Source organism: Erigeron canadensis, chromosome 5 (assembly GCF_010389155.1).
Source record: "Erigeron canadensis isolate Cc75 chromosome 5, C_canadensis_v1, whole genome shotgun sequence".
Taxonomy (NCBI): Eukaryota; Viridiplantae; Streptophyta; class Magnoliopsida; order Asterales; family Asteraceae; genus Erigeron; species Erigeron canadensis.
This window is the reverse complement of record NC_057765.1, coordinates 34603850-34748028: the sequence shown is the minus strand read 5'-3', so window position 1 is coordinate 34748028 and position 144179 is coordinate 34603850. Positions and strand designations below refer to the sequence as shown.

Here is a 144179-nt window from a genome sequence, read left to right as displayed (position 1 = left end):
ATGCTTAGGGCGTGTGTGATGGACTTTGGGGGAAGCTGGGATATTCACCTTCCTCTAGTTGAGTTCTCGTACAATAATAGTTATCATTCAAGTATTAAGTGTGCTCCATTTGAAGCTTTATATGGGCGGAAATGTCGCTCACCTGTTGTTTGGGCTGAGATTGGAGAAAGTCAGTTGATTGGCCCGGAGATTGTACAAGAGACAACAGATAGGATTTTTCAAATCAAAGAAAGACTGAAAGCAGCTAGAGACCGCCAAAAGAGCTACGCCGACAAACGGCGAAGGCCTTTAGAATTCTATGTTGGTGATAAAGTGTTACTTAAAGTGTCGCCTTGGAAGGGCATGGTTCGATTTGGAAAGAAAGGAAAGTTGGCACCAAGGTACGTTGGACCGTTTGAAATTGTTGAACGGATTGGTCCGGTAGCTTATCGTTTAAGACTACCTCAAGAACTAAGTAGGATACATGATACATTCCACGTGTCAAATCTCAAGAAGTGTCTCGCGGATACAAGTTTGCATGTACCGCTAGACGACATTAAGATTGATGACAAGTTACATTTTGTGGAAGAACCAGTTGAGATCATGGATCGAGAACTTAAGACATTAAAACGTAGTAAAATTCCAATTGTCAAGGTCCGGTGGAATTCAAAGCGAGGGCCAGAGTTTACTTGGGAGCGAGAGGATCAAATGAAAATCAAATATCCACATCTATTTGATGCTACGACTTCCAACCGTAACTCCAACAAAATTTCGAGACGAAATTTTCTCAAGTAGGGGAGACTGTGACATCCGTCAACAAAACTGGTAATTTATTATAGTCTCTAACTTACATTCCAAATTTCTTGACTAGTCAATATGCCTATATAGTATAACAAGCATAGAATTGTGGTGATCATTTCCAATATGGGATCTCTATTACTTGATATTCAATAGTTTAGGATTGAGATATTTGATCTTCCTAAACGTAGATGACTATAACTATCCCCGTAATTTCTAGACTTGTAGTTGTTAGTCATATTTATTTATAGACATTGATAAATTAGTATACGCTATTTAGTGGTGAACGAAATCAATAATTATAAAAGTAATATATAATTAGTATAAGTCGTAAGATGGTAATAGTAATAGTAAAATATCATATGTTTAGTAAAAAATTTTAGTCATATATATATTACCACAATTTAATGGTGAGCAAGGAATTTTAATTCCATTAAAATTCTTATGATGCATTAAGTCTAATCATAAACTAACTAAAACACTTATCTCCATAATAATAAATATAAACTAAATACCCTAAATAAATCTACAACTCTTGAAATTGAGCTTCTGCCGTCGAACAAAAAAAAAAAAAGAGACCAAGCATCATCAAAGCAATTCAAATCATTATTTTCAAAACAAACTTTGGTAAGTTTAATTATAATTCTATTGAATCTTGATTTAAATTACAATTAATAATAAAATTCTTAAAGATTATATTCTATTCTTCTTTTCAAGGTATCTAAGAAGAAGATCATCAATCTTGGGGTAAAATCACTTGTCTTCTCTTTTCATATATATTAGTCTTTTTAATATTAATATATATATATATATATGTATATAAGCATATCTTTTTTTTTATTAATTTTTATTTATAAGTAACCTATTTGATGAATATATATTATGGCAAATTTATAATAATGAATGAAAGGGTTTTTTTTTAGGGTTAAATCAAAAGCTTGAAGTATAAATCATATTAATGTTAAAAGTTTAAGTATTTAATGAAGCATAATAATTAATGTAATAAAAGAAATCCAATTATGAAGGCATGAAAATCATAATAACAGATTTAATTAGGTGTTGGAAAGATTTGAAAGTTTATATATAAATATTAGTTGTAGTAGTCTTTAAAACAGTAAGTTTGGGTTATTTCAGAATCTGGACAGATTCATTTTGTTAACTTTGAAAGGTCGTATCTTGGTCATGGGAGATGGTTAAGTCACGTTTTTGGTGTCTAAAATTAAGTTCAGGAAGTCTACTTTCTGGTGGAAGCGGTTTCGTGTCAAAATATGAAGTTTAAGGTTGTCAAACGAATTTTATAACAAAACTGCGCAAAGCTGAGTTTTCCGAACAGATTTTGGTCGACTTCAAATAGTCATATCTTGGTCGATTTTATGAACTGGACAATTATTTTTCTCCAGAAACTTTTTTGAGATGTTAAGATTGTACAGAGATTTTTTTGAATCTTCGAAGGCCCTTAACTTTTATAAAACTTTTCTGTGTGCGAACAGTGATTTTTCTGACTAGTCTGTAATCATTGAATTTTTAAAAATAGTTAACGTGCCAAATAAATTATGTAAAAATTCATGTAAGTATATAACACTCTAAGGTAACAGTAGTTAAGATTTGGAATCTTGAATCATTCGTTTCATCCTAATAAAAAAATAGATAAAGTTACAAAAAATTTCAGTTAATATGAACTTGTAGAATTTAATCTTAAATCAGTAAAACAAATATTATATATTAAGTTATGTGACTTGTAACTTAATAATATATGAAAAAAAAATCAGTTGTGAATATTTTGAATGTAGCCATATGTGTATTTCATCAAATACGGGTTACAATGGACGGTTCTTGACCATGTCCATAATTGTAACTTGTTCATATTTATATGTTGTGTAGATTCTAGCGACCTTGTTGGATTTGCATAACTACTTGCTTGTTGAGGTGAGTTTCGTGGCCCCTTTTTATATTATTTCTTTGGGGGAAAATGATGCTCAAAATATTTTTATTTCTTTACTAGCTGTGCCAAAACTAGTTTGTTTTATTGGACATATACGTGTACTTATGAAATGTGCATGTTAGCTTGCTTGTGTTGATTTCTATGATGCAATAGATGTCTGTTGATATCTATTGAAGACTATTGGATAACTATCGACCAACTTTATACTCCAGCTGGTAGTTGTTGGTATTTAAAGCATGATTGAGTTGTTAACAGGAGTGATGGGGATTGTGTTGTTGGATAACTATGATGGCATTGATCATTATTTAGTATGCTACTACATGTTTATATTTACGCTATTGTCCAAAACTTGATATATCATGCACAGCAAACTCATTTGTATTCCTTTAAACCTACGAACTCACCAACATTATGTTGACATTTTCGAGCATTCATTTTCAGGTAATAACAATGCTTAAGAAGATTGAGCTTATGGACTTTAGGAAGACCAATAAAGAGATCCTTCATGGACTCCTAGATTGCATGTGAAACGTTGAACGCTATTTGCAATTATTATTTCTTTGCTATTTGAGGCGTGCTGCCTAGACTTTCCGTTTATGGAATTTACATTTATTTGAATTTCATTTAGTATGACTCTATTATAAAGTCCATGTGCCATTGCTATATCTTTTAGTCATATCCTACGATTCCGCCTAAGGTGGGGTGTGACAAATTATTTTTGCATAGTAGCCGCATTTAAAAAGGATTATATTGATTGTTAGCATGTAACATGACAATGATGTATAACAGAAAGAAAGATGTTATGTTGTTTGTAAGATGAAGTTAAAGATCTGACTTTTTTATTTATACACAATGTTAAAGGAAGTAATGGAAGAGTTGGTAGAAACTGTTCATCGTATCAGAGACACTACAATTAAAATTAAAAAAAAAAAAATTTCAAAAAAATACCAAACATGAAAACTTTTTCATGAAAAAGACATAGTCAAAACTTTAATAAACTTACCGTTGTATATATATTTTTCAGATGACTACATTTAAAAATTAAACACAAATAAGATACAAAGTTCTGCATCTTGAAATGAGAACATCGGTTGACGGTAAATTGAAATACCAATGCCAAAAATAAATTAATTTTTTCAAAGTTAATCCTTCAACTACATATTTACATAAACAACCACTGGGTTAAACCCAGTGGCCAGAGGTGTTTCACTAAACCTGCTATGCGAGGCCCCGATGAGGGTTTACTCTAAGGTCTTGAGTTCGAGCTTTGATAGTTAGGTTCTCCTCGACGGTATTTTTCAATTAAGGAGGTGGTATAATAAGAAAGACTATTTATGATCCGCTTAGTGCGGGACCTTTTCATTGTACGATTAACACACATTATACGAGTCTGAAGTAAAATTCATTTGTAAAAAACATATTTACATAAACATTAAACTATTACCATAGCTTTAGTTTGATAATCGTTTACCGTATTCCACATTACTCCTTTTGTCCTTTTAAAACATTTCATACAAAAACAATATATTAGCAAACCTGGTAGGGTTTGATGACGAAAGAAATAGGACTATGTGTCTGCTGGATACACGTAGGATTTGGATAAGGTTGCCACCAATTGTTTGAGTGACTAAAGTCTAAAGTAATGAAGTTTATGTTTTTATGTTAGCCAATCTCCGATTTTTGTTAAATAATGTTTTAAAGTTGTTATCTTAGTTTCACACTGATTTTTGTACTTTTTGATAATCCGTAATATTGAATGTTCATTACGTGATCAATTGAAAAAAAGTGTCTAAAAACAGAACAGGGCATGTTGAAACCATTGGAATTCTAATCACTAATTTGGAGCCATATGTCAATCGATTTTCAAGGGTCATATCCATTGTTGGTCTACATTCACCAGTTGGCAGTTTGGCATCAGCCCATAATCTTTTAGGAAGGGTTACACTATGATCACTGGCCACAAATTTCTCATCTAATTTTGAAGTTCCTATCCAATATATATCCATTAATGCTCATATTATCACATATCACATAGATACATAAATTATAAAATTGTTCAATTCAACACTTTCGTACCATGTTGAAGCTGTTTTATAATCTTCGTATTTATCATCTACTTCCTAGTTAGTGTAAAAGAAAGGAACAATTAACCACCAATTTGTTTTAAGAGAAAAGCTTGTGTTAATATATACGGAGTATATTATAACTTAGTTTTATTTGTGTTTATTTACAATCTATGTATCAAATTTATTCATTTTTTTAACACCGATTTATTAATTAGTAGTTAGCATTCGAGATACCACAGGGATATCTAACTGACAGTATGAGAAGCTCAATCCACGCAAACATGAGGACCCAAGATTTTCAAAAACTTATCAAGAATCCACTCATACAAATGTATATTCTTTTCATCTTGTCATACTATTTAAATTTACAAGACAATATATGTTACGTCATAAAAAATTATGTCACATCATCAGTTTATAAAATCACATAAACAATAACAAATATTACAATATAAATATTTTTTCATGCATTTATCATTTGTTTTTAATAGTTATAAAAGGAGTGGAACCTCTTTGAACATTGTTGAATGTTTTGTTCTTTTATTTTAAAGTTGCCATTGTTTTCATCCAAGTTTTATGGAAGAGTCAAATGATAAGTAGATAAGATTATGACTTTTATTAGAGTTTGAGTTGGATAAAATCATTTGTGGATAGGATAAGATTAGGAAGAACAAATATAAAATTCTATTATTTAAGGAATAACTGGTATATTGTCATAGTATATAAGGGTTTCCTGAATTTTTTGGAGGAGACTGCCAAATGCATTCAAAAGCTTTAACTCACCATTGTTGATACTGCACATGCCAAATAGAAGGTCACTAATGTAATGTTGCAACATAGTACCGGTTAGCATACAACTCAAACTCTTTAAATATTTTGTTTATAAATTGATATTGACATTTAATTTTATGTAATTTAAGTTTTTAACTTCAGGTTTTGTAATTAATTAATTACTTAAAATATTCTCTATATGATTCTTTTGACGCAAATTTAAACTTAGCGACATTGGCTATTCATATACCAAACCTTAATTTTCAGTGTAAAACTCATTCTGGATATCCCTATCTTTAAAATTATTTTGCTCGTATCAGGATTTGTACCAATTGACCTCAAAATTAATCTCAAATCCCTTCATTTATTGATATTTTTGGTATGCATTTTAAATAAAATTAACAAGTTCCCTTAAATTAATCATAGACTTGATATATGCTTACATCAAATTCGATTCGGTTGGATTAGTATCGGGTATTGCAAATTAAAAACTGTAACCAAACCGTTATACACAGGTTTTACAATTTTCAAATTTTTTCGGATTTCATTTCTTCGAAATTGAATCAAGCAGTTGCAGTTCGGTCTTCTTTTACAACATTTTCTACAGCCCTTTTGTACTCAACAAAGTTGAATGTGACGCTTTATTTCTTATACATCGATCATTTGATAAATAACTTCATCATTTAGTAATGGATGAGAGAATCTGCAATTGCTTGTTTCCTTTACTCTTTTCTACCTTCCTGGAATATTAACCATTGAACTATTGCAAACAAAATGATTATAGTACAAGTTCAACTTTGTTACACGCTCAATGTTTTTGAAAATAGATACACCATTTTGTTTCTAACAAACGTCTATAGTGTTCAAGTACCCGAAAGAAGAACCATCTTGAAGTCATTTTAGAGAAGAACATATCAACTATCTCTTGACATGTGCCGAAATTAAAATGACCAAAAGAAGAATGAAAAATGTAATTATTATGAAGATGTAGTACATATAAGTACTTTAAGCACTTAAATCTTCCCCTTATGTGCTCAACTTTATCTATAAAAGATCTCCATCCTAACCGTTTACCTCTGTTTGTTGAGAATCATCTTGAACATGTAAAAACTTACTATGCCATAATCAAAAATCCTAAAATCTTATCCAAAACTTAGAATCTTTCTCCCACTTGTATCTGTCTTTGCAAAACACTATATAGTATTCTAATATCACACTGGCCCCAAATATTAGGCCAAGAGATCTTTTGAGTGTGATTTTTGACCCTTATGAGGAAACTAGCCTTGGTCCTTGTAAAGCATAATGTAATGTCCCTATCCACCATATGTAAAGCATTTGATAAAATATTTGGTCATTTATATGTCATTTTTCAAAGGCAACCATAGATATTACTCAAATATTGTAAATTGTAATTTTATATATTAATTAATGAAACAATAATTTGGTACAATGGCATCATGTGCTTTGCACATATTGTTACATCTCAATGAAAATTATAAACACAAAAAAACCCTCAAACTCCAAAATTTTGTACAAGGACTAAGGCAACAAAGAATGCCCTTTACAGAAGAGCTACCAAAACTAGCTCTTTCGGCATCCCATGTTTCTTTTACTTTACTACAGGAGTACTTAATAACAAGAATACTCTATCGATTGATATTATACATCCGAGCCCCTGTGCATTCTAAGCCGAGGCTTTTAGTGTCTGATCCATAACGAATTCTGCGTTCTTCATACTCCAAGCACTCATTTGTGTAACCTTGACGCTTTGAGTCCCGTTGTTGAAAATGAAAAGATGAGCATCGTCGTAGTTAACAAATTGTGGGTAAGTCCGACTTGTGATACATGTCTTTCCTTCCGCTCCAAAGCTCTCGATGATTGAGTGATCTATCTGTAGTATTCAACAAAAAAGGTGTCAAAATGTGAAAATGGAAAGTATTTAGTACAATTATGAACTATATATGTACTCTAGTTGTTTATGCCACAAGTTTAATATTTGGATAGAATTGACATACCAAGTTCCTGACGGAAATCTCATCGTATCGAGGATCAATATCAACAAAGGCACCATAACTTGTTTTGTCGATGCTGCTTCTAACAGAAGACCTTTAAAATGAAAAACCAAACTAGTTAGTTTACATCTATATATGGCGTTCTGGATGGTTCTGAACCATACTTGATACTCTTAGTAATTCTATCTATAAATAAGCAATAAGAAATCAGCACAAACCTGCTAAGATCGCTACACATGAGCACTGAGTATCGTCCGTTTTGGTTTTGGAACACCCTAAAAAATATAGCTGTTTGTTCTTCCAAGTCCTTAGAAGCCATGGCCAACACACCAAAAGGCCCAAATGCACCTTTGCTTGATGCGCCCCTTTCGGTACATAGAGCTTGTGGATCAGCTGAACTCGTATCCACTACCTCCGCCTCTTCCAAATTCTCCAACTTAAACGATATTGTAACATCCGCCTAATAACATATATATATATAAAATTAATTAATCTGTCTAGCAATGATACAATTTTGATAGAAAGGTACAGCTTTTAACGCATAAGGTATAAACCTGAGCAGCGGTAATCCCCTGAATTTCATGGACAGAGCCCGATTTTAGCTTCTTGTTTTGTAGCTTAACTTCATTTTCACGAAGTTTTTCAATCTCCTCTACTGGCCATTGAATTAGTTGTCTCCCATTCCTATCTATCCAAATCGCCCTAGGAAACGACTGCAAAAATAAAAATAAAAACCGTTAAAAAACAACTTCTTTTTATATAATAAAACACACAATGCGTCCCAAAAAAAGAATTATTTGTTTTTTTGGGACGCATAAATATTATTCATTTCCAATTACCCAAAAATATTACCTGAAGACCAGCCCATCCTTTTTCGATATCATCTTCTTCAGAATCAGACTCGGGGATCCAAGCCCATACCACTCTTCTATTTTTCGCATCATCATAAAACGATTTTGAAGCATAAAAGTTGCCATAATCATATCTCAAGTCCAAAGTACTACCCGATAATTTGAGCCCATTTTGCGGCAAAAAGTTCTCACGCTCGGGACTATAAGTCCCAATTGTATACCAATCATGTCCTTGAAACCCGGCTTTCATGACATGTACCATACTTACCCCATTTGCAGATGTATCCAGCCCGTTGGTACTATTCAACGGAACTGGAAAAAAATCGGGACATTCCCATGTCCCGGTCCCATCTGCAGCTGCAAGGGGTTGTGTGTATCTAGTCCATGTTACAAAATCTTTACTTTGGTACAAAAGCGCCATACCATTATTATCGCGATCACCCCCTACTACTATACGCCAAATGTTATCGGGTCCAAGCCATGCAGTGCTAGGGTCACGGAAACAGTCATCTTTGACACCTTCGGGTGGAGTGAGTATCGGGTTATTTGGGTACTTGACCCATTCTCGTAAAAATGGGTCAGATAGGTTTTTGGGCCAGGCTATGTCTTGGACTTGTCGCAATTTTGAGTCACTTCCCGTGTAGAGCATAGCGATATTTCCATCAGGCATAAAGGTAGCTGACCCGGACCAACAACTGTCGATATCGGCTTCTTGGGACGGGTATATTGCCGGGTCGAGATGGATCCAGTTTACTAAGTCGTATGAGACTGCGTGGCCCCATACTATGGTACCGAAAACAGCTGCATCTGGGTTGTATTGGTAGAAAAAATGATATACTCCTTTGTATAACATTGGTCCTGCATAAATAAAATGAAATATATTTAGAAAAATTAAAGATTTATAGCTGTTCTGTTTAACTTTTAAAGTTTCATACTACTTTGTTATTGACGAGATTAAGTATCATTGTTGTCTTTCTAATTCTTTTTTAATATTTTGAAACGAGCAGAGATAAAAACTTTTTTAATGAGATTTTGCTACATATTATTTGAAGCTTAATCATAAATATAAAGCTAAAAAAATAGTCATGTTATAAAACATTTATAAATATAGGACAATAGCACAAGTAGATATATGAAAATGTTTCTAATATATACTTCACTTATTTCTTGATGAAAAAGTGATTCAATAATTTAATAGTAATAAAGTAGTTTCATTCGGTTTTTCTTATTTTTGACCATTGAAATGTTCTTAATAAGAAAAAGTATTAATACAATTAAGGAATAAAGAAAAGGAAAAAAGGAAAAAGTAAACAAGCGGAATTTATTTTATTTTCTTTTTTGTAGAAAACTAGTTATTATTACTGTATTAGATAGTGTAAAAGGAAAAGTGGTTTGTTCGATTTTTTTGATTTTTGACCATTGATAATATTCTTATTTTAATTAATATATAAATTATTATCCAAAATAGAAATAGAAGGCTAGAAATAGAAAGAGTAAATAAGAGGAATTAGTGGGCGTGGGAGGTGGCCGGTGGGGATGGCGTTTTTCCACCTTCTTGCGTATTTAGTGGGGTTACTTTTCTTCCTACCCAACTCTATCCATTCAAATTTGAGATGAAAAACATGTTTTATATTTTTTTTAATAATTTCATTTAATATTTATATATCGTTTTTAGTGATAATGATATATTGGTGTCATTTATCTTGTATTTTACGTCGACGTTGTATCTAATGCCGAATTTAGTAATATTTGTTGACAAGAAAGTAACAATGTCGATGGCTTTAAAATTCATCTATCCAATCCGATATTATAAATGACAAATACAAAGATAAAAAACAAAGAAAACTACTTTTTTAAAAAAAAAACAAAGAAAACTCACCATTGGGATCTGCGGAATTCCAATTAAATGCCATCCGTATTCATATTTGTGTCCATGTCAACGGAACCAATAAAGAAAAAAATTAGCTACTATAATTACGTAAACAAGAGTAATACATAACAAAAAATTTCAACCACTTCTTTTTCATTAACTTTAAATATTAATAAGAACAGTATTGCATGATGAGTCATGATTGTCTCATCATCATGCAAACAAACCGTTTCACTTTTTATATTTGTGTAAAGAGTTTACGCGCATTATTTAGGAGAGTAAATTTAATATGACGAGCAAACATACCATTCATCCAATGGCTAGGAGGCTGAAAATGATAACCGGTACGATATGGTTGTTCGTATTTTTTTTGAGATGGAAGTGATATTCCATCTTTTAGATTCCGACCAGCGGCTTCACCGATTCTGGTCTCGTAAAGAAGAACAAGAAAACATAATGCAAGACATGAAGAAAGAAAGTTGTTCATGATTCAGAAATCAAGTGAATTTTTAAGGTTGTTTAGGAGAGTTGGGTTGGTTGTGGAGTGAATATTGAGAATGGTACAATTGGTAGCATTATATAGACTTTTGAGCTCAGCAGTAACTGCCGAATTATTTATGTTAATGCCCCCTAGACTTTCGTTGCTTTTTAATTACTGCCTAAGTCGGAACCTTCACTTTTGAATATTTAATGTGTCACCCTCAAATATGAATTTAATAATATTCGATTGTCTCACAGGACTCAAGTTTTATGACTTTGAAATAATACCGCCATGACCAAAGGTTAACAATTGAACTTTGTTTACCATTGCATACAATTAAAAATTCAAAGTATACGTTTTACTCGTACTATCCATATAACAACTATAATATGACATGTTTTTTTCTTAATTACAAGATATAAAATTCATTGAAATATAATGCGGAGCCAAAAGGGGGCTGCCTGTCCAGGATTTTCATTATGAAGTTCAAATATCTATTTTAGAGTCAATATAATGTAATCAAGCCTGTCCCAACAAACTTGTGTAAATGGATACATCACTGGTTGGTTCCTTTTTCTAATTAGTCTCATCGTTTTATTTGGTTTTAACTGGAAACGTTTTATTTTGGTTTTAACTGAAAATGTTTCTATTGTTGCTGATATGACGATTTGGTAAGTTTGAAGATACACTACAAGAAAAATTGGATTTAGCCACAAACTTTTTAGCCACGACTTTTTTTTCGTGGCCAAATGTCACAAAACGACAAAAAAGTTAATAACTTTGACTAGAAAGTCAAGAAAAAAAATCGGCCACGACTTTGTCGTGGCTAAAGTCGTCGCTAAATATTTTTCTAATTTATTTTTGAATTAAATAAATAAGCGAAATTGGAAAATATATAGCCACGACTTTGTCGTGGCCAAAGTCGTGGGCGAATAATTTTTTTCTTTTTTTTTTAATTTCATTTTCGCGCCAACGTAAAAAATATCCCGCCAACTTGTTGGTCACGACTTTAGCCACGACATTGTCGTGGCCAAATATTATTTTATTTTCTTTTATTTTTTTGGTCGAAAATAAAATGAAATTTGCCGATAAATTGTAAACTCTTTTTTCCGTCCACGTGAAAAATTCCCGCCAAATCTTTGGTCACGACTTTTGCCACGACAAAGTCGTGGCAAATTAATTTTTAATTTACCATTTTATTAATTCGTTCTCGCGCCCATATAAAAATTCCCCGCTATTTATTTGGCCACGAAATTAGCCACGACAATGTCGTGGCGAAATTTTTTCTGTTTCATTTTTCTTGCTTAATAGGCTCAGAAAAGCCAAAAAAAGGACTTAAACGACCCGTTTAGCCCATTTGAGCCCAATCAAATGCTACAGAAACACATTGGGCCTATGGGCTTGATAAGCCCAATGAAATGACAAATGACGTTTAAGGCCCAATAGACCCATTTTAGCGAATAACGAACTCCAACGACCCATGTAGCCCATGTATATAAGTGGTGATCATCGTTGGACGCAACATGCCCAATGATTAGACATACACACATTGGTATATAATATCTACATACATATATACATACATATATTCATACCGATCGCTAAATCATTTTAAACCCAATCGAATGCTGAAGAAACACATTGGGCCTATCAGACCCAATGAGATAACAAACGAGGTTTAAGCCCCGATAGGCCCATTCTAATGAATAACGAACTTAAACGACCCGCGTAGCCCATTTATACAAATGGTGATCATAGTTGGGCACAACATGGCCAATCGAATGCTAGAAAAAAGATAACAAACGAGATTTAAGGCCCAATAGGCCCATTCGAGTGAATAACGAACCCAAACGACCCATTTAGCTCATTTAGACAAATAATGATCATCGTTGGGCCCACCAGGCCGAATGATTAATCATTCATACATTTGTATATACATCAATAGCTAGGTACATATATACATACATTCATAGTGATCGATTAATCATGTTAAGCCTAATGGAATTTTAGAGAAACACATTGGGCCTGGTAGGCCCAATGAGATAACAAACGATGTTTAAGGACCGATAGGCCTATTCGAGTGAATAACCAACTCAAACGACCCATTTAGCACGTTTATACAAGTAGTGATCATCATTGGGCCCAACAGGCACAATAATTAGACATTCATACGTTTGTATATACCTTAATACCTGGATACATATATACATACATTCATTGTGATCGATTAGTCATGTTAAGCCCAATCAAATGCTAGAGAAACAAAGGATGTTTAAGGCCCGATAGGCCCAGTCAAGTGAATAACGAACTCAAACGACCCATTTAGCCAATTTATACAGGTGATGATCATCATTCGGCCCATCAGGCCCAATAATTAAGTATTCATACATTCGTATATACATTAATACCTACATACATATATAGTGATCAATTAATCATGTTAAGCCAATCGAATAATAGATTAACACATTGAGATAACAAACGAGGTTTAAGGTCTAATAAACCCATTCGAGATAATAACATACCTAAGTTAACAAATGAAGTTTATCGGTTATTTTGACAACTCAATAATAAATAAAATAAACAAAACATTATATTTATAATATATTTTTTTAATATAAACTATTGTTAAATATAAAATATAATAATTAATGTGAATAAAAATAATAATACATTAATAATAAATAAATATCTAATAATTATACTATTTTTCTAAAAAAGTATAACAATAATAAGTATAATTAATTTTTTTTATTAATATAGAATAATAAATTTAGAATTTATTAATATAAATTACTAGTATAATAACTTAATAAAAAAAAAATATATATAATAATTTAATGTTGATGCAAACAAAGTGGTAGGTTACCAGTATTGACCACGACAATGTCGCCCCTCATGTCGTGGCCAATTCCCGAAAATTTTCAATAACCCACCAATATCCAGATCTAATACAAAACACTTACCCCCAAAACCCAAAAACTCTATCCAGTCGACCACCACAGCGATTTATCACCTTCTTCTCCAAAAAATCGACCACCACAGCGATTTAATCCGGTAACCTCCACATCGACCACCACAGCTCCGGTACCTTTGTTCCCGGCAACCACCACAGTGACCACCGTCCCGCCGCCGCTGGTATTAATTTATTTTCGTTTTTTTCTTGTTTCTTCTTTATTCTACTAATAAATTTAGTTTATTTCTTGTTTCTTACTTGTTTTTTATGATAATCTGGTAAATAACTAGTTTCTTTTATGTTTCCGGCCAACCACCACAGTCGTCCTCTTCATGCCTCCGTCCTCCTACCCGCCGCCGCCGGTATTCATTTATTTTTGTTTTCTTTTACTTGTTTCTTCTTTGTTCTAGTAATAAATTTAGTTTAGTTCTTGTTTCTTACTTTTTTTTATAATAATCCGGTAAATAACTACTTTTTTTTTGTTTCCGGCCGACCACCACAGCTACCGCCGTCCTCCACCCTGCTGTCGCCGTCCTCCACCCTGCTGCTACCGTTCTCCTCTCTTCTGCCGCTGGTAATTATCTTAGTAATTTTGTATTTATATTATATAAATTATTATTTATATATAAATATAAATTTATTTTTCTTTATGCCTATAAGTTATACATGTACTCATTTAGTGTCAATGATTTTTCTTTATGTCTATAAAGAGGTCAAGTTAAAATGATTTTATCTTGCTAATCTCATGTGATATGCCTAATCAAATAAAAGAAGCTAGCAAAATGTTTTGTCATATTCATTATCTTGGAACAAGATTTGGTAACTTGGATTTTTTTTGACAACAGATTGTGCGTCACGCTCCATCTCCGGCACTTCTTGCATCTTTCTTTCTTTCTCAGCGTATAATTCTATCCATTGTATGCTTGTATATTTGTTTACAGATGTCAACAGGGGACGTATTACCTAGATCTCACGGGGGAGATTGTGGAGGAGATCCCCCCCGACGGTTGGTCCTAACAGCGAGCACTTCAATACGTTGGTCGGGACCATCATTTCCAAGATCCCCTACCATTACCACACTTGGAAGGAAGTCGAACCTGAGCACACTTGCACCATTTATGATGAGCTTCAGGTTAAGTTTTTCTAGTTCAATGTTGTATTTGTGGAAATATACAATAATCTCTAACTTTTGCTTATATTTTGCAGGCATTCTATGACGTGAAGGAGCAAACTGATGGGGATCAAAGTGATCTTATCAAGGCCGGGCTAGAGATGTACTTTGCTAGTATCTACAGAGGCCAGAAGTTCAAGTTTGGCCAGAAGTATTTTGTGAAACGAGGAGGGGTGAACAAAGAAGCCGAGCTTAGGGTCTCACCTCCTAATGATTATCCGGCTGATGAATGGAGTAAGTTTGTGGATTACAGGATGTCTGACAGGTTCTTGAGACGCTCTACCGCAAATAAGGAGAATAAGAAGAAACAGGTTATTAAGGTTCGCAATGGTAGAAGGAACCTTGCCCAGATTCGCTTTGATAATGTAAGTTGTTTTATATTTGAAGTATAGTTATAGTTGTGACATTGTAAATAAAACTAACTTTATGTTAATTGCATGTGTTTATAGCGTGATGTACCTGCCATTGATATGTGGAAGAATTTGAGGACTAAAGAAGGTCAGTTTACAGAAAAGGAGGCTGCCACACAACATGCAAGTATTTATTTTTACTATGTAATGATTTTAATTACTTAACATATCTAAGAACATATAACATCCCCTATATATCTCATCCCCTATATATATGACATAGATTATTATTTGTGTTTGTATGTGTTGTAACCATGCAGGCCCTAATGACCGGCAAGAAAACCGACCCCCGTAATACGTCAAGTGATGAAGACATTGTGCAGGATGTATTGGGGGAACGTCGTGGTTGGAATCGGGGGGTAGGGCAGAAGCTACCTAAGTCTGTCATTGCACATGCTTCATCTTCTTCTGTTAAGAAGTGAAAGTATACTGATGATGATGTGCGTCGGATGTTTCAAGAGTATACAGTCCCGATCTTTCGCAAGCTTAAAATGATCCCCCCGCCACTTCCTTTTCCTGATCAGGTTGACCCGCAAGAAGAAGAAGAAGAAGAGAATGATGATGACGATGAAAGTGATGACAATGAGGTGACCGATGAAGATGGTGATGAGTGATTGGTGGTGGTTAATAAGTTGGTATGAATCTTTTGGTGTTAACTTTAGCTTTTGGTGGTAAGTTTAGCTTGTAGCAAGTTATGGCATTTAAAGACTTAGTAGATTTGTGGTAACTTCAAACTTTAACTTTGGCGCAACTTTAAACTTTAACTTTGGTAAGGTATGTCAACGTTGATATCTTTAACTTGTGTTTTGTTTGATAACTTAGGTAAATTTAGGGTTTGTTGTTGTTGATGTCGTTTTCGTTATTGTAGTTGTTGTAGTTGATGTTGTTGTCGTTGTTGTAGTTGATGTTGTTGTTGTTGTAGTTGATGTTGTTGTTGCTAGAAAACAGGTTATAGAACAGGTTCTATAAATGAAAAATTGCCCAAAAAAAACTGGGTGGAAAGCTAGAAAAGCAGCAATAACCTGCTTGATTTTTCAGAATTGGCTACGACTTTTGTCACGACACAGTCGTGGCCAAATGTATTTTAATTTAAAGATTCAGAATATTTAGTCACGAAAATGTCGTGACAAAACGTCGTGACCAAATAATTCCCAAATTTTTCTTTTTCTTAATAAATAAAAAATATTTAGCCACGACAATGTTTGTGACAATAGTCGTGGCCAAATATTTTCGAATTTATAATTTTTGTATAAAAGGGAAAATATTTAGCAATGACATGGTCGCGACAAAAGTCGTGGCCAAATATTTTTCGATTTTCTTTTCCATTTATTTCTTACGGGCGTGGGGCCCATTTTTGTCGTGGCTAATTTCGTGGCCAAAAGAATAGGATTCGCTGATTTGGCGACAACTTTTTGTCGTGGCTATTTTCATGACCAAAACTTTTGGCTGCTACAAATGCGGTATTTGGCCACGACAATCGTCGTGGCTAAATCCAATTTTTCTTGTAGTGATAAGTTGATTATGTGGCATTACTTTAGCATTTATAGAGTTTAAATGTTTAATGAATTGTGGAAGTTTTGTATAACAAATTAAGGTGCTTATTCATGTGAGATATGTGACACAACTTGAGCATTAAAACTTAAAAGATGAATTGTATCGTCGATGCTCAAAGATATTATTCACCCAAAGATACTTTGATGATGTGGCATATATCTAAAATGGATCAGATAATCAGATATTATTTTGTTGTGTAGTGAATGCAACCATCATTCCAAAATATACGTACATGACTCACCTTCTAAGTAAATCATAATTAATTATCCACTTAAACTTGATTACAAAACTTATAGTATATATGTATTTATATACACTAAAAGTTTGTAGAACATACATTTTAATTAACTGGTATTTTAAGTTGCATTGGGTGGGTAACAAGCTTATTGAATAGTTTTAGATAAAGTTTATTTACTTGGTAATAAATATAAATATTACGTAAATTAATAAAATGATTATTATGGTCAAATGATAAAGTGTACAAGGTTCATCTTATTATATCTTGTTACCTCATCAACGTTTTACCAATAATTACATCATTAACCGTGAGTGATGAGAATTGTTACCTTAACGTTTTATTACCTAACCCTAAAAAAGAGTTTTAACTTTTTAGTAAATAATGTGAGTATGTAACCCTATAAAGGGAAGTAAAAACGATTTATTCAAAGTTCGTTGTCACAAATTGTCAAATTGACATATATAATTCAGGGACTTTGTTATGAGTATGATATATGTAATATGTATGATATAATGTGCATGCGACTCCTGATATTGAACTAATTTCTTCGTTACAATCGTTTTCTATCTATAATATATATCTCATATCTTCGAATCACTTGTGTTTCACTTTCCTTTAACCAATTTTTCTTTCTCGATAGTGAACCTTTCTTTGTCATTTTTATTTTTCTAACGACAACTAAATCTCTTTCAATACCTACATACAAGGTTGTAGAAGTTGTCAGGTGCTTCTAGATTGATCAACTAGAGAGTTAGGAGTACTCGAATGTATGCGGTGAATACTTGATTGATTCGGGGATTAAAGCGGCCAAGTGACCAATTCGGGGAGTACTCGGAGTAACCAGCCGACTAGGGTCAACTCGTCACTCTACCATGTAGCGTGTACTCGGCTCGACTCGATGAGTTTTACAACAGTGCCTACATATAAAATCTTAAATACATTAATATTGAAGGTTAATTCTTGAACTTACACTTCAAGAGACAAATGCCTCTACTAAACAGGCGAACCCCATCAAACCTTATTCCTCACTTGATGATGGGCTGATGAGCGATGACAACCTTGGAAGGAAAGTAAACAAGTAGTGACATTAAACATTTAATTTTGGCTTTTAAGAAAATAATTAATCATAAACTTGTAACATAAGTTCAAAATGACGTTTGCTTTTTAGTACTTAACTATTTCATACACATTATGGTCATTGTATTATTACTAAATTTTTCACACACAGGTTATTTAATATATATAGAAAAAGTTAATGAATAGAAAGTGGTGGGTTTAAAACCAAAACGTTAAAAAATATTGGTTATACATTTTCGTAATCTTCACTAAGGATGGGCACGGGTCGAAACCCGGACCGTTTCGACCCGAACCAGGATGACACGTGACCCGTGAGAGCATGAAAGATGGAACTGTGACTTGGCCCGTAAAAGTTTGGTTCGGGTGGGCCTTGGGTTTCCTCAATGTTTTAAATACATGTAAATACCGGCCAGTATTACCGGTATTACCAACACCGAAGGGTACCCCAATATTTTAAGTCTGATTATCGGTAATTTTTGGTATTACCATTTCGGTATTTCCAGTATTTTCAAAAAAAAATAAATTTGATTTTTCTTTAAAGAATTTCTTATGATAATTTGTTATTTGTGAATTTTAAAATTTATATTTTGTTATCAAATACTTATTTTGTATTATTTTGAGTATATTATAATTGTATTTTGGCTATTTTCGTTAAATTGCAAAAAGTTTTTGTAAAACTTTTATACACAAAATAAAATAAATTTAAAAAAATCGTATTGGCCGGATTTCCGGTAATAATGTTAATACCGAAAAAAATTTCCACACAAATATGATTAAAATACCGGTTTTTAAAACATTGGTTTCCTTAACAACTTTTTAGTTTTTTGCTTCACCCGACCAAGCCCGGCCCGACCAGCTTGTGACCCGCGAATGCACTAAAAACAAGACTCTTGACTCGGCATGTCAGAGCTTCGGACGGTCGGTTCGATCCTGTTTCGGATTGGGCTTGGGTTTCCAAGTCTTTTGCTCATCCTTAATCTTCACTATCAACATTATAACGAATATATATATACATATATATATATATATGGTAATACTCCAGTGAGAACAGTTTTAAAATAAGAACGATGAGAACACTTAAAAAACATCATTTTGATGCATTAAAAGTCCATATAACTAATATAGTGCATAACTTATTATCATTATTTAAGTGTTATGTTAGTTTTATGCACTTTTAATGCATCAAAATGATGTTTTTTAAGTGTTATCACCGTTCTTATTTTAAGACTGTTCTTATTTGATTGTCCCCTATATATATATATAGGGTAACACTCCGGTGAGAACACTTTTAAAATAAGAACAGTGAGAACACCTTAAAAACATCATTTTGCATGCATTAAAAGTCCATAAAACTAACATAGTGCATAACTAATTATCTTTATTTTAGTGTTTAACAACAAATTCATCCGTCAAAATCGAAATAATCATGTTTTTTGTTTTGTGCATCCATCTTGGATGCATATTCATCAAAATGATGTATCCAACAAAAAACGTGATTTTTTTTATGAATCAATGTGTTGTTAAACACTTAAATAATGATAATTAGTTATGCACTATGTCAGTTTTATAGACTTTTAATGCATCAAAATGATATTTTTAAGGTGTTCTCACCGTTCTTATTTTAAAACTGTTCTTATTTGATTGTCCCCCTATATAGGGTAACACTCCAGTGAGAACACTTTTAAAATAAGAATGGTGAGAACACTTAAAAACATCATTTTGATGCATTAAAAGTCCATAAAACTAACATAGTTCTTAATTAATTATCATTATTTAAGTGTTTAGCAACATATTGATTCGTCAAAATCAAAAAAATCACTTTTTTGTGTATCCATCTTGGATGCATATTCATCAAAATGATGCATCCAACAAAGAACGTGATTTTTTTGATTTTGACGGATCAATGTGTTGTTAAACACTTAAATAATGATAATTAGTTATGCACTATGTCAGTTTTATGGACTTTTAATGCATCAAAATGTAGTTTTTAAGTGTTCTCATTTTAATTCCATTCTCATTTGAAAGCCACCACACACACACACACACACACACACATATATATATATATATGGTAACAATCCGGTGAGAACACTTTTAAAATAAGAATGGTGAGAACACTTACAAACATCATTTTGATGCATTAAAAATCCATAAAACTAACATAGTCCAGAACTAATTAGCATTTTTTAAGTGTTTAACAACACATTGAGCTGTCAAAATCGAAAAAATCAAGTTTTTTGTTTTTTTTTTTGTAAAAGGCCGTCACTCCTGGTTCGAATATTATATAATCAATAAAGAACATGCAATCTAGAAAAATGCTAGATTGACTTACATCCCATGCACATAAAGCGCAAAAATCCATGGATGCATCATTTTGAAGAATATGCATCCAAGATGGATGCACAAAAAAAACATGATTTTCTTGATTCTGACATGCCAATGTGTTGTTATACATCATGTTAGTTTTATGGACTTTTAATGCATCAAAATATAGTTTTTAAGTGTTTTATTTGTTTTTATTTTTATTTAGTTCTCATTTGATGATCACCCTATATATATATGAGAAAAGTGAGTATGGGGCTGTTATGCACCCAACTTGGGTGAAAAACCCCTCACATACCAATATTTTAATATTTTTAATAAATGCTTGGCTCCCCAGGATTTTTATGGTTTAAAAAAAGGTATGTGAGGGGTTTTTCACCCAACATAAGTGTCTAACAACCTCATATTCCTTCCCTAAATAATATATATATATATATATATATATATGGGAAAAGTAAATATGGGGTTTTTCCCCATCTAACCCCTCACATTCAAATATTATATATATATTTTTTTGTATTTTAAATAAAACCATGGGTCTCCATGATTTTTATGATTGAAAAAACAAAATGTGAGGGCTCTCCATCTAAGCTTAGATGGAGGACAACCCCATACTCACTTCCTCCCCTCTTTATATATATATATATGTAGAGAGAGAAAAAAAAAGTGAATATGGGGTTGTTATGTACCCAACTTAGATGAAAAACTCCTCACATATCAATATTTTAATATTTTGAATAAATGTTTGGCTCCCCATGATTTTTATGGTTTAAAAAAAGATATGTAAGTGGTTTTTCACTCAACTTAGGTGTCCAACAGCCTCATATTCTCTTCCCCATATATATATATATATATATAAAAGAACAAAATTATATTAAATATCATGGAAGTTTGTATCTTTGTATACAAATATCGCAGGATATTTAAAAGTACTAAATCTACAATGACTCAATTGAAACTAAAATAAGATACATGATTAAAAACAAATAATTTAAATTTATGTTATACTTCCATGACTATAACTTTAATATATAAGAAAAAAAAAGTTAATTATATACTAAACGATAACCGATAAGAGTTGGAAAGAAAAGAAGTTAATTAGTTAACTTGGGGTCTTGGGGATCAATAAGTCAACGTCCGATGTCTCATTTTCAAATGGATTCGATAAAAACGTTTTAAAAGTACAGTTTTACAAGGAACAAACTACTTGTGAAATATTATCCGATCCATCCTTAAACGTTTCTATGTTATGTTGATCAAACTTAGACGCCTTATCCAACAAAAGCAGCCAGGTAAAGTTATAATCAGACCACTGCTAGCTGTTTGCGTGTCTTATTTGGGTCTTATCAAACATACGAAAATAATTATATATGTTTTTAATCCCATTTTCTTATAATAACTACAACACAACTAGACAAAACACAAACTACTTATTTACGCGTACACGATATATAGCTCACTTATCTACAAAATATAACCTAATTAAATATTAATATACTCAAAAGTTAATTATGTGTACCGGCATAAGAGATAAAACTAAAGAGAGCAAAAGAATAATGACTTGGGTACGTAAGAAGTTTATCCGGGTACTTAAGTACTTTATCGAATACGTGTTGAAACAAGTGGGTCTAAAAACATTTTATTTGAAGGTATGTTCGGTAAACGTTTATAAACAACTTAATTATTTTTAGTGACGGAGCCAGAATTTTCATTCTGAAATTGTCGAACAATTTTCATAAAACTAATATGTGTCAAATTAAGCTAAAAGAATTAAATTACATAAATATGAGTTGCCAATTAACTTTAAAATCAAATAAATACATAAAAACTATATATACTAAAAATATAAAATTTTATAGATATTATGTGGTTATCATGACCATGGTTACTCACCATAAAATCCCAAATCTACGTAACAAATAAGTGGATCATTTGCCAACTCATCGACCTTTAAACCTATTTCATTCCACTTAAAAGGATAATAAGACACTTTTTGTTTTATCACAATCTAAGAAAAAGGTTAAATATATATACTTCTACACATTTCTTAATAATAGAATTAGTATAACCATAGTTATTAAACTTTTACGAGTCTCAAGTCGCTTTATACCAAAAACGAGTCGACTCGTTAGGTGATTCGTTTTTGTCTAGACTTTTACAAGTCGTTATGCGAACTTAAACTGAGTTACTTTCAAAAATATGTCCAAAAATAAAATGATATTTTTTAATAATATAATATAGATAATATATTACAACTATATTGTTTCCTTTTTACTTAATGAACTTTTTTTTACCAGCAGTGGTGATAATTGGCCTCAGCGGCATGCCTTTTTATCGTCCGGTAGCGATCGACCACGTCACTAGGACAGTCAATCCGAGAGCATGACTGGCGGTGGAAGTCCCACTACCGTTCTGAAGTCAAATCTCATGTTTTTTTTACTAAATAAATAAAAATAACGTCAATTATCTTTATTTAACTTAATACATATATACAGACATTCTTTATACATTCAGTCATTTAATACACTCAACACTTAATGACTAAAAAAAGAACAGGCCTGGTATCACTAGATAACAGGAAAAATATATCCTGCTGCGTATTTTTGTGAAGGGTGGAAAGAAGGTTTCACTATTCCTTCTATCTTTTTTATCCCATCTTCATTAACCGATTTGTAAAGAATGTTTCAACACTTCACACCTTCTTTTAGTTTTTTCTTAATACTCGTAAAAAACTTCTAACTAAAAACTAACTTATTAATAAATTTAAAAATTTAATACAAAGTAATAAAACATACGACTAATTAGTATTAAAAACTAAATCAATTAAATAAAACATACAACTATCAGATATTTTTGAAAGTTATAAAGAAATCAGGTATAAACTTCACCTTTTGTCTCCCACCCAACTGACACCAAAGGTTGGTACTCAGTGATCGGTCTTCTCTCTAGACGCTCTGTCAATCCTAACAGAAAATGACTTAACGTCTCAACAATCTATGTGCAAAATAACTTTGATGTTTATAAGAGACGTATGCTGCTTTATCTATATACCCTTAATGAAATAATTTTACAACATTTATCCTTAAGGGGGTAAGGAGTGGTGGCCGGGTTGAGGATCTTATGGGACCATATCGGCGGTAACATTGCCGCCGGTATCAAATTTATGGTCTGACGGGTTGATGGTAAGGTTGGGAAGCCGCTAACCATATAATCAAGAAAGAGAAGGGAAATAAGAGAGAGTGGGTGCGTGAGGATAAGAGAGAGAATGTTTATAATTGGATAAAAATTGGGAGGGTTAAAAATTTATAGGGTGCCAATAGAAATGATTGGAAGAGTTAGTTGAAAGGGTTGAAAGATTGAAATAAGTTGGATAAATATTGTTAGAGGATTTTGGAAATGTTGATAAAATCAACCAAACCACCCATAGTCTTCTAACTTTTAAAATAATTATACTACTCCTTTGCATCAATAATCTACAGTACTCATCGTCCCGCCCCTATGAATCGCACCGCAACCGCCACCAGTGCGCCGCAACCACCCGTCACTGCCAACACCGCATGGCGCGGCATATGACTAGTATTATATTGAAGTATATATCTAAATTACAGTTTAAACAATGTTAAATTAAGAATCAAGAATGATTGATTAATCTAGAAAAACAAATTAGGTGGTTCCCTGAATTAGAAAAGTAGGCAAATTTGAAACTTCAAAAAGCTTGGAACCCGGGTACAGTAAAAGTAAAAGGTGGCCAAGAATTAACTTTTGAATTTTGGAGTGACGGTGTTTGTTCTAATTGTGGAAGCATTGGCAATTTGGCATCTAGAATTTTGATTTTATGTAAAAAAAAAAAAAGGTGTAAATTTGACTGTAGATATAATATTGCGGAAATGACGAGTGCTGCTTAACATATCGTTAGATTTGTGTACGTTTATACAATTTACGAAAGAGTATTTATAATTCTTTGGTGAGAATATAGTCGGCTCGAAGGTTCCCGTAACTATTTATCGGCCGTTGACTAATTTATACTCGTATATATGGTGGTCATTGTCGGTGACGAATTTTAATTCATTAATATATAAGTTTTTTTTTAAAGGCAGTAATGGATAAATGGCTAACACCCCCCATGCGGATGCGCCCACGCCTGACAATGCCTTAAAGGATTTACTTCTCATGTGTTAGATTATTATAGCATTGCTAAGGCCCCTCAATACATTTGCATGTGACAGGATTCGAACCTGAGACCCCCCAGGAGGAAACCACTTTGTGGAAAACCCCCTGACCACTGGGCTAACACCCCAATGACATTAATATATAAGTTTTAGTGGATACAACCTCGAGACATGATCGAGTCTACTTAAAAAACACCACGATGTTAAAATCAATAGCTCGACCCTCATTTAGTTGAGAGTTTTTTTCGTGTCGCCTTTGGATAATTAATAGTACGAGTTTTTCTCACAGTTAGTATCCTTTTGCTTTACTTAGCTAAACTTTAAATATTCATGTTAAAATATTTTGTAATAATAATATAGAATGTTTTATTTCTTTTAGCGAAGCAGCATGGTTGGATCAGTGGTAAACATCAAACAGAGGTCATGAGTTCGATTCTCATCCCATGCAAAGGTTGGAGGGCCTTTTCTATCATTTAGGTAGATACTGGAAGCAGCCTCTCTATTTAGGTAGAGGTAAGGTCTGCCTATATCTTAACCTCCCCCATACACCGTCGAGGTATTGGGACTCAAAACCCGCGGAAGGCGGCACTGAGCAGTTATTTTTTTTATTTCCTTTAGCGAAACCATCTCTTTTCGGATGATTTATGCCATGGTAATGTTTTATAGTAAGAAGTTAATTTTGGTTAGGTGTAATACACAAAGTTTAATGAGAGCGGAAAGACCACATCTAAAAGCCCATTTTCTTTGACTTATAATCTAAATATGTAGATGTGAAAATTACTTTAGAATTACAATGAAAACGTTTTTGGGAGGTTTATGAAAACAACATACCACCAAATTCAAGTGAAAACCGAATGGGAGTGAATTTGAGTTGAATTAAAATGACAGAAAATTAAGTAGTTACCAAGTAAAAGAAGAAGCAAGATGTGAATTGATACAATTTTAAGAGCATGAAATTGGCACAAATATGTAAAATTGCCAAGTTATGCTTTAAGTTAATTAGCATGTTAACTTCTTGTATTAATATTAAATGTATCTGTATGTTCAGGTGTATAAAAATTTGTTTTGTAGGTAAAACATATATGGTTTATTTCTAGCTATTATCGACTTTAAGGAATTACAGTACCAATTACTACGTTTCGTGCCTTGCGAAGTTGCAAGCATGTAACTGCAGGAAAAAAAAAAAAAGAGAGGGCAACACGTATTTGGTTTATCTTATCAAATAATACTTCTGATATGGCATCAAGTACAATGATATAAGTACAGAAATACCTATAACTTTTTAAGTTTCATAATGTGCACTCGGTATACAGATATTTCGATATATATGTCCATAGATACATAAATTTGTGTCGAGTCAAATAGCATTTTTTCTACTTTATGTAATCAGCAATATAACACTCTGCATAATGCAGAAGTTGTTTATCTACGTTTGTGACAAAAATATCTATATAATTATTACAGCCAATTATTAAAGACTAGTCGATAAACCAATGTATGCTGAAAACACAGAAAAGTTGTAAGACAAAGTTTTGCCAAATTTTGCAGAATTTATTTTTTGTAAGATTTACCATAAAGACAAATAATAGCTAAAAGGCATAGCTTTTAGTTATAGCCCTACACTTGCGCGGTGATTATTTTTAGCAGGAATTAATTAAAAAAAGATAAAAAGAGAAGCACTTTTGGTCGACGATATTTACTATTGAATGGTGATGATTAGATCGTGACAATGATGTAAATCACACCCAGCCAGCTTTAACATATATATATATATATATATATTTTCACCATTAGAATACTAGTAATTATTCAGAAGGAAGGAATTCTTGTAAGTTAATTACATTTTGGTTTTTATTATTGCTTGTTATTAGGCACCGACCGGCTGATTTCATGAGTAAATTTTTGAAGATAATGTTAATTTCAGCTGTAAGATACTGAACGGATTTTCTATCCTGAATTTTTTTGTTTCGAAACAATAAGTACCCACATCACCCCAATTTTCCGGCAATTAGGTAAAATTTAACCCCAATTATCAATAGTTACATTGCGAATTTTAGCTGCAGTTCAGGACTGTACAAAATTTTTGTAGTTTTTAAACGTCTTAGCTTTACTATACAAAAAGGGGTAGGGGCGCAACTTTTTGCCCATTTGCCTTCTTTTCTATGTTAATTACTATATCTTTTCACTGAATAATCAAACACTTATCTGAAAAAAAAAAAAAAAAAAAAAGAAAAAGAGAGAGGGTAGCATAACAACCATCAAGTGTTTATCTCGTACGTGTTCAGCCTCCTAGAAGTGGCAAAACGTACATGGTTTAGATCGCTATTATCGACTTTAAGTCTAAGAAATAACAGTACAAGTTTCTATGTTTTATGCCTTACAAACTTAGCAAGCATACCAATATAGGAAAAAGAGGGTAACCAGTGGCGGAACCAGAAACAAAAGTGATGGGTAGCACAAAATTTTTTCCACTAGTCTTGTATCGGTCTAAAGTAACGATAACAATGATAATGACTAAATTGTTACGATTTTTAGCCTTTTTTTAATGATTTTTCGCTATTTATAATAAATTTTAAGAATTTTTTTTGCACTTTTAGTAGTTTTTATTTATCATTTAGTTGTACAGACACGTTTTTATAAGTTTATTGATAGAAAAATGTTTCAAAAGTTTAAAGTTGGTCACATTGACCGGTATCCCATATTTATTTGACCCGTTGCACGAATAAAAAATACACTGTTTTTCAAAAAATTTGTACTACATGAATTTAGCGGACCCGTAGCCCCAGCTACCCCTAAGTTATATGTGGTTCCGCCCCGGGTATTTGATTTATCAAATATACTTTTGATCTTGCATTGTGTATAATGATATAAGTACGGAAAAACCTATAACTATCTAAGTTGTTTATCTACGTTTGTATTAATCTTATCTATCTAACAGCCAACTCTTACTAAACAAAAAACTCGTACTATAAACCAATGTTTTTTAAAAACAGAACATAGACGGAAATGCAAAGTCGTATGACAAACTATATACATTTTGGCAGGGCAGCCTACAAAGTTTTGCCAAATTTTAAGAAAACTTTTTGTAAAATTTACCAAAAAGACAAATAGCTAAACTACACACCTTTTATTTATTGCCATTCCTCTGTCTTGTAATTTTTTTACTAGGAAAAAAAGAGATAAAAACGAGGTACTTTCTGGCCCACAATTTTTTACTCCTAAGTCCTAACATTTATAACGTGAAATGTGGGGAGTAAACACGATGAAATTGGGTAATATTTAATGGTTATGGTTAGGTCGTGACAATGATGTACTACGTCTACATGCAAATCACACCCAGCTTTAATATTCAACATTATATTAGACTACTAGTAATTATTCAAATGAACTTTTGTAAGTTTACATCTTGGTTTTATTATTGCTTGTTGTTAGGTACTGAGTGGCTGATTTCATGACTCATGAGTAAATTTTTAAGATTAATGCGATTCAATTGTAGAATATTTGAATAACATAATATACGAACTGTTCTAAGAAATAAACTTTGATTTTCAAATAATGAACGGATTTTCTATCACCATTTTTTGTTTTTCAAAATAAGTATTGACACCAGTACCACACCAATTTTCCGGCAATTAGGAATATGTAACATCCTGGTTCCCTTTTATCTAATATACCCAGTATTAATGTAACATCGAGGAGTAAATGGATTATCAATAGATACTATGCAGAATTTTAGCTGCAGTTTCACGACTGTACAAATTTCTAAGGTGTGTTTCCGCAAACAGTAAGAAGAATTTCATGTAGAATGCTGATGAAAATCATATCCATTAGGAAATTCCTAAGAAAGTAAGGTTAAGGTATACCAACTTTACAAAAGCATCTACATCTGCTTCAGGGAATCCTTTGCTTGAAAGCATCTACATCTGCTTGAGGGAATTCTCGCTTGTACACCTTCATTTTCAACTTCAAGCCACTTACCTAAAATGTTATCAAGCAGAAGAAGGATCCTTGGACAGGGCATTTTGTTCAAGAGCCTCTTGAAGATTCAACACAATCTCCGCATATGCTACACCACCATCACCACAAAAAGAAGGGTTAGTCAAAGTCACAGCTCACGTCTAACTAAATTGCTTAAAAGAAGAAGAAATGGAAGTGCAGGCATTTTCGCTTCAAAAAGAAAGAGGGTAGCATAACAATTAACTATCAAGTGTTCAGCTCATACGTGTTCAGCTTTATCTAGAAGCAGGAAAATGGATATGTTGGTGACTTGGTAATGGGTCAAAATGGGCTTGGGTCCAAGGGAGTTACATAATCATTACAGCTAGTCATGCCGAGTTGGCTTGAACCCTCAAAACTTTTAGCCTAATTCTGTTAACTTTTTTTCGATATCTAAATTCTAAAAAACTGAATACAACACAAAAACTCTAGTGTTACTACAATAGCTACACACAATAATTGTACGTTTTGGGTGACTTTCGACCCATTTGCTTTTCAACTATTTAAAATTTACCCACTCATAAGTATGGAGCCTAACCCTAGATGACGGTTGGGACTTGTAACAGTCCCTTTCACATTTGTCACTTCAACAAGAAAGTAGCCTAACAAAGCACATAAAGAACTATACCTTATCCGTACCCTAGAGCTTCTGATATGGATATCTCAATCTAAATTCTAAATTTATACTGGAACATACCCTTTTCTAAACATGTCATCTTCTAAATGTTGCTAAACATTACTTTTATTGGATAGAATGCATGTTCCAAATAATTCACACAAACATTTAAAAAGTGTTCTTTTTGTGGGTGGTATGTAATACTCGTATGTAATATCATGTACCATGAATCCATTCATAAGCAGTATCCACGTGATAATGACACAGGATATTAGAGGTGAAATGCTTTTACTCATCATACAGGGGTCGATTTCAGTTCCATTCATCTGAAACGGGCTAGTGGAAAAACTATTTGCTGAAAGCGGAACAGATCAACCGAGTTGAAAGTTGCCAAGAGTCTATCTTTAATGCATACAACCTCTCAATTCGAATTATTTGTAGAGCTGTGTTAATATTGTATATTTATAATAATATTGTTCTTGAAATCATAATGAACACATTAATTAATGAAATAAAAAACTAATGAATGAGCAAAAAAGTGTTATGCGGGTCAATCCAACTAGCACTTTGACACACACCATCTATACCCGTTAACCAACCTTCCAATGTTGCCATCTATAGTGAATGCTTAGGTGACAAATGCATGCTTGATAAAATGAAGAGAGAAGATAACCTTCTGGTAAACTAAGGGTGCTCAAGGCAGCTTCTGCATATAGTAAACGCATGGGACTAGTAATGCTTGCCAAAGATACATTCCCCTTTTTGCTCCTAGTTGGGGACTTATTTGATCTGTTCAGGGGCCATGCCACAACACTGACACGAGTTGGAAGTATTGACAAGAGATCTGCATATCTAAGACTAACCGTCACTCTGCTGCAAGAAAGAACAAAAAGTCAACAGCAACCAAGAATTTTTATATTATTTTTGCAAGACAAATCATAGTTTTAGATTATCATCAAGTCCCTCATCTTGCAGATCAAAATATCACAATACGGTGTTTAAGTAGACGTCAGTTAAAATCTTCAATGGAATTCACGAAGATAAATCATAGTCATCAGCCACTAAGTACACAACAGTATGAAAAGAATATGTACTGACCAATTAAAATCATCTACCACAAATTCGATCATATGGTAGGGAAGACTGTGATAAAGTTCTCCAATTTGATTACCATACAAGTCCTTCACGAGATGAACCTACATTAAGAGCAGTAACAAATGCCATTATAGCCGTAAAAAATTCCTAAATGCTAAGCAAGTTAAAAGCTGATACCTGTTCCCGTCTATCGACATATGCTTGCAATAGGTCTCCAATGTGATCTATGAATTTCTGAAAAAGCATGGTGGAAATAAACATCAAGACAAAACATCGAACAGCAGGAATTAAAGAATGTTTAAGTGCTTACAAAATTACCATTGCATTTGATGATAAAAGTTCATTCTCTAATTCACGTATTGGGAAAAAGAAGGGAATAGTGTGTTCAAGGACAGTCATCTTCTCAAGAAATGACTTGCTTTCAAGAACACAATGATACAGTTCACGTGGCTCGCCTATAATAGATAAAAAGTAAACTAAAATGAGCTTCTCATGACATAGATAAAAGAGTTACCTTGTTGCTAAGCCATCTACTCAAACATATTCAATGTTATTAATGGAACTCCATTTAAGCTTCAAATTTAACAAGAGGATTAACTAATGAAAACATCGGTAAACCAATATAATATAGTAATGACGATTACCAAAAAAACTTGGTTAGCAATACAATCGGCAGGCATGAAAGTCATAAGTTTGCAACATAACTTTCCAACAGAAGAAATGAAATCTAGCAGCTTACCAGCAAAAGATGTTTCATACTGTATGCCAATGCGTGGCCCTTCTAAACAGCATATTGACTGTTATAAAAAGGCTGAATGTGTTATAGATGGAGACGCATTGTAATAAAAATAACCTTGAGATTAATCTGCATAAAACATAACCATTGCCCGCTTATTACATTTATGATACCTTGGTTCCAACTCTATATGTAATTTTCTCGTGAAAAACAGATATTGGCATCATGTTTGTATCAATCGGTAACTGCATCGCCTTTCTATCAGCCTCTATATGAACCTGATATAAGGATATTTCCAATATCAAACAGAGTTAACATCACAGACATGTGAAATAAGCTACCTCTAGAAACAGTAAATTATCATGCTTGATTTGCATCAGAAATTATTAGAAGTGATGTTTACACTTGACAAATCCAAAACCAATTTCGGATGTTTTCAGATAATATTGGCAACCATAGTATAGCACGGATATCATAAATAACTTATGAACAAAGGGAAGAAACCTTACTCGTTCCCTTATTGTTGCCAACAACCCATCATTCCATTGTTCACCGTCTAAACGAAGTTCTGTAAAAAGTAAATTAAACAAATAGTCTTAGCATAACTGAACTTGTGAAAATAAAATAAATACAAAGATTGTAACTAAACTGACCCTGAGTTTGGGATTTAAGTGCTGCTTCAAATTCCCTCTGTAGACGCTCGAATATCATTTTATCCGAGTCTCTAAAAAAATTTCAATAGACGGAAATATAAGATCAATAATTTCAATATACAGTGCATGAGACATTGAACAATATCAAAACATACGGACATAATAAAACATACCTCTTGCTTGAAGTACAAGTATAGACAAAAAAGTTTAACATGACAGAAACAAAGATTACCTAGAAAGACGCTCAGTAAGTTCTCCATGCCTTTTGAGGACGCTTGAAACTGCCAAACGAATCAACTGTAATTCTTGAAGTCATAACAATATAATAACTCAACCCAAACAAGAATTACAAAGTATAAGATGTACATCTAGCTCTTGTAGCATCCAAATGTATATCATCCTCGTGCATGAAGTTCTGCCATAAAGCCAAAAATGTAGCAAGAAGTTAGAATAACCAAATTATGTGTTCATCAAGTGAACAATTTGAATGCATAACGAGTAAAGTCATGATATGTATAAAAAAAAGAATTTAAAATCTCTTCAAAGTTTTTGTAGGTCAATGAACATTATGAAAGGAATAAAAACAATAAAATTATTCTACGGAAAATGAAAATCACTTAATAAATTATAAAACGGAGACGGTGCTAATAGAATACAAGTGATTACCGTTTCTACCATTTTTCTCGCCAGATTCTTGAATGGAACTTACTGCAAGCAAGAAAAATAAATCAAAAGAGCTACATGATCTATGTCAGGGTCCATTTAAAAAACAACTGAAAATAGAACAAACAACCTGACGCTACAACAATAGTAAAAAAAAAGAAGAAAAGAAATAGAGGATAGTATTTCAAAAAACATGCAAAAGTGAATCAAGGTGTTATTAAGTACCAAGTTAATTTTATTGTATATAAAGAAAAGTACCAAGCTCATTAGCTACTATACATTATAATGAAAGTTTATTTACTTTTGTTGCTCTTTTCCCCATCTGTTTTCAATAACCACACATTTTTTATACTGCTTTTCCATCCAAAATAATGTAACATGCTAGACACATTCCAATAACTGGGTCATTATTCAGATCAAGATGACACTAACTTTCATCAGTAACAAAATAAAAGGTAACTGATAATCATTGATTTAACAAATGACTAGATGGTGAATCTAACCCATGAGGCCATGATACTCCAATTTTGTAAGTTTTGCTTTCTTTGACAAAAGATATGGGGCACACAAATTCACTCACAAATAAATGTCTCAAACGAGACTTCAACGCACAAACCAAAAGTTCTTAATGATATATTAACACCAACACGCAACATAAAAGCGGAGGTCATGGTTCAAATCATTCCCACGTCTAACTATAGTGATTATGGGATTTCTCTTTTCCATCCTGGCCGTGGGACCGGTCAGTGGGAGCCATCAGAGGGTTGGTTACCCTATTAGTACCATTAAGAGAAAGGCTACTATGTTGCTTTAACCTATTATATATAGGTGTATATATATATATAAGTATATATATATACACATACATACATGTGTCCCCCCTACCATGTCCCAAACACACCCACCTACATCGCCCGTAGGAGGTCTTAACGTTGATGCATTTAACCTTGACGCGCCAAATTTTTAGACTTTGATGCAACTGCGGCACTTACTTCTGGCGCATCAACTGATCATAGAGTACATCGACTACATCAAAGTGCCAGGTGCATCGAAGAGTAAAAACACGCATCAACTGCTCAGTTCAAAAAAGTCCCCTTTTAAGCGGACGGTGGAGAGAGCACGAGAAAACACCAAAACGCTTCTCACACTTCCTACGTTAACGCCCATTCACAACTCAAACCAATATATACATATACAATTATACATATATATGTGATGACAACAAGAGCTCAATATATCCTGAAAAGAGGCTTACATTTTTTCAGCTAGTATATTAAATCTATAGATACAGATACATAGATATACAAGTTATACATACAGAAAATGTAGTTTGGTAAAAAAAAAAATTGTCAAATCAAAGCCTAACATATAACAAAGAGAAATCGAGCAACACATACACACACACAATCAAGAATATTTGACAAACCAATTTGTGTTAATAGTAAATGTGATAAATTGAATAAATTAGAGATTTAAAGTAGGTGTGACGGTGGCAATTTTGTGAATATATTATGTGTGTCGCCGGAAAAAAGAAAGGAAAAATGGTACCTGACGGTGGTTAGGATTCCGATGGAGATGGAATTGAGAAGCGATGGGTTCAAACACCGGTAAATTTAAGGGGTATATCGGTAAAATAATAGAAAAAAGTTAAAAAGCTAGCAATATATTTTTTTTCTTTCACTAAAAAAGTTATCATTTATCGTCTTAATTTATAAAAATTAGGAAACGATTAATTCTCCTATTAGAATAACTTAAAATCACTAAGACCATTCTAACTACGATATGAAGACATGTGACAAAATCAGGGGCTAGATTAGGAATGATAATTAATAGATACAACACATTACCTTCTTATGGTTTTAGGAAGATTTTTAGGCTAATTTTTAAAAAGATTTATTATTTTTTCCATAAAATTTTAAGAAAATGTTTTTTATAAGCTTTGAATCAGTTAAATTAGTATATGATCTTGGTATGAAACATTAGGAAAGAAAGTTAATTAATTAAAACAATAAATGATTCAAATTTTAACGATTAAAACATTATTATTTTATTACAAATGGCAGTGGTTAAGCATTCTATAGATTTTTTTTTAATCTGTATTCTCCAAACACATTTTAGTATGTACGAGCATAGTGCCCGCGCGTTGCAGCGGCGGAGGAGATGAAGGGTGGTGGAGAAGGAGGGCGACGACAGAGGATGATAAAAGGTGGATGAAAGTGTGTTATGATTAGAGAGAATGAATGAAAGAAGAGTATATTAAAGTTTTATGTTTAAATAAGGGTAAAGTGGATATAGATTATAGATAGTCAGGGGTAAAATGAAAATACTGAAAAAAATGCTTAAATTTCCTAAAATAGATGTCCAATATGTTTTATAAGGAAGTATAGATATAGATATAATGAACTCCATAATTTTTCAAAATATCGTGAAATGTATTTTAACTCAATATGAAAGTTTCATTTTGAACATGAATTACCAATACATATTTTATTATTTTTAGTTTGTTAGAAAGTTGTACTTAACTAAATCTTAATTTTGTTTTACATCTATAACCACTTATAAAACAATTTGACCTTTTCTATTTTAAAAAATACACTTTTTGATACCCAAAATACCCTTATTTCTTAATTTTAATTCCCCTATACACCTAATCTATACTTTTATACTATTTAATAAATAAAACAACCATCTATTTAAAAGTTATGGAGGATTTATCTAAAATACCAATAATGATTAAATTATAATATCAGTCATTTATTCAAAATATCTCCATTAACCTTTTACATCAATTACTTTTACATCAATTATCTACACCACTCGATTCCGTCTCCACTATCAACAGTCGCCCCCACCACCACATTGTTACCGCTACAACCACCGCCGAATCATGCGGGTACCATGCTAGTTTATGTAAAGTTTAATCATTAAGGAGAAGTAAATGCTCAATGAGTGATATATCCAACTAATGAATAAGATGTAATTTAATTTATTCAACTCTAATGAATAAGATGTATATGTTAACTGATCGGTATATCCAACCAACTTTGATTTATTGATTCATTCAAATCTGATTATTCAATCAACATCTTGATTTATTATTCATGTATGATTAGTAAGAAATAAATACAAACTCACTAGCATATCTAATCAACCTTAGGCTATGTAACAAAGTACACACATAACCGAGCATGCTAATCCAGTTTAAGGAACTAGACGTGAAAACCTTTTGGTCTTGGAGACTCTAAGTTAGAGCCAAATATTTATATGACCAAACAAGGGCCGATGATGAAATCAATCCGGTTGTAAGAGTTGCAACCCACGAAATAAGATTCACTGTAAGCCGACTCGGTAAAAGGCTTATTCGGTTTATAGATTTTGGTTCAGCCGGTGCATATATATAATTACCATAACAAAGTTTGTTGCAACAACTTTCTTATAATTACTTAAAATATCATGCCTGTATATGGATTATATTGGTAGTATGGTTTCATTTCAAAAATCATAGCTTTGGACTTTATACACAAAAACAAAAGTCGAGGAGTCAAAATGAGATGCAATACAAGTTGAGGTAATGAGGTTTGAACTTTGATGATAGGTAACAAAAAGGAGCCCTTACATAGTTAACATACACAAGTACTCTTGGCATAAACATACGCACAAAAAGGAGCCCTTACATAGAAAGCAAGTTCAAGGTAAGGTGTAGACATTGTTATATACTTGTATCTTGATTATCATTAAAATATCAACATTATAAAGTAGAAGGACAAACATATTAGAATGCCCTAACCACATAGGCTGAGCAAATCCCATTCTTAACCAGAAAATCACGGTATATAAACAGATGCCCTAACCTATGGAGCTTTTCAATGAATTAAGCAATACCGTGATAGGTGATAACATCTTTTAATAAATGATATTTGACACATGAAAATAAACCATATACAACAACAAAAGTTCATCACATTTCAAAGCTGGAATGTAGTATATGCATCTTGTGGCATAAGAAAAATGAGTAACTACATATACAAGGGTTCCCTCTTCTTGTTTTTCACTTTTAACTCTTTGTTTCAACTAGAAGCATTTATGCATAAATGCTTCACATTTACTACCCTTCAACATATGATTGTAACTAGCTTAATTAAACCTCTTGTTTTTGGAGCTATCGAGATGAAATTGCTATCAACTTACAAAGAAATAGATATAGGAAGACACATTTAGTTATCTTGGGATTGTCGTTCTTCGGATTTTCTCTTGATACTTAGCAAGCGAATACCACAAACCACCAAGAGTGTTGATCACCAATCCACTCACATTCAGAAAGTGTACCTTAACTCCTCCCAACAAGAAGAACCCAAGGGTCTGACAAACCAATCAAAACCAATTAATTGCCAATAGTGAATGATGTTATACATTTAACTAATTATAAAAAGGCATGGTGACTTACAGTGGATCCAACGCCCTTCAGGACCCCAACAATAGTTGTAGTAAGAGCAGAATTGACTATGGTACACAGAAACATGGTGTAGTTCAAGACTATGCCCATCACCAGTGAAAGAATAAACATCACAAAGAAGTACACTGAAGAACTCTGCTACAACATAAAAGGGAATCATTCAAATTAGCAGGCAGCATATGTAACACACGACAGATTAGCTTTGCATATAAAATCAAGAAAATAAAGAGTAGAAATTGACAAGTATCTAAAAGGCCGGACGCCATGATTACCAACACACACAATTGTCATATCTATGAAGATCTTTTGGTCTTTAACTTAAAATTTAAATATAAGCAACCATGAGCTTACAAGACTAAACTAAAAATCCTGACCTTTGCATATAATAACGAGAGTGAACTTGGGAATTCTCCGGTAACTATTATGAGAAATACAAGGAAAGGCATGGATAGAAGACTGTTGTAAAACATGATTTCAATTGATGAAAGCCCATCTTCAGCACCAGACCGTTCAACCAATACGAGGTACATTGTCTGCATATGCCAACCAAATGTCATTTCGACCAGATAAATAAATTACTCAAGTTAGAAGAGGTGACGAAATGAGCGGCTCAGGTGAGTTGGATGATGATGGGTCAACATAAGTAACTGTGGTACTGGTCAAGTTAATATGGACCAATTTTTGTCCAGTTCATCAGTTTCTATTAGTAAGTGTGGTAAATACGACTATCAAAACTATACTTTCATTATATCTAATCTTGCATATGCATTAAAGACAACTTCGGGGTTTGGGCCGATTTTCGACACATTCCCTTTATAACTGAATGTGGTGATTTGGCTTGTTTGACCCATATAGAGATAACATATCTTGTTATTGAACCCAATTCGACCCATTAAAAAGTTAAAGTTTGAAATGGCCACCTCTACAAATTAGAGCAGAAGCGGTATGTAATTGCTTAGCATGTAGACCTAGAAAAGCTAAAATCTTACCTGGAAGAAGACAGAGATGAGAGCCATGATATATCCAAATAAATCAAAGGAAAAATCTCCCAGTGCTGCAATCATTACGCCGGCAGCAGTGAGTGATACAGAAAAAATGACCTGAAACGAAAGGCAAAGAAAAATCATATTATTAGTCATCTCCGACTTTTTCTAAAAGGAAGTAGAAGTGTAGAACGTTAACAAAGATCCTTGAGTCATGATAACGGAAATCTAAATAAGCAAATGGCAATGAGAGTGGATATATATCTAATATTTTCATGACAACAGTTGGCAAAATGGAACAATAGGCCTATCAACTAAGGGAGTGTGGATCCAAGTCTAGTTAGAGACAGAGGATATTATTTGCCTTTAAAGGAAAACAAGTAGCAAAACTGGGGGCAGACAACGGTGCATAGTAGCGTGTGTGTCTTCACTGTTCAAAAAATTTATAACTTTGGCTCAATTTGCATGGCAAAGCATCAACCAAGAAAGACTCAGACAGAAGGGCATAACGAATAATACCATATAATTTTATATACCCCAAAACAAGTTATCAAAGCACATCACCAAATAGTGAGATCACACTAATAAATTGATAATTATAAATTATATCAATAAAATTACCAAGAAGAGAAATGATTCAATTAAAAAAAAAGTTACCAAGTATTAAACTTCAAGAGTCATTATTATGATTTTCATACTCAACCAACAATTTGCAGAAAAGGTATTGTAGCTCAAATGTAGAACGGCATGAGAAAACAATTCCCTCCGCTGATTGAATAAAATACAGAAATTAAAAAATAAACCCTTATTAAACTTTTACGCTAACATAAACATGACGGGATGCAATAACATTACCTGTTTCGAGTGTTTTCCCTTCTTATAAAAGAGTCCAGCAACTAATACAGCAAGGGGCGTTAACCGTTTAATAGCAATGTACATAGGAATATTAACTCCTTTCAAGCTAGCTAAAGCAAAAGCCACGTTTCCATTATAAAAGAGGGAAACAAGAACAAGTTTTTTTGCAGTATCAACATTTAATGCTTTGGCTCTTGTCCATCCCATTACTCTCCCGAAGTGTATAAGTAATGCAGTTGCCATTTGCTGAAACATTTCCAGCGCAACATGTAAGTACTTTCAAAAAATTCACAAAATCAGTAATATTGTAAAGGTAAACCCACTTAGTATTTACCTGCAAGGTCAGAAGAGTCATAGAATATGCATACTCCATAACAACTGCTTTATTTATGAACACCATAGCCATCGATGCAATTCCATACGATAATGCAGCAAATAAACTACACAAAAGAATAGCTTCAAGATTTAACTGATATGCACATTGACAATTGACACAATGCTACTGCAATACTTTTTCAACTCTCTTTAGGGCGAAGTCTTACACTCATAACCTATCCACCTATTATGTACACCAACTGTCTCAAGTGAGGGACTCGAACCTGTAACTATTGGTTAATAGGTCACACCTAATACCGGTTAGTTTAAACTATGTTGTCTTACTGCCATAACCTACCGTTGTCTTGTCTCCTTTTGCTATTTTCAGCAAAAAACATCTAATACTTGTTCAAAAGCCCTATGCCATATACATTCTAACATCTTACCTACAAAATTCTACAAACTTGTAGCCACATTATTTTTAAGCATCATCACAACACCCAAGTTACAACTTACGAAACCAAAATATATTTTTGAAATCATTAGATAGACCACTCAACTTCATGAGTATTTCTCAAATCGTTTAGGCCAACGGCACGTAGCTCAGTTGGTAATGGGTAGGTGCTTTTTTGCCACAAATAGCACAAGGTCTCGGGTTCAAGCCCAGACATCCGCATAGACACTACCACTTAGTGAGTCAGGTAATACCGATTGTGGGCCGGTTTAGGTCGCCAGTTATCAACCTTTTGCCACAAAATTTACCTAAAAAAATTCAAAAAATTTTGGGACCCATTTCCAATGACCAAATTACATATCAACCAAAAGGGTATCGCCTTTCGTAATTCTTCAAAACAAAGAATTGACATTTTCAGCTTGAAACACAATAAAGTAGCTAACTTGATCAACTATGAGCAAATATGCAAACACCAATCACACACATTGCTACATAACTACATCAATAAATCTAAAAACTATCTATATCTACAACCCCCATATAAATCTTGATCTGAAAGCATTAATAAATCAAAAATCTTGAATATGAAACAAAAACTGGGTATAAAAAAGAAAAATAACTGACCTAAGATAAGGAGGTGTAGTAGTAGTAGCAGTCATATCTTTGTCCATTGTGTGTTGAACTACAGGAAATTATGAATAAAATTGTGAAGAATGATGAAAAAAAGGTTAAATAATTTAGGGGTTCATAAAAGATTTTAGGTGAGTGAGTTTATGATTAGTGTTAGTAGGAATGCAGAGTATATATAAAGAATGAGACTTTCTTGTTTGGATCATAATGATGATAGTCAAGTAGTAAGTGGGTTTATGGCTATAGTTGAATTTGATAAAGAGGAGGCTAGCTAGGTGATGTGAGGGATCATAGATTCAATTGCATTTGGGGATCTTGGTAGTGTTTTTGGAATTTGGATCTTTAAGTTAAGATTATTTAACAAAATTTGAAATTTATATGTTTTAATAATATGAAGGATGATATTGTAATTAGAGAAAAAAAATTGTTTTCGGTAAAATCGATATTGTAACAATGTAACATGTTTTTTTTCTTTCAAATTTACGCAAATTCTAAGGTCACGATTATTCCATGTTATGATTGATTAGATCTTAATCCGTGAGTTGTAATTTCACCATTTTTTTGTTTTATTTTCCTTAATTTGCAAGTATGTAGATGAAACTTTACAAGTTAATAACTTTTTGTAGTGATAAAATAATATATTGGTAGATGTTTAGTTTAAATACAAATTTGTTTGTTAAGAGAGGTGTTGCACGATGGTATGTTTTTAAATAAAACCCTCAAAATTATGGGGTTTTGAATAAGTAATAGACATCTTTGGAGAGTAAAGAACATCAGAAAATTTTTGTATACACATAATCTGCTAATGTGATGAATTGGTGAAACATAGAAATCATCTTCTTATTTTTAATTATAGGAAAAATTGCAAGAGTAAAACAAAATTGGTTGCTTGGAAATGGACAATCTATCTTATCATTTTGTGTAACAAGGGATATGGTCATACATGGAATGTGTTTGAAGACGCAGAATATACATCAATTACACATTTCTTTTCATTTTCACCGTCACAATACCTTTTTCATCTCCAAGAACACCTCTTACCATCCGTATCTCTTCATCACCTCATACTATGTACCGGCTTGACGTTTTTAGAGGCTTTAAGCGAGATCAAATTTGGATTTGGGAGTCTAAATAACCAGAAAAAGCCAAAAAAAAAAAAAGTTCAACATATGTTGTTGAACTACTAGTTAAAAAAGACGTAGAGGTTGATGTAAAAATCAATTAGGGTGTTATTTCCATGAAAATTGTATAAATATATCTAGTCCAAAATCCAAACATTAAACCTACAATATAAAAAATTGAGGCATTAGATTTTTGGAGGCCTAAAGTGATTGTTTAGCCCATAATAACTATAGAGTCAGCTATGCTCATACTAAAAAATTGTTTAAACGGCTAAAATAGTCATTGGTATAAGATCCCCAACCCTATTTGCTTGCGTCCTCCTCGTTGAATACAGGACCCCCCCCCCCCCCCCCCCCCCAATCACGACAGGGCGGTGCGATCCATGCCACCCACGATGCCATAGATGGCAAGGGCCTAAGTCAATGACATCTTGGTCCCAAGTTAAGTTGACACGAACTATACATTCAACCCAATAGGATCCATTTATGACAACATGGGCAATATCAGGAGTTTGGAATTATGGAATATCATGCACAAAACCATAATATAAACGATTGTACATTAAAGTGAAGTATTAAAGAGCAATGGATAACTGGATAAGATTTATAAATCAAACCAAAATATAGATTATGCATTAGCATCACCATATTGATAAATGATTCAAGAATGGTACCTACTAAAATGGCCTTGAAGGATTAATGAATTTTACACAAGTTAGATCATGCATAAAATAATTACCAAATAATATAAAATCTTATAAAATACACAAGATGATACGAACTTATAGTCTAGATTGAGAGTGACCTTCACGGTTTGTGATAAATTCTTCATTTGTTTAGGTGACCACAAAACATTTAATGCTATAAGATATTTGCTTAGTTTTTGACTTTTTGGCCATATTATGATTGTTAATCATTTTCACACACATCAATAATACATAGTTTCTATCAACCAATAATCCAAATGAGAGGGACCAAATATAATTTAATGATTTTTAGATCTGCCTACAGGCCACCACACTTGACCACAAACTGCATAGTTTGCAGTTTCATGGTTTTTTTTAGAATCAAGCTATGTTTGTATTGACAAACATTATCTATGTATTGTAAGGAAGTATATAGTTCCTATATATAGTCACCTTATATTGTCTATAAATAAATATATTATATATATATCGGCTTCCTTGTAAACACACAAACAAAATATATTCCATAACTTTTTCTCAGTTATGGAAGTTTATGGTGTTTTGGTTTTTGCTTTGTGTTGTATGCTGTTTTTCAATGGTGTCGAGGTTGCCGTGGGGCTAAAAAGACGCGAATCACCGTCAAAAGTGTCACAGCCTTACAGGACTGCATATCATTTCCAGCCTTCAAAAAACTGGATGAATGGTAAAAACAACTCTTTTCTTGGTTGACTTCCATTTTTTCTTACCTGTTGCTCATTTATGTTATGGTGCTTAATGTGTCGACTAATGTATGCGTTTTATATCGTGTTCTTTTACATGTTCTAATGATCGGTCTCCATGCTCATTCTGTTGCTGGTGGAATTTGCAGATCCTAATGGTAAAACACACTTCTAACTTTTTTTTTGAGAGTGAATTGCATGTTATAATAATGTACTATCAGTCAGTTTTGGCAGTAATTAAGAAAAGTATATTGAAGAGTATTCATTTTCTCATATTATGAAATTATAATCAAATAGTTCATAAAAATAAAATGTTTAGAACTTTAAGATTTTGGAAGTATGTTTCTTAAACATTGTTTTACATGCAATTTATCCTTTTATAGAATGATATAAATTGAAACAAGTTTTTGGTGAAATTGGTCATGGACTTTTGGCATTTATAATGCAGGACCAATGTATTATAAGGGAATCTACCATTTTTTCTATCAATATAATCCCTATGGTGCACTATGGGGAAACATTTCATGGGCTCATGCAATATCCTATGATCTTATCAATTGGGTACATCTAGATGTTGCTCTAGTCCCAAACGAGCCTTACGATATCAATGGCTGCTTTTCTGGTTCCACCACGATTCTTTCAAATGGCGCACCAGCGATCCTATATACAGGCAGTGACACCAAGAAAGGCCAAGTCCAAAACTTGGCATTTCCTAAAAACATCTCTGATCCACTACTAATTGAATGGGTGAAATCGTCGCATAACCCTATATTAAGTGTTCCTGATGGAATTGACACGTCATCATATAGAGATCCATCAACGGCTTGGATGGGTGCAGATGGAGAATGGAGGGTTGTGATTGGAAGTGAGATGGACCATCATGGATTAGCTATTCTTTACAAAAGTAAAGATTTTACTCATTGGGTTAAGTCTTCGAGCCCTTTGCATTTTTCAAACAAAACAATGATGTGGGAATGTCCTGATTTTTACCCAGTTAGCGTTAAGGAAAAAAACGGGCTAGATACATCCGTTGAAGGGGAAAATATTAGACATGTTCTTAAAGCAAGTTTTAATAGCCACGATTATTATATTTTGGGAGATTATGATCCGAAAACTGACCACTATAACGTTGATATTGACTTCATGGATAGTAAAGGGTCATTACGGTATGATTATGGGAGGTTTTATGCATCAAAATCATTTTATGATGCTGAGAAGAAGAGAAGGATATTATGGTCATGGATTAATGAAGGTGATAGTGAATCAGATGATACCAAAAAAGGCTGGTCTGGCCTTCAGGTGAGCTTTTACTCTCTTTTTTTCCCAAGTTACTGGCTCAACTCTTCATCATGGTTCATGGTAGGATCTAGAGGTGGCAGAATGGTCAGATTGGGCAACGGGTCAAAATGGGCTGGGTTTTTTTAATGGTCTAAATATAATTACAAAAAAGAAAAATACCATTACAACAATAAAGATAATAGCATAGAAAGTTTTAATAAAGTGGTTTTATGCAATTAATTATGTGTCAAATAACTTTGATCCGTTTGGCATTTCGACCCATTTGGCCTTTTATTCCATTTAGGTAAATCGCTTATCTTAAGTTAGCGCATATCAACCCATCTAAGTATATATCTGTAATAAATTGATTGGCAATGAGTTTTCAGTCAATTCCTAGGAGCATATGGCTTAATGAAAAGGGAGATCAGCTGATGCAGTGGCCCGTTAAGGAACTTGAAAACTTACATACACGAAAAGTTCATTTGGAGAATAAACAACTCAAGGGTGGATCCCTGATCGAAATTTCAGGAATCACAGCTTCACAAGTGAGTAAAACTAGCTCTTGTATTAAGCATTATCAAGAATAAAAATCTCAAGAGAGATTATACCGCTTTTTGGAGTTGAGGCTCTGGCATAACACTTTACGAACTGAGATTTAGTTCCAAACGAAAAATCATTTTTGTTTCTTTACAAGCTTTTATTAAGCACATCAAACTGCTAACAATAAATAGATCAGATGAATATCAGCAAAAAGTTGTAAAGTAGTTTGTTTGACCTGCATAGTCAACAGGTTACACATTTACACATTGAAGATAATATACCTCTCATTGTAGGCTGATGTAGAAGTGACGTTTAGTTTGTCGAATCTCAATGAAGCAGAGGTGTTGAGTTCAGAAGTAGTTGATCCACAAATTCTGTGTACACAAAAAAATGCTTCGGTGAGTGGCAGATTCGGGCCTTTTGGCTTGATGGTTTTTGCTTCAGAGGACCTGATTGAGCACACTGCTGTCTTCTTTCGTATTTTTAAAAGTTCTAACGATTTTCGAGTACTAATGTGTGCTGACCAAAGCAGGTTAGATCTAATCTTTGCTAAACATATATATCTACTTTACTATTGCCATGGCCACAAGACCGCGGATTTTTGTTTATCAGAATGGGTTAAAAAATGTTTATTTTGTTTATGTTGGGTTGACCCGAATCACCTTTTTTTCTGAAAATATATTCTATTTATAAAAACTAGTATATCATTACAGAATAAGATACCAATAATCTAAATCTAACTTTTCAGTTATGAGATTTATAGCTCATGCATTAGAATACACTTCAGGCGACTTTCAACTTGTTTCTTTCTACGTTACTTTCTTTTTATTAAACCCCTTTGGCCCTAGAGGTCAAACATGACCCGTATCTACCAATGGATAAGTAAATGGGTCAGGACTTCATAGAGAGAAGTAGAGAACCTTAATGGTGTTATCTCATAATCTTTTATTCTTACAGGTCATCATTGAGACCAAAGGTTGACAAATCAATATACGGAGCTTTTCTGGCGCTTGATCCTCGTCTAGCAAAGATTTCTTTGAGAACCTTGGTACTTTTATCACCAATTAACAACAATATTTGTATGATTCATCTAAGAGTTCCCTCCCCGTTTTATCTTAACGGGGTGTTGTTGTACCATTTCCTTTGATTTGCAGATAGATCATTCCATTGTTGAAAGTTTTGGTGGAGAAGGGTTAGCGTGTATTACAGCCAGAGTTTATCCAAGCCTTGCTATCAACGATCAAGCACACATTTATGCATTCAACAATGGGAGTCAAATTTTGAGCATATCGAGTTTAAGTGCTTGGAGCATGAAGAAAGCTCAAATTGTTCCCATGGCCAAAAGAAGAAAGCCTATCAAGTAAACGTTCCCATTTATGATCAATATATTGTGAAGATCACAGTATAGATTCACTAGTTCATGCTATCTATGCAAAAGCGCAAAGAATTTTTTTAGATAGACTAGATAAAATTCTCGGCCATTTGGTTAATTTGGATCGATAGGATAGTTGCTCTCGACTTCGTATGAACCACTTGTGTTGATCATTGGAAGGTTAGGTTCCTCTTTTGGACAATCATATTGAATAACAATACTTTTCAATTTTGAAGTAAAAGTAATATGCTGCAACACATAAACTCCAATCTCCCCAAATTATTAAGTATGCTATAAATTTCAGATAGGGTTAAGTCACTGGATGACCATCGTACTTTCCTTCTTGTACATGGTTGCCCATCAAATCAGAAAACTAAGCTGTATGACAAACATACTTTTCAAATTTGTACACAGTTGACCGGTAAAAGATAACATACTCAAAAATGCAATTCCAAATACGTAGGTAAAAGCTGTATGACCAATATGTAATACGAATATACTAATCATATAACATACTCAAAATGCAATTCCAAATACGTAGAAAAAGATAACATACACAGTTGTTTGGCTATTGCCAATAGAAAAACTATTTCGGGTGTTTTAAAAACTCTTTTGCTACCGGGTGCTTTTACAAAAAAAATAGATAAAATAACAAGTCTTAAATACTTAATGGGCTACGGCTCATCAATTAAGTTTGGGCCTTCCCCAACCCAACTACAGTCTAGTAGTCTACATATATATGGATTGAAAAATGGACGATTTCCATTCTCTGGTTTAGTTGTAAAAGTTTGGTTTTTAAGGTGAAAATACATAGAACTTCAACTTCAAATAATCCTAGGAGTAAAAATATAACTCCTTGTGGTCATGGAGGTCACCGACGACGACTCTAGGCTACTTGCTGAGCGAGTGGTTGCCCTGAGACTAGTCGGCTTGCAAAGAAGGTCAAATAGCTAAATTAAAAACTATAAAAATGAAGATTTTGCCTTTAACTTCAACAGCAAACTGACCAAGCAACCAACTTCAAATTTTGCCTTTAATGAAGATCTTGGAAATCGTTTGGTTATCATATCAGCATCATAGTTATTTATATGATTTTTGTTTTTAGCTTAATTAATTAGTCACTTCACGTTCACTACTTCACATCAATATACATATGCTTTTACTTGTAACAAAAAAGTAAACATTTACCATTACAGTGATTTGCATTTGCTAACAAATTAGTTTCTTAAAAGATCGAATCAATATGGGGATTTTGAGTTTTGTGACAATTTTTGAAAATTTATATACATATTTATCGATCATAAGTTCTAACTTTATTATAAAAATTTTATCACATGTAATAAAACAATATTATAATCCTCGTTTGTATTTATAATTCGAAGATTGTAATTTTAATGTTGAGGTAAGGTATGCATCAGTGCGTCGTCCCACAAAATTTTCTTGCCAATATAACGAACTGATCAACTTAAACTTCCATTCAAAGTAATTCCCCTTCAAGTTTTTTTTACCCATCCATACCTTTGAATGAATATTATTAGCTATGCGTACGAACTTGCTAGTATTATAATTAGTATATTAATTACCCTTGCTATTCAAAGAAAAAAAAAAGCAGAACGTGCATTGACGTACACATCGATATATTGGACAAAAAATTATAAGAATTATATGTGTTCAATTGCATTTGCTCCAATTAAGCTAGGCAGCATACACAACCACAATCAAATGAGACACATTTGTAATTGTAGCTAGGCTACTCTTCCCATGATTATTATTTATTTAATGAAGTATAGTATATACTACCAAATATATATTTGTTCAATTATGATAGATGTTAGATGGCAAATAAATGAAAGAAAATAGAAAAGAAAAAGAAGATAAAATTAAATAGTAAGGAATAGCATGCTTTTAGGGTTGATGGGAATTGATGAATGAATATAGAATGATATGCATGGATATTATTTTATTTGAGAAAAGATTAATTATACATTTGCTTTTTGGGGATGAAAAGGGAATCAAATGTAGCAGGTTTCCATGAGCATTTCTGTCTCTTGGAATTTAGATCATGTGACTCTCTCTTTCTGTTTGCATGCATTCATAACTACCCAATTATACTTCTTTCAACAAAGGTAATTAAAAAGTGTAATATGTAATTTGGTTAATTAATCAGAGGTTCAATCATTGATGCCATAATATATATACACACTTGAAGCCCAAAACAGTTTTAAGAGTACCGGAGCATTATATTGAAGACACTAGCTAGCTTTTATTGAACTATTTAAGGTCGAGCTTGAGTTTGAATTAATAGTCTAACTTTATCGAGCTCAAACTCAAGCCCAAAGATGGAGCTTGGAATGTTTATCGAATCGAGTTCATGCTCATAATTAATCTTATCGAGCTTATGGTCATATTTAGGCCAATCTATTACTGTTTTGATTTTTAAAGATCTAGATAAAAAGTACTATAACATAAACATTACAAAATGTTTTGAACAAGTAATTTATTGGGAGATAGAAAGTTAGATGTTGGTTGAAATTATTTGACAATAACAAAAATGACAAAACACTAAATGTTGTTAGATAAGACAAATAAATTTGGCAAATTTACCTTGGGGCAAAAATCCCCACCACAACCTATGATAGCAAATTAGCAATACATTTAATATATAACGTAATAAAGATACTAGCACCATGTTACCTGCGCAATGTGGTGGTGGTCATCGTGGTAACGATGTGATGGTGAAGGTGATTGTTAATGGCAGAGGTGATGTCGAGTGGTCTAAATTATTGATGTAAAGGGTTAATGGATATATTTTAAAAGATAAATGATTGATAGTGTAATTTTAATATTAATGTTAAGTGAGTAGTGTATATAAAAACATTTTAAAAGGTGCTATGTATAAATATTACACAAGTTTCAACATGCATTTCTATAAGTAAAAGGCTATCGATTGCTTTCTACATATTACTATTCCACTAAACTAGATTATTGACCCGCGTAATACGCGAGTATTCATATATAATCTCTTATATAAATAAAACAAAACTTTTATGACATCATTAAATTTTAAAAAATGTTTACACGTCATTATTAGACTCATTCCTATTAATCATAATTTATTTTTTTAAACGACTTTCAAAATAATATCACCATACCTTTTCGTCTTAATATTATCAATTAGTCCGAGTATATTAAATAAAAGACAATTGTTATGACATCGTCATTCTATTAAAATAGCTTATTTGTCATCTTTAAATTCTTTCTTAAAGTTTAGGATTTTTTTTTTACTTAAGATATACGTACTTTGCTTCTTTAAATTTATTTCATTTTTTTTATATTCATAATGTACTTTTCTATAAAAACAAATATAAGTTTTTTATTTCCTTTTGAAAACTTTTATATTTTATACATCGTCTTTTAACTTTCAATCATCTAAATAATTTTATTCTAAAATACTATTAATTTATCCTCATATTATGCGGGTAAATAAGTTAATTATATTTATTCGAAATATAAGGTATAATATTCCGAGGTTATGAGTATGGTTGAACTATCCCATATTTTTTAAACATTAACGTAACTTAATATTATAAAACTTTTATTAATAAGTCCGGGTTGAACCCGGGTTAATCAGCTAGTTAATAACATGTTATCATTTCATGACATCATATTATTTGATATAAATAAAAAAAGTAATAAATATTTGATTTTATATATAAATATTTGATTTTTTACATAAGATGAGCTATTTGATTTTAAATAAGAAAAATCATATAAATATATTTTTTTACATATCATTTATTCTTCAATTTCATATTAGTAGAAAATATTAATTTTATGGAATCAAAATTCAGGGTTAAGTTTGGAACTTAAGATTATATACTAAGTCAACATTTATAATTTCATGGTATATAAAATACAAAGTCAATATAAAAGCTATTTGATTCGGTGAAATTTGAAATTAACTTAGCCTTCAATTATATGTTATAAATACGTATATTATAGTTTCAGTTGATATATGCATAACATAAAATCAAAACTTACAAATTAAATTTTATAGGTAAAGTTTATTCTTTTAAAACCTTTTCTAAATTTTTATATATACTTTTATTATCATATATTAATTTTATTTAAATACAGAAAGTTATGTTTTGTTTAAGATATCTCTTATATAAATAAAACCAAATTCTTATGACATCATGATTTTCTAAGCAATGCACACTTGTCATTATTAGAATTCTTTATACCAATTATTTATTTTTTATTGTATTGATCTATGACATCATCTTTGTTTAAAGTTTAAGTCATTTTCTAATTATTTATTATTTATAATTTATTTTTTGTCTAGCCTATGTCTTATGTAAATTAAAATATTGTGATTATTTTATTTATGATTTATTTCACTTTTATTTTTGGTTATTTATGATGTCATTTTTTCTAACAAAAAAAGTTTTACTTTTATTTTATAAAAACTCTAATAACTTATACATGGTCTTTTAAATTTCCGTCATCTACATATTTTTGTAATAACAGTTATTAAATTAAGGTTAAGTCATCAGATGAACAATGTACTTTCCGTCATTTACATGGTTGCCCATTGAACTGGATTATTGATGTGTATCACCCATATACTTTTCATTTTTTTACATGGTTGACCAACTGCTAACCTGATGACCTACTATAACATGTTAATCTATATTTACATGGTTGCTCATTGAACTGGATTACTAATGTACTTTCCCTCATTTACATAGTTACCAATTGAACTGGATTATTAGTATATATCACCAACATATTTTTCTATTTTTTTACTTGGTTAACTAAATGTTGACCTGATGACCTATTAAAAATGTAAGCATATCTACTATATGCTTGTACAGTTATTATATATTATTATAATATGGTTACATAATAATCTCCTTTATTTCTATCCATTGATTCCAATTGTTGCTTTTATATTGCAAATTTTTATGAAAAATTGATGAAACATAAGGTATAATATTATGAAGTTATGAGTAATATACATATTTTGTTGTTTACGCACACTAAATATATTTGATACAAAAATTAAAAGGTAGCTATATGCATTTTGCTTATCAAAACTATAAAATGTTTCAGTTAATTATAACATAGATATTTAAGTATATACCGAATCAATTTCATCGCAACTCCAGTGGCGAATACATGTTTTTACAAAACTTTTATTAAAATGCACCGGTTGAACCCAGGTTATTAGCTAGTAAAGTAGAAAGACTAATGTTGTATTTGACCAATTTTAAATTCAATGATGAATCATCATTTTGATATTAACGTTGTAACTAAAATTCGAAATTTATCTAATGATCATTGTTAATTTAAGACTCTCTTATTTATAAATGATGTCATCTTTCACTTAAGTTTGAGTTAAGTCGACTTTAAACCCTTCATATTGTGGATTGTATGAACTATTTTATTCAAACCCTCTCTTCAACTATCGTTCAAAATTTTTGTGAAAAGTTTATTGCGATTTATTAAAAAATTTCAACTTTAATTAAAATATCTTGTAAGAGTTCACTCTACAGTTTTTTAATTATTTATTTTGATAGATTATAGTTCTTTAGTCCGAACGCAAAAACAATTTTCACTGTAATTCCTAACCATAATCGCTTATTCCCTTTGATTTCTTACTAAGCCATGGTTTGTTTGTTTCCTTCAACTATTTTGTTGCTATATTTGGTATTTTTGTATTATTTTTTAATAAATTGTAGTGCATAATTTATGTGAATTTATATATAAATAAATTCTTTTTATTAGTTACAATTTTAAAAAACTTTACCATTTAAACAATAAGTGTATAGAGATATAATAAAATACAAATGATAGTAATAGATTGAAAAGAAATAATGCATGATAATGATAGTAATAGATTAGAAAGAATTAGCGCACAAATATACATTAAACAATAGCAATAATTATTATTTTATCGTTTAAGTTTGAATCTACCTTTTGTTTAAACTATAAAGTAGAATAACTAAAATTGTGTTTGACCAATTATAAAGTCAATGATTATAACATCATTTTGATCTAAGCGAAGTAATTTATACCATTAATATCTTATCTTTTAAAATATCTCCACTACCCTTTTAGATAAATTACATTTACAACAATCTGCACCACTCGACATCGCCACCATCACTAATAATTGCGACATCACCACTTGTCGCTAACACTACCTAAACGCCGTCACAATCACCACCGCCGCATCACGCAAGTACCGTGCTTTAAAAATGAATGCTCATCTAATGGTCATTATTTTTCCAATGTATAATTTAAGATTCTTTTATATATAGATGATGATATCTTTCACTTAAGTTTGAGTTAAGTTAATTTTAAGCCTTTCATATCTAAGAATTATATTAATTATTTTATTCAAACCCTTTCTTATTAACTATCATTCAAAATTTATGTTTTTTTGATTTTTTTAAAAACTATTTTAGTATATATTGCAGCACATAGTTTATGTGAAATTATGTTCAAGAAAAATTATTTTGTTGGTTATTAATTTATTATTTTGAAAAACTTTACCGCTTAAACAATATATGTATAGAGATAATATCTAGTATAAAACCTAAAATACAAATAATAGTATTAGATTGAAAAGAAACAATGCATGATCATGATAATAATATGTTCAAAAGAGTTAGTTTTTTTCTCCGTGAATATACATTAAAAATAGCTATTATTATTATTAGTTTATCTTTAAAGTTTAAATACCATATTCAAAATTGATGTTTGATAACAATAATAGAGCTATTAATATTAGCTATGTTAACAAAAAGAGAAAAAAAATATAATTTAAAACTTTATGTTTAATATAAATAGATAGATACCTTACATTTTAGTGTTAGTTGTTACATGCATAACATGTAGTAGTTAGAAATAGTATTTTTTTTATATTAGCCGATTAAATTATTGATAGATAAAAATCATTATAAAATTTCAATGCGTTTTATATTTTGTCTAAATAATTACGTAGAAGTTTTAATGTCGTGTTTGCTTAAAAATAAATTTGGTAATAATACAATTATTTTGATCTAAGGGTTGTAACTAAAAATTTGAACTCATCTAATTCTTGTTTTTTCATAAAAGAATTTAGCCTTAAAAAAATTAAATAGTGATCATAATAATAATATATTACTTAACCAATGGCATATAACTTAAAATATATCCATATTTCAACTGCATGATTACTGTTAACCGAAATCTAAATAACCACTAATGTAACTTCATGTTTTCTAGTGGATTTATTTTTACCTGGTTAAATATTTGTCAACCTATGATACTAAAAATATTTAACATGTCATTAGTTATATATGTTTCACGCGTATTACGGCAGTAATAATTTAGTTAATATTAATATTATTATCATTATTATTAATTTTATGGCACATGAATTTGAAGGGAAGTTTACGTGCACATGTGTTGTTATACTAATTATTTACGGCCATGATTAATAATAATTATATATGGTATATAATTTAAAGGGGTTTTTTGTCTAATCATATAAAGTATAAGTATTAATATTGTCATTTAATAAAGTTGAAATAATTAAATTTGATCTAATGGTTATAAATCAAAGATGGAACTCATCTAAGGGTTCTTATTTATTTATGGATGAATTTAGGACCTTGTTATATATATATATTGGTAGATTGGTAGATTATTCTATTATTAGGATATATATTAGCTATTAATCTATTGAATATATTATATTAAAATTATTGGGTAAAAAGTGTAAATTTGTAATGGAAAATCAAAAAGTGTAAATTAAATATAAAGAGGGATTTTTTTGTATAGTTATAAAAAGTATAAGTATTAATATTGTCATTTAATAAAGATGAAATAATTATATATATATATATATATATATATATATATATATATTGCCGGTAGAGCAGAGAGAAAAAAAGAATGAATTCTCTCACTTCTGATTGGCTGAGAGTTTTATTTTCTTGTATTCTGATTGGTTGGATTATATTTAGAAACTATTAAATGTCATTTTTATATTTGGTAACAACTGAATTTAAAGAAATACTATAAATAAAAAAATAGATTCAAATTCTTAATGAGTTGGAAATCTTTTAATATAACTTAACATTCATAAACTTATACTTCTGTAATACATCTGTACATTAAAAAAAATCAAAAGGCAATTTATATTTTGTTTGTAGCAAAGAAATTCATCAATTTATATATACTGTTTATTTATCAACAATGATTATTTATTTTCCCCACTAAAATAAACATTAAATGAACTAATATTAGATACATTCTTTTCTGTTTTAAGATTATAAAATCAATTAAAAAGTCTTTAATCTAATTCGGTACGTGTGTTTCTAAAATATTTATTAAGTTGTTTTTGTTTAAACTTTATCCTCGTGGCATTTTACACTTTAGTGAAATGCGCTTAATATAATGGTACGTGTGTTTCTTAAACGTTTATAAAGTTGTTTTTGTTTATACTCCATCCTCGCGACATTTCACATTTTAGTGAAATTGACTATCGAGAGTTGAAGAGTTAGCCCTAATTGATTAACGATCGGGTATTAAACTAGGGTGGGTTGAAATTTACCAAAAATGGAATGGGACAGTCATTCGAAAATGAGCTAGACTCGACTCCGGTCAATCCGGGTTGACCAGACTAATACATGGGTTGGCGAGTTCATAGGCCCAACTTATTATAATTTTCAAGTAAAAATATCAAATCAACTTTTTTGTGGTTTATAAAAGGTATGTAGATATGTAAATAACGACTATTGTTAGTAAAGCTGTCAATGAGTTCGAGTTGGCATGTTTATGGATAAAAAACCTGTGACCCTGACCCAACCCATTAAAAATTTCAGGTCAAAATTTTCAACTCTTACCTACAACAGTCAACCCAAACCAGCCCATCAACTTAAAAAAAAATTGGTTTGGCGGGGTAGTAGGTCGAGTTTTGGGTTGGCGGGTCAAATAGGCTGGTTGATTGACGGGTTGGCGACTTAAGGTTAAGTCAAATAAGTCATATGAGTTATGGGTTGGTAAGTTGATTTCAGGTCAAATGGGTTGATGGGTCGACCTGTTAAAAAAATATTATATAAACTTAAAAATATTTTCACGTTGGAGGGTCAACCTGTTAAACCAATAGGTCAACCGCAACCTAACCCGAAAAATAAGGTTAGTGGGTTGGCGATTCGAGATTTCACAACCCTAACTCGGTTATTTTCGTGAGGGTTTCAGTTCTGGTTTCAGTTTGAGTCGAGTAATGACAACCCAAATTGTTATGGTTGTCAATCGGGTCGATCTGTATCGAGTTGGCTTTGGGTCAAGTACTCAAGTGGGTTTGACGAGTCAAATAGGTTGTTTTCGAGTAACCCGGTCACCGACCGGGTATTAATCTAGTTAAATTTGATCTAATGGTTCTAAATCAAAGATGGAATCCATCTAAGGGTTCTTGTTTGTTTAAAAATGAATTTAGGACCTTGTTATATATATATTGGTAAATACGTGCAATTGCACCCCACTCCAGGAACAGTTGAATAGACATGGCTGTATTATGTTAATTAGGCTGGGCTCATATACGTATATTTGTTTACATCTGAAAAGGTAATAAAAAGAATGTGCAATTTTTTTTTTCACGACAAATCTAGGTTCAGCGGCATTGTCGATCTTCTCATGTAAAATGTAAACGAAAGTATCTTTAAAAAACAATCTCTTTGCTTTATGAAGGATTATTTCAGAAATCTTTTCTTTGTGTCATCTGTCACGATGATTGTTGCTTGTATGACGATATGTGAATGGTTTTATGTGATAAGTCATAGGGTAACACTAAAACCGTCATATATATATATATATATATATATATATCATGTCTTTTGAACATATCGGCAAACACATAAACATCCACAATTTAATTTGTCTTCGCTTTTGCAACCTAAAATTACTAGTCATGTGAGGGAGATTTTGACCATATTAGATTAAAATCAATGATCAAGATTCAAAGGTAATCTTTGAATATTAACCCTTGATTTTGATCAAAGGGTCGAGATATATCCCTCTCGAAATAAATCTAGTCCGTTTTAGGAGAATTTCCTAAGATAATAATCAACTTACTGTACTTGAATAAAATGAGATAACGGTGTTCTTGACAAGTCACCTTCACTAGGAATCTATCATGAATGTCCATCTGACCATTAACAGTAAAGAGATGAAACGTATTATTATTATTTTATTTTTTTTGCAATTAAAGTAAGTGCCACGCTTGTTGGGAAAAGTTCATGATTCCATTTTGCAGGGTGTGTTTTGAAATCGAACTAACAAACTACTTGTTTAAATCCAACTAAAAACTCATGTAATTTTCAAGTTTAAAATGATCAAAGAGCATGATTCGATTAATCTTAAAAAAATAAACATCTATTTAATGAAACTATATATTTCAGCTTTGCTTTGAAATATGTAATGTTGTTTTTTAAGACTTTGCATAATAACCTTTTTTATCTGGAAACAGAGCATGTTCCGATTCTTCATTCTAATTTAAATCCAAATGTTCACTTATGAATGTTCTATTTAATTTATATTGCCAAATATATTTTACACTGACATTACATTAGTTAATTTCGTGCAAACAAAGAAACATTAATCCTGGGTCTCTACTTTTTTTTTTTTCTTCTTATATTGTCACAAATTAAAAACTCTGGAAAACAAAATATACAAGACGTTTAACAATATTCATTTCCTAGCATGCCCACTATTATTCGAAGTATTGTACATTTGTACCAGCCTCTATATATGCTAGATCGATTACTCTTAAGTCTAATCAACCAAACCACGTATGTATCTTCCAGCCATGTTCAATCACTAGCGCACCCAGATATATATGACGAAGTTAGCTAGGCTTATGATTAGATGTGTAATTTCTTGTATTCTAGCTAGATTTGTAATTGTTATACTTAATTTGGCCACTAGTAGTAGTACCTTGTTAGTCGGCTTTTATAATTAATATATTTCTACCGTTCTAAAAAGAAGCTAGGCTTGGGATAGATAATTGAGGATATTAATTGGTTTAATTAATTAGCTAAGAGTAGCATTGCTACTTAACTCGACAGACCTAATTAAAAGGATCATGTTCGATCTATATGTTCAATTTTGACACATTAATGAAAATCCTGGAATTCTGAGATGGGTGGTGGATCCAGGCAAGCCTTGGAATGGTCTAGTATATTAACAAGACTTTAAGGACAAACGGTATCTTTAACCATTTCAAAGAATTGAACTTGCCATGACCTTTCTAATGATCCTATGCTTTTTGGGAATGTGTCCCATATTTTCGGCCCATGACACAAAAAAACTCATCACCGGGTAAAAATAAAAAAGGGCAAGCTAGCAAAAACTTTTATAAGAAAATTTTCCCCATATTGAGGCTTTGATTGCGATATCATGAGTTCTCGATCCTAGGGGATATTTACTGATCATTGATTAACAATGATGAGGCTTGTATTGAATTCATGATGGATATATGTCATGTCCCCAATAAATGTATCAATATATGTTTTTTGGATGTGATTGAAAATATATGAAGATAGATAATAGATGCTTTTACTCTCAATCCAAATTCGATCTTTATAACTTGCTACCCAAAGACACTACACTTTGTACCTTTTGTTAATTTACATCGCAATGACATTCTATAATATATGGGGTCGATCTCAAGATGGATCCAACAAATCCAATTGGAATGTAGGGTCGTTAAAATAGTTGCTACCAGAGTATCGTAATATATATATATATATATATAGCCAAAAAATTAGGTTGTGCCTAGCTTTTATTGCAATCACTTCACAAGTGGAGGTCGATGATGTTGCAATCGGGTTATTGTTTTTAGATAATTAGTATGAGGTGAATTGCTACTCCGATTATTGTCTGTCTAAAGGCGATGGATTATTGGTTAAATGTTATTATTAACGAACAATAGGGTGGAGTGTCGAGTTTGTATATATGCGAATTAGGCATGTAGTTTAACATTGGTTGGTAGGGGTGTTACATAATTGTCTACCTAAAAGTGGCAACCATGGCATATATAATATATAATATATAATATAAGATTATAAATAAGTTGGCAATAACTTTATTCTGTTAAAATGTTGTACGCTTATATAAACTTGATTTAATGATTTTGGATCTTTAATTTACATCTTATGTAAGTACTGATGTTTCTTTTTATGATGATACCAAGTTAGCTGGTCGAATCGTTCAAATTTTACACGTTAAACAGATGTTTGAATCTTGCTAGTTGTAAATCCGGTCATCTATAAACCCCAGTTGCTAATTAGGTTAATTGAGGGGTTTTCTGCCTACGATCTCTCTTCAGTTTGGAGGGAGCAAGACCCGGTTAGAATAACCGACTTTTCTTACCACGTCGGTCTTATTTTGATCGTCGGGGAGGTGTTTTAATCGAAAGTCGTCATGCAATCTTATTTTCTATTTTTAGTTGTCTTGTCGAAAGATAGTTTATAAATATATAATATCGTTACCAAAAAAAAAAAGCTAATTAATGTTTCATATGATTATTGTATACATATAAAATGTAACAATGCATAATTGTTAGTAATGTAACATAATCAAACAATTGATCATAAATCAAATAATACCGGAAATCAGTGGCGGAGCCACCTTGGCAATAGAGAGGGTCAAGGCCCACCCTCACAAACGAACTATACTTATGATTCATAGGTAAAAGGTTTATCAAATATTGATTCTCTACTCTATATAGTTGGCCCACTCCATCAAAATAGAAAAGAAAAATACCATGACTGAATTGGCCCACCGGAAAAAAAATATCTGTCGTTTTTGATAGACTTTTCAATTTTCATATCCTTTTTTACTTATTTCAATGATTTAATCTAACTCAGCCACTTAGGTAGTTAGGTATATTAACTTGTACATTGCATTAAGTTTCTTTATTTTTTTATTTTAGTCTAACAAATGTATACTAATATATTGATATATGTTGTGATTGTGAAATTTTTTGTTTTATGTTTAATATTTGGGTTTAGTATTTATGAAAGTAACTAACTATGGACGGATGTCTATAGTGTGAAAAAATTAGAGTTGTATTCATTGTATGTAATGAACCTTAAAATTTTGTGCATTGTGTGTATCCCACCAATAAAAAAGTTACAAGTAGCAGCTTATATGGTTGTCACATATACCCGAATACATACAATGCACAAGATTCAAAAATTAATTACATACGATGAACATAACTTTAATTTTTTCACACTATAAACATTCTTTAATAATTAGTTATATTTGTAGATACTAAACCCTTAATTTTTTTTATTTTGCCTTAAGCTTTTTTTGGTTTTTTTTATCATTCAATATGCCTGTGGTTGATTTGATAATTTTTAGCTTTTATTACTCGTTGTTTAGTTTTAGCTATCAAATTTCATTTTTGACAATGCAGCTAGGTTGATTAAATTGTGACCTATTCAACTATGAAAGCGTGGAATGCATCATGAAGTTTAAATAAAGATCATAACCTAAGACTTACTGTGATAGGTTATAGTTATTTTTATCAAGTTCACAACCTAAGACGTACTGTGGTAGGTTGCTGATATGATACTATTGATGTATTTGTAATGCAAACTTACATTAAAATGATTTGTACATTTGTTGAGTTAAACATCAATGAAGAAATGATCGATTTTATGTCAAGATAATAATGTAAGATTTATTTGATACATTATTGTGATGACAAGTTAGTACGGATAATTTTTGATTGCATATTCGAGTAGATACAGGTTTTTAGTAACGGGTATCTACAGGTTTATGTTTCTGTAAATTTCTGGAATTTTTCATTGTTTAAATTTCTGGAAAATTCGCGAAATTTGGCTAAGGAATGAAGTTTATGTGGATTGAAATCTGAAAATTCGAAATCACCTCGTGTTGACGTCAGCATGCCTCGCGTTGACGTCATCACGAATCCCACGAACTGAGTGTTCGGCCCGGCCCATGTGGATTCGAATATATATATGGGTTATTACTATTCATTAATTACCATTAATCGAATATTAACCCTAAGTAAATCACACGAACTTCGTCTCCTTCGTGCTACTATTCATCCGCTCCCTATTTCGATCGATTCCTTCTTTCTTCATGTTATTCATCCAGATTTGTTGGTATAATTCAAATCTAGGATGATTGATTGATGTTTTGACTATAAGAATTAACGATTACAAGTCGTTATTATGCCTGATTTTCGTTTTTACCTCGCGTGAACAGTAACTCGGACGAACCACGAATTAGATCTTTGATTTTTGATGATTTGGACTTAAATTGGACTTAATATTAGATTAATTGATGTTTAAACATGTTAAATCTAACAAAGTTTAAGAAAACAAGTGTTAAATCAAGATTAATCAAAGAAATTTGTGTTTCGGTCACTATTCACACGAAGAACACGAACCAACTTCATGTTCATCGAATTAGTTTCGATTTTGTTTTCTGGGCATACACGAACCATAAACAAGTCCTCGATGATGTTTTTGTTTAATTTTAACATCGTATGGAGATGATTTACTTCGGGTTTCTGGGTTTCGTTTGAAGCTCGTGCTGACGTCACGACGAAGGAGATCTTACTCGTGATGACGTCATCACGAAGCAGAAAGCCAAAACCCTAATTGTTATTTCATTTATACTAACTTTTGTTTTTCTTGTCGTTTTTGTCTGTTTTTGTGCAGGTATGGCGGGACAAGGTAATAATGCTCGTGTGTTTGTCAAGGAGCACAATGCTGCACTCGATCTCAGTATTACTCAAACTGGGTGCACATCAGAGTTTCACGGTGTCCTACAATTTCTTGCACGTTCTCGTGTTCAGTTTGCAGTAACAGAGAACCCTCCGTTGGTGATTAGTCTCATTCGGGAATTTTGGAACTCCGCCCGTTCAGTGCAGATGGGTGATCATACGTACATTCGCACTACTGTTGGAGGATGTTCATTCTCGTTCTCGGCTGGAGACTTACGGACGATATTACACTTAGGTGATGTCGAGATAGAGCAAGGTCCGACTGATTTTTCAGAAGAATTTTGTGACGGTGTTCTACGTCGTATGGGGTATACTGGTGCTATTTCTAACCCATACTTCAGGAATCATCTTCGTGGAAAATGGAAGCTGCTTGCTTATTATTTGTTGAGGTCCATTAGTCATCGGAGTACAGGCTATGACCAGATGAATATCCAGAACGCTTCTCAGATGGTTGCTTTGGTGCTGAACAAGCCATACAACTTTTCTCAGTACATTTTTGATAATTTGGAGAAGTAGTTGAGGTCATTTGGTACAGACAAGAAATTCTTTCTGTTTCCAAGATTTGTGATGATAATCATTCGTCACTTTGCAGCTGAATTGCCATTTGACGGTCCTACGTTCAATTTAGGTCGTCTTACTTATAAGGCATTTGTTGAAAGTTTGAAGCACTTGTCGGGTAGAGATCATCCGATACATGTGGATAATCCACCATTGTTCGGACATTTGATCAATCCTAACTATGTTGCACCCAGACAAGGTTGGGAAGATGAAGAACCCGTTGCTGCTGCTGCTGGTGGTGATGATCAGGCTCAAGATAATCCTCAGGAAGAGCGAGCTGATCAGTTTGAGGGACTTAATGATGTTCCTTTGTTTGCTGGAAATCTGGAGGATAATCCAGATATAGATGCTCTTATGGAGGATATTGATGATCCTACAAATCTTGTACCACCATTTACTGGAGTTTCTGTTTCTACCTCTGCTCCAGTTGATGTTGATGTTGGTTCTTCTGAAGTTCCGGTTAATGTTATTGAGGATTCGGAAGATGAAGAAGAGGAAGAGAGATTGCCAAAGCGAAGAAGAAGACAAGAAAGATCTCAAGTTGAAGTTGATAGAGAATTTGCTGCTTATAATGAAGCCATGGAGAGGTCTCATGCACCTAATGTTGGTGATACTCCATTGGTTGCTGCTTTAAGAGCTTCAGTTTCTGATGTTCCTGGTTCTGTGTCTGCTGCTTCTGCTTCTGTTGTTGTTGGGGAGAGAAGGTCAAAACCAAAGTTTATCATTAGAGGAATTGGTTCTCGCGCACAAGTTGTTACTGAGGCTACAACTGTTACGATTCCTACTGTTCCGGAGTCTACAGTTCGTCAAGAGCCAGAGCTGACGCTTGTTGCTCCTAGGCCTTCGTCTGCTCCTATTCAGGCGACAGTTCCTGTTTCTACTGTCATGGGACGTCTGTTGGCTCCTCTGCAAAGACCATAGATGTCTCCCACAGGAACTTTTAGTGTTCGTATGCCTTCATTTGAAGCTACAATGCCACCTCAGGCCTCTACATCTAATGTTGCTTCTACGTCACGTCCAGTTGCTCCTGTTCAAGTGCAGGTGAGTCATTTGTTTTCAGAGAAGAAGATGTTGGAGATGAGGGTCACAGCTTTGGAGAGTTAGCTAAAGCTCCAAGCTGCTAAGCATCAGGAAGAGATGGACATAATGACAGCTCTTGTTCATTCTCTTGGTTCTAGACTTGACCAATTCTTGGCTCAAGGGGGTTATAAGAGTGGTTGTAAGGATGATGAGCTAGCAAGGAAGTCAAGAGATGATGATCATGAAGATCAAGATCCAGCTCAAGGTCCTAATCAAGCACAACCATCAGTTGGTGAGCCAGAGAATAGAGATCAAGGTCAAGGTCAAGATGCTGATGATGATGCTATGGATACAGAGACTGCAAACATTCAGGGGGAGTCATCAAGACAAAGAGAGTCAGAGATTGCTGGTACAGCTGGTGCTAGTATTTCTAGGACTCAAGATAAAGGCAAAGTTGTGATGACCGCTCCAGATGCAGATCCTGATGATCCTAACAATGATGATGAGGAAGATTCCAATTCAGGTAACTCCGATTCTAATTCTGATAGAATAGAAAGAGAGATTCGAGAAAAGCTAGAGAATGATCCTCATAATCATATAGAAAAAGAAAATCTTAGCAAAGGAAAATCTACTTAAGATAGTGAGTCAACTAAGACTGATTCTACTACCAATGCCTCTACAGAGTCAGATTTGTACCCTTTAATTGTGCATAGACTAGAAAAGAGATTGGGATATGATCCACAAGCTCATATGAGAGCTAGAGCAGAGATTATGGATTATGATGATTATTATGATCCAGGATCACTTAGAGATCAAATGAAAGAACAGTCAGGGTTAACTCATACATCTTCAGAGTCAAATTCGGATTCGGATTCGGATTATGAACCTTAGTGCTAATGATTTTTGTTTTTTTAATAATTATAAGATAAATATGAATGTATTTGTTACATTATATTTTTGATATAATATTATTGTTGTAAGTTAAAATAAATAAAGATTATAAGATAAATATTAATGTAATCGTTGCATTATATTTATGATATAGTATTATTTATTTTAATTTCTTTTATGTATTTATACTATTTTATTATGTCTTGACTTATAATTCATGTTCTTTATCTTTGTATATGTGAATCATTTGAATTGCAGATAAGCTTCAAAGGATAGGTGCATTGGACGATCTTGATGCTGAAGAAGATTTAGAAAGTATCAATGATGAAGATATGGAAGAAGGGGAGTTCATTACTTCGGAAGCTGATAGAAAAAGGTTGCTTGAGACACCTTATGACTTTGATCGTGTCTTTAATGAAGATGAAGTCATTCAAGTCGAACCAATAGCTGAAGTGGAACATCTCAATCTCAATCCAATCAGAGACAGTCCAGATGAACCTAAGAATGCTGCAAGTTTGAGGTTTGCTGTATATGCAAATATAGTTGATGAAGGACATGATAATATTTTTGATCTATACTGGAATATAGATGCTACACGAGAGGTTGATCTTGGAAGATTTAATATACCTCCGGTGCAGCAAGATCACAAGTTTATTGTTAATAGACTAATTCCAGGTTATAGAGGACATACTAGTTTGGTAATACGTGATACGTATAAACCATCAATGTTTTAGGAATTTATCTCAGACCAGGATGCACCCAAGTACTTCTCAGTGATACAAAGTTGGTTCTATGATCATAGAATCAAATTGTTTATTATCAAGAGAAAGGAGGGATGCCAGTATATGTCTATGAGTCAAAGACATTTCCACTCTCTCAGTGATTCAGACATGATAGATTTGGGAAGACGCTGGTTCGTTAATCTTCAGAGCAATGGACTTGCAGATTTCTACTAGAATAGATTCAGAGATGAAAGAATTAGGTATTTCAGTAATAGAGGTCTGAAGCCAGAAGAAAGGTTGATTAAGCCACACCTTTGAAGAAGATTAAGAATCCAGATGGCACATTTCGTTTTAAACAACGAAGGATTAAATGTGTTAAGAAGGTTCCTGCTATTAGATGGGATCAAGATATGCTGACAGCAATGACATTTTGGCAGATAGATATCAAGTCAGGCGAAGCAAAGATGTTTGTTGATGATTCACAAGAACAAATGTTGCTATGCATGTATGATCCAATGCAGGTTGTCAACTTGTCAAGAGGTGATCAGAGAAGACTTTTGGATACACCTTGCTCAGCAGTGGAATATTGGAGAGTTGAAGAAAGACGCTATCGCAACATTCTCGCTCATTGTTTGCAAGAGAGAATTCATGCGAATAGCATAAGACTTTTGTTTAATGGATAACTTTGAAGTTCAAGTTCGAAGACTTTAAAGAGATCTAGTTGCAATCGTCAAGGGGGAGTCTATAGATGCAGATTCGTTGTGACAATCGCAACATAGATTTGATTATCGTTTATGTTTTAGGAATCATGTTTGTAATCATTTAAATAAGAACTTGTGTTGTTATTTAATGATTACGATTGAATTTCAATATTATATCTGTTTGAGTTTTGTATTGTGTTTGTGTGTTATATATTGTTTTGCAGGTACAAGAACATAGAACCAAGGTTTATAAGTGTCGTAGGATGCTTAAACGATGGTTGGATGTTATGTACGAGCCAAACGAAGTAAAACAAAGAGCCAAAGGGTCGTCCCTCGTGCTGACGTCATCAGTATGAAGGAACAACCTTGTGCTGACGTCAGCACGAGGCAAGTCGATTGGTTTATTGTTTCGGGCTTAATCTGCGATTAAGGCCTAAGCCCACACGATCCAATACTTAACTAGTATAAATACAAGACCTAATCTACGGAATTAGGTTAATCGTTTTGAATCATTTTGAAGAATATTCACGAGTTTACGAGTCAAGGTTATTTGTTCCTTCGTGTGATCTCCTACACGAACCACAAGTCTTGTGCATCTCCTTGGGTTGGTTAGTTGCTTATTAATCAACAAAAGGCAATAGCAATCTAGTTATCTCAAGAGGATTCCGCACTCTTGACATAACGAATCGCGTGTTATTACGATCCACGCAACAATAGGGCACCTTACAAGGGCTCATAGATGAAGCTTTCAATTTAGATATTTAAACATTGCCAAAGGCAAGTAGAAATCCTATATCTTGTGATCCATGTGTACGAATGTTGAGTTACCGGGCGTGAAATCTATACTGTGTATGCTCTGGGTACCAAGGCCGTACATGCGACTAGAAGATTCCTACCCATTTACCCTTTTATATTGATTTTAGCTTGGATCCCTTAACATACCTTTATATTTATTTATTTTGAGCAAACGGATAAGAGTTTCTGTTCAGATTATAATTTAAAGAAGATAAGAGTTTTTTCTGTTCAGGTTATAATTTAAAGATAACAAGTCTTTTAACTCAGATATATGCAGTTTAACAAGGGCATTATATATGTGGCTATATCCAAACCCTATCCACGGTCATCTTGAGATGTTACCTAGTGAGTTTCGAACTTTAAATCTCACGATAGGAATTTAGGTCGCTTGATCTTTTGGCTATCTTGAAGTTAATGATAAAAATAACAAGTTTAGGGTTTTCGATCTTAAAGAGTATTAATTAGAAAGCTGGTGAGGAGATTGAGTGATAAAAAGTTATACATACACATGCATGTACATATACATATTATATATGTATATAAGGAAAAACTAAGTAGTAATATTCTGAAAAAGATGAGTAGATACTCCTAAAAGCAAAATCAATAATGCAAGTGGTAAACATTTCTGAAATTGACAAGAAAACAAAGAATAGGACAAAGTTTTTGTAACGTCAGAAAACATATATTGCCCCTCTGCCCCTCCTCCTCATGTTGCCTTTTTGGTTTCATTTTTTTGATGGGTTGGAGCTAGCTAGAAAAGAGGTCCAAATTTTAAAGATATCTCTTCTCATCCTCATCTCTCTCTCTCTCTCATCTTTCTCTCTCTCTCTCTCTCTCTCTCTCTCACACACACACACAAACAGTCGTCTCTTGAACTTGTTTTCTACTAGTACGAAATTGGGTTGTCTTTTGTTATTTGTACACAAGTGTGTGGATTCTTGTGTTGAATCATTTTAAAGAGTTTGGCTAAACTTTAGCTCTTGGAGTAGAAGTTTACTAACTGTCAGGTTTGAGCTTTTTATTAACTTTTAAAAATTTTTAGTTACATCCATCTAACTTATTCTTTGATTCATTCTTCATCATCAAACCTTTTTATATATCAATCTAAACTTAAAAAAAAATAAAATAAAAGACTATATGATGACATGGTCTTCTAGTACTAGCTAATCATTTATTTCTTTTCTTATATCTTCAATTCTTTTAGGGTTTGTTTTCTTTGTTTCTCAGATCTATATGACATGGTCTCTGATGAAACGAAAAGTTGATCTGTCTGTTATCATCGGATATTCTACATCTTTATCTTTATCATATATACATACAACAAAGAAGAACAAAGAAGAAAGATAAAGGAGAAAAAAGAAAAGGTGTAGTAGTTTTTATTTTGATAAGTAGCTAGCTAGTGAAATATATATTATGGAGAGTAGAGATATGAAAAGCATCTTTTTGGATGACAACATGTCAAATTTAACATCTGCATCAAATGAAGCAATAAGCCTATCTTCATCTAGCAACAGGAATGAAATTGGTACTATGTACCCTCCACCTCATCAGATGCACCAGTCCTCCTTTGGTTCTGTGCCACTCAATACAAACAACAACACCAACAGCCAAACTCAATCAAACAAGAAAAAGAGGAATCTTCCTGGCAATCCAGGTATATATATATACATATTATTATTTGCATATATATACTTATACTTATTTTGTGTAGTACTTACTTTTTTGCTAATCAAACCTTTCTCCCAAACTTAATTAAACAGTTGTTTACGGGGAAACAATTCATACACCATTATTAAAAATTATTTTAATTTATATAACTTTTATAACAGTATAAATCCAAAAACATTTGTAACTCAATTACTTTGTAACATCATTTTCTAGCATCTTGCTAGTTGCTAAGGATTATGGTCTATGAAGCAATTAATTTGTGTTACTAATTGAGTTTATGTATATAACATACACTCATGCATATAGAGTATGTTATTTTTGTTGAAATTAATTATCTTTTTCTAATCACTTTTTTATTAATTAAGAACTTGATTATGTTTAATATTGAATTGTTATATTATAGTATATTAGTACAAAATAATTGATACTTTCTATCTTGGGAATGAAAAAAAAAAGATCCAGAAGCTGAGGTGATAGCTTTGTCACCAAAATCACTCATGGCAACAAATAGATTCTTGTGTGAGATTTGCAACAAAGGGTTTCAAAGAGACCAAAATCTTCAATTACATAGAAGAGGACATAATTTGCCATGGAAACTTAAGCAAAAGTCGAAAACAGAAGTGGTTAGAAGGAAAGTTTATGTTTGCCCCGAGCCGAGTTGTGTGCACCATGAGCCATCAAGAGCACTTGGAGACCTTACCGGTATCAAGAAGCACTTCTCGCGAAAACACGGCGAGAAGAAATGGAAATGCGAGAAATGCTCTAAGCGTTACGCGGTTCAATCTGATTGGAAAGCTCATTCCAAGATTTGTGGCACAAGAGAATATCGATGCGATTGCGGTACCCTTTTCTCAAGGTAATAACACACAATTTCATATTTTCATCACACTAGCTAGAGTATTAGTTTTTATAAATATATTTATATAAATTAAGGCAAGGCAAAGAATCAAACAAACAATAAGTTCATAAACTTCACGAGTGAAACAGTAGAAAGACATAAAGAATAATTAAGATTCTATTCTAATCATATATATATATACTTCATTCTAACTCTAAAATATTTTTTACTATTGTTTTCATAACAAACAAGATTTTATGCACTAATTAACTAAGTTATCAACATTTTATACGTCCCACGGGAATGACGTGGCACGTCTTCTAGTGTATAGTCATCTCGACAAGGCTTACATGTAAGCCTATTATTGGGGTGACAAGACTTTGCATGTGAGATGTCGGGCATATAAATATCATATCATATGTATATACATATACATTATATATGAATATGAATGAATGAATGTGTGATATGTGTTATCAGGAAATTAAATTTAGTTACATGGATGATCATATGTAATATTAATTTGTAAGTCACACTACTTATAATTTCATAATATATATGACTTAAGTATTACATATGTTGACCATATATATGTACGTAATGACAAAAAGTTTTTTCACTAAACTCACAATTTACCTTTTATATATAGTACGTACATGTGAACTAATGCATTGTCAATTACCCTTTTTTCATAATGACACTTTATAGTTTATGATAGTTTTAAAACCTTTTACAGCATATAATTAATTTCACAAATAATGTTATAAGCAGCCTATTAGTTGATGACAATGTGTATATATGACAACACAAAAGTTAACATATATATGATGGTTATTTTTGTGTATATATATATATATATATGTCAAAAAGTATAATGATCGATTGGTTAAATATATTGTTCTTATATATATGTATACTAATACTAATACTAATTTATCTATCTTATTGATCTCACCATATATATAGGAGGGACAGCTTCATCACTCATAGAGCCTTTTGTGATGCATTAGCAGAAGAAACCGCCGGAAGATCATCGTCGTCGTCGTTAAACCACATCCTTCCGCTTCAAATACCGATCAACTATCCACTCAAAACCGAACCACAACATCTTCTCCAACACCCACAACTTAGCTTCAATATCGGCTCGAGTAGCCCCCCACAACATCATCATCAAATACCATCATGGCTAAACCATCAACAACAACAACAACAAAACCCTAACCCTAATAATAATCTCCATCTTCTTCCATCACCTAATAATAATAATTCATCACACATGTCTGCCACTGCATTGCTCCAAAAAGCAGCTCAAATGGGAGTAACCATGAGCAATAATAATAATAATAATAATAATAGCAATCAACAATCTTCAATGATTTTAAATAATCATGGGTCCCAAGTGCAAGGCCTAATTCAGCATCAGCAGCAGCAAGATCACATGTGTGCACCTTCACTATCATCTCTTCACCATCACCATTCAGCCAATTTGTCTACAAGTGATCATCATAACAATAATCATCATCATGTGATGTTAGATACAACAACAACAACAACAAGCAGCAGTACTAATTGTATGGACCATCTGCTTCTTAATCATCATCATCAGCCAAATTCTTTGACATCTACAAGTGTAGGGTCATCAGCAACAAATAGCAACAACATCAATCAAATCTTCAATGGAATGCTAAGTAGCAGCTTATCTACTACAAAGAAGTTAGATCATCACATGAATAATGGCTACCAACAACCACAACTCTTTCCACAACCTTCCAACGACACTACTACGGTATTGAGTAACGCTAGAAAAGACGGCGGTCAAGGAGTGGCGGGCGCAAACGACGAGTTGACTAGAGATTTTTTGGGACTTAGAGGATTTCCAAATCCTAATGATCATCACCATTTTATCAACATGGCTGCTGCTAGTCTTGATCATATGAGTCAAATAAATCCAAACCATAATCAAAATCAAATACCATGGCAAGGTTAATTATTAGCTATAATATATATATATATATAGCTAGTTAATTTGGACCCATATATATATATTATATGGTGTACTTTTTTAATTAGTTTTTTTTTTTTGACATTATTTGCTTTTAGTGATACTTGATGAGCTCAGTTTTTTCTTTTTATTTCTTTCAATATATATTGTTGGTTTTGGATCTTAGATTATTATTCGTGAAAGCTATGAATGCTTCGATGAATTTTAGCATTACAGTTGTTTTACACTATATGTATATATATATATATATATATGGATATAGATGGGTATCTTGAACAACTTTAAAGAAACAAAAGAAATAGACAAGGAAAAGGAAATAAAGTTCTTTGTGCTGTAAATTAAGACAAGTACAACCTAGAAATAAAAAACTACTGTTGCCATGCATGATAGCTAATTAAGCTAGTTTCTTATAGCACAAAGTATTACTGGTATTTTCTTACACCAAACTAATTTACATCGATTAATAATATATAATTTACTTCGTGTCATCAAGATTTGAATCTTCCTCTTCCCTCTAATAAAAGATAAGAGTCTTTACTATATAACATATATAATTACATGCTACGTTCAAAGTAGAATGTCATGAATCGATCATAATCAAAGAAATCACATTTTAGTTGCATAAACTTTTACCTTTTTGAACGATGGAGTACATTAAAGTCTACTTAATAATAATAAAAAGCATATTGAACCTGTTTTTTTTTATAGTCATTAAGTGTTAAATGTATTAATTAAGTGTTGAATGTATAAATAGTGTCGGTATGTATTAAGTAAAAAATAGGTAAATGACGGTTATCTTTGTTTATTAAATTAAAAAAAACGTGAAATTTGACTAAATAGTAAATACATTAAGTTCTTAATTATTAAGTAAAAAAAAAAAAAAACAGGGCCTAATTAATGATGCTTTATAGTATACTATAAAGGTACTGGTGCGATTCGGCGGTAACGATTGGTGACGGCAGCGGTGGATATTGGCGGCGTGGATTGGTGGTGGCGGCGCGGCGAAGAGGCGCCGGAGAGTAATGTACGTAGGTATTGATATAAGTGCTTGGTTTTAATGAATTGTTAATTAGAAATTAACTTAATGTTTTTTAAAAAAAAGTTATTTGCTTCATAAGTGCTTGATTAATTATTGGGGAGAAAGATAACGTTCAATCTCTAGCATTATTACATTTGAGAATTTGTGCTGTGAGGAATTTATATGGATAAACTACCCACGATGGGAACGTTTGTAGAATATTCATAAATGTACGAAAAGATGGAGAGATGATGTTTGTATGTATGTACACGAGTATAAATATTACTCTAATTGTATGTACGTATAGATTAATTAATTGGATATTTTGTGGAATGATGAGTATATTATAATTGATGCGGGTAAAATTATGTTTATGTGAAAGATGTATGAAAAGCTAGCTTATATATATTATATATATGTGTTTATTAAGCTATTTGTGAAAAGACAAGCCGAAATGATATGGCCAGTGTAAGACTAAATTTAAAAGCCACTAAGGAAAAAATGGAACAAAATTTATTACAGCATAGAAAAAGTTAAAACGAACCACTTTTATGCTGATGGTTGATAGAGAGAAAAACAAGAATGTGTTTTCTGAGGAACTGTAAAACATTGGCCATTTTTGTTGCTACTTTGGTAACAGTCACATGGCAGAATCTTTTCTTTTTATAGGGTATAGGGAAAAAGGATAATATTAGCAACACAGATACCCTTTTGCTAAAAAAGAATTTAACATTAATTTTCTATGCCTGTAATATAATATACTTTGTACAATTTAATGGGCCTCAATAATTTATACTCGTATCATAATCAATCGATTAAAAATAAATAAAGTGGTAAGAACGTAACATGATTTATTCAGTGAAATATTGTAAGTTCGATCACGTGAATTGAAATGAACTCTTACATATCTCATTCCAATTTAATAATGTTTAATACGAGTGTCATGTCTAATAATGTGTTAGGCCATGTTTGTTTTTTCAAGAGGTTTACATCTGAATCTGAATATCATATTTGAATATTAAGAGTTGATTCAAATATCTGAAATCTGAATGATTTTAACTGTTTGTTTTTTTAACGTCTGAATACTTATAATCGACTATTTTTCCATTTGTAGCCGAATATTTCAGAATATAAGATAACTTATACATTATTGTTTGCATATAAAAAAATTGTGCATATATATTATAAAAATATAATAATAATTTAATTTTGATACAGTAATTTCATGTCAAGATGAAATGAAGAAATATATGTATAATAGTAGTTTTGCATATGGTTAAAAGAATATAATTTTAAAGAAAAATATAATAAGTGGCTATAATTTAACACATATTCACTCATTTTCTTATAAGAACGAATAATTTTGTTCTATTTTTTTTTTCTTCTTTCTCAGTTAAAGTGTTTCAATTTTCATCTCCTTTCTCCTCTGAAATCAGACAAAAAGGTTGATACTTCTTTTTTTCCCCACAATCAAAAAGAAAATAAAGACAGTTTTTAATCATTTTTATCATATTCAAAAGTCACTAATAAAAGACATTCGTAAATGCCTAAATGGTGGTCGGAGATGGAGGAAGATATGATGGTCGGTGATTCGTGAACGATTATAGGTTGTCGGAGATGGAAAAAAATACAAGTGTAATCATTCTCCTGAGCTCTGACCTCTATAAGTTTTGAGGTGAAAGCTTACACAGTTACACCCATGTTCAGATCTACAAAAGAGGTTTGTAAACCTTTGAATTAATGGTTTTGATGTGTTTCAGAGTTTTTGTCCTTGGATTTGAAAGGAAAACAAACACCTTAAACTTTGCAAACCTCTGACCGAATCAAAGTTAAGAGATTAGTCAGAGTTTTTATAAGAAAACAAATAGGGCCTTACAGAAATAAATACATTTGAGCAATTTTCCATATACATTCTACTATTAAAATTGAATAAAAACTTCATGTGTATTAAAAAAAACCCAGATCATAAGATTAATAAAGCTAAAATAATTTTAAATGCATTGCACAAGCATACACATAAAGTACTTGAAGAAAGATACTTGTAAAGTTAGAAGTTAGTTAGAATACATCACAAAGAAAAAACTTCAATACCAAGTCAAAATCCTTTAGGCTTACAATAATTAAATAAATAATTGGGGCCACACTTGCATTTAAATAAAGAGAATCTTTATCTGATTTAGATTACTCGTATTTTATGAATAAGATTTATTTGATTTGGTGTTTGGGATTAAGTTTTGAAGTATTATCTAACTATTACGTTCGCATAATTGCAATTAATAAAAGAAAAGTTGACAAAAAAAGGATTAATTTTGACGTAGACAAAACAAAGTTTTATAAAAGCAGATTGAGACATGCTTTTTTAAAAAGAAAAAAAAAAGTTGAGAAATGTTAGTACCCTTTTTTATTATTTTTTTTGAAAAATTTTTACTCGCATTTTAAAAACATGCTCTAAGGTAAAAATTGGTAATAGAAAAAAGAAAGGAAATTTTGACACATATTTCGACCACTTTAGATCTTCACAAGTCGAAAAAAAACCTACTGAAAGATATGATATAAATCTAGACATATATATCATACTAGGATTTTTTTTTTACCCGCACAATGTGCGGCTGCTTTAAAAATGTGCTCAATAAAGTGAGATTTGAGTTAAACTTGCTTAAAAATTTTTTAATGAAACGCTTAATATATGAACAAATGAGTTAATGGAATGGATCAATAATGATCGTAAAAAAACCATATGGACGAACAATCTATTTAGTTTCACTTAATTAAATTAGCATTAACGTATTCATTATCCAATCATTAAACTAATTGTTATATACACTTGTTTTGAACTAACTCTTCGTCTACTATCATAATATTTTTCTCATCATCACAATGAAAAAAAATGTATTGTTAAAAAACAAAAGAAAAAAGAGATTATATTAACCATTATCATAAAATTCAAAAAAAAATAAAAGAATTAAACCAAAAATTGTACATAATTTTCATAGTGATATGAACGAAAGAATTAACATAACTCTTTCAGAAAGTTATGATATTATACAAAGCTCTAAACTCATATAAGATGAATATAATTTAGTGGTGATAAAAAAAACTTATAAACTTTAAATATTGCCACTAATGATTAATGCGATGAGAGTTTCAACTAACCAACGGTCTGAGCAAATTTTCATATAATCACCATAATAAAAAACGAAAGAAACCTCATATAAATGTTGAATAAAAAAGATAATGAAATATCATTAGGTATAGACGTGATTTTTTAAACTAAAGAGAATATATCATTTTATCTAATGAGAAGAGCTTAGATTCTTACAATATATATATTTATTTATTTATTTTAACATATATACGTTCATTTGTTTTCTAAATATATAGTTTATTTATAAAAAATATGGAGTTGACACATAGGATAAAATCTTATGTGGCAATTTTTCAAATTAGTTTTAGATTGCAAGGGGACTTTAAAATACTTGATTAACTATTGTTTTATAAGAGTTATAGATATATATGTATGCTTACAAGATCGACAATAATATAGACGGCAACATTCTTAGTCGACCATCATCTTCATTTTAATCATCTAGAAAAAGCACAAGATGCCAAAAGTCTTGGTCAATGAATAAAAACGATTGCAAAAAAACAAATATGTTGTTTATTATTATTATTATTATTATTATTATTATTATTGTTATAATAAAAGAAAAATGAGTATGTGGCTATTATGCACCGAACTTTGATGAAAAATCTTTCACATACTATTTTTTTAATATTTTGAATAAATACTTGGGGTCCCATATTTTTTATGGTTTAAAAAAAATGTGTGTAAAAAGTTTTTCACCTAACAGCTTCATATTTTTTTTCCCCTAATAATAAATGCTACTAAGACGATATATAATGATTAATGAGCTTTGCTAATATGTGTCACCAAGGCAAATAATATACAAACAGGCATAATTTTATCTAATTCTTACTTAATTTATTAATTAAAGGTGTGTACTTAACTTCATGAAAATGTAAGGAAAAGTTTCGATTACCTTTTATATACTCGTATTTCATTAAATTAATTGAGTCATCTCACTACACACACACAAAAAAAAAAAAAAAAAAAAAAGAAAAAAAAGAAGGGGAACAAAATTAAGTGACGTCTTTAGCTACATGAAGTGTGAACTGTGAAGTCGCTGGTTATTTTATTTACGGCGTCGCATGTGACTTGGATGTCCCAAACCAAATACGTTTAGAGAGCCCATATCGCAAATGGAGTCAGGGAGGTGACAACCTTTTTCTTTCGAACGGCAATTTATTAAAAAACACTAACAGGTTGAGGATTCAACCGTTAGCGAAATGAAAAGAGTTACATGACCAATAGAAGGTTTTGAAACCGCTCGTTCCGTGAGATACTACATTTATTACATCGACTCAAGTACCAAAAATAAGAGTAAGATACAATAGACCAAAACAGAAATTCCTTCCTCAACTTTATCGTTTCGATATTTCCAAATGACCCACATTCCGCAAAAAACAATTACTTTAATAACAATCTTCTTAGCCATGGGAATCCGAAGAGCATCAATCCAATATAACAAACTTGCGGGTAAAGTTGGAAGAACAGTATCCAAGTTGAGCCATTTCAAAACTTTTAACCAAATAATAAGGGCAATCTCGAGAGTTAACAAAACGTGGCTGGTCAATTCTATTTCTTTCGCACATAGAAGACATAAGATAGATGGCATATCAATGCCCTGTTGGATAAATTAAATACCAGTTATTTATGTGTCCGCTTTGCACCCTTTCAACCCATCCATTTTGCATTCTCTACCAAGATCATTCATTGTCTACTTTGCAAAATTCAATCAGGATTCTTATACATTACTAGCCATTAAACTAAAGCTCATCAAATAACTGAGAAACAACAATCAGGTGATTTCTAATGTTACATTTATAACAGATATGATCATTTGGGTAACAAAAAGGTGAAAATCAACATCTAAGCCTCTGTTAAAAGCCTAAATAAATAGAATTACTGTGGTTAACCAACCTTCATAAATACTCATTTACTAGGAGTTACATTCCAGGTTCTATAAATGAACTTTTGGTAAAAGCACATACAGAGCTCTTAAAAATGAGAAAGATGGCAAACTCATTATTGTTGACCGTATGAATACAAGAAATTAAACAGGAACAACGCCCATTTAAAATTCTGATATAAATGCTACATTTTGACCTTTTTCTACTAGATGAACCTTCTATGACTTCTCTTCATCTCTAAGATCACTAGAATAACAAGCGTATTTCAAGTAAGCATCAAGGCCCATCACTTAATATGCACATTGGCTCAATAATATCGCCAATATCGAATGCTAAGATCCTACAGGAGCAATGCCTTTTGCCTTGGCTGCAGCAGATGCGGCACTTGCGGCGGCGGCAGCGGCAGCTGCAGCTGCCGCAGCAGCATTTGGCGTCGAGGGTGGTACTGGTTTAGATTGCGAACTGCTCTGAGTCGCTACAAAATGTTGTTGCTGAGGCTGTGTCTTCAACTGAGCAAGCATTTCTTTAATTTGTTTTCCTGACAAAGTTTCATGTTCAAGCAATGCATTAGCAAGTGCATGGTGCTCATTGCTATAAGTAGTGAGAATATTCTTGGCATTATTATAAGCCCGTTCCAGTAATTCCCGAACTTCTTTTTCTATTAGAAGCCTAGTTTCCGTGCTCATGCTTTTCCCGTTGTCATCATAATCATGAGCCACCACACCAACCTCTTTACTCATGCCATATTTTGTAACCATGGCTCGTGCTAGATGAGTGGCTTGTTCAAGATCAGAAGATGCACCAGAAGTAACTTCATCTTCACCAAAAATAAGTTCTTCTGCAACTCTTCCACCCATACAAACATCAAGCCTAGCAAGCATTTCTTTGCGAGATACACTTGTTTCATCTTTTTCAGGCAATTGAGCCACCATACCAAGAGCCATCCCGCGAGGCACAATTGTTGCTTTGTGTACCGGGTGGGCCCCATCAGTATGAATTGCCACAAGGGCATGGCCACCTTCATGGTATGCAGTAAGCTTACGAACTTCATCTGATATAACAGCTGATTTTCGTTCACTGCCCATCATGATCTTGTCTTTCGCATATTCTAGGTCTGCCATGCTTACAGACTTGGCACCATCCATTGCAGCCTTAAGAGCAGCAACATTAACCAAATTTGCCAGATCAGCACCAGAGAATCCAGGTGTTCCCCTGGCAATTACAGTCAAATCCACGTCTTCAGCCTTTAAGATCTGTTGGAACAAAATTTGAGAACAGAATTTAGTATTAGTAGCTTTTATGAGTAACTCAACTACTTGATTTATGTCTATCTTACTAATTGTTTGGATGTGTGTCTTAAAATTTTGGTGCGTGATTCATGCATGTTGGGGTTCTCAAATTTTGGTTATCAGAATAATAATTAAGCCATTCTACTTTATCCTCTGTTCTTATTAATGTAAAATTCAGAGATTTTATTAATCAAGAAGTTCTACTCTATCCTCTGATACTGATTATGTGGCATAATTTGTTTATCCAATTATTACAACGTGATTATTGAGTTGGATAATCCTTCTCAAAACATAAACCTAAATATCTCATAACAGTATATCAGTTAATTGGTAAAACTTTAATATCCAAATTCAAAATTTTAGAAAACATTTTGAATCAAGCAACCCGATCATAGCCAGCCAAAACAACCCGTTACTTGACCCGCCCATTTTTCCATTTCATATTTTCCCCGTCTTCATAGGAATATATATGGAAAACTTGCGAGAAAAAGAAAATACCTTTGACATGTGTGATTCCATAATTTGCCTCCTGCCTTCAACATCAGGATTTGGCACAACCACACGACGATCAAAACGACCAGGCCTAATCAGTGCCTTATCCAACGATTGTGGGAAATTCGTCGCAGCAATAACAATAATGCCTTCATTTTGTTTGAATCCATCCAATTCAACAAGCAACTGATTCAAAGTCATCTTCATGTACTGCTGGTCCTTTGGGTTACGGCTTCCTCCAATTGCGTCTATCTCATCTATAAATATGATACAAGGTGAGCGTTTTTTGGCTGCAGCAAACAGATCTCTAACCCTCCGTGCACCAACACCAACAAACATCTCTTCAAACTCACTTCCACTGCATGAGAAAAACGGGACACCTGCTTCTCCAGCAATAGCCCTGGCTAACATGGTCTTCCCAGTCCCAGGTGGCCCCACAAGCAAAACACCTTTTGGTAGCTTCCCACCAAGACGAGTGAACCGCTACAAGTAGTGAAAAATAAATCAGCACACACACATATACATATCTAAGTAGGGGAGTCTGTTGTTCGGTTAACCTTGAAAGTTTGAGAAACCTTGAACCTAACCCCATATGAAGTTCGGCCAAAAAGCCTAGCCTAAATATAAATCTAGTTAACCTGCGGTTTGGATTGCAGTTAACCTCTATAGGCGAATGTGATCAAATTTATAAAGGTATTGATTTGCCTAATCCACCCTCTTGATCCACCAGGAAAGAATAAAAAATTTGTTGTAATCACCTTTAGAAAGAGTAACAAAAAAATAGTGTGGGTTTCTACGCAAGAAAAATAAATCTAAACTCAAAATACAAAGTAAGTTCGGAATTTCCCACTTTAGTTTATTTGCCTATTTGGAATTTTATGTAATGCGATAAAAAATAATAGATGCTATATACTTTTTCTAAAAAAGTTGTCTTTTACATTATTATACTTACTTATAACTGTAAGCACATCAGTTCAGTTTATTGTTTATTTTTCTAGAGTACCTCCCTAAAACAAACCACCTAATAAAGCCAAATTCCTCTAAGCTAAAACACGACAATTGAACGATTAACCTCTTTATGGGTTAGGTTTCAGTTTCGGTTTGGTTTGGCGATTATATTGAACAGTCATATATGTATGTGAGGGAATCCTCATCCCTCTTTTTCCCTTTAACTACCTTAGGATCCCGAAGATAGTGTACAATTTCTTCAAGCTCAGACTTTGCCTCATCAACACCCTTTACATCACTAAACTTTGTGTTAGATTCCATACTCGGCTGGACCTCATCATGTAGACCGAGTCCTGCATGAAAACAAGATATCAACTGTCACCTTTACCAAGACATGGAGTTGAGGCTATTAAGACATCTGCATAACACTATAGAAAGTAATACCTTTAGTGATTCCTCTATCCTCAATGAGGGCTCCAACGCCAGAAATCAATAAAAAGCCCATGCCTAAAGCACGGACAGTTCGCCATAATTGTTCTTTAAAATGTCCTCCTTCACTGGCCACCATATGTATAGGAGCAGCGGCGGTTCCTAGTACACCTTCTTTTGTTGATTTCCCAACATTCTTAAACGCAGAAAGGCCTCCAATACTCTCTTCATGGAAGGTTGAGTTGCTTGAGCTTGCCATTCCTGTAATTCAAAAATCGATATAAATTTCATTTTAGAATTCTGAGATAACGTATGTATATAGCCTAAAAGAATTCATTCAAGAGGAACATGGAGACAAGACTGTTCAACCAAAGTTTAAAGGTATATATAGCTTCAACTTAATATTTAGTTAAAAAAATTAGAGTTGTATTAGTATATCTGACTAACCTCTTTGTAACGTCGTGAGCAATTCACTTTCCTCCAATTGATCAAGTTTGACCAGGGCCTTTATGTATTCTTTAAGTGCAGCAGGACTAGAGTGCAACGAAGGTTGGCTTTCAAAAAGTGTTATCACTGCCTCTGGATCATTTCGATAAGAAAGCTCCCTAAGATAAGCTGCAGTGACTGGTCCATCTGCATCACGCTCACGCACTCTACGTCCAAAACTTCCCAGATAACTGGACTGGAACCTTCTTTGACCACTTGGAAGCTTATACACTACACATACATGATTGTTAAAAAATTAAACTGTATCAAACTACCTATAAACCGCTTTTTCCCCCAATTCAACAATACTCAATCCCGTCAAAGGTGGGGTGTAGCAGAATACAAGGGTAGAGAAACTGCTTCCAGAAAGACCTCTAACAAAAGTGTGGGGTAGAATACAAGGGGAATGCAAGTATTTGTGTGTGTGTGTATGTACGTATGCATGAGTGTGTGTGTGTGTGTGGAATACAAATAGTGTATATCAACAGGAAAGAAAAGTATGCATACGGGAATATAGAAAGTATTTTATGTCCCAATTCACATACCAATATTAAATAAATTTTATATTTAATCTTGTATTCTTTCTCAAACAATGCATCATGAACAAGCAATAAGAAAAGAAAATGAACAACATTTATATACCTGCATCAGATCTGAGTTTCCGTAAAGTCATATAAGATCTAGTATGCAAAATTTTCGTAAGCGCTAGTTGTGACCGGTGCTTTGAGACCTGTATAAACACAAATATTGTTACAACTGATCAGTAAAAGACCAAAATATGTGATTACTTACAAACATGTAATGATCCATATCCATATCCATTCCGAAATATACATGTATATATATCTAATATATAAACATTTACACCACCTCCACATTTAGATTAACGAGGTTCAATAGGAATGTCTAATGTGCCACATCACCCTCTTTTCCTAACTAACCTAATAAAGATGTGACCATTCTCCTATCCCCCTTTCTTACACCCCTGCCACCCCCTCTCTTAAACCAACACCGCTGGCAACCATGAACCGTGAACATTCGCACACCAGCAACCATCGTAAACTTCCAGATACCACCGGAAGTCATCAAAAACAGTCAAACACCACCAAGTAAATCCAGAGACCACCGGAAACATTTAACAACCGCTAAATTGCACGGATACCATGTTAGTTTAGCATCAACCCTTAACACATGATCAATAACAAACTTTGATACATTCACTCAACAATCATAATCATCATTTCCAAGAAATAACAACATATAATTAACAGATTTTTTCCACTAAAAGCATAGTATTTCTTCATTCTTACACCATATTTTGACTAAAAATGATATCTTTTTTGCAGTACATATCAATTCCGTCTTCAAAAACATACTACAAATCACTATAACACAATATCCTATTAGATACCAGGAAATTTTTTTATCAAACAGTACATACTAATCTTAAAATACAGGCAATAAATGAGTTTTGCAGAAACCCTTGAAGCTAAATAGACTCAGGGTTTTCATTCAATTGTTAGCAAACAAATAATTCATCCTAAAGATCGAAACTTGACATAACTTATACAAATTTCTCCTTTTTTCTAACTTTCTTACATTGGCACCTCACTCTTTCTTACAAGTTACACACACCACCACACCTGGCAACCCCGAACAACCGCCAGTCCGAGTACGCAACAGTCAGAAACTGCCAGAAACGACCCCAAAGCTACTGTAGGCGGTTCATGATTTCTAACTCATCCTGGTATAAATAAATATACCTACTAACCTTAAATCTGAATACAAAGCATCAAACTTTATCTGCTAACCTTAAGCTACAGGCAATAAATGAGTTCTACAAAACCCTAAAAGCTAAATAAAATTCAGGGTTTTCATTCAATTGTTACATAAACAAATAATTTGACAAAAAGATCAAAACTTGATATAATTTACAAATGATAATATACAAAAAATAACAATTCTTAATATAAAAAGATGAAAACTTTACAGAAAATACCTCAAAAAGAAGGCGTTTTAGGCCCATCTTTATTGGAACTGAAGAAAGATCAGATCTTTGCTTTATTTGTTTTATTATTCTTTGAATTGAATGAAATATACAGAAATTGAATCTTTATACATAAATAATAAATATATTATTTTATGGATATGAATAAATTAGGTTAATTGAGAAAGAAACAGGGAGAGGGGGTGAAGGTGAAAATTGTGTGATTTGGTGTTGTGTTTGGACCATTGGTACATACTTGCCACGTTTTCTACCTATAGGCTTTTTCTTCTCTTTTCGTTTCATTCTTAATTTTTTATTTTTTATTTTTATAAAAAAATTATTTTATTAAAGAATTTCTTTTTTTTAATTTACAAATACGAAATGTGATATTTACGGAAGCTTTTTACCAGTATAAATAAAACTGAAATAGACAATTGTGCTCTAACATTTTGAGGCTAAGTTGTGTTAGTATGTTTGATCTTAAATAGTCAAACTACACTGTAATTTTTGATAATATTTGTTCATAGAATATGTATATTACTGCTTTTTCTTTTTTTTTTATTTTGGATGATCTCGCCTATAAAATAAATCATCGCACTTACGATCCAATTAATTCGGAGAGAATGAATAGTTTCTTTACACAAGTGGTGCATTCTTCCCGTTGTGTTTTGAAATTAAATTTTATGACTTTAAAATTACATTAAAAGAATGTTTTTATATGTTTTTTCTAAAAATTATATTTTATTTTACATGACTAATCACTTTTACAATTAAATATATATATATATAATACATTGCATAAATATAATGATTAGAGAATTAATAGACAATTTCAAAAAGAACAAAGGAGATATATAGAAAGAATGAAGTAATGAAAGAGGAAGAATTAAGCTAAATCCAAATTATAAGTATTAGAAAATAAAAAGTATTAGAAAAAAGAAGTCAATTAGAAGATTATTATTATGTACTAGAAAACATTTCTAACCATATAAAATTGACAAATACTCACGCAATGTAGCGGCAATTGTGGTAGTGGCGACGTGATAGTGATAGCGATTGTGGTAGCGACACTGTGATGGTGGTGGCGATTGGTGGGGGAGGCATAATGTATGTTGTTGATATAGAAAGGTTATTATGGAAATTAAAGAGTAAATATTGTAAATTAATTTTATTAATTGTATATTGGGTTTTCAATAAGCTCATTAATAATGTTAATTATATTAGTAATGACATTTTGAGTATTTTATAGTAGAAAAGTTGAAATGGAAAGATTAGTTAGTTTTATAGATGATTATTAAACTATAATTTATTTAATAATAATAATAATAATATATAATTCTTTGTTTTCTTACCACAAATAATTTTAATCCAACGCTTTAAAAAAGTCTAACATGTTAAAATAAAAATTAAAAAAAAAAAAAAGTAAGTACCTCAAAGTCAATACTGTATAAGTATATGGAAAAAAAAAAATCAATTGTCTGTTATACTTGACCAACAGAAGGGGTTTTGAGGGTTACTAAAGTTAACCCCAATCCCTGTCCAAATTGCAAAAATAACTTGTTAACAATTCTATTTTGCTCATTAATAACATCAAAATCTTGTAAAAATCAAAGCTTTTGTCTGGTGGGTGCATCAAATTTAGCTCCTAAAGATTGCAACATGGACTCAGGTTAGACTCAAATCACAAACACTTCAACAACCTGACACAAAATGCATATTATTTTATATGATCACACACTGTGTGCATAACATTGTTTGATGCTTCCAAGATATGTATAGTCTTATATGGTATTTATGAAAAAAATTTGATATTGTGTGGGTTCATGGCTATGTTGAAACTAAGTAAATTTTTGTAGGATTAGGATTATACTCTTGCGTTGACGCGGGAATAGAAGGTTTTAGGTAGTTTCTCTAACTTATAAGATTTTAATGCTAAATATCAATTAAGAGAATTTCTGCCTGTTGCGGTGATGATGGATGCTGGCAGTTGATGGTGGCTGCCGGTGGTGGTGGTGTATAAGAGTGTGATTCGTCTCCTTTTTACTCCGTTTTGGATAATACCTTGTTTAGTAATATGGTTGTACATGAATCATCATATGCATACGCACCACTTAGGATGGAATTGTTGAATGTTAAAATACGATGTGTGTGTAATGTGACCAACATGATAATGATCCATTTGTAATTTTGCATATATGAAAATATATGCTGGCTTGTTGATGTTCTAACAGCATTCAAAGATTTAAAAAAATTTCTCTTATTCTAACCTCTGCAGGGGTTCAAATTCGACATCAGAGAGTTGTGATCCAGAACAGTTATAAAGAAAAACTTGTTGGCATATTGCATGAAACAGGCTCAATGGAGGTTGTCATCGTGTGTCATGGATTTAGATCCTGCAAGGTTGGAAATTGTGGTTCATAGTACCATATTATATATTACTTTGATGGCACTCTAGTTAGCAGTGAAAAATTCTAATTTTGATCTATTTTCTTGTAAAGTGGTCGTTTGCAGTTAAGTTCGATCTCTAATAAAATAAATGGGCCAGCGTACAAAAGTTTGAAAGAAACAGGTCAAATGGGTTAAAAGTCGCCCATAGTCTATTTTTCTAAAATGCTTTATGTGTATATTGAAATTGATAATTGAGAATGTATAAGTATATTTCTGTAATTAAAAAAGAACTTGAGAAATGTAGCACAAAATGCGTTTCGTGTCAGACCAACTCCAATAAATGTTTTCCCTTTTTCACCTGTTACCCAACTTACCGGACATGCCCAATTTTCTACATCTAGCTTATAGTTTTCTTCAGATTTGAAAATCTCTTCCATTCTCGTCAGTTCAGTCGGCGTTGAGTCAATACTATCTGTCAAGGCTAGGTCTCTTAATCAATCTTCTATATTACAGGACAGGATTCCTATGGTGAATCTTGCTACTGCTTTTGCAAATGAAGGAATTACTGCCTTCCGCTTTGACTTTGCTGGCAATGGGTAATTACTATTTGCTAGTAATTTTGTTGCAGTAATTTCTCTAGTAGTTTTACTTTTAAAGCGTGTTACGATGCTATGTCTACTTGTTAGTCTTGTAATTATAGGTATCAGCACGGCTATTAGGGGCAAATCTGAAAATATTAGCAACTGGTATTTATTTTCTGTTATGACAACTAATTTGTTTTGAACTCAGTAGGATTATATGGGATAATTAGGATCACTATTCTAATTATGATAAAGATAAATAATACGTTATTTGGAATTTTGGATGATTATTATCACCTCTCTGTTATTATTTTTATTTAGAATGACTATTTTTTATTATATTTGTTTAGATGATTATGTAGTAATTCTTTTGAAATGGTCTACAGACTGAATAAATGCTATCTATCATCGGTCAATTATGATGGCCGTCTGTTGATGACAACTTCTTGTGTTTCTCCTTGTAGAGATAGCGAAGGTTCGTTTCAATATGGGAATTATTATAGAGAAGTTGATGATCTGCAGGCTGTGATGCAATTTTTTGAACATGAGAAACGCTCTGTGGCTGCGATTATTGGACATAGTAAAGGTGTGAAGATATCATTAATAGATGATTATTATTTTTTAATTTGTAGCATTATTTCCAAGGCTTTATGTGAATCAATTTTCTTACAGAAGAAATTAGATTCTATTTTGATTATGTGTTGGGAACATACCAGGATTGTCAAATGTAATATATCTCATTGATTTTGTAAAAAAAGTTTATATAGCAGCGGATCCAATCAGTTGGCTACTTACTTCTCTAACAATGAAAACACTGTTATAATGATGAGAAAAAATGTTGCAGGTGGAAATGTGGTACTTTTTTATGCTTCGAGGTTTCACAATGTTCATAACGTGGTCAACATTTCTGGCCGGTTTGATTTGAAAAGAGGTATTGAGGGTCGCCTGGGTAAAGATTACTTGCAGAGAATTAAAGAACATGGATTCATTGATGTTGCCACTAAAAAGGGTAAGCTTTATAGTTTTTTGTTAACCATAGTAACAATTGCCTTCCTATGTTACATATAGTTTTGGCTTTATCAACATGGTATCCATACATACATACACACACTAACACTTGCATGTCCACTTATTTCTATTAGTCTATTACAAACACTTTTCCCAGAGGTGTTCCTGAAAGCAGTCTTTGTACCCTCGGGTAGAGGTATGACTTTCTACATCTCACCTCCCCCATACCTCCATACCTTGCATTTTACGGGATTGGGTATTGTTGTTGTTGTGTTTAAGTTATCGTCGCCTAGTATATGCGTGTCTGCACGCCAGCTCAGTATCATGTGTGTCTTGGAGCTCACCTGAAGTTGTAAACAATAATAGGGAACATAGAGTATCGTGTGACTGAAGAAAGTTTGATGGATCGTTTAACAACCAATACAAGTGCAGCGTGCCAACTGATTCCCCAAAACTGCAGGTTTGTGACTTCTACCAGTGATGTTTGATTTTGTATAATTGTATTATCTGATTATTGTGAAATCAATGTTAAATTTGTGGATACACAATTTCAGCTTTTGATCAATATTTTCTTAAATAATCAGAATTTGTCCGACACTTAAGAAACAAAACGCCATCTCCTACTATTTGATATACTAGCCTGATTCTGATTATTTGATTTAATCTCACTTTTAATATGTACATCCAAAAAATCCTTAAAACGACTATATTAACTATCACATCGTTCAACCAATGAATTATGTTGGAAGAAAGTGACTGACACCAATAATTGTTTTGTTGTAATGATGTGCTTTCAGGGTGTTAACAATCCATGGTTCTGCAGATAAGATTGTGCCAGTGGAAGATGCCAAGGAGTTTGCAAACCATATAATAAACCACGACTTGCATATCATTAATGGAGCTGATCATGAATATACCTCTCATCAGAATGAGCTAGCATCAATTGTGCTTGATTTTGTCAAAGCTGGATTGTATGCAAGAGCAGCTGATAAGTCTCTACGTTCATGCTTATGACAACTAGCTTCATGGTGTATACTCTCGGTATTTAGATTAAACTGTATTGTCCTTTATTGTATATTGTTACTTGGAGTTGTAGCAACAGATTGCAGTGTCAAACCATAAGGCTTACTAAATTATGTATGTAAATAAGATCTTTATTTGTTAACAAGTTTCATATAAAGTGATCCAACTTTACCTATAAAGTTGAATTTAACTTTTGAGGATTCTTATCTTTTTAGGGGACTATCCAAAATGGCAATAAGAATGCAACATAATTAAACAAAACTTGGAACCAAAAACTTTCATTAAGTAGAAGCTTAATGAATCCACCTAAGTTGTACAATGACAAAACCAAAAACCATAAAACATTCCTAACTTCTAGCATCAATTCAGTGTCACATAGTAATACTCGACAAGTACATAAACAAATATGTTTTAGACAAAATCTCATAACAATCCACGCCCCCTACCGCATCATCTTCATCTTCACATTCTATCCTCTCTCCTCCTTGGGGCACATGTAATGATCTCATCGACTCTCAGAATCATTTCTGCAGCCTCTGTTGCAGAAAGCAATACAGCCTGTTTCACCTTGAATGCCTCTGATATTCCAAGCTCAGACATATCACCAACCTGCATAACAAAATAATAAAATAAGAAAATCACCCATTATATGCGTTATAAAGGAAGGGTTGATCTGAGTTACAATTCAGTTATAGTGAAGCAAGCAGTAACTAAGAAAAACGGGAGGACAATGGGTTAAGCAAAAGCATATCAAGTAGATCTAAAGTCACTTAGAATGCCTTGAAAGCTTCTAAACTACTTCATTAAAATAACATGTTTTGTAATCACTGTGGACTTCCTAATCGCTTTATAAAACTAGAATGATAGGGGGAAAAACTTTTTGGATGGGTCAAATGACCTAATTCAAATCGATACGACTGCTAACTGTTTTGACTCATTACACAACATGCCTTTTTTTGCCACTAAGATTGTACTAAATCGGAGCACACAAATTCACCAAACACTAGGATAGTTTGTACGGACAGATATTGATTGGACTAAAATCTCTCTCTTGCAACAAAGTTAAGAAATTATTTAAATTGAATGTTGTCATTAAAAATATTCATGATGTTTGGTTAATAGTTGAAACAACATTTTAGACTTTGCATGGTCAGATATTGAAGGACTAGAGAAATTTAACCTCTAGTTACTTGTATAAATGTACAGTTTACTTACAGAGCCAGTAATCACATCGATCCCAGCATTGCTGCTCTCTTTGTGGTGCTCAGCACGAAGTTGGGCGATCAATTCAGCACTGTCTAATCCAGCATTGTCAGCAATAGTTGTTGGGATTGCGAGCAGAGCCCGTGAGAAAGCATCAATAGCATGAGATTTTTTCCCAGGTGTCTTTCTGGCCAGCTCATCAACTGCCTTTGCCATGATCATCTCTGGCCATCCACCACCAAGAAGAACCCTGCTATCATTTACAGTCTGAGAGAGCACACATAAGGCATCATGCAAGGATCTTTCCGCTTCATCAAGAACATGAAAACTGCAAAACCAAAACAGTAGTTGTCACTATATAATACAAATTCCACCCACTTATGTATATATCCAAAGACAAAACAGTTTTTAAAAATGGGTCAACAAACACCCAATGCTTAACGTTAATGTAAGAAACATCTTATATCATATAGTTAAAAAGATTATCTACAAAACTAAAATTAAACTAATTGTTTTTGTTTAATTTTGTAATCATATTTGACACACCATTATTCTTGTCAAATTTATAGAAGACAATCTAACCAATAAATTTATAAATGGGTTGATCTGGGTCATGTTTTATTTCTAACGAGTCAAAATTAGCAGACTAAAAACAACTTCAAATAAAACAGATCAAATGAGTTGAAAATCACCCAAGCCCTAATGTCTACTTTTAATTCAAAGAAACTCCCTTACATTTTGTATACAAAAGAAACATTCAGGTTATTGTTAAAATGATAGAGCTTTGTGAGAGCTGTGGCATGCTTATTGACCAGAAGGGGGGAAACTATTTTGGGTCAACCTAGTTCCGTACAAGAACTACCCAAAGAGAGATTAATAATATTGTCCATCAATAATACGAACTATAAAAGGATATGTCATACCTTGCGCCTCTCAAAACAATGGTACAGGCCTGACCCATTTCAACACCTGAAAAGTGGATCAATTTATCCTCACCAATCATAATTTCTTCAATGAGCTTGCAGTGCCCAAGTTTAACAGACTCTGGATTATCAAAAGTTGATGCAATTTCACCGCCAGTAACTAAAGCCAGACGCTCAATTCCATCAAAATCAGCATGTTCTATAGCAAGAATACCAGCATCAGCAAACAACTCCTCTGGGAAATTGTAGATCAACTGTCTGTTCACAAAGCAGTTAATTCCATGACCAATGATCTTTTGAACTTTCTCTCTCATTTTATCTTTTTCAGCCCCTTCAATCTGAGCAACCTTGGCCATTGAGTCAACACGAACTCGTGCTCCATAAATTTTGACTTTATCAGTATCCATAGCCGTGTTTGCAACCAATATATTTGCATTTTCTATCCGTTTTGGTTGCCCAAGACCAATCTTTTTGTCTAAAATAAATCTGCACAATGTGACATAATCAATAACATATATTAGTTGTAGTGAGCAGATAGGTAAGAGTGTTATAAAATTAGACAAACACAGCACATCTAAAAATGAAATTCATAATTATTGCTTTACAAAAGGTTGTCTAACGCACCCCTCATCCAAAAAGGAATCCTTTAGTGACCCTCCAGCCTTCTTGATAATCTGAATTGACTCCAAGTTTGTGCTACCCTGACACATAAAATTTATCAAATATAAAATAATTAACAAAGGAATAAATATGCCGCTTCGGATAAAAAAATAAACAAAGGAATACACATGTATATCAAAACATGATATTACACTAACCCAAATATGTACCATAAACAACTATATATCGATCAGACAACAACCAAGTTTAAGACTTCTTGATTTGTTTTATTTAAACACAAAAACCTATATGGCAATCTGAATATATATTTTACATTGATAGAGCATTAACCCATGAGAAATGTGATAAACAACATGCATCATTAAATCAGAGAATTAGGCCTTTGAAGGGAAAAAAATGTCTTCATTTAAGAAAATAGTCTAACAGATTTACGTCAACGTACCGACTATTGTTTGTTTTCCCTATCAAAATGCAGATTAAGTACTATTTTTTTTATGTATAAATTACAGTCCACTTACTTTTAGCCTCATGACAGCATCGACTGCCAAGGTTGCAAAATGTTCCTTATCCTGTGAAAGAATTTTAGAGCTCAATGTGGTCATTGCAATCTTCATTAAGTCTGACCTAAATTTCTCTGCATGAACCAGCAAAATAACATTACCATGCAGACTAAATTTTCATTAACTGAAATGAAAACACAAACTCTTTAGGATGCTACTGATACCACATCAGGAAAAACCAGGCGGGAATGAATTATTTTTGGTAAATAAAATGTTAAAATACTGAATATTAAACTGATATGAAAGTTAAAATATAGAATACGTGATGTAAACAATCAAAACCTGCATCTTCTTTGTTATCCTTGACCCTTTCCAACAATGCACTTCGAGCACAGTCAGCAGCCATACGGTAACCTGAAAACAAGAATAAGCATGACATGATAAGTATCAAGTAAAACAAGTGAGTTAAATATTACAGTAAAAAGCTGGTAACACACATAAAAACAGACCTGATATAATTGTCATTGGATGAATCTTAGTGGCTACCAACTTCTCAGCCTCCCTTAGAAGTTCCCCAGCCAAAACAACCACTGAAGTAGTCCCATCACCCACTTCATCATCTTGCACTTTTGAGATGTCTAATCATAAAGTTAAGAAATCTAACAGCACAGGTGTAATCAATTTATCTACAATTTACCCAAGTCTTACGTTCTAATAGCACCGAAAAAAGGATTAAAGAACCATTTCAAGGATACCAATGAGAACCTTAGCAGCAGGGTTATCAATATGAAGGGACTTTAAGATAGTGGCACCATCGTTAGTCACTGTGACACTCTGTCCTCTACCAGTTGACTGTAATATTTTATCCTGAAAACGGATCATCAAAAGACTAGTAAGCCAAATATAAGCATAGAAATATAGAATCGGGTAAAGCACTATTTTTTATCACCGAATGACATAGTAAAAAAAAATACTAACCATTCCCTTAGGCCCTAAGGTTGTCTTCACCAAGTCAGCTATCGCCATGGCTCCAACAAAAGATGCCTGAATCAAAATCATAATTTAAAATTTACTAACAAGTTTTTAGGTCCCTAAAAGAGGACAGGAAGTAATGTGACATTAGAGATTAATCTATTCAAGGTGTGTGAGGTAAAAAAACATGACTTACATATTTTACTATATATATGTCAGATTAAGCAATGATTTGACCAATCATCTCAGACAAGCCACCAAACAATTAACATATGTTGTATGAGGTTAAGAACACTCACCATTCGGGCTCGTTCACCCTTCTCTTCAGTAGCTTCATTCTTGAAAATTCGATCAACCTGGGCACATACCAAATACAATAAGATAGCAGAGCAAAAGAAAAAGAAAACTTTAATGCAGTAGGTTACGAGGGTTTGACATACCGCCATAGAGAGGAAGCAGTAAGATTGAATTTAACTTCTTGAAGGGTGTTAGCTCTGAAAAAAAGAACAAATAAAGGTTGAATGATGAGAAACTCGTATACAAGTATCCACAACTGAAGATGCTTCTTTTAGTTCTTATTTCTGAGAGATGGCATGAATTATTTAACACAAGACACATAGACTATGAATAACCTCAAGGTATAGCTAGTAGTAGTGTATGCCATACGTAAAATACAATGGTCCATTTTCCATTGAAAAAGAAAACAACTCCAAGGTTACTAGTGGTTAACATCTTGGAATCTTTACAAGAGGTCTCAGGTTGAAACCCTGCTGAGTCCAATCTTGAAAGTGTCCCGGGAAGGATCCGCAAAAAGCCACGGGATACCCATGCGTACTTCAAATTAAGTACATTAATCATTTTGTTGTTTTTTGTTTGAACAAAGAATTACATACACGTTTCATACATCAAGGCGCCAGGCAAAAAGTCCCGTTACTTAATTTTAATTTACTAACAGAACATAGCTCATGCTATCTTTTATATTCGATTGGTTACTGAAGAGTAGTCTTTCTAAGAGCTTTTTGATGCATAAAGCAAATGACTTTTAATATGAAATCAAAAACTCTGTTTAGATACAGCTTTTAGAAAAAAAGCCCTACCCCTTAAAGCCTTTAAAATAAAAGCAACAGTTGGGTCAAAAAAACCAAACTTCTAACTCCAGCAGTATAATAGTATTGCAAAACATATGTGTAAGGCCTTAAACTTCCAAACTTAAGCACTATGTTTCTATTATACACAATCGAATATTAAAACATAAATCTACTCTTTTACCCATATTTCATCAAATGGTTAACTAAAGATCCTACATCAAGCATTTTACAATGGCCAGCTTGATATTCTAAAACCCCAAAAAAAGTACTTGTTGTCTACTTAACATCTATGAGCACAAAACTATATAAACTGAATTGGTATATATCACAATATATATATATATATATATATACAACGTAAATCTCACATCAATCACAACCCCAAATCCTCATTTTCACTTTATTATCATCATTTCATCATAACAACACATAAAACCCTAACTTTAAATATGTATAAAACACACAAACACATACACATATATATAACTTTCTGATCCATATGTATTTAATCATAATGAAATTGAAAGAACATACATACTTGGTTTTCTTGGATCGAGAAGCAGAGAGTATGATTTCGAAAGGCTCTGTTTTTCTTTCTTTTGCAAAATCAGAGAGAAGGTGTTCGTCACTTCGACTAGTGTGTGTGCAACTTAGTGTATTTTAGGGCTACAATCTGTGGTAATGGGCTTTCTGAATATGTAAAGAGATCGACCCACTTACTTTAACCAAGACCGAATATAGCCCATGTGTTTTTGAAGATATTCGGCTCAAAAAAGTGGTCTTCTTTTATACTCCGTATGAATTAAAACCTAAAATTTCTTTTTTTTAAAAAAAAAATGTGAATTGTCTAGTATACGTTAACTTAACTGGACCCATGCTAGAAAACCCCTCACAGAATTATCCCCTAATTTAAACTACTTGTTGAGAAACCCTTATCAAGATCTAGATGGAAAAACTCACCTTAACGGTGTATTGGCGATGTTGAAATGTACACAACCTTCCTCTACCACGACGGTGTAGAGAAACCGCTTGCAAGTTCTATCTATAAGATAGAACAGGATATCCGCCCATGCAAAATATAAGGATGGAACTCTTGACATCCATCTTTAGAGACTAGGATGTTAATCCAACCTTGGATGTTTGTTGGTGGACTATTTGATGGAAATAATTGACCAAAATAATTTAGTATAAATATTTAGAATATCATACTTTAAATTTCTTTTTCCTTGTAATTATATACGAGTATATATCTAATTATTTATATTTATTTTTTACATAAACTTGTAATTCTACTCATATATATATACTAAAAAGTAACTTTCCTTTGTGAGAGGAAAGTTACTGTAGCTAAAAGTACAAGTGGTCCAACACAAGGTACAACCACCCCAAAGCATACATAAAACAAAAACAATTAATAGGTTTAATATATATATATACTAAAAATAACTTTCCGTTGTGAGAGGAAAGTTACTGTAGCTAAAAGTACAAGTGGTCAAACACAAGGTACAACCACCCAAAAGCATACATAAAACAAAAACAATTAATAGGTTTAACGATCATTAAGTATACTCATACAAGATACAACAAATCGGGTCCTTTTTTTAACGTCTGTCAACTTTCATATTTAAATTACAACTCCTTAAACATTAGGTACAACCCATCTAAAGCAAATATATTACAAAAAAAGTGTTTTTCTTTGTTATTTTTACCACGTAACTTTTACTTTTTAAACTTTCGTTACAGAAACGTTATTTCTTACTTTTTTCCGTTTTACTTTTTGCCACATAACTTTTGAGTTTTTAAATTTTGTCACGAAAGCTTTGTTGTAAAGTTTTTGTTCTTTTCTTTTGTTTTTTTCACATAACTTTTGGTTTTTAAACTTTTTCCTCAAAAGTTTTATCTTCGCTACTTCTTTTCACATAACTTCGAGTTTTTTAACTTTATCAACCAAAGTTTCATTTTCTTTGGTTTTTAACGTATAACCGGTTTTCTTAACTTTTGCTACAAGACTTTTAATTTTTTTTGTATTTTTTTCACTGTAACTTTCATTTTTTAAAGTCTCGCTCTGAAAGTTTTTTTTTTACCGCATAGATTTTGGTTTTAAACTTTCGTTATCAAAGTTTTATTTTCTTTACTTTTTATTACAACTTTTATTTTCTTAACTTTTGACACAAATATTTAGTTTTCAGCTTAATGATTTTTAACTTTTATCACGAGATTTTTTTTTCCTCCCGGAGCACCTCCCGGGTAATTTTGTTTTTCGGCTTAATGTTTTTATAACTTTTATCACCAGAGTTATATTTTTCTCCCGGGGCAACGCCCGAGTAGAAATACTAGTTCTACTTCTAGTTTCCAAACTATTTTGTAGATTTAGAATCATGAATAACAAAAACAAATTTTTAGTTTCAACATATTATTGTATATATTATCGAAGCAATTTTTTATCTTTCTCATTTGTATGTCTAATTGCACGTATAAATTTTCAAAATGAGTTCACAAACAAAACACATGTACAACAGTGAAAAGACATTCGTTGATACTTTAATTTGGTACATCATAGAAGAAAACTATATAAAAAAAAACATGAGTTTGGCTTTAACGCGAAAATTCTTGTGAAATGAATTTTATCGTGGGATGGGATTTTGGATCTGTGAGGATGCATGCTCGTGCTGCTTGATGAACAAGAGTAATGTCCATTTTGTATTTCATGGTCGGTTAGATTAGATACGGTAGCTACAGGTCCAATACATCGTCCAATAGCGTGTCTTGATGAGTAGAACTGTTTAACGATGACAAGAGGTCTCCATCCATTTTCTCCGTATAGTTGTGGATTGTTAAATTGCGTAGCCGGGCGACTCGCCAGATGTTTTCCCCTAGGGATAATGAACTGTACACCACCATATTTTAACCGTATAACACCAAATATGTTTTAAAGTGTTTTACTAATACAAAACTTAAAGCATATTTGGTGGTTTACGGCTAAAAACTAGTGATGTAAGGATCACCACCTCCTAATTGTTTCAAGTGCCACCACTCCAAAGCTATATACGTCACATTTTTCCGTCAAACTCATGCTATAGGCAAGTTCCAATTTAATGATCATACCGAAATATTATTTAGAACAGTTTCAACAAAAGATAGACATAAAAAAAGTACAATATAAAGATTGGTTGGAAGAATCACCGTCCAGCAATCTACCTCTCAATTTTTGAAAACCTTGGAAGCTACTGATTATGATATGTGTCACACTGCACCAAGTTGCCAAAACCCTCAACGAGGACTTACCGCTGAAATAATGTGTTGGGCAAAGACCCATTTAAAGCAAAGTGGGCAAAACATAGATTTCCAAGTTCTTGGAACTTTTAACCCATCAAAATCATTACCACAAACTACAATCTACCTTCACTACAAGCTTTAACGGGAACGAGCTTCTATAGAACCCTTTCTTTTCCCCGACTACAAGTTCCACCTATAATATGGATAATAGAAGCAAAGCTTAGTGATTACATACATATAACTTTTAGTTGTATAACACATCGAAACAGACCTGATATAATTGTCATTGAGTGATTCTTAGTGGCTATCGACTTCTCATCCTCTCTTAGAAATTCCCCAGCTAAAACCAACAGTGAAGTAGGTACATCGCCAACTCCAACATCTAGCACTTTTGAGCTATTTAATAATAAACTTAAGAAATCTAACAGCTCGGGTTAAATCAATTTATCTAAATATAACCCAAGTGTAATGGTTTAATAGCACCGGAAGAAAAAAAAAAGGATAAAGAACCATTTCAAGAATACCAATGAGAAGGGACTTTAAGATAGTGATACCCTCATCAGTCAATGTAACACTACTTACTCAACTAATTGATTGTAATGCATTAGTCTGAGAACGGATGATTAAATAATCAGTAAGCCAAATACATAAAATATTAAACGTGTCAAAATCTTATTGTTTTAGGTTGATTTTTAGGCATATGAGGTTAGGTTGATTAATCATCATTTTCCATATTAAATTCCAGTAAAGTGCTACTGTTGAGCACTGAATGACATAGTAAACAAAAACACTAACCGTTCCCTTAGGCCATAAGGTTGTCTATTATTGCCATGGCTCTAACAAAGGATGCCTGATCCGAAAACATAATTAAAAATCTAAATTCAAGTTTTTATGTTTCTGAAAGAGGACAGAAAGTAATCTGACATCAGAAATTGATCTTTTCAAGGTGTGTGAAGCAATAGCACAACATGATATACATAGTTTACTAGAGATATATAAAGCATTGATATGACCAAACATTTCAACCAAGTAACCAAACATTTATTGTATGAGGTTAAGAACACTCACTGTTCCTGCTCATTCACTGTTCACTTCAGTAGCTTCATCTTCAAAAAGTCTTTCAACCCGATCAGATACAAAATACAGTAAGATGACAGTACAAAAAAAGAAAGAAAAGAAAAGTCTCTTTAATGCCATAGGAATGTAGGATAATGAGGTTGTGACATACTGCCATAGATATGAAGCAGTAAGATTGAATTTAATTTCCTGAAGGGTGTTTCTGGGAAATAGCAAATCAAATTAAGATTGAATAATGAAAACTAGTATACGAGGTATCCATTCAAGAAGATGCTTGTGTTAGTTCTTATTTCTGAGAAATGGCATGAATTCTTTAACATAAGACATATAGACTATGTATATTTCCAAGGTATATAGTGTAAGCCATACGTGAAATACAATGGTCCATTTCAATTGAAAAAATCATGTGGCCTACAGTGGTTAACATCTTAATACCTTTACAAGGGGTCTCACGTTCGAACCCCACCAGGTACAATCTTGGGGGTGGCGGGTGACAGTCCAGAATCGGTCATGGGATACCCAGGTTAGGCAATGTACATCTTACTATCTACTGAACATCTACCAATCCAAAACTACATAAACCTAATTAGTATGTATCACAATATATACAACGTAAATTTCACATTAACTGCAAACCCATATTCTCATTTCCACTAAGATACCCTTTACAAGATTGTCAAACAAACCCTTTTCATTATCATCATTTAATCATAACAACACACAAAATCCTAACTTTAAATAGTATATAACATATATATAATGGGCTCTCTCATCCATAAGACTAATCCTTTGGGTTGTGTTCTGTCATTTGATATGTAACAATGGTATGAGATCCAACTCAAAGGTGGGCTGGATGGAGCCAGCTGCGACCTAAGCGGTTGTGACTAACGAGGACTTTGGTCTCTAAGAGGGGACAATTGTTATGAATCGAAACCATTAAAAGGTATGAGACTTATCCCACGTCGGTCATATGGGCACGTGGGCAACAAATATGGGGTTTATATATCAAATGGGTTCTTTCACCCATTAGACTAGTCTTTTGGGTTGTATTCAAGGATCGAGCTCTAGCAGGCCTTTTGGGTAACTCGCTTGTATGATATTTCTTACTGAGCTCATGCTTGGCCTTATGTGACTGCTCGAATCAAAGCCACTCAAGGTCTGGAAGTGAAGAAAAGTTCAGATTTCCCCGTGTGAATGACAATTTTGCGTTGTTCCAAGTGATACCAACCCCACCACAAATAAATGGCAAAATTGGGTTTAGAAATTCATCATTAGCAATTTTAGAGTTCGTCTGAAATTGCTAAATGAAAGGATGTAAACTGCATTAATAAATAAAAAGTGAGAACCACATAGTTGCATATTTTTCCAATTCAATGGTGAAGAGCATAGAAGACTTTAAGTCAACAAATTGTTTTATTCCAAATTTCCTAGCCCATCATATGGGGTTGGTTAATTTTATTTTCATAAATAATCTCAAACTTTTCTGTTACATAGAAAAGTTTGAAAAAAAAAAATAATAGTAATAAAAAATCTTAACTCACTGTATATGGTTTTCACAATACAAATACGAAAATGATTGTTTTAACGCAAAAACTCTTGTGAAATGATTTTCATTGTAGGCCGGGACTTTGGATCTGTGAGAATGCATGTCCATGCTACTTGAAAAACACGAGCGATTTCCATTCGGATCAAGTCCTTGGGATAAGGCAGCCGCGGGTCTAATACATCGTCCAATAATGTATCTTGCCCAGTAGAAAGTTTCAATGGAGATAGAAGGTCCTTGGGATGCTTACCACTAATTGCTTCAAGTGCCACCACCCCAAAGCTATACACGTCACATTTCTCTGTCACGGTCATGCTATAGGCAAGTTCTATAAGATTATACCAAAAAGACCGTGAGTAGAGGTTTAACTGAGATTGGACATAAAAGAAGCTTAAGATTGTGTAAAAAAAGTACCTGGAGCAATGTATCCTAAGGTTCCTGCTACTACCGTTTGGTTGGACGAATCAGGATTAAGCAATCGTGCTGCTCCAAAATCAGCAATAAATCCCTCCATTTCTGAGTTCAAGAGAATGTTGTTGCTTGATATGTCTCTATGAATGACTGGTGGTATACAATCATGATGCATATATGCCAAGGCATGAGCTACCTGTTTGATAATGTTCACCCTCTTGATCCAATCCAACTGGACAGCAAATTTACTATTACTTAGTGCATAAAATAGGCTACCCTTTTCCATATACTCATAAACAAGAAAGCTGCATTTTTCATGCAAACAAAAACCATAGAGTTTCACGATGTTTTTGTGCCTTAGGTTGGTTAGCAGTTGGACCTCATTCTTAAAACTCTGGTCAAATGCTGGCTGATCTGCTTCAAATTGGTGGAGTTTTTTCAAAGCAAATACCCTACCACTGGGCAGTTTGGCTTCATAAACACTGCCATATCCACCGGTTCCAATGCAGTATTTGAGGTCAAAATCCTCTGTAGCCGTGATGAAGTCTTCGTATGCAATTGTTCCATCGTAATTCAATATTGAGCACACATCTCCATGTTTTATCATTTCAAGATGAATTGCCTCTATGGTAGCCTTTTTAAGACGTCGGTAAAGTGCATAAAAAAGTATTAAGAAGCAAATTCCAAGGAAGAGAGGAAGAAAAATTGCCAAATAGACAATGTGTTTGTTTCTTTTGTGGGCAGATTTTCCAGAGAAGTCATTGCTACTGGAGTTATTGGTAGTGAAGTCATTGACTGATAAGTCAATATATCCATACCGGTTTAGTAAATTATAAGGAAATATCCCAGTGAGATGATTCTGAGAAAAATTTATGTAACAGGAGTGATTTTTAATACTCAAAAGAGGTATTTCTCCTACTAAATTATTACAACTAAGGTCCACATAGTCTAAATAATAGCAAACACTTAGTCTAACTCCAGTCAAAAGGTTCTTAGATAGGTCTAAATGCTGCAGATTACATGGGGCCTGAAACTTCAAGACGTTTCCTGATAGATGGTTGAATGAAAGATCGAGATAAGAAAGTTTCGACCACTTTCCAAATTCCTGATGAAGAGGACCCCCAAGACTATTATCACTAAGATCAAGATCATCTAAATTCGTCAAATTTGATAACGCTAGAGGGATGGGGCCACTGATGTAATTCGAGTACAGGTATAAATACACCAGTTTGGTAAGATTACCAAAACTTAAAGGGATGGCGCCATCAAGATTATTGTCGCCCAGGTTCAAACTTTCTAGACTTTGGAAGTTACTTAGTTCCTGAGGGATAGATGCATTCAGTTGATTTGTGCTCAAGTGAAGGAGTTTAAGATTGACCATGGAACCAAAAGATGGTGGGATTGAACCAGTAAGTTGGTTTTCTCTGAGGTCAAGGTATCTTAAATGGGTGAGATTGGTGAGTGAAACAGGTATGTTACCACTAAAACTGTTTATAGAAAGATCAAGGTACTCTAAATGGATGAGATTGTTCAGTGAAACAGGTAACTTACCACTGAAATTGTTGCTAAAAAGGTCAAGGTATTCTAAATGGGTGAGATTGGTGAGTGAAGCAGGTACCTTACCACTAAAACTGTTTCTAGAAAGATCAAGGTAATCTAAATGGATGAGATTGTTAAAAGAAACGGGAAAGTTACCCCGGAAATTGTTGTTAAAAAGATCAAGGTATTCTAAACGGGTGAGATTGGTGAGGGAAACAGGTATGCTACCACTGAAATGGTTAATAGAAATATCAAGGTACTCTAAATGGATGAGATTGTTAAGTGAAACCGGGAACTTGCCCCTGAAATTGTTGCTAAAAACATCAAGGTATTCTAAATGGGTAAGATTGGCAAGTGAAACAGGTAAATTACCACTGAAATTGTTTCTGGAAAAATCAAGGAATTCTAAATGGGTAAGATTAGAAAGTGAAACAGGTAAGTTACCACTGAGTTTGTTCCTAGAAAGATCAAGGTATTCTAAATGGGCGAGATTGGTGAGTGAAACAGGTAACATACCAGAGAGGCGATTCCAAGTAAGTGAGAGCTCAGTCAGATTTGATAGCAAACCAATCTCCTCTGGAATGCTCCCTTCAAGCATAAAGTTTTGAATGTAAAGGCTCTCAAGATTCGGAAATGCAGAAAAGTCTAGGCTTCGAAGATCACGTGGACCTTCATTGACACTATTAGATGCAGCTATATGGTTGATTATACGTATAGAAACTACACTTCCTGCTTTATTGCAAGTTACTCCAGACCAAAACACACAATGATCTGAACCATTTAGATATCTCGGCCACCATTTAGTCGCAAGCAATGCTTTTCTCTCAAATGATTTGTTAAAAGAATCAGTAGCACTTGTTTTCGATAACATAATAAACAGGAGCATCATAAATACAGAAAGAGTTTGATGAATGGGAAAAACAATCTTGGAGGAAAGACATGACCACATTGTTTGCTTTATTTGATAATTATCAACAATTAAGGAATCTGGATAACAAATATTTATTTGATTAACACATATATATTCATATTCATAGCAGGAACTATGGCCGAGTAGTCTGAAATGTAACTACTACTCAGGCTACCAAGACAGTTGACTTTTTGAAGTCAAAAGGAAACATATAAAACACTCATCAAGACAGCTATCATATGTTTAATTATAATTTCATATATGTATATAATAACCCCATATTCTCATTTCAACTTTATTAAAATAACATTTTGCAAGATACTCAACCAAACCCATTTTATTCATTTATCATCATTTCATTACAACACACAAAATCCTAACTTTCAAATAGTATAAAACATAGTATATATAAATATATATTCTGGTCTAATCATAATAAAAATGAAAGAATAGACATACTTGGTTTTCTTGGATCAAGCAGGAGATGGTATAATTTCAAAAGGCAGTGTGTGTAAAGTCAGTCAGTCAGTGTATTTCATTGGTCACATGGGTCATGGGTTCATGGGACAGATGATTGGGTCATCAAGTCTTGCTAAATGGGTCTGGGTTAAAAGGGTAGTCAACTAGTAATTGACCGGCGAAATATGTGGAACTTTTCATCAAAGTGGATGCTGGATTTATGCTTAAGTAAATAAAAACGTGCAACCAGATATGACAGTGGACTTTTAGAAATTAAGAGATGATAGTTTAATATTTATTTTTGCTTGGTTTTTTTTGTTGTGCCTAATATGATAAATATTAAACCATCATGTGTTTGTACCTAATATCCATAAAATTTTGGATAGTTTTCACCTTTCTAAATAAAGTTGAATCATTTTAACCATTAAATTAAAATTAATTGTCAAAATTTAGAAATCATTTTTTAATCTTGACATTTGAAATTAATTTAATGGTTAAGATATCCATTTTTACTAAAAAGTTAAAAATAACTTGAGAGGATTTTAATCCTAAAGTTTTATATATTCAGTTTATAACAACTTTTTTCTAAAACTCAAATGAGCCGTTTCCAAGCCTTTTCGTAGCCACCTTCATATCCTACCTATTGAGACTAAGGGCGGTTCTCTTTAGGACCAAACTAGGTCCACATGCCTACGTTAAATTGAAAATTATTTTAGCGAGCATATAAGAATTTATGATTTGACACATGTTATCTAATAGTTTGGACTTAGGTAGATTATAAAGTACATTTTTTTTTGAAACATTTGAAATAAATAAATTATAACTAAATATACTTATTTTTTTATTCTTAAATTCGTTAGTTATAAAATAAAACAATTTAGAAAGACACATATGTTTTTCTTCTAATTCTAATGGTTCATTAGTAGCATATCAGCAAACATTTATAGTTTTAGTTACTATTCTATCGGTTCTAATTCAAAATTTCTAATACTTTAAACACTAAATTTTTCAAAAAAATTCTTGAGTAGTGCTATTGTGTAATAATAATACTCTAACAACTAATTTAACAAGATTTAAGAGTGGTTGTGATAGGAAACTTGAAATCAAGAATAAAGATGAACCACACAATATATAGCAAGAATCAATTATTATAGTAAGTATTGTACAATAATAAAAACGCATTACATTTGTTCGTTATTAAGATAATAGTCGGAATACACATAGAGTTAATGTTATGACAAAATAAAACTAGAATATCTTTTGAGAATTTTGATTTATTGTTAGTAAGTACTTTATGTAATAACTCGTTTTGTGAAATAAATTTAATTTAATACATATGATATTTTATAAAGACTCAGTCGTTATTAGATACGGGAAGAAATTTTTTTTTTCTTAAGTTATATTTGGAGTCACATGATTTTTATTTTTAGATGTGTCACTAAGACCTTCAAACATCTTATATAATACATCGTGATGTTAACTATGAGTTCGGTGTACGTCTTGGATATAATCATTTCGAACTCATCTTTGTGTACGGCAAAGCATGAACTTTTTGATGAAACGGCATGGAATTGTCCTTTTATTCGAGCCTCACGCAGTCATATGGCGGGTTGATGTCATCATCATATCTTTTTCGTATTTATATAATCCAAATATCATTAGATTCTTCAACTTTGGGTCATTTACATGATAGTACTTAAAATATTAAGTTACTCAATAACTGGTCCTTATAGTTCTTCCCTCATATTTCCCTTATATTAACTCCACCATAAATATAAGTTCAAGTGCATATGATTTGTTGCACGCTAGCTACCAGCCTACCACATTATAATCACACAAACACGTTATCACCACACAATCATTACATTACCGCACCCACATTGAACGACGATTGTTTTCTCCCACATTGAACCACGATTGTCTTATCCCACTTCGTTGATATCGTTACAGTCACCGTACTTTAAGCATAAATCCTTGTATTTTGTTCTAATCTTATATTATGGGCATTGTAGATATTTTCACTGGGTGATATTCTTATGTTATTATGCGTTTCATGAAAAAAGTCATAAACTTTGGGGGGAACTTTCAGAGACGACGACTTGTCGTCGTTGTTTAACAATATTTTTTTTCCCATTGCTTTTATATATGTGAGAATTAGATTATATCGTCGCAAAACGATTATTGACTGGAAAATAAAAACAATTAATTTTGTTTGTCGTTTTTCGACATTACGAGATGACATCTCCTAATGTTAGATTTTGCAATGTCAGTTTGAATGAGAGGGGTTTGTCCTTTGTTTGTTTGGTTTCTATAGTTGCAGTTTCTAGGGTCGTTGTATATGTAGGTCGAATGTGGTCCAAATTATTATTATTATTATTATGTTGTACTATATTGTCTATACCACGAACCACTGGGTTGATAGCCCAGTGGCCACCGCCTCCTTCACAAGGGATCTAGGAGTCTGTAAGGCGCGAGTTCGAATCTTGGCGCAACCCATTATTCGTTATTCCCACCTACTCCCTGGGGAATTCACCGGGATGCCAATATGCGATAGTGCGGCATGGTACCCAAAGGTACAAGGGGCTAAGTGGTTCCCTCCCAATTACCATTTTTTTATTGTCTATACCACGACAAATGATAGAGTGAAGGTCCAAAAACAACAAAAATCAACAATACAAGGTCTAATTTTGTAAAGTGTTAAACAAAAGTTCCAAACCTTACTTGAATACCAAACTTAAAGGTTCTCAAATGCAACATTAAGTACCGAATAGTAGAAATAGTGAGAACTCATCAAAGAATTGAAAATGATGTCAACACCATTTCTCTTCTAACTCTTGAAAATTTCCTGGACTTTTTGTTTCATACATTCCATGATATATACCCTACCATCTATCGTAACTATGTCGACATTTATCTCTACCTAGCTAGTTTTCTTCTTACAAGCATCAGAGAAACATGCACCCGCACGCCATTAAGTATACTTACTATATTTACTTAAGCAAGTAACCAGCCATGGTTAATTTGTTAACTTGGGTGTGATCAAGTTTCAAGAACAACTAGCTAGCTTCCCCAATTGATTCTATAAATATAAATTCTGTAATCAATTGTTATATTGTATAATTACAGACACGCACAACATGTCTGTATTTGAGGTATCTATCTATCTATATATATATATCTCTCTCTTTTTACATCATATGTATATGTTTTTTATGTATTATGATGTAATCTAATTAAGTTGCATGGTTGAATTGTATTTCAGGAGCTCTACCCTTTGCTTAATTTGACACTTACAGAAAATGTTCGAATTTCACAAGGTAATTCGATTACCCTTTGATTATAGATTTGTGATGAGTTTTTCTTTTGGAGTTTGAATTTAATGTTTTTAGAGATCTTTGATGATGATAATTAATGTTTATGATTGGTTTGTTACTCTATCATTCTCATAGATGTGCTGTAGTTTGACTTTCAATATAGAGTCATTCTCCAGGAATATGAAACTTTGAGAAATATTTTGATAAGATAATTTACTACAAATTTTATTAACCAATTGAAAATGTGATAACTAGCATGATACAAAGTACTCGCATCAAAGAATCACACTATGATCGTAATGGCGGATACATTTTGATAAGAAAGCAAAATGTGTTTTAGTATATATGTAAACTAGAGTCAATTCCTCTTTTTTTTTTTTATCAACTCTTTTTGGATCCTATATGAAGGATATCTTTTCAGGAACATTACTGAATCATTGTCAATGGCTAGTTGTGGTGACTCAGATGAGTTAGACCCGTGCCGTAATGATAAGGCTGCTTTCCTGCTTAAATTTGTGGCCATTGCTGCCATTCTTCTAACTGGAATCGTAGGCGTTTCTATTCCATTGGTTGGCAAGAACTGGAGGTTCCTAAGAACCGATTCCAATATCTTTTTTGCTACCAAGGCGTTTGCGGCTGGTGTCATCTTAGCTACCGGATTTGTGCACATGCTACCAGATGCTACAGAGGCCTTAACAAACCCATGTCTCCCTGCAACCCTTTGGGCCCGGTTCCCCTTTTCCGGTTTTATTGCAATGATGGCTTCTTTGACCACATTACTTGTTGACTTTGTTAGCACTCAGTACTATGAGAGTAAAAAAGTGAACAAAATCCATGATGTTCAAGATAATTTAGTTACTTCTGATACAGAATCTTTGATAACTCCTGTGGCCGTTAATGAGAATGAGAAGGTGTTTGGGGAAGAAGACAGTGGTGGGATTCACATAGTGGGAATTCATGCCCATGCTGCACATCATAGTCACAGTCACAAAGAAGCAAGTGAGCATTCGGAAGGACCCTCGCATATGCATTCCCATGGTCTAAATGATGATGCTGAAGACAGTGTTCGGCATGCCGTTGTTTCACAGGTAGCATACTTGATCATTATTTGGTGCAACTAATATCTTGTTAAAATGCTTTTAGATGTATGATAGCTTTTTCGGTCATTGTCAACTTATGGTGGTTCTTTTAGTCCAGTAATGAGTAAGTGGTCAGATTTTGGTGTTATAATCGATATTCAGTTCTTTCAGGTGGAACTGTTGAACAGGTCGTGTAGGTCAAACTGCTCAGAAGTCACCCCACATGTGATCAAAATGCAAAAAATCTGTCTATATCTCCATATTTCAAAGTACATAGTATTATCATATCATATCATCCTAGTAAATATTTGTAAAACTTATGAAAAGAGACAGAAAGTTTCTGTAGAGTCTCTGTCCATCCAATGCAACCCATTACCCATTTTGACATGTTATTTATCCCACTGATTTTGCATCTGCTAAACATCGTAATTGATTAATTCAAAAAGGAAAAAGCACTATACTTTGTAAAGTAAAGAATGTTAAGCAATCATTTAGTAACCTATTTCTGCATTTGATAGGTGTTGGAACTCGGAATTGTGTCACATTCAATCCTAATCGGACTTTCACTAGGCGTTTCACAAAGCCCGTGTACCATTAGACCATTACTTGGAGCATTATCATTCCATCAATTCTTTGAAGGGTTTGCACTAGGAGGGTGTGTTTCTCAGGCCAAACTCGGGTCTCTTCATTCGACTATAATGGCATGCTTTTTTGCTGTAACAACTCCTTTAGGGGTCGGTATAGGCATGACGATCAGCTCATTTTACAACCCTTACAGCCCTAGAGCTCTAATTATCGAAGGGGTACTTGATTCCATATCTGCTGGGATTTTGGTTTATATGGCTTTAGTTGATCTTATTGCTGCTGATTTCATGAGCAAAAAGATGAGATGCAATGCTAGACTTCAAGTAGCCTCATATATTGCATTGTTCCTTGGGGCCGGATTAATGGCCTTTCTTGCAGTTTGGTCATGATAAAGAAATAAAGTGCATAATAAAGCTACCAAAATCCTATAACTACTCTTTATGAGCTCTTGTTTAGCCTGAACGTGGGCTTAAAACATAGAAACGCTCATGAGTATGTAATATGAGTGTTGTAATTCTTATGATCAAGCTAGATAGTATGTAGGCTTTTGAGAATATTCTGCGATTTTGCCAGAGTATGTATGTACCATGAGTGTTGTAATTATTATTGGAATCAATGAAGGTACCACACTACCAAGTATCTTTATGAATTTACCAGTTTACTACAGCTGTGCAGAATATGCTACTATAAAATTTGTACAATGGGGTAAGTTTATAAAAATCTGTTGTATCAATATGGACTCCAATTCTTATGTATATGGATTTAAAATATTTTTGTTCCGTTTCATTGTTCCATTTTGGTCAGTTTAATAAATTGTCACGGCAACGAAGCAAACTAGTCACCACCAAACGGTAATTTAAAGAAGCATGTAGCAACAAAAGATTTCATGTGTATCCAAATCGCTTTTAGCAATGTAAACACTAGGTTCCAACTTTCAAATAGATATAGATACTAAATTAAAAGGATGATCTATGAAAATCTGATCTGTACTTTCCCATATACCTTAAAAATCTGCTTTTCATGGAACCCTTGGGAAAGGAATTACATCTCTAATATTATCGATTCCTGTTGCAAAAAGTATCATCCTCTTAAACCCAAGTCCAAACCCACTGTGCTTCACAGTCCTATAACGACGCAGATCAAGGTACCACTCATATGGCTCAAGTGGCAATCCCATTTCAAGCATCCTGCATACCATGAATAAAAATTATGTTTTAACAAACCCGGTAACATAAAACCGTCTACATAGCGCATTTTTACAGATACCTCATTTCCAATTCTCCTGCATGTGACTACCCGGGCTTACAATTTCAACCCATTTACTCATATATGGGTCAATATAGGTTATCTTTTAAATCTAACGAGTTTCAAGCATTAAATAAATTTAAAAAATGGCTATAGAAAAGGAATGGGCCAAGTGGGTTAAAAATGGCCCTAAGTGTTATTTTCTTAATAGAAAAAACCTCCTACACTATACCTGTTTTATATAACTAAACCATTAACATTTTCAAATTTGATACATCACTCACCTTCGTTGATGTCACTTGTCTTCTTTATGTTTTTATTTTTCATTTTGATTTATATCATTACTTTTAGAGTAGTAATGTTTTAATGTTTCACACTTTATAACCGGTAACTTTTTTTAAAATACTTTTGTATTTTTACCATTAAAGTTTTATTTTCGATGATTCATGGTACTACAGTTTTGATTTTTTTTTCACCGTCAAAGTTTTCATGTTCTTATTTTTATCTTCCAAGAAAGCTTGCAATCATTATTTCGTCACCGAAGTTTTGTGTTTTATGATTTATGTTCTATTGTTTAACGATACGTTTCTTGTCCGATGGTAACGGTTGACATGTTAAAATTATGACCAACATTAAAATATATGTCTGATTGTTATCCTCGACCAATGGCCGGGTATAACGCTAGTTATAACGTATTTAAACTTTTTTCGCGTGAACAGTGAAGCACTTGCATTTTTTGTTTTTTTTTTCTTTCCATTTTTTAGCTAGTGTGTTTTATTGATGTCACTTGCTGTGTTGTGGAGACGACACTTGCATTTTATGTGTTTTATTGATGTCACTTGCCTTCTTTGTGTTTTTATTTTTTATTTTGATTTATATCATTACTTTTATATTAGTAATGTTTCACACTTAACCACTAACTTTTTTTTAAAGACTTTTGTATTTTTATCATTAAAGTTTTATTTTCGATGATTCATGGTATTACGGTTTTAGACTTTTTTTTAACCGTTAAATTTTTTATCTTCTTAACTTTATCTTTCAAAAAAGGTTGCAATTATTATTTCGCCACCAAAGTTTTGTTTTTTATGATTTACGTTGTATTGTTTAACGATAAGTTTTCTTTATCCGATGGTAACAGTTGACATATTAAAATTATGACCCGCATTAAAGTATATATTTGATTGTTATCGCGGCCAACAACCGGGTATAATACTAGTTAGTTTTTAAAAAGAATTTAGAAACAAGTTATCGTGAAAGGATTTACTGGTTAAAGTTGAAAGACTAAAATATTACCACCCTAAATAAAATGAAAAATTGAAAACCCAATAAGTTAAGTTAACATGTCCACAATACGTTAACTTAAACACTAAAATTAAAAAAAAAATCAACCAGACAGGCAGGAGCCACCAATAACCTAAAATCTGTCAAACTACCCGTTTCAGTCCTACAACTTCATAATACCGGAGGATTCATTCCATATGCTACAAACCTTAAACTAATAATAATAAAAAAAAAAAAAAGACACAGTACAGTGTAATTCTCATACCTTATTTTTGTGAACCTCGTAATTCTTTTATCGTTGGCTTCCTCCAATTAGTTCACCAACCTAAAGTAAAGTAGAATATTTACCGCGCGCATAATGTATGCAGTTTTGCTATATGACACCTTAAATACAAATGTGCTAATAGCAAAAAAAAAAAAAAAAAAAAACATGCGCTTTTGTTTATAATTGTTTGTTAAGTATCGGATGTTGTAACAAGGGTCACATGTTTAAATTCCATCTCGAGCATTGTTACTAGACAATATTCTGGCGTGCAAGTTAAATTTACCGGGTGAGGCGGGCGGGGAAGGGAATCAGGTAGGCCCTCGGTGCCAGTCCGGATACCCGTGGTCTAGGCCTTCGCTGTTCTAAAAAAAAAAAATTTGTTATGTTATTCTTACTTTTTTTTTCAGTTAATTTAGTTTGTTATCAATCATAGTTTGATTATGACTTCTCTTTATAACATAAAAGTATTTATTATTTTAAATTTGTTTTGTTCATGTTTTATTATTTTTCTTTGATATATGTATTTTGATACTTTCCATCCAACGGATAGATATGAAAACTAGTATTAAAAACATAAAAGAAACAACGTATTATAAGAAAAAATAAATAAAATAAGAGAGGGCGCATATTATGAGGAATTAGGAGAAGAATTATGTTGGAAAAAAATATTAGAATTGTCAGGTGATCTCCAACTCACTCTTTTAATTATAAGGAATTAAGGATAGTTACTAAATTGAAATGAAATGTACAACACATGGTTATAAACTTATAAACAATTTTCTAAATAAAATGGTTTATAGATTTATTGGATCTTTGGGCTTTGGGCGATGGTAATTCAAAATTGAAAAAACAAAAATAAATAAGAAAGAGGGGGGGCGGGAGTCTAGGGTTTCACCACCACTAAAAATCTGCAACTGAAAAATGAAGAACAAAACAAAACCAAATCAGTATCATTTCAAAGGCACAAAGAAGGTCAAGTTTGTTCTAAAACCAAAGCAGCAGCATCAGCGATGGCAGGCGGCGGCGGCGACGGCGACGGCGACGAAAAGGAACTGGTTGGACCTTCCGTCAGATGTAACGGCGAATATACTCTCTAGAGTTGGTGTGTTTGACATACTTGAAAATGTGCAGAAAGTGTGCACTACTTGGTATCAAATCTGTAAGGACCCCACTTTTTGGAGGGTTGTTTCTATTGACAATTCTTCAAACCTAATTGGATTGTCTGTATGTTCAAATGTTGTTAAGCATGTTGTGACTAGAAGCCAAGGCCAGTTGGTTGATATCTCTATGAAGGAAGTTTGCGATAAATACCTTCTTCAGTTTATTGCTGACAGGTATATATATATACTTCTTTTTAATAATTATAACCCCTATTTTTGTTAGACAATGGTTAGATGCAAAGGTACCAAATTACCCTTAATAAACACCCCTATGGAAATGGTTATTAGAGATTATCAAATTCACCTATAATGAATTAATTTACACTTACCCTTATCTTGCTAATTTACACTCTAAAATATTTCCACTATCATCATTACATCAACTTACACGGTAACCACTCAGACAATAATTGTCGATTGCATCACCACCCATCACCGACACCACTAAACCACCGTCTCCGTCACCGCCGCCACATTGCGCGGGTACCATGCTAGTGTATATATATATGCGAACCCATTCTGTTTTTCAGTTTCTAGTAGTCTTGAATTGTTGTTTTGTTGGTGGCGGGCCAATTGATTTTAGAAACTATTGCATAATAATAGTACTATATTATATATATATATATATATATATATAGGGGTGAGTTATTTTAGGACCACCACCTTATTTTGGACCAACTCCTTATTTTAGGACATGCGTTTTTTGTAAATTACACAACACCATCATCATCTACATGGATATACAAGACTTTTTTGTAAAAGCACTAAGATTTTTCTAGCGATGGGCCCACCAGAAAATCATGTGTAAGTTAACTTACACATGATTTTCCGGCTAATTTGGACCAACCGGAAAATCATGTGTAAGTTAACTTACACATGTGTAAGTTATGTGTAAGTTACTTACACATGTGTTAGTTAACTTACACCTATATATATATATATATATATATGTTTTTGGGGTTGTTTGGTGTTGCATTTTCAAAACAAATTGTGTTTTCAAAATAGATTTTGCGTATGTACATGTTTATCCAAAATTACGTTTTCATAGCAAATAAGCAATTTTTAATCCAAACACTTTTTTTGGATTATTTGTGTTTTATAAACCCAATAATCAAATAATCACTTTAAAACGTAATCCCAAACACCCTCTTGTAGACATTGTGTGTGGACTGAGGCCACACTTTTAGTAGCTCGTATAATAACTGTCAGAATATGTGTCTTATTGCTTCTTGATATAAGTCATGCTAAATTGATTTCATTGATATGAAAGTTGAATCTTTTCTTTACCTTTTTGTTGTTTTAAAGTATGGCTGCTTATATGATGATCAAATGAACTAAGTATCTTTTTTTTTTTTTATCACTAATAGAAATGATAGGCTTATGTTTGAAGCTGTGTTAGGAGTTACACGCATCTGAAAACCAGTGCTCTGGGTCGTGAAACACAAAACGTAACCATGGGAAAAGAAACTAAATTGTAGCTGAATATAACTGTCCTTGCTACTCGAGTCCAAAACAATACAATCTGCATTTCAGCATTTGATAGATTCCTATTTTAAAGTGATGCTGAAGTCCACATGATCAGAATAAGACCTCAGCATATGATTTGCTCTGTTTTATCAATGAGATTCAGAGCCTGGGTCTGACATCTCTATTATTGAGTTGGGATCAAAAAATTTAGGGATAAAAGACATAGGTCATAGGTGACACCGGACCACTTTTCATAGTTAAATACTTTTTTTTTTACAAAGGCAGTTAAATACTTAAATTACACCATGTGATTTGTAAGCACCCATAGGCCATTTGCTCTATATACACTGCAGTTACCAGGGATGAAAATAACTTCAGCTAATAAAAACTAACTTGGCAGCTGTTATTATCTTGGTTTAAAAAGCGCACCTTAAGCGCTAGGAGCACCTAGGAGCTAGGCGAAACGGTTCGTAGTCTATTAAGTGCAGGGTGTACAAAAAGCAGTCGATTTTTGAGATTTTTAGCGCTTTTTTATTGATCACAGGCGCTAAAAAAGCGTGGGATTTTTGTACAGGACTCATAGTATTTGGAATTGATGATGATGGGGATAGTGATTAGGGCTTCTAGTTTAACATTTTAACCTTGGAACCTTCTAGCAACCTACTTTGATTACCTACCTTATGTGATTAACTGATTATTAGTTTCTAGCTACTAGGTTCTTTTGCTACTTAAAGGTGCCTTTGCTATATATATAATTATATGATGGTTTTTTTTTATATATAATGTTGTTTTAGTTTTTTTTTATATGTTATAAATACTATGTAATTATGAATAATTTTTTTATACAAGTGTGCGCCTTGCGCTTCGGAAATGGACTGTATCGCTTTTGTGTGCCTCACGCTTTTTTTAAAAAAAGGTTATTATACTCTAAAACCCAATTTTATCTAGACAGCGACTCAAATCATCATCTATCAGTAACCATGTATGTACTTTTTTTTTATGTGTAAAATGCTAGTAACTTAAGAACATTAATCCAGCAACTTTAATAGAAATTGAATAAATCCAATGTAGCATATTGTTAGGGAATTTGATAGTTATCATCAACGACTGCGGTAAGTGTTGGCAGCCTTGAAAAGAACCCTTTTGGTAGTTCTGCTTAATTTCTAGTCCAACACCCCTAAATAAACTCTATCTGCATTCGATTTGTAACATGCAGCTTCTTTTCTCTAGATACCTACAGTAACTTGTAAACCCCTGCATAATCTGATACTTTTTTATTGAAATTATAAACATTCCCAAGTTTCAACAATGAAATGATGGCAATTTTCTGTTTTTCCTTGTTTCTCTGGCAGATCACCTCAACTTAGACGTCTTGAAATTATCTATGGTGTTGGTGAAATGTATGTAGTTTGGCGTGAATCATTGAAGAAATTAGCATTATTGGAGGAACTCAGCCTTTTTGAAACAGAATTTTCAGACAAAGATATCAAAGCTGCTGGCCGCTACTGTCCCCTGTTAACATCACTCAAAGTTAATGAAAAACCGTATATATTCTGTAATGATCATGTTAATGATGAGCAGTACATGAGTGACAGGAATGCTTTCGCTGTAGCAATTGGGAAAAACCTTCCTGATTTAAGGCATCTTGAACTCATTGGAAATACCATGACGAATACTGGGTTAAAGGCGATTCTGGATGGTTGTCGTCACCTTGAATCACTTGACTTGCGTCAGGTTTTGTACATTGATCTTAAGGGAGCCCTTGGAAAAAGATGTTCTGAACAGATCAAACATCTAAAGCTTCCTCATGATTCTCTTGAAGGCTTCCAATATCTTGATGAAAATGTTGACGCGCCATGTGATGTTACTTCTGAGTCTGACTTACAGGGTTATGGTGATCCTTTCTACCCTGGCTTTGATTATGAGGATCCTGATGATGATTGTGATGAAAATGATTATGTGGAAGACTTTATATTGTTGCATGAGGCGATGGCTTTTATGGCTATGTACAGAGATAGGTGAACTCTGTGTTACCATGAATTTCACTTGCCAAAGTCCTTTTGCATAGGATACTTGCAGTGGTTGGTTTTTATATTGTTAGATGAAGATGTAGCTGTTGACTTCGTGGACAACTGTCTTTTTGGCTTTGGCAGGAAAGCTGAATTTGGTAATCACTGTTCTGGTGATGGTTGTCCAATAACAGGAATGTGATTTCAAACCTCGAAACATTTATGGGTTATATATCCATCTTTGTGCTCAAGTTCTTGTAAACACTAAAGATGATGGTTTGTGATTTTATCATATGTTCTTGGAATTGAAATGCCTTCCCTTGATAGTTGTGAATCCTATTTGGCTAGTTATGTCGTTATAATCATTTAGTAGTAGATACGGAATTTGGTTTTTATTCGAAATTGAAGGTCCATGCCTTCTCAACTTATTTTATGCTTTAGGTATCAGTTATATGTATTTCTAAGAATCTCCCAACAGTTTTCTTGTTATGCCCCTATTTCGGTTCCTTGGCGATCTTTTTAGTGTTTTATCTGAGGCCCTAATTCGTGGATCTGGTCATTTTATGGGTAGTGCTACACCTGGACAGAACATATGAACTTCTGTCTTGCTTTTGGTGTTCTGTATTTAGCATCTTGGTAGACTATTATAGGATGTTGTATGCTTGTTCTGTTTTCTGCAGTTTAGCTTAGTCTTGTTTAAATCTGTCGATTATTTCCACTTTTTCACTAGGTAGAGTGTCAATTATTTAGATAATAATGACTCAGTATAAGATATGTCAATTTTTTACAGCAAACTGATCTTTTCCTAAGCGTACTATTTCCTATAGAAACCCTCTAAAAACTTATTTCGAGATAGTCAATCTTCAAAAGAATATACGAAAGGAAACAGAACCATGGAGCAATTTTCTGTTATCTTGTTTATTCGTTCGTGCAATACAATTTATAGAACATAAAATAAGCTACAGTTAAAATATTCATGCTGCTAAACTTAAAGAGCAAGAATTGGAAGTAATGGAAGGGCTCTTTGAAATACAGAACGTTTTTATGTTACGTTTAGAAAAAAAATGACAGTCAAAAGCATGTTTTGATACAATTTTTGAAATCTTTATACTTAAAATATAATAAGAGTAGTACGTTACAGAGAATATAGATTTGAATTTGAATTATAAAATCAAATGATAGTAACCACTATTTAATTGTAAAAGATCTACCAGTGTGGAACAATTAAAACGCTTATAATTTTATTAGTCATTCTTTCTTAACATATAAATATTTGCATGTCTCTAGTGTAGTAGAGTATTTCACCACAAAATCTGCAAAATTCAACGAAACTGAAAAATGAACAACAAAAAATTAAATCTTCGTATAGAAAAAGGCAAAGGCTAGAAGCTGTTTGTTCCAAAACCCATGCAGCAGCAACTGGAATCTGCAGGGATGGGACACTACTTTCACTGGTAATGCAAAGGAGGAAGTGCTTGAAACAATTAAGCTCGAAAAACCCCTTGGGCCCAGTTCCCCTTTTCTGGTTTCATTTTAATGATGGCTTGTTTGACCATATTACTTGTTGACTTTGTTAGCACTCAGTACTATGAGAGTAGAAAAGTGAAAAAAATCCATGATGTTCAAGATAATTTAGTTGATTCTGATACGGAATCTTTGATAACTCCTGTGGAGGTTAATGAGAATGAAAATGTGTTTGGGGAAGAAGACTGGTGGAATTCACATTGTGGGAATTCATGCCCATGCTGCACATCATAGTCACAGACTCACAGTCACTAAGAAGCAGGTGAGCATTCGGAAGGACACTCACATATGCATTCCCATGGTCTAAATGATGATGACGAAGACAGTGTTCGGCATGTCGTTTCACAGGTAGCATGCTTGATCGATTTTTGGTGCAACTAATATCTTGTTAAAAGGGCTTTTAGATGTATGATAGCTTTTTCTGTCATTGTCAAATTATGGTGGTTCTTTTAGTCAAGTAATAGGTAAGTGGGACGATTTCGGTTATATATTTGATATTCAGGGGGGATATTTTAGTATTCTTTCAAGTGGAAACTGTTGAACTGGTCACATAAGTCAAACTTCTCAGAAGTCACCCCAATGTATTCATAATGCAAAAAATCCGCCTAGATCCATATACTTCAAAATACATATTATTATCATCATATCATATCATACTAGTTAATATATGTAAAACTTACGAAAAGAAGAGACAGAAAGTTTCTGTACAGGCTTTGTCCATCCAATGCGATCCATTTACCCGTTTTGACATACCCACTAATTTTGCATCTTCTAAGCATCGTATTTGATTAATTAAAAAAGGGAAAAGCACTATACTTTGTAAAGTAAACAACGGTAAGCAATCATTTAGTAACCTATTTTTTCATCTGATAGGTGTTGGAACTCGGAATTGTGTCACATTCAATCCTGATCGGACTTTCACTAGGTGTTTCACAAAGCCCGTGTACCATTAGACCATTACTTGGAGCATTATCATTCCATCAATTCTTTGAAGGGTTTGCACTAGGAGGGTGTGTTTCTCAGGCCAAACTCGGGTCTCTTCATTCGACTATAATGGCATGCTTTTTTGCTGTAACAACTCCTTTAGGGGTCGGTATAGGCATAACGATCAGCTCATTTTACAACCCTTACAGCCCTAGAGCTCTAATTATCGAAGGGGTACTTGATTCCATATCTGCTGGGATTTTGGTTTATATGGCTTTAGTTGATCTTATTGCTGCTGATTTCAATAGCAAGAAGATGAGATGCAATGCTAGACTTCAAGTAGCACCTTATATTTCATTGTTCCTTGGGGCTGGATTAATGGCCTCTCTTGCAGTTTGGTCACGATAAAGAAATAAAGTGCATAATAAAGCTACCAAAATCCTATGACTAATCTTTATGAGCTCTTCTTTAGCCTGAATGTAAGCTTAAAACATAGAAACGCTCATGAGTATGTATGTAATATGAGTGTTGTAATTCTTATGATCAAACTCGATAGTATGTAGGCTTTGATAATATTCTGCGATTTTGCCAGAGTATGTATGTAAAATGAGTGTTGTAAGTATTATTGGAATTGATGAAGGTACCACACTACCAAGTACCTTTATGAATTTACCAGTTCACATCCCATGTAAGGTATATTGTGATTTCATTACAGAATATCATGTTGTCATTAAGATTTCATATAATTTTGTTCCGTTTCATCATTTTATTTTGGTCATTATATAAATTGTCACGGTAACGAAGCAAACTAGTCTTTAGCACCACCAAACGGTAAATTAGAAAAGAACGTAGCAACAAAATCTTTCATGTGTATCCAACTCGCTTTTAACAATATAAACATTAGGTTTCTAATAATTATGAGTACTTAATTAAAGGGATGATCCTATGCAAATCTGATCTGTACTGTACCATAATACCTCAAAGATCTGCTTTGCCTGGAACCCTTGGGAAGGGAATTACATCTCTAATATTATCAATTCCTGTTGCAAAAAGTATCATCCTCTCAAATCCAAGACCAAACCCACTGTGCTTTACGGTTCCATAACGACGCAGATCAAGGTACCACTCATACGGCTCAAGTGGCAACCCCATTTCAAGCATCCTGCGTACCATGAAATAAAATTATGTTATAACAAACCCGGATAGATAAAACTGTCTACATAGCGCATATTTACAGATCTGATTTCCAATTCTCCTGCGTGTGACTACCAGGGATTACAATTTCAACCCATTTACTCATGTATGAGTCAATATAGGTTATGTTTTAACTCTAACGAGTTTAAAGCATTTAAAATATTTAAGAAATGGCTATAAAAAGGAATGGGCCAAGTGGGTCGGAAATGGCCCTAAGTGTTTCTTTAATCGAAAAAACCTCCTACACTGTCGTATTCATATTTGCTACACAAATTAGTTGCGAGTATTAAAAATAATTTAGAAACAAGTTTTTGTGGCAACCCAAAATCTGTCGAACTACCCGTTTGATCCTACTACTTCATAATACCAGAGGATTCATTCCATATGCTACAAACCTTGAACTAATAAATTTTTCTTTTTTAAAACAAGACAGAGTACAGTGTCTAATTCTCATACCTTTCTTTGAGAACCTCGTAATTCTCTTCTCTTTGGCTTCCTCCAATTAGTTCACCAACCTAAAGTAAAACAGAATATTAACCGAATAATGAACACAGTTTTGCTATACGACACCTCGAATACAAATGTGCTAATAGCAACCAAGAATTCTTTTGCTTTCAGAATGAAAATTGTACCTTAGGAACAAGAACATCCATAGCAGCTACTGTTTTCTTGTCAGGGTTGAGTTTCATGTAAAATGCTTTTATCCCTTTAGGATAGTTGTATACAATCACAGGAGATTCAAATTTCTTCTCCGTCAGATACCTACAAAGTGCGAATCTTGAAACTAGTGAAACGCCATTAAGTGATACAACAAGTAAACATGAGTGACAACAAATTATAGCAAAAACAATACTTTTCATGTTCAGATGCCAAATCAATCCCCCATTCTACTTTTCTCTCAAACTTATGCCCTTTAGAAACAGCCTCCTCAAGAATTGTCACTGCTTCGGTGTATGTCAGGCGTACAAAGTTTGTTGAAGCAACCATTTGTAGCCGTTTGATAGCATTCTTATCAAACTTGTTAACCATAAATTCCATATCATCAAGACAGTTGTCAAGTAACCATTGGCACAGAAACCTAACATATGCCTCTGCACACTTCATATCACCCTGCATATATGAATGAATATGTATTTCAAACTTGTAAGATGATCAAGATAAACGTCGATGTGCTCAAACTGATAACATACATTATACAAGTATTGAATTTCTAAAATTTCTACAAGGATTGCATTATACAAGTATTATAATTACCTCAATATCTGCAAATGCTATCTCGGGCTCAACCATCCAGAACTCTGCAAGATGGCGTGACGTATGAGAATGTTCAGCTCTAAAAGTTGGCCCAAAAGTGTAAACGCTGCCAAGTGCACAAGCAAAAGTCTCGGCCTGAAGTTGGCCCGAAACAGTTAAAAACGCCTGACGAGCAAAGAAATCTTGACCATAGTCAACCTTCCCATACTTCTTTGGAATACCAGGTTTCATGTTAAACCTCTCTTCAATCTTTGCAAGATTCCCTTTCGCCTTAGTGAGTTCTGCAACCGCAGCTGTTATCGCAGGCTTCTCAGCTTTATCAGCCTTCAATTTCGCAATTATCTCACCTTTTTCTTTCACAACACCTTTGGCTACATCCACATCTTCTTGAGACGTACTTTTAGTCAATTCCTTTTCCGCTTCATTAATCAAAGTCGTCACTTGAAACATCTCTCCAGCACCTTCACAATCAATAGTTGTGATAATCGGAGTGTGCACATACAAAAACCCATGTTTTTGAAAAAACGTGTGAGTTGCATACGCCAATGCACTACGAATACGTGCAATCGCAGAAATCTGAAACAACAAAACATCTAAATTATTTCAAACCTGCCAATACTAACCCTAAGTATGCTTGTTTTGTTGAATCAATATATTAAAATAGCAATTCACATAAAATAGTTAAGTCATGATAACATAATACACTTGCATTACATATTTATATACAGAATAATCGACAATATATATATATACAAAACATACTAACTTACAGTAGCAGTTCTAGGTCGAAGATGAAGATAATCCCTAAGATACTCAAGAGGATAGTATGTTTTCTGAAAAGGATACTTTTTCGTCGGATCTTCATCAGCAGAAGATCCGACATGAATCACTTTGGAAACCTTAAGTTCAATAGACTGTTTGGTCTGAACAGGAGGCGTTTGAAGTACGCCTTCCACGTGCATGGACGTGCCGGTTCGAGTAACTTCATCTAACGACGCAACGTCGGAATAGATCATCAGTTGCAAGTTTGCAGAACATGATCCGTCGTTAAGTTCAACGAAAGCGAATGGTAACTGATCTTTGCCTTCTTTTACGCTCCCTGTTTTTCTCCCTGTTTTCACCCAGCCACCAACTTTTATGGTTTGTCCTGCCAAACTGGCACCGCCATCAGGTCGGGTTAAGATTGATCGGATTAGGACACGTTCCGAGAACTCCGATTCTGCCACGGCCATTACACAGTCTGTTTGTTTATCTGACTCGGATTAGCTAGGACGCGTTTCAGAAACTCGATTAATTGGATTATATATATATAATCTGTATATATCTCTCAATAATCAATATATCTATGTTCGTTTATCTAGTCGGTATAATGTTTCTTGCTTTTCGTGAATATGACCAAATAAATGGGTTAAAACAAATATTAGAGAGAAAGAAGAAGATGCCTGATCGAAAATCGAATACCCTTGAGTATAAATAAATGGGTTTTGGGATTAAATAGCTTTACACTTGCCATAAAATTGAAAAATATATGCCATTTTTTCTAAATATAATAATCCTTGTAAGTTATTTCCTAATCCCACATGGCCACATATACCAAAACCGAACCTTAATTAACTTGCAAGTTACGAATTAGCTAAGTTAATAATTTCTACGTACACAATATATATACTAAAAATATTAGAATAAAAAGAAAAAAAAAAAAACTATTCAGGATTTTAAACCCCAATATCTAAACGGTATACGAAGAGGTTAAGATTTAGGCATTTAATTTTAATCAATATTAAGATCGTATAGAATCCTTGTATAATTAAAGCTTCTATATTACTCTTCAGTTTCATTTTAAATATTGAATGACTTTAAAATTTTTTTCCTTTAAAATTTGACTGTAAATATTTTTGTTTATATTATATAGTAGTTAATAAAAATTATATCAATGAAAACTAGATTTGAAGACGAGTCCATTCATATATTCTATAGCAAGCGTTATATAACACAAACTAAAATTATTACGGTCAAAGTTGAAAGAAAAAAAACTCGAGAAAGATAAAATAGAACATTTAAAATGGGATGTAGGGATTATAAATAAATCATATTATATATAATAAATATAGATTTTCATATCATTTGTTACTAATTTTTATAATGTATTATAATTAATGACATACTGTTATATAATATAAAAATAAATTTATTTATTCAAATCTATAAAATATGTTAAGTTAATTTTTTATTTTTATAACTTATTAATTAATTATCTATAATATCTTTTGATATACTAATATACGAGCTTTTTTTTTTTTTGCTAAAACTACATCCTAATTACTCTAGCTCAACATTTTCTAAATATTTTTTTTCCTTTTTTGCTTATTAAATCGAAAATTATTTTTAAAACTCTATCATAAATCTTTTTATAGCAAAACAAATATTTTTGAATTAAAAAAATATATACTATTCTTAAAACTTTCACAATAAGTTATTATATATACAACCTAAATTTTTACTAGTCATTCTCCATTATTCCTTTTTTTTATCTTTAAAAGAGTATCATGGTTATATAGCTTCTCAACAAATAAACATACGTTTTTTTTATATCATTTTAGTTTAATTTTTGGTATTTTATTCATGTTTGTTCATTATTTGATATTTAGTTGTTATATTATTGTTATTTTTTAAACTCTTTTAGTTTTTTTTTTTGTTGTCAATTATCGGTTGATTATGACTTATACAAAAGATTTTATTTTTTAAAATTTATTTTACTCATTTTGTTCATTAATTTATTTTTCTTATTTTTTTTAAAATTTAGAATATAACATGTATTTTGTTATTTTTTTTATTTATTGAAAAGAAGACAACGTTTTCATGTTGAAAATTTGAACCCCACACATGTTAAGAATAATCTAAGACAAGTTTTTGATATATATATATATATATATATATATATTTTAAGACTGTTTGTCAATCGGACGAGACTGGAGACTAGTTTCAATATAAAACTCAAAGTTTTGACATATAGATCAATTTTTTTATTACTCAAAAATAGTAAGTTAAATTTTAAACCATAATAGTTTAACATCTAATATGAATAACGTCATAAGCCATGTGCATTGGACATGAGCCTAAAATATAATACTAAATTATTCAAACAAACGAAGAAAAACAAAAATAATATATAGAATTTTGTGAGAATAAGAATACATCCGGTAAAGGTATCTATATCTATCTATACTCCCTTATAAAGAGTATTTGATTTCTTAAAATTAAGCATTTTTTTTTCTCAAAATACCCATACTTATACATAAAACCTTATATATCATCCTTTCCCACATTGTCTCTAATCATTACACGCTCTCATCGACCTTTTATCACCCTCCGCCGCCGCCCTCCTTCTCCACCGCCTCCTTCGATCTACACCACCGCTTTCCTTTTATATTGTTATCATCACCTTTTAGCCGCTACAACGCACATGCACTATGCTCATTAATTACAAAATATATTACCTCCAACAGTGAGATTAATTTCGATCTGACAAGTCCTTTTTGTCTAACGAAATATACTCGTATCTCATTAGCTCTGATAACAAGAAAAATATTTATTAAATTTATAAACTTTTTATTAACTTACACATCATAGTTACAGTGAAACGTGCAAGTGTGCAAGACATTGGTGGTAGTGTAACTTTTCTTTAATTTTTATTAACATGTGTAGTATTGTAGCTATTGGAGCTTTGGGCTGGGCTAAATAACTTTTACGATTAATATTTCTATTTTAAAATTAAAAAAAAAAAAAAAAGAATGGGAGGGAAGTGCTTGTTTCCAGTCTAGGGTTCAACCACAAAATCTGCAACAAACAAACAGAAAAATGGACAAGAAAAAAAAATCAAAGAATTATTATCTAGTACTTGAAGGCGAGAGAAGAAGGTGAAGTTTGTTCTAAAACCAAAGCAGCGATGTCAGGTTAAGAAGAAGCAATTAGCGACGAAAAGGAACTGGTTGGATATTCCGTCAGATGTAATGGCGAATACTTTCTAGAATCGATGTGTTTGACATACATGAAAAAAATGTACAGAAAGTGTGCACTACTTGGCGGCGTATCTGTAAGGAGCCTGCTATTTGGAGGGTGGTTTCTATGGACTATTTTTCAGACTCATTTGGACAGCATGTTTGACGGAATTTATGTAAGCATGCTGTGGATAGAAGCCAGGGCCAGATGGTTGATCTTTCTATCGTTGGCGTTTGCGATCGTGGCCTTCTTCGCTATATCGCTTATATATTACATTTTTCAGTTTTGTAGTATGGAATCGAAGGGTAGGAATGCTGAATTGTAATTTATGTTTTGTCGGTGTGCCAATTGACTTTAGACTAGACTAGAGTAAGTAAGTAAGCACCCAATGCTGTCTTCCACGGGCTTTGGGTCTTAATACCTCGACGGAGTATCGGGGAGGTTAATATGTAGACAGTGTAGAGAGGCTGCTTTCAGGCTCTATCTAAGAACTCTTGACCTTTGTCAGGCAAGGGATGTAAACCATCTATCCAACCTTGCTGGTTTGTGTGACTTTTAAGTAAATTAATACATAAAATTAGTATTAGAAATTATAGACATTGTGGATGGGCTTTGTTATCTTATACTAGCAGTTTCATAATATGCATTTTATTTCTTGATGCTAAATTGATTTCGTTTGATATGAAAGTTGATTCTTTTCTTTACCTGTTTGTTGTTTTAGAGTAAGTATGGCTGCTTATATGATTATAAAATGAGCAAAACTGTAAATGTGTTAGGCATTAATCGCTTCTGAAAACCATTGCTCTGGTCATGAAACCCAAAACACGGCCCTAGATTAAGAAATTAAATTGTAGCTGAATATAACTGTCCTCGGCACTCGGGTCCAAAACAATAGAATCTGCACTTCAGAATTTGATAGAACCCCATTTTAAAGTGTTGTTGAAGTTCACAGGATCAGATGATCTATCCTGTTTGATCAATGAGCTTTGGAGTTTTAGTCCGACACATTTATTGTTGAATTGGGATCCCATAGGTAACAACGGCCCAAATTTTTAGAGTTAAATCGCGTCCAAGTGGCCATGTAATATTGTAATATGTAAGCACCCATAGGCCATTTTCTCCATAGGCACTGCTGTTGCCCAGCGATGTAGATAACTTCAGCAAGTTGGCAGCTTAAATTATACTCTAAAACCTACTATTGTCTAGATAGCAACTTGACTCATCCTCTATCTGTAACCATATTTCTACTACTTTCTTTCAATATAAAATGCCAGTAATTTAAAAACATAATCCAATAGAAATAGTATAAATCCAATATAGCATATTGTTAGGGAATTTGATACTTATCCATCATGTACTGCGGGAAGTGTTGGCAGCCTTAAAAAGAACCCTTTGGTAATTCACATGACCAGCTGAATTTATAATCCAATCCCCTTAAATAAACTCTATCTGCATTTGATTTATAACATGCAGCTTCCTTTCTCTAGATCCCCAATAAACTGGCAGACCCTATATAATCTGATACTTTTTGATAGAAATGATAGCAGTCCCTAGTTTTTACAATGAAATGATGGTAACTTTTTATTTTTCCCTGTTTCTCTGGTACATTAACTCAGCTTAGACGTCTCAAGATTATCTATTGTTTTGGTGAAATGTATGGAGTCTGGGTTGAACCTTTGAAGAAATTATCATTATTGGAGGAACTCAGCCTTTGTGAAGCAGAAATCTGTGATGAAGATATTTAAGCTGCTGGCCGCTACTGTCCCCTGCTAAGCACTCAAAGTTAATCAAGTAGCGTATATATTCTGTAATGATCATGTTAATGATGAGGAGTACATGGCTGACAGGAATTCGTTAGCTGTAGCAATTGGGAAAAACCTTCCTGAGTTAAGGCATCTTGAACTCATTGGAAATTCCATGACAAATACTGGGTTGAAGGCGATTCTGGATGGTTGTCTTCATCTTGATTCATTTGACTTACGTCAGTGTTTGTACATTGATCTTAAGGGAGACCTTGGAAAAAGATGTTCTGAACAGATCAAACATCTAAAGCTGCCTCATGATGCTCTTGATGGCTTCCAACATCTTGATGAAAATGTTGACGTGCCATATGATGTTACTTCTGAGTCTGAGATACATTCTGATGGTTATGATGATCCTTTCTACCATGGCGTTGATTATGAGGATTCTGATGATGATTATGATGAAGGTGATGATTTGGCGAACTTATTGATGTTGAATGAGGCGATAGCTTTTATGGCTATGTGCAAGTAATCTTTGGTGGAGAGAAAGGTGAACTCTGTGTTACCATGGATTTCACTTGCCAAAGTCCTTTTTGCATAGGATACTTACAGTGGTTGATGTTTCTTTTTAATGAAGGTGTAGCTGTTGACTTCCTGAACAAACCGTCTTTTTGTGTTTGGCAGGAAAGTTGAATTTGGTAATGACTGTCAACTGCTGATGGCTGTCTAATACCAGGAATGTAATTTTTAACCTCCAAACATTTATGGGTCATATATGCATCTTTGTGCTTGAATTCTTGTAAACACTAAGAAGATGATGGTTTTAGATTTTATCATATGTTTTTGGTATTGAAATGCCTTATCTTGATAGTTGTGGATCCTATTTGGCTAGTTATTTCTGTATAAGTTATATATCAGTAGATACGGAATTTGGTTTTTATTCAAATTTGAAGGTTCATGCCTTCTCAACTGATCTGGTGCAAAGTGTAGTCTATAGTGTCGGTATAAGTTATATAGTGTCGGCTAAGAACCTGCAAACACTTTGCACCAGATAGTGTCGGCTAAGAACCTGCAAACACTTTTCGCCAGCTAACTGATCTGGTGCAAAGTGTAGTCTATAGTGTCGGCTAAGAACCTGTTCAAACTTATTTTGAGGTAGTCATTAGTTATATTCGCTAGAAGGGTACAAGTTGCATTTCATTGAAAGTCAATGGTGAAGACGACATAGAAGACTTTGAGTCAACAAAGTCTTGTGTGTATAACTTATAGTTCAAAGAGTCGAGCAGTGGTATGATCTTTTATCATTGATTCTATATAACATAAACACATTTATAATCTAAAAAACAGACTTTGTTTTTATCAGATCCAACATTGCAGATGTCATAGACAATCAATATCATCTTTTATTTTTTTTTGTCCTACTGCAAATATAAATATTGAAATCCGAATGAAAAAGCAGGTGCATACGAGTACAATACGGCATAAACACTTGAGGATACTATATTATATACGAATACGATTGTTTTAACGTGAAAATTCTTGTGAAATGATTTTCATTGTGCGACGGGACTTCGGATCTGTGAGAATGCATGCCCATGCTAGTTGAAAAACACGAGCAATATCCGTTCGGATCAGCTGGTCAGTTGGGTAAGGCAGTCGTGGGTCCAATACATCGTCCAATAATATATCTTGCCCATTAGAACGGTTTAAAGACGACAGGAGATCCCCGGGATGCTTTCCGCAAATTGTTTCAAGTGCCACCACCCCAAAGCTATACACGTCACATTTCTCTGTCACAATCATGCTAAACGCAAGTTCTATATGATTATAACAAAATATCGTTAGTAGAGTTTTAACTGAGATTGGACGTAAAAGAAGCATAAATCTGTGTATATACTACCTGGAGCAATGTATCCCAAGGTTCCTGCTACAACCGTTTGGTTGGACGAATCACAGTCAAGCAATCGTGCTGCTCCAAAATCAACGACAAATCCTTCCATCTCCGAGTTCAAGAGAATGTTGTTGCTTGATATGTCTCTATGAATGATTGGTGGTATACAATCATGATGCATATATGCCAAGGCATGAGCTACCTATTTGATGATGTTCACCCTCTTGATCCAATCTAATTGGACGGCAAATTGACTGTTACTCAGAGCGCAAAACAGGCTACCCTTTTCCATATATTCATAAACAAGGAAGTTGCATTTGTTATGCAAACAAAAACCATACAGTTTGACAATGTTTTTGTGCCTTAGGTTGGTTAGTACTTGGACCTCATTCTTAAAACTTTGGTCAAATGCGGGTTGCTCTGCTTCAAACCGATGGAGTTTTTTCAAAGTAGATACCCTACCACTGGGCAGTTTGGCTTCATAAACACTGCCATATCCACCGGTTCCAATGCAGTATTTGAGGTCAAAGTCCTCCGTAGCCGTGATGAAGTCTTCATATGCAATTGTTCCATCGTAGTTCAATATTGTGCACACATCTCCGTGTTTTATCAATTCAATATGAATTTTATTTGTTGGGGTCTTTTTACGACGGTAAAGCACATAACAAAGTATTAAGAAGCTAACTCCAAAGAAGAGAGGAAGAAAAATATCCAAATAGTGGGAAGATCTTCTAGTGAAGTCGTTGTTTGATAAGTCAACAACTCCATACTGTGGGTATTGTAGATTATGAGGAATGATCCCAATGAGATGATTGTTAGAAAGATTAATGTGTGTGTAATAATATTTTAATTCTAAAAATGGTAGTTCTCCTACTAAATTATTACTACTAAGGTCCAGATAGTCTAAAAAAAAAATTGCAAACACCTAGTGTAGTGATGCCTCCCGTCAAAAGATTATTAGATAGGTCTAAATGTCTCAGATTACATGGATCTTGAAACTTCATGACGTTTCCTGAAAGATTGTTGAATGACAGAGCGAGATATGAAAGTTTTGACAGCTTTTCAGATTCTTGAGGAAGAGGACCCTCAAGATTGTTATGATTAAGGTCGAGAGAATGTAAGTTGGCCAAATTTACTAATCCTATAGGGATGGGGCCACTGATGCAGTTCATGCCGAGGTTTAAAAATGTCAGTTTGCTAAGATTACCAAAATTTATAGGGATTGGGCCATGAAGAAAGTTGTCGCCCAGGTTCAGGCTTTGTAGATGTTGCAAGTTACTTAGTTCCTGTGGGATAGATGCATTCAAGTGATTTGTGCTCAAGTCAAGGACTTGGAGATTGACCATGGAACCAAAAGATGGGGGGATTGAACCAGTAAGTTGGTTTTCTCTGAGATCAAGGTATTCTAAATGGGTGAGATTGGTGAGTGAAACGGGTATGTTACCACTGAAATTGTTACTAGAAAGATCAAGTAGTTGCAAATGGGTGAGATTGTTCAGTGAAACAGGTATGTTACCACTGAAATTGTTACCATCAAGATCGAGGTGTTCTAAAAGGGTGAGATTGGCGAGTGAAACAGGTAACATACCAGTGAGGCGATTCCCTGCAAGTGAGAGCTCGCTCAGATTTGATAGCAAACCAATCTCCTCTGGAATGCTTCCTTCAAGCCTAAAGCTTTGAATGAAAAGGCGACCAAGGTTAGGAAATGCAGAAAAGTCTAGGCTTCGCAGATCATGTGGACCTTCATCAGAGGAACCATAAATGGGGTCGTAGATCTCTACAGAAACTACACTTCCTGCTTCATTGCATGTGATTCCATCGAAATGTTTACAATGATCTGAAGCATCTAAATGTCCCGACCACCAGTTAGTTGCAAGCAAAGCTTTTCTCTCTAACGAAGTAATGTTAAAATCATCAGTAGCAATTGTTTTGGATAACATAATAAACAGGAGCATCATAAATATTTCAGTAAGAAGAACCATCTGATGAATGGAAGTAGTAATATTATTTGAGGAAACACTACATGACATCATCATTGTTTGATACTGTAATTATTAACAGTAAAAAAAATATACTATTGATAGACTTAACCAATATATGTATGTATGTATGCTACTCATGCTCGTAAGACCGTGTAGTTTTTGAAGTCAAGCTCATGATTGAAAACATACCTTGGTTAATTTCCGTGTTTTATTTCCTTCGCTTTTTTTCTCATATATGTCTAAAGAGTAGGAAACTACCGGGTCCAAAAAAGGCCAAATTTAACACGTCAATTCATGACATTAACTAAAGTAACACGTTTTAAACGTTTCAACTTTTACGCCAACTATGTATTTTTGGTTTATGTGTAACACGTTATTTTGGTACAACTCCTTTTTACACAGAAGACCTTAAGTCAACGAATTGTTTTTATTCCAAATTTTCTAACCCACCAAATGGATCGGTTCATTTTATTTTCATTATTAATCTCAAACTCTTTCGTTTCGTAGAAAAGAAAAAATAATAATAATAACTTTTGATTTTTACTTTACAAATAATCCCCGACTAACGATTTTTAAATTTGGACCCGTTTAGACATAGTATCATAATGTGGAGAAAAAAAAACATATCGGTTAATTAAGTGTATCTATATCTAACAATAAGTATAAAAGAGCATCTTAAAATCCTTTTTAAAAAAGCCTCAACCTTTTGATGAAAAACAATTTTAAATTTAACCTTTGGATTGTTTTGATGACATCACTAATCATATTTAGATTAATAATTACTATTATTAATAATCAGAAATTACTAAATATAATTTAAGAAAAAGGCATTAAATGTGCGTAATACTCCATCCGTCCCATATTAAATGTCCAATTTTGACTTGTCAAGTCTTCTGCTTTCAACTTTGACCATAAATATCTTTGTTTGTGTTATATAATAGTTGATGAAAGTTATATCAATGAAAAGTATATTCAAAACTCAATCCGTCCATATATTTTATATGAAGTGTTATATAATACAGACACATATTTGTATGGTTAAAATTTAAAGCAAAAGACTTGAAAAGTCAAAATTAGACATTTAATATAGGACATAAGGAGTATACTTTAAACAAATTTGTGTTTTGTTTCATTTATATATATATTAATTAACGTAGGTCTTTTTTAAAAAATTTCTTTTAATTTTAAAATAGTAACTAAACCATTTTAAATCATAATTTGGATCAATTAAAATGAACATAACTTTATGCACAAATATATAAATACTAGATTAAACCCATGTATTGCATGATAATAATCGTCACAAAATATTTCAAGTTTAAAATTATAAGATTACAATATTGTATGAACAATATATTCAAATTTAAACTTATTTATTAAACGTAGTTACATTAATATGTGAATACTAATTAATATACTTGTTTATTTTAATAATGTCTAGATAATGCAATCATGTAACAATAGATGAAATCAAAGAATAAAATATATTTCATAAAGTAACACCAATATATTCAAACATAAACTTATTTATTAAACATAATTATATTAATATGTTAATATTAATCAATAGACTTGTTTTTTAAATAGTGTCTAGATAATGCAATCATGTAGCAATAAATGAAATCAAAGAATAAAATATACTTCATAAATGAATTATCAACATAAAAAATTTCAATGCATAAAACATAAACGAATAATATATTTATATTTAGTTAGATAATAGATAACTATTTTATTTTAAAAAAAGGAGTTAAAAAACCAAAGAATGACACCTAAACTAAATTCTAAATGGCAATTAAAATTTGTTGCCACGTAATAAAAAAAACATATCATCTCTTAGTTATATAGAGATAAAAAAAATACGTAACATAATAAACACCTATCTATCTATTATTATTAATATTATATATATACCTAAAAGTTTGTATGTGTACATAAAATTATAAGTGAATATCTATCGTTAATATCTATATAATTATTAAAACAATAGGAAACCGAATGATTATAGAGCCTCTAACAACTCAAACTTATTTTATATATATGCCATATAGGATTACAACCTATGTGACATTCTCATACATTTTTTCTAATATTTTAGTTTTAACTATACAATAGAGAACAAAATAATAGAATTAAAAAAAATATGACTATATATTAGAAAAAGTAAAAAAGGTATCGGAGGATCTAACTTTTTGGAAAATAATATCTTTCATTATTATTAACAAACAAATTAAAAAAATAAATTAGGTTAAATTAGAATAAATTGTCGTATGTATAACTCTCCCATTCTATAAAGTATAAACCATTATATATTTGGAATTTGAATCTTTATAATTAAGAAAGTGATATCTTATAGCAAAAATCAAACCAATGTTGATCCTTTATTATATATACATGTTAAGAGTTTTGAGGCTATATTTTCCTCCCATAGCTCTTCATCTTCTGTTCATCGTATTACGAATCCGTAAGTTTTTATATTGCTTAATTATAATTATATTTATTTACGATTTTAACATGACTCATAATTTTATTACATTTAGATTCGTTAATCTTTAAATTTTAATATGATTAAGGATTTAATTACATTCGATCAGAATCGTAAGTTTTTATACCCAGATGTTTGGTTTTTCAGATTGATATGTTCCATTCTTATTTTCAAAATCTCCTGATTTTATACGTGGCCTTTTGAGGTCTACTGCACAGAAGGTACAATATCATGTTTGTTAGGATTAAGTTCATTAATTTATATGTGTGTTAGCTCTAATGTAATTCTTATTCATGTACTACATATCAGCATGTTACATATCGTTATCATATGTTAGTATCTTAAAATTAGCCATATGTATGAATGTATGTTCTTTTATAATGAAAATACCTCTCCATTATAAAAGGTTGGTTAGTACGATGACATGGTTTTGGTTCTTTATTATCGAAAATGGTGTGTTACATTGATGTGAAACATGATAGAAAAAAAAATTGTTATTCAAAAAACGATGTTGTAAATTGTAATCATTATATGAACGTTTCAATGGAGCAATGGCTACATATATGGTGTTTCTTGATAATGTCAGACTAAATCGATATCTAAGCAACTGTTCAGTGAAACCACACGTAATTTTTTTTGTTATTACATTCCAAATATGGCGTACAACAGGTTAGGATCACTTACTGTACACCTTCGAAGCCATAATTTCAAGTTTTCTTCAAATACTATTGACTAAAATATATTGTCAGATTTTTAAATTCCAAGAAAACGATTTACAAATCTGAACAAATATATTCTTACACCAAATTTATATATCTAAATTATTGATTTAACATTTCAGGATTCTGTTACGGAAGACAATGAAGTAACTTTAAATTTGAGAACCCCTACTACTAATAGCTCACAACGAAAACGTTATAGGGATCGGATGACTTAAATTTGGAACCAAGTGTCGAGTCCAACTCAAAGAAATGACGTGTCCTCAATTTAAATAATGATGACAATTCTTGATCCTCAAAGACGATGCAGTGTTTTATATGTCGTTAGTTTTAGTTTTTTAAGTTTCTATTAGATCTAAACTCGGTTTTTTGATTTTCGGTTAAAACCTGGTATGCATTGTTATTTTCTCGCATTGTGATACCTTTAATAATTATGACCTTAGTATTATATATTTATTGTGTTTAAATTTATTAATATCATCATTACGCATTGCATCGCGCGGATCAAAAACCTCGTTAGATACTAAAATATTAAATTATCTACCAATATACTAAAAGAGGATTGTGATATTCTTGATATGACATGTGGCATGTTAGTTGGTTGACAAGTGTCAATTTTTTATTTTTTATTTTGTTAAAAATGGTTTCCTAATTTTACTCCTATTGTAATTATCAATTTTCATATTTAACATTAAATATATTATTCTTACCATATACGAGTATATTATTAAAATTGAGTTAATCTATTAATGACTCTTATGTTTGAAATTATTGACACTATAATATTTGATGTTTCTTTACCACCATTATTCGATAAAAGTAACATAGTTCATCTTCTTAATTTTTGTAGATACCTTGATTATTTTATTTATCATATAGTTATTTTTTCATGTTTTATTTACATACATAGACTATTACTTTTATGTATCTATGGCCATACTTTACTTTTAATAAGTTATCTACCAATAAACTAAAACAGGATTGAGATGTTTTTTGAAATGACACGTGACGTAATCTTTGATCGACACATATATTTTTAATTTATCTATTTTATTAAATTAGTTTTTTTAATTGTATATAGATTCAATTTCCTTATTAAACTTAGAACTAAACTCTAACTCTTACCTTATAGATACAAAACATATTATAACTTTATATGATTATTTTTTTAGATTTGCAGTCACATATTTTTAATTTAAATATATATTTAATATTTGTTTTAACTTAACATAAAATTTTTAAATATTGTAAAAATAAAAGTAGGAGCCACATAGGAGCCATATTTTTAATAACTAAATAAAAGTAGGAGCCACAACAAATATATAAAAATGTTTAAAAGTTTAAATTTCTAAATTCATCTCACCTTGTAGTATAACGTCCTATGTTATTACGAAGAATATTCGATACTACTCGTATAATTTAGAAAAAGTTCACCATAATTTAGGAAAAGTTCACTTTCAATATTTAACTTTTAGTTATTTGGTATTAAAGTTTTTATATAGCTTTCATAATTATACTCCTTCCGTCCTATTAAAAATGTCTTAATTTGAATATTCAAAGTCTTAATCTTTAAACTTTGACCTTAAATATACTCCCTCCGTCCCATATTAAATGTCCAATTTTGACTTGTTAAGTCTTCTGCTTTGAACTTTGACCATAAAAATATTTGTTCATATTATATAACATTTTATATAAAATATATGGACGGGTTGAGTTTTCAATGTACTTTTCATTGATATCACTTTCGTCAACTATTATATAACATAAAAGAAGATATTTATGGTCAAAGTTGTAAGCATAAGAGTTGAAAAGTCAAAAATGGACATTTAATATGAGACGAAGGTAGTATTTTATTGTGTTATATAAAACTTAATGAAAGTTATATCATTGAAAACACTTCTAAACACACAATCAATTCATATAACTTTCATCAAGTATCATCTGACACAAAATTTTTTTTATATATGGTCAAAATTGTAAAAGTTAAACGTTGAAAATTCAAAATATGACACTTGTAGTGAGACGGGGGAGTAATAATTTTTTAAAGGTTAACCCATGCATGTAATTAAATTGATTATACATACAATTAAACATATGTAAAACTTTTTGATATTTATGATCAATTCACACGTTTCTTAGAAAAATAAAAATGTATGTAACTAAATAAATATAAAACATACATTTAGTTTTGTTACAAACTAAAAACTAAAACATTATTATTAATTTATGGTGTTGTATAGAACGTTTATAATATCACATACGGAGTAATAAATATTTGTCATATGCATTTTGTTCTATACCTTTAATATGTTAAGATATCTTAATAAATAATATTGTACTTAATTATTTGTATATAATGGATACAATAATTTTATAATGATAACATCATCATTTCCAGCATCTTTTTATCTAAATGTGGCAATATTTGATATTATGAAAGAATAACATGTCATTAGTTATATATGTTCGTCCGCGTATTATGCGGATCAATAATCTAGTATCTATATGCAATACCCTCAGCTCTTTGTGTGTATGTTTTATAGTTTCAAATTTAAATGCCAATTTTTAAGAATCGGGCATTACGCGTGGCCGGTATACTATATATATATAAGAGGGTTGGTGACCGCGCGTTGCGACGGTTAAACGGTGATAATAATATAAAACAGTGGAGGAGAAATCGATATGCGTGTGTGTAAATAGATTAGAGAGAAAGAAATGACTGTGTGTTGAATATTGTGTTTAGAGATATAAATTAGAGGTAATGTGTAAATTGGGAACAATATGGGATATTGAAAAGATTGCTGAATTTCCTAAAATAGAGAGTCCAATATGTTTTATAATTGATTATAGAAGTAGGGGTATTTTAAGAATAATGAAAAAATTATCCCTTTATAAGGGTTATATATATATATATATATATATCATGAACACATCAATGATTCAATATTGTAGATGTTATAGACAATCAATATATATCATCTTATTGTTTTTTCCTAAACCAACATTCCTACGTGCAATGAGCCAATGAAAAAATAATGGTAAAACTCTTTGCGGACACTATATCTATGTATAAGAATATATTCGATGATTTTAACGGGAAAATTCTTGTGAAATGATTTTCATCGTGGGTCGAGACTTTGGATCTGTGAGAATGCATGCGCATCCTACTTGAAAGACACGAGCAATTTCCGTTCGTATTAGCTGGTCCATTGGGTAAGGCAGTCGCGGGTCCAATACATCGTCTAATAAAATATCTTGCCCAGTAGAGCGATTTAAAGACGACAGGAGGTCCCCTGGATGCTTTCCGCAAATTGCTTCAAGTGCTACCACCCCAAAGCTATACACGTCACATTTTTTTGTCACAAGCATGCTATAGGCAAGTTCTATATGATCAATACCAAATGATCGTTAGTAAAGTTTTAACTGAAAATGGAGGCAAGAGAAACACAAATTTGTGTAAACTACCTGGAGCAATGTATCCCAAGGTTCCAGCTACAACCGTTTGGTTGGACGAATCACAGTCGAGCAATCTCGCTGCTCCAAAATCGGCGACAAATCCTTCCATCTCGGAGTTCAATAGAATGTTGTTGCTTGATATGTCTCTATGAATGATTGGTGGTATACAATCATGATGCATATATGCCAAGGCATGAGCTACCTGTTTGACAATGTTCACCCTGTTGATCCAATCCAATTGGACGGCAAATTCACTGTTACTCAGAGCGCAAAACAAGCTACCCTTTTCCATATATTCATAAACAAGGAAGTTGCATTTGTTATGTAAACAAAAACCATACAGTTTGACAATGTTTTTGTGCCTTAGGTTGGTTAACATTTGGACCTCATTCTTAAAACTTTGGTCAAATGCTGGCTGCTCTGCTTCAAACCGATGGAGTTTTTTTAAAGCAAATACCCTACCACTAGGCAGTTTGGCTTCATAAATACTGCCATATCCACCGGTTCCAATGCAGTATTTGAGGTCAAAGTCCTCTGTAGCCGTGATGAAGTCTTCGTATGCAATTGTTCCATCGTAGTTCAATATGGAGCACACATCTCCATGTTTTATCGTTTCAATATGAATTTTCTCTGTGGGAACCTTTTTACGACGGTAAAGCACACAACAAATCATTAAGAAGCTAATTCCAAAGAAGAGAGGAAGAAAAATGTCCAAATAGACAATGTGCTTGTTGTTTTTTTGGGTAGATTTTCGAGTGAAGTCATTGTTTGATAAGTCAATATCTACGTACTGGTTTTCTAGATTATCAGGAATGATCCCTGTGAGATGATTGTTAGAAAAATTAATGTGTGTGAGAAAATTGTAGAAATCTAAAGTTGATATCTCTCCTACTAAATTATTACTACTAAGGTCCAGATAGTTTAAAAAATTGCAAACATGTGGTGTTGTGATGCCTCCAGTCAAAAGATTATTAGATAGGTCTAAATGTCTCAGATTACATGGATCTTGAAACTTCATGACGTTTCCTGAAAGATTGTTAAATGAAAGATCAAGATAAGAAAGTTTTGACAGCTTTTCAGATTCTTGAGGAAGAGGACCCTCAAGATAGTTATGATTAAGGTCGAGAGAATCTAAGTAGGTCAAATTTGCTAATCCTAGAGGGATGGGGCCACTGATGCGGTTCATGCCGAGGTTTAAAAATTTCAGTTTGCTAAGATTACGAAAACTTATAATAGGGATTGGGCCATGAAGAAAGTTGTCGCCCAGGTTCAGCACTTCTAAGTATTGCAAGTTACTTAGTTCCTGTGGGATAGATGCATTCAAGTGATTTGTGCTCAAGTCAAGGACTGTGAGATTTACCATGGAACCAAAAGATGGTGGGATTGGACCAATAAGTTGGTTTCCACTGAGATAAAGGTATTCTAAATGGGTGAGATTGGCGAGTGAAACAGGTATGTTACCACTGAAATTGTTGCTAGAAAGAGCAAGGATTTCTAAATGGGCGAGATTGGTGAGTGAAACAGGTATGTTACCACTGAAATTGTTACCAGAAAGATAAAGGTATCTTAAATGGGTGAGATTGGTGAGTGAAACAGGTATGTTACCACTGAAATTGTTACCAGCAAGATCGAGGTGTTCTAAATGGGCGAGATTGGTGAGTGAAACAGGTAACGTACCAGTGAGGCGATTCCCTGCAAGTGAGAGCACGCTCAGATTTGATAGCAAACCAATCTCCTCTGGAATGCTTCCTTCAAGCCTAAAGCTTTGAATGAAAAGGCTACCAAGGTTAGGAAATGCAGAAAAGTCTAGGCTTCGCAGATCATGTGGACCTTCATCAGAGGAACCATAAATGGGGTCGAAGATCTCTATAGAAACTACACTTCCTGCTTCATTGCATGTGATTTCATTCCAATCTCTACAATGATATGAAGCATTTAAATGCCCCGGCCACCATTTAGTTGCAAGCAAAGCTTTTCTCTCTAACGAAGTAATGTTAAAATCATCAGTAGCACTTGTTTTGGATAACATAATAAACAGGAGCATCATAAATATTTCAGTAAGAAGAACCATCTGATGAATGGAAGAAGTAATATTATTGGAGGAAATATTACAAGACATTATCATTGTTTGATACTGTAATTAACAGTTAAAAAAATATACTATTGATAGACTTGACCAATATATGTATGTATGTATGCTACTCATGCCCGTAAGACCGTGTAGTTTTTGAAGTCAAGCTCATGATTGAAAACATACCTTCGGTTAATTTCCGTGTTTTATTTCCTTCGCTTTTTTTCTCATATATGTCTAAAGAGTAGGAAACTGCCGGGTCCAAAAAAGTCCAAATTTAACACGTCAACTCATGATATTAATTAAAGTACCACGTTTTAAACGTTTCAATTTTTTTACACCAACTATGTATTTTTTTTGTTAGTAACGAACTTTGAACGAATGTTTATAGTAGGAAATAACTAAAGTTGTGTATTGTATGTAAACAACTCGAAAATATGTTTATTGTATGTAAGAAAATGTATTCAACCAATTAAAATCAGACAAGTGACATCTCTATATGGTTGTCACGTATGTTTTCTTACCTACAATAAATATTTTTTAAAGTTGTTTACATACAATACACAAAACTTTAGTTATTTCCTACTATAGACATTCGTCCAAAGTTTGTTATATTTTATGATATTTATCCATTTTGGTTTATGTGTAACACGTTATTTTGGTACAACTCCTTTTTACACAGAAGACCTTAAGTCAACGAATTGTTTTTATTCCAAATTTTCTAACCCACCAAATGGATCGGTTCATTTTATTTTCATTATTAATCTCAAAACTCTTTCTTTTCATAGAAAAGAAAAAAAATAAATACATTTTGATTTTTACTTTACAAATAATCCCCGACTTATGATTTTTAAATTTGGACCCGTTTAGACATAGTATCATAATGTGGAGAAACAAAAACAGATCGGTTAATTAAGTGTATCTATATCTAACAATAAGTATAAAAGAGCATCTTAAAATCCTTTTTAAAAAAGCCTCAACCTTTTGATGAAAAACAATTTTAAATTTAACCTTTGGATTATCACTAATCATATTTAGATTAATAATTACTATTATTAATAATCACAAATTACTAAATATAATTTAAGAAAAAGGCATTAAATGTACGTAATACTCCATCCGTCCCATATTAAATGTCCAATTTTGACTTGTCAAGTCTTCTGCTTTCAACTTTGACCATAAATATCTTTGTTTGTGTTATATAATAGTTGATGAATAATGAAAAGTACATTTAAAACTCAATTTGTCCATATATTTTATATGAAGTGTTATATAATATAGACAAATATTTGTATGGTCAAAGTTTAAAGCAAAAGACTTGAAAAGTTAAAATTGTACATTTAATATGGGACAAAAGGAGTATACTTTAAACAAATTTGTGTTTTGTTTGATTTATATATATATATATATATATATATTAATTAACGTAGGTCTTTTTAAAAAAAAATTCTTTTACTTTTAGAATAGTAACTAAACCATTTTAAATCATAATTTGGATCAATTAAAACTGACATAACTTTATGCACAAATATATAAATACTAGATTAAACAGTAATAATCGTCACAAATTATTTCAAATTTAAAATTATAAGACTACAATATTGTATGAACAATATATTCAAATTTAAACTTATTTATTAAACGTAGTTACATTAATATGTGAATACTAATTAATAGACTTGTTTATTTTAATAATGTCTAGATAATGCAATCATGTAGCAATAAATGAAATTAAAGAATAAAATATATAAAAATATATTTTATAAAGTAACACCAATATATTCAAATATAAGCTTATTTATTAAACACAATTATATTAATATATTAATACTAATCAATAGACTTGTTTTCTAAATAGTGTTTAGATAATACAATCATGTAGCAATAAATGAAATCAAAGAATAAAATATATAAAATATATACTTCATAAATGAATTATTAACATAAAAAAATTCAATGCATAATACATAAACAATATATTTATATTTAGTTAGATAATAGATAACTATTTTATTTTTAAAAAAGGTACTAAAAAACCAAAGAATGACACCTAAACTAAATTCTAAATGGCAAATAAAATTTGTTGTCACGTAATAAAAAAAACCATATTATCTCTTAGTTATATAGAGATAAAAAAATATGTAACATAATAAACACCTATCTATCTATTATTATTAATATTATAAACATAAAAGTTTGTATGTGTACATAAAATTATAAGTGAATATCTATGGTTAATATTAGATACTAAAATATTAAATTATCTACCAATATATTAAAAGAGGATTGTGATATTCTTGATATGACATGTGGCACGTTAGTTGGTCGACAAGTGTCAATTTCTTTTTCTTTTTTATTTGTTAAAATTAGTTTCCTAATTTTACTCATATTGTAATTATCAATTTTCATATTTAACATTAAATATATTATTCTTACCATATACGAGTATATTATTAAAATTGAGTTAATCTATTAATAACTCTTATGTTTGAAATTATTGACACTATAATATTTGATGTTTCTTTACCACCATTATTCGATAGACGTAACATAGTTCCTCTTCTTATTTTTTGTAGATACCTTGATTATTTTATTTATCATATAGTTATTTTTTCATGTTTTATTTACATACATAGACTATTACTTTTATGTATCTATGGCGATAATTTACTTTTAATAAGTTATCTACCAATAAACTAAAACAGGATTGAGATGTTATTGAAATGACATGTGGCGTAATCCTTGATCGACACGTGTACTTTTAATTTATCTATTTTATTAAATTAGTTTTTTATAATTGTATATAGATTCAATTTTCTTATTAAACTTAGAACTAAACTCTAACTCTTACCTTATAGATACAAGACACATTATAACTTTATATGATTGATCGTTTTCTCATTAATAAAGTTGTCTCCTTTTGTTTCACAATTTTTCAACTTTTGTTACTTATATTACCTATAATAAGTTAATAACATGAAAATATCAAAAAATTGAGTTTATGAACCGAAATCACAAGGATATTTGCCGTCATCCTCTAAGCTTACAAATTTTGAATTTTTATTTGATTTTAAAAACTTAAGGTAAATCCAATTCGATTATCGATTTATTTAAACATAATTTATTTTATACTCACAAATCACGTACGAGACATATTCGAATTTCTTTATGATACAATCTATATAACTACCGTACATCGTACGAGTATTAGGACTAGTATTGTATATAAACCTTTGCCTAGTTAACTATATCTCTTCCTAACGTCTATATCTTATAATCATATCATAGAGAAAATAGGAATTATATACATACGTATTTTTTAAAAATTAACATAGACATCTAGCCTTAATGTTGATGCACGTTGATGTGACAACAGCAACTTAGATTTAATATGTTGTTTAGATTGAGACATTATGTTAATTTATGTCGTATCTATATATGTAATTGATAGATTATGGACTTTATGTTTTGGTAATGATCGATTACATGTTTTGGAGTTGTATATATATATGTGTTATGTATGATGTTTGTTGTGTGATATACAAGTACAAACATAATACGTGTTAGGATTCCTTAAGATGAAACACTTAGGAATATAACCAAGTATTACATCTAACGAAGATAAAGTATATCTTCGTTAGAGGCAAACGAAGATAAACTTCGTTTGGTACAAACGAAGATTAACTTCGTTAGATGGGCTGTCAGCTAAGTTCGTAAGAACAAAGCCCAGCAAGCCCAGTTCGACCTGAAACATATATATACGAACGAATACCCTAAGATTATAGACGTTCGACATACAAGTACTCCAGAGACCTAAGTTCGTTCTATAGCTTATAGAAACGAAGATAGGACAATACGGCTGATTATTTATTTGATAATTAGCGATATACCAATTTACTAATCAAACTAGTTATCTCGTGAGGATTCCGCACTCACGACATAATCATAGACGATCTCGAGAGCGATCTATAGCTATCGAGGGACTCACAAGTGGTATCAGAGCCAATCGATTTCTTATCGAAGGTTCGAGATCGTTTTGTTTGATTCTTTTCTCTGAAAATCAACCTCCCGACACCCTTACTGTCGCTAACTTCGTTTTCTCAAACGAATTTAGAAAACGAAATTAACCTCATCTTCGTTTCGAGTTCTTCCAACATTTTTAGCTTTATTTTCGTTAAGTTCCTTCAAACGAATTTCAAGTTATCTTCGTTACTCTCACCTTACGGATTTTTGCTTTATCTTCGTTCTTTCCTTCAAACGAAGATAATTCTATCTTCGTTTTCTCCTGCAAACGAAGTTAATCCTATCTTCGTTTCTCTCATTCAAACGAATTTAAGATCTATCTTCGTTCAGTGCAAAAAAAAATTCCGAAATGGCTTCCTCGTCAACCAACACTGCTGTTGCTCAATACCTGAATTCTCTTGTCTATCATGATCATCTCGTTGGACGTACTAATTCTCCACCGAAGTTAGTTTCATTGGCTGACTTCTGGGCGTGGAGAGGTCGATTTGAAGATTATATTCAACGAGAAGATTTGAATATGTGGATTATGATCACTGAAGGATATGAATGGCCAACTCTTACTGTAAACGGTGTTACAACTAATTACAAAGTAGGAGAATTAAAAGGTGAAGAAAAATCCTTGTATGCTGTTGAAGTTAAGGCTCTTTCTACTCTTAGAATGTGCATTCCTCAAGAATTAGTGCACTTGTTTCCTAAACAGGAGTACAAGACTTCCAAGCAACTGTTCGATGCTATTGAAGCTCACTGTGAAGGTGATCCATTATTGAAGCAAAATCGAGTTAAGATGCTTAAGAAACAATTTGATTGCTTTAATGCTACCAAGAACGAACTAGTTGAGGATCTTATCTTGAGATTTCAACATCTTCTTGCTGAGTTAGCCTATTTTGATCTTAAGTATACTCCTACTGAGATAGTGGATAAATTCTTGGATGGTCTGCCGAAAGCTTATAAAGAATTTCGTCATGGATTGCAAGAAAGAGCTGATTATGCATCTCTTCGTATAGATGGTGTTATATCCACATTAAGAAACAGAGAAATGAAGGATAAGGCAAAGGATCTCCAAGACAACTTCACACAAGATCCATCTCTTTATCATGCCACTATGAAGAATCCTACAGCTGATATTAATGCATTCTTTTCTGGAGTTGGTTCTTCTGGCACGAAAGAAGGTCCTAATTGTATTATGGATGGAGATGATTCTGCAGGTTTCATGGCTTCTGATGCTGGTTTCAAGGCTCGAAAGACAAATGAGAATGCCAAGCCTGGAAATATGTCGTTTGGTAACATTTCATCTACTTCTGCTGGTTACAAGTCTATGCCTATGGATATGAAATCTGCTGAGGGAAGGATGAATGTCTTTGCTGCAATGTGTGCTGCACATGAAGCTTTTGTTGCTGGGAGGATCACGGATCCAGCACTCATTGATGAAGATTATGACCAAATAGATCCAGATGATGTTGAAGAAATGGATCTGAAATGGAATTTGGCGATGATCACTAGGAGAGTGCAAAGGTTTATGCAGCGAACAGGTCGACAGCTTATTGGGGGTACTCAGGGCTTTGACAAGTCAAAGGTTAAGTGCTATAATTGCGATGGCTTTGAACATTTTGCCAAAGAATGTCAACGACCAAAGAGAGATGTCAACATTACCCCTACCCGTCAAGATAGAGGTGGTAATCGTCCTTTTAATCAGAATGCAAGTAGAGCTCTCTTGTTGACTGAAGATACTACTGGAAATAGCAATGACAAGGCTATCGTAGCTGCTCAACCTGATGGTTCTTATGTCTGGAATCTTCCACAGGATGAGACTAATAATGCTTATTTGGCCGAAATAGTTGATGATATGGCTCAAATAGCAGATTCTGTTGAGGATTTCTTGGACACCTCAGTTTACCACAGTGATGAGCATCTGTATGAAAATGCTCAAAGCTCGAACTTGGAATCTTCTACTCAGGTATATGACACTGATTCTGAGTCGGATGAAGAGGTTGAGGTTGCTGATACGAAAGATTCTGGAGAGGTGAACGCTGCTGAGAACAAAGACGATTCTGCTACTGAAAAGGTTGAAAAGACGATTGAAGAGCAGATGAACGAGTATGAAATTCCAGCAGGCATGAGTGTGGATGACTTTGTTGCGTACATGGCAGACTGCAAAGAAGCAGATCAACAGGTATCTTATTCTCTTCGTACTATTGTTCATGTTTGCCAAATTGTTAATCGAATGTTTGATGAAATTGAACAAAAGAATGAACGAATTAAGCATTTAGAATCCGTTGTTAATGCTGCTCATGAAGAAAGAGATAAATTGATTAAAAAGATTTAACTGTCATTGAAAGAGAAAGATTTTTAAAGGATAGGATTAAATCTTTAGAGTCTGACATTAATGCTATGAAAGACAAAGTTAAACATGCTGTGGCTGTAGAAAGAGTAGGTGGTGAAGCTTATGCATTATTAGCTAAGAAGTGTTCTACTATCGAGAAAGAACTAGCTGATGCTAGAATAGAAATAGTGGACTTACAAGCTAAGGTTGATTCCACTAGACATGATGAGCTTTTGATGCATATGCAAAAATTTGGGGACTCTCCATCTAAGAGTTCTGACTCTGCTAAGGTTTCTTACAATAGCATGCCTCCTCCTTTCAACAATAATTATACTCCTGTAGAACCTAATATCCGGAAGTCCTACTTCAACCTAGTGTGATGTTGGTAAATCTCAAGACTCGTCTCCTAAGCCTACTTTGACTGAGGAGACAACAGTGTCTAAAGGAGTTTCTTCTCAACCTACCAAGGAAGAGAAATTGAAAGGTGTCGTCCTAGATTCGTCCACTTCTTATGGTCAAAAAGACAGTATTACTCACTTTACACTTCGTAAGAGTAGTAGGGTCTACACTGAGTTAGAATTCCGTTATCATTAATTGACCCTAAGAGGATTGATAAAGTCTGGAATGTTGATATTAAGGATATGAAGCGATTAAGTCAGTTGCGTCAAACTCCTTTACCTAAGCAGTCTAGGATTAGTCAATCTGAAGATGAATTAGTTGTTAATATCGAAGCAACTAAGGCTTTGAAGCATATCTTAATGCCTGCTCGACAGAAGTCCCCAAGTAAGTCTAGGACATCACCGACCAAACGAGACCATAAGGATCCTAGTAAAAAGTAAATCAGTGGACAATAGTGTATCTGTAAGTACCAATAATAAGGTAGATACAAAGAAACAACCTAAGGTCCTCTCTTGCTTTGCTTGTCATGAAAAAGGTCATGTTTACAGTGTATGTCCTAATCGACCTCGGCGATCAGGTTCTCCTTCAAAGGTTACCACCTCGGAAGGTAAAAGGGGGTTGGGTAATGCTAAACAGGTTATGAAACTAAAGTTCAATCTTCTTCAAAACTGTTTACTATCCCTCAACGATGTGACTCTCCACCAAAGGTTCTTCTCCTATGGGACAAAGATTCACTACCCCCAG

The 144179-nt window shown here is 32.7% G+C and overlaps 14 protein-coding genes, 1 long non-coding RNA gene and 1 pseudogene across 18 annotated transcripts; 8 read left to right on the top strand and 8 right to left on the bottom strand.

The window, feature by feature from the left end:
- Positions 1–5469: 5469 nt before the first annotated feature.
- On the top strand, positions 5470–7006 carry LOC122598919. Its single transcript, XR_006323785.1, has 2 exons — positions 5470–5630; positions 6417–7006. It is a non-coding gene; the product is annotated as an uncharacterized LOC122598919 (long non-coding RNA).
- On the bottom strand, positions 6945–10826 carry LOC122598918 (beta-fructofuranosidase, insoluble isoenzyme CWINV1-like). Its single transcript, XM_043771396.1, has 7 exons — positions 10596–10826; positions 10299–10307; positions 8421–9277; positions 8123–8281; positions 7787–8028; positions 7572–7662; positions 6945–7447 (listed from the first exon to the last, which is right to left on the bottom strand). The coding sequence occupies exons 1-7, from the start codon at positions 10774–10776 to the stop codon at positions 7241–7243; spliced, it is 1746 nt and encodes a 581-aa protein (XP_043627331.1). The 5' UTR covers positions 10777–10826; the 3' UTR covers positions 6945–7240.
- Positions 10827–28306: 17480 nt separating this feature from the next.
- Positions 28307–34083, bottom strand: LOC122599697. Of its 2 annotated transcripts, XM_043772249.1 has the most exons (13): positions 33975–34068; positions 32430–32471; positions 32130–32178; positions 31996–32044; positions 31764–31834; positions 31620–31678; positions 31284–31388; positions 31114–31171; positions 30693–30829; positions 30552–30608; positions 30378–30475; positions 29953–30152; positions 28307–28733 (listed from the first exon to the last, which is right to left on the bottom strand). In XM_043772249.1, the coding sequence occupies exons 2-13, from the start codon at positions 32439–32441 to the stop codon at positions 28657–28659; spliced, it is 972 nt and encodes a 323-aa protein (XP_043628184.1). In that variant the 5' UTR covers positions 32442–32471; positions 33975–34068; the 3' UTR covers positions 28307–28656. The 2 variants fall into 2 exon arrangements, with proteins under 2 accessions (XP_043628184.1, XP_043628185.1); XM_043772250.1 differs by lacking the exon at positions 28307–28733 and having other exon boundaries at positions 30057–30149; positions 33975–34083.
- Positions 34084–36366: 2283 nt separating this feature from the next.
- Positions 36367–40439, bottom strand: LOC122599349 (UDP-galactose/UDP-glucose transporter 7). Its single transcript, XM_043771853.1, has 7 exons — positions 40111–40439; positions 39052–39157; positions 38718–38963; positions 37869–37979; positions 37254–37412; positions 36871–37014; positions 36367–36785 (listed from the first exon to the last, which is right to left on the bottom strand). The coding sequence occupies exons 1-7, from the start codon at positions 40155–40157 to the stop codon at positions 36645–36647; spliced, it is 954 nt and encodes a 317-aa protein (XP_043627788.1). The 5' UTR covers positions 40158–40439; the 3' UTR covers positions 36367–36644.
- Positions 40440–42282: 1843 nt separating this feature from the next.
- Positions 42283–46073, top strand: LOC122599348 (beta-fructofuranosidase, insoluble isoenzyme CWINV3-like). The gene is made up of 7 exons (XM_043771852.1): positions 42283–42626; positions 42792–42800; positions 43091–43941; positions 44307–44465; positions 44754–44992; positions 45418–45508; positions 45615–46073. Exons 1-7 carry the CDS (start codon positions 42467–42469, stop codon positions 45822–45824), a joined length of 1719 nt encoding a protein of 572 aa, XP_043627787.1. The 5' UTR covers positions 42283–42466; the 3' UTR covers positions 45825–46073.
- Positions 46074–66192: 20119 nt separating this feature from the next.
- On the top strand, positions 66193–70055 carry LOC122600725 (protein indeterminate-domain 7-like). The gene is made up of 4 exons (XM_043773478.1): positions 66193–66344; positions 66565–66991; positions 67462–67861; positions 68810–70055. The coding sequence occupies exons 2-4, from the start codon at positions 66751–66753 to the stop codon at positions 69828–69830; spliced, it is 1662 nt and encodes a 553-aa protein (XP_043629413.1). The 5' UTR covers positions 66193–66344; positions 66565–66750; the 3' UTR covers positions 69831–70055.
- Positions 70056–75982: 5927 nt separating this feature from the next.
- On the bottom strand, positions 75983–81750 carry LOC122599158 (ATP-dependent zinc metalloprotease FTSH 4, mitochondrial-like). The gene is made up of 7 exons (XM_043771613.1): positions 81538–81750; positions 80181–80268; positions 79500–79769; positions 79068–79313; positions 78852–78976; positions 77682–78158; positions 75983–77147 (listed from the first exon to the last, which is right to left on the bottom strand). Exons 1-7 carry the CDS (start codon positions 81562–81564, stop codon positions 76227–76229), a joined length of 2154 nt encoding a protein of 717 aa, XP_043627548.1. The 5' UTR covers positions 81565–81750; the 3' UTR covers positions 75983–76226.
- Positions 81751–83111: 1361 nt separating this feature from the next.
- Positions 83112–86414, top strand: LOC122599159. 2 transcript variants are annotated; one of them, XM_043771614.1, is made up of 7 exons: positions 83112–83194; positions 83801–83925; positions 84427–84509; positions 84959–85080; positions 85339–85503; positions 85869–85962; positions 86326–86414. In XM_043771614.1, the coding sequence occupies exons 1-7, from the start codon at positions 83185–83187 to the stop codon at positions 86327–86329; spliced, it is 603 nt and encodes a 200-aa protein (XP_043627549.1). In that variant the 5' UTR covers positions 83112–83184; the 3' UTR covers positions 86330–86414. The 2 variants fall into 2 exon arrangements, with proteins under 2 accessions (XP_043627549.1, XP_043627550.1); XM_043771615.1 differs by lacking the exon at positions 86326–86414 and adding an exon at positions 85637–85698 and having other exon boundaries at positions 85869–85961.
- Positions 86415–86776: 362 nt separating this feature from the next.
- LOC122600043 (T-complex protein 1 subunit beta) lies at positions 86777–92497 on the bottom strand. Of its 2 annotated transcripts, none has more exons than XM_043772691.1 (12): positions 92367–92497; positions 91185–91238; positions 91044–91100; positions 90751–90816; positions 90528–90639; positions 90282–90410; positions 90115–90186; positions 89791–89906; positions 89276–89352; positions 88652–89137; positions 87741–88056; positions 86777–87134 (listed from the first exon to the last, which is right to left on the bottom strand). In XM_043772691.1, the coding sequence occupies exons 2-12, from the start codon at positions 91188–91190 to the stop codon at positions 86988–86990; spliced, it is 1584 nt and encodes a 527-aa protein (XP_043628626.1). In that variant the 5' UTR covers positions 91191–91238; positions 92367–92497; the 3' UTR covers positions 86777–86987. The 2 variants fall into 2 exon arrangements, with proteins under 2 accessions (XP_043628626.1, XP_043628625.1); XM_043772690.1 differs by having other exon boundaries at positions 92371–92496.
- Positions 92498–97731: 5234 nt separating this feature from the next.
- LOC122601669 (probable leucine-rich repeat receptor-like protein kinase At1g35710) lies at positions 97732–100549 on the bottom strand. The gene is made up of 3 exons (XM_043774410.1): positions 98519–100549; positions 98143–98371; positions 97732–98056 (listed from the first exon to the last, which is right to left on the bottom strand). Exons 1-3 carry the CDS (start codon positions 100547–100549, stop codon positions 97767–97769), a joined length of 2550 nt encoding a protein of 849 aa, XP_043630345.1. The 3' UTR covers positions 97732–97766.
- A 3429-nt stretch (positions 100550–103978) lies between these two features.
- On the top strand, positions 103979–106674 carry LOC122598836 (zinc transporter 4, chloroplastic-like). The gene is made up of 4 exons (XM_043771321.1): positions 103979–104199; positions 104310–104364; positions 104770–105449; positions 105959–106674. Exons 1-4 carry the CDS (start codon positions 104185–104187, stop codon positions 106412–106414), a joined length of 1206 nt encoding a protein of 401 aa, XP_043627256.1. The 5' UTR covers positions 103979–104184; the 3' UTR covers positions 106415–106674.
- A 3028-nt stretch (positions 106675–109702) lies between these two features.
- On the top strand, positions 109703–113827 carry LOC122598837 (putative F-box/LRR-repeat protein 23). The gene is made up of 2 exons (XM_043771322.1): positions 109703–110150; positions 112796–113827. Exons 1-2 carry the CDS (start codon positions 109738–109740, stop codon positions 113463–113465), a joined length of 1083 nt encoding a protein of 360 aa, XP_043627257.1. The 5' UTR covers positions 109703–109737; the 3' UTR covers positions 113466–113827.
- Positions 113828–114790: 963 nt separating this feature from the next.
- On the top strand, positions 114791–116356 carry LOC122601668 (annotated as a pseudogene).
- A 402-nt stretch (positions 116357–116758) lies between these two features.
- LOC122598835 (asparagine--tRNA ligase, cytoplasmic 1-like) lies at positions 116759–119605 on the bottom strand. Its single transcript, XM_043771320.1, has 6 exons — positions 119119–119605; positions 118349–118924; positions 117948–118204; positions 117727–117856; positions 117551–117609; positions 116759–117062 (listed from the first exon to the last, which is right to left on the bottom strand). Exons 1-6 carry the CDS (start codon positions 119578–119580, stop codon positions 116879–116881), a joined length of 1668 nt encoding a protein of 555 aa, XP_043627255.1. The 5' UTR covers positions 119581–119605; the 3' UTR covers positions 116759–116878.
- Positions 119606–123799: 4194 nt separating this feature from the next.
- On the top strand, positions 123800–124960 carry LOC122598838 (putative F-box/LRR-repeat protein 23). The gene is made up of 2 exons (XM_043771323.1): positions 123800–124639; positions 124774–124960. The coding sequence occupies exon 1, from the start codon at positions 124184–124186 to the stop codon at positions 124619–124621; it is 438 nt and encodes a 145-aa protein (XP_043627258.1). The 5' UTR covers positions 123800–124183; the 3' UTR covers positions 124622–124639; positions 124774–124960.
- A 635-nt stretch (positions 124961–125595) lies between these two features.
- LOC122601667 (probable leucine-rich repeat receptor-like protein kinase At1g35710) lies at positions 125596–136741 on the bottom strand. The gene is made up of 2 exons (XM_043774409.1): positions 134632–136741; positions 125596–125906 (listed from the first exon to the last, which is right to left on the bottom strand). The coding sequence occupies exons 1-2, from the start codon at positions 136739–136741 to the stop codon at positions 125614–125616; spliced, it is 2403 nt and encodes an 800-aa protein (XP_043630344.1). The 3' UTR covers positions 125596–125613.
- Positions 136742–144179: the final 7438 nt, after the last annotated feature.

Excerpts from the sequence above, each read along its gene's own strand:
- LOC122598918 (XM_043771396.1), bottom strand. The coding sequence starts at position 10,776 with ATGAACAACTTTCTTTCTTCATGTCTTGCATTATGTTTTCTTGTTCTT. Across the intron at positions 8,282-8,420 it reads AAGGATGGGCTGGTCTTCAG|TCGTTTCCTAGGGCGATTTG; the intron begins GTAATATTTTTG and ends TTATTTTTGCAG. Across the intron at positions 7,663-7,786 it reads ATGTGTAGCGATCTTAGCAG|GTCTTCTGTTAGAAGCAGCA; the intron begins GTTTGTGCTGAT and ends TTCATTTTAAAG.
- LOC122599697 (XM_043772249.1), bottom strand. Across the intron at positions 32,045-32,129 it reads GGATGCTACAAGAGCTAGAT|TTTCAAGCGTCCTCAAAAGG; the intron begins GTACATCTTATA and ends TTCGTTTGGCAG. Across the intron at positions 30,830-31,113 it reads GTATGAAACATCTTTTGCTG|GCGAGCCACGTGAACTGTAT; the intron begins GTAAGCTGCTAG and ends TATCTATTATAG.
- LOC122599349 (XM_043771853.1), bottom strand. The coding sequence starts at position 40,157 with ATGGACAAAGATATGACTGCTACTACTACTACACCTCCTTATCTTAG. Across the intron at positions 38,964-39,051 it reads TGACTCTTCTGACCTTGCAG|CAAATGGCAACTGCATTACT; the intron begins GTAAATACTAAG and ends GAAATGTTTCAG. Across the intron at positions 36,786-36,870 it reads TGAAGGGCGTTGGATCCACT|ACCCTTGGGTTCTTCTTGTT; the intron begins GTAAGTCACCAT and ends TTGGTTTGTCAG.
- LOC122599348 (XM_043771852.1), top strand. The coding sequence starts at position 42,467 with ATGGAAGTTTATGGTGTTTTGGTTTTTGCTTTGTGTTGTATGCTGTTT. Across the intron at positions 43,942-44,306 it reads AAGGCTGGTCTGGCCTTCAG|TCAATTCCTAGGAGCATATG; the intron begins GTGAGCTTTTAC and ends ATGAGTTTTCAG. Across the intron at positions 45,509-45,614 it reads AGATTTCTTTGAGAACCTTG|ATAGATCATTCCATTGTTGA; the intron begins GTACTTTTATCA and ends TTTGATTTGCAG.
- LOC122600725 (XM_043773478.1), top strand. The coding sequence starts at position 66,751 with ATGGAGAGTAGAGATATGAAAAGCATCTTTTTGGATGACAACATGTCA. Across the intron at positions 66,992-67,461 it reads GAATCTTCCTGGCAATCCAG|ATCCAGAAGCTGAGGTGATA; the intron begins GTATATATATAT and ends GAAAAAAAAAAG. Across the intron at positions 67,862-68,809 it reads TGCGGTACCCTTTTCTCAAG|GAGGGACAGCTTCATCACTC; the intron begins GTAATAACACAC and ends CCATATATATAG.
- LOC122599158 (XM_043771613.1), bottom strand. The coding sequence starts at position 81,564 with ATGGGCCTAAAACGCCTTCTTTTTGAG. Across the intron at positions 80,269-81,537 it reads TAAAACGCCTTCTTTTTGAG|GTCTCAAAGCACCGGTCACA; the intron begins GTATTTTCTGTA and ends GTGTTTATACAG. Across the intron at positions 78,977-79,067 it reads GGATAGAGGAATCACTAAAG|GACTCGGTCTACATGATGAG; the intron begins GTATTACTTTCT and ends GTTTTCATGCAG.
- LOC122599159 (XM_043771614.1), top strand. Across the intron at positions 83,926-84,426 it reads ATGGATTTAGATCCTGCAAG|GACAGGATTCCTATGGTGAA; the intron begins GTTGGAAATTGT and ends TCTATATTACAG. Across the intron at positions 85,081-85,338 it reads GATTATTGGACATAGTAAAG|GTGGAAATGTGGTACTTTTT; the intron begins GTGTGAAGATAT and ends AAAATGTTGCAG.
- LOC122600043 (XM_043772691.1), bottom strand. Across the intron at positions 90,817-91,043 it reads AGGGTGAACGAGCCCGAATG|GCATCTTTTGTTGGAGCCAT; the intron begins GTGAGTGTTCTT and ends ATTTTGATTCAG. Across the intron at positions 89,138-89,275 it reads GATTCCTTTTTGGATGAGGG|ATTTATTTTAGACAAAAAGA; the intron begins GTGCGTTAGACA and ends CACATTGTGCAG.
- LOC122601669 (XM_043774410.1), bottom strand. The coding sequence starts at position 100,549 with ATGTTATCGAAAACAAGTGCTACTGATTCTTTTAACAAATCATTTGAG. Across the intron at positions 98,372-98,518 it reads ACCAGAGTTTTAAGAATGAG|TTGGATTGGATCAAGAGGGT; the intron begins GTCCAACTGCTA and ends TTTGCTGTCCAG. Across the intron at positions 98,057-98,142 it reads CTTAGGATACATTGCTCCAG|AACTTGCCTATAGCATGACC; the intron begins GTACTTTTTTTA and ends ATAATCTTATAG.
- LOC122598836 (XM_043771321.1), top strand. Across the intron at positions 104,365-104,769 it reads AAATGTTCGAATTTCACAAG|GATATCTTTTCAGGAACATT; the intron begins GTAATTCGATTA and ends TCCTATATGAAG. Across the intron at positions 105,450-105,958 it reads GGCATGCCGTTGTTTCACAG|GTGTTGGAACTCGGAATTGT; the intron begins GTAGCATACTTG and ends TGCATTTGATAG.
- LOC122598837 (XM_043771322.1), top strand. The coding sequence starts at position 109,738 with ATGAAGAACAAAACAAAACCAAATCAGTATCATTTCAAAGGCACAAAG. Across the intron at positions 110,151-112,795 it reads CTTCAGTTTATTGCTGACAG|ATCACCTCAACTTAGACGTC; the intron begins GTATATATATAT and ends TTTCTCTGGCAG.
- LOC122598835 (XM_043771320.1), bottom strand. The coding sequence starts at position 119,580 with ATGGCCGTGGCAGAATCGGAGTTCTCGGAACGTGTCCTAATCCGATCA. Across the intron at positions 118,205-118,348 it reads TAGCATTTGCAGATATTGAG|GGTGATATGAAGTGTGCAGA; the intron begins GTAATTATAATA and ends TCATATATGCAG. Across the intron at positions 117,857-117,947 it reads TTGGCATCTGAACATGAAAA|GTATCTGACGGAGAAGAAAT; the intron begins GTATTGTTTTTG and ends CGCACTTTGTAG.
- LOC122598838 (XM_043771323.1), top strand. The coding sequence starts at position 124,184 with ATGGCTGACAGGAATTCGTTAGCTGTAGCAATTGGGAAAAACCTTCCT.
- LOC122601667 (XM_043774409.1), bottom strand. The coding sequence starts at position 136,741 with ATGTCTTGTAATATTTCCTCCAATAATATTACTTCTTCCATTCATCAG. Across the intron at positions 125,907-134,631 it reads CTTGGGATACATTGCTCCAG|AACTTGCGTTTAGCATGATT; the intron begins GTAGTTTACACA and ends ATAATCATATAG.